Raw genomic sequence first — 144179 nt, 5'->3', positions numbered from 1 at the left:
TAAATAGGTTGAAAATCAATGGCTGGAAAAATTTATTATGCAAACAGTCACAAAAAGAGAGCAGGAGTAGCAATAATAATCTCAGATAAAATAAACCTTAAGTCAAAATCCATTATCAGCAACAAGGAAGGGCAATATGTAATGATTAAAGGGTCAATCCACCAAGAGGGTGTAACCATAATAAATACAGATGCACCCAATGACAGAGCTCCAAAACACGTAAAACCAACTCTAACAAAATTGAGATGACAAATAGTTCTACAATAAGAGTCGGAGGCTTTAGCACACCAGTTTTCATGATGGACAGAACAACTAGAAAGAAACTCAACAAAGATATGAAAGATCTAAATAACACAATCAACCTACTTGACCTCATAGACATATACAGAACATATGACCCAACAACAACACAGTACACATTCTTCTCCAATGCACATGGATCATTATCGAGAATAGACTGTATATTAGGCCACAAAACAAGCCTCAATAAATTAAAAAATGTCAAAATAATACAAAGCAGCTTGTCTGATCATAATGCTATAAACTAGAAATCAGTAACAGAAAGAGCAAGGAAAGAAATAAAATACATGGAAAATGAATAACACCTTACTTAAATATTGGGTAATAGAAAAAATTAAAAATGAAATTAAAATTCTTAGATTCAAATGAGAATGAAAACACAACATACCAAAACCTTTGACACACAACAAAAGCAGCACTCAGAGAAGAATTTGTAGCAATAATTGCACACATCAAAAAAAAAGAAAAGGGGCAGGGCCAAGATGGCTGACTAGGTAGATGCTACCACGGATCCCTCTTGCAACAAAGACTCTGAAAAACAAGTAAATTGATCACATAAATGACAATCTACAAACCCTGACCATCAAACACAGGACTAAAGAGTTGACCTGAGTGACAGGGGAGTGAAAAGCCGTGCGCTGATGCAGCAACCGCTTCTGCAACTGGCGTCCTGTGCCACAGCCTTGAGCTCTCGCGGTTCCCTGGTGCCAGAGTGGTGGGGCTGATTGCAGCTTACTGCAAAGGGGCAAGCAGGGGACACAGCCCTAACCCCTAACCCCCTGGAGTAACCTCCGTAGAGACTCAGCCAGCTCAAGCAGGCTGCACACTGACGCGGCTGACAAGAGAACGAGCAACCACGGGGAAGCAGCGACTGCTTTCAGAGCCTGGAGCCAGCATACCAGTCAGAAAACCTTGGCGCCAGGCTTTGGACTAAGTGCAGAGGAGCTGAGCACAGCTTCCTGAGACGGCACAAGCACTGGACACAGCCCTAGCCCCCTGAAGTAACCTTGGGGGAAACCCAGCGAGCGCACGCGGGCTGCACAACAAGGAGGCTGAAAGGAGGAGAAATCACTGGGAAGCAGCGACTGCTTTTGGAGCCTGGAGTGCAGCATCCCAACCAGAAAACCTTGGTGCTGGGCTTTGGACTAGGAACGGAGGAGCTGATGAGGGCTCCCTGAGACGGCACAAGCACCGGATGCAGGCCTGACCCTCTGGGGCAATCTCCACCCAGCCAGGGCACACAGGCTACACACCCCTCTGGAATCTCAGATAAAACAGTCATCACCAAGCAAGATAAGTAACTTTGTCTATATTGCCATGGGCTACTCTCTCCTAACTATCTGATCCCTCCCCTCCCTGCCCCAGGTGGCTTCATTAACATTGGAATTTCCTGGGCCAGGGAGTGAAGTGCTCTGAGGGTTTTTTTTCCTAACCCATTCTCCTGGTCCGAGAGAAACAGCAACTAACAACCCAGGGGGGAAGAAACCTTCCCAGACTTCCCTAAACTGGAATAAAAATACAGAATCAGCTCCAGCCAAGCATATGAGATCCACAGTCTTTGGCTTTCATCCCTACAGGGAACAAGGTGGCTATTATAATGCAGAGGCAATTCTGATAGAGATCTGACTATAATTGTTTTAGCAGAGCAGTGGAAAGACAAGTTTTCCAGGTCTGATACCTCTCTACCTATTAAACAGAGCCCTCACTGATCCACAGCAGGAGACTGAGGGCCGAAGCTCCACCCAAACCACCTAGTCACCTGCTAAATGGGTCTGAGGATAGTGATGCCTACCAATCTTTAGAGGTACAAGCACTGGGTGCCTAAGGTACGGCTGCAGAGCCCACCCACCAAAGTGCTCTACGAATAGAGACACACCTACCTGACTGGCACGTGGGGGAAGGCTGTCAGAGTCCTGCCCTCCTTGGAGTGTGACCCCCTGCCGCTACTAGAATCTGATGCACACAACTATCACCACTACTCCTCTAATAGGTGACAGTCTACACCACACACTTGGTCACTCAAAATCGGAACACCTAAGCTGATTCTATTCAAGAACAGTGAATGGACTTTTAAGCTTATATATCTGGTAACAGCCCAAACCAGCTGGTAATAGGACATAAGTGATTCAAAGGCTACAACAATCAAGATGGCGCAATCTAGTAGCCCATCTGGGCATACTGAAACAAAACAAAATAGGAAGATAAGACTCAGTGAGCAAATATAAAATAAATCATTAAAATATCTTATAGATGGCTCAGAGATAGCAGTTGATATCAAATCACATAAAGAAGCAGACCATGACTGCTTCTACAAATCCCCAAATTAAAGAATCAAAATCTTTCCCAAATGAAGACAAAATCCTGGAATTGCCAGATGCAGAATATAAAAAACGAATATACAAAATATATATTAGTAGAATGCTTCAAGACATCAAGGATGACCTCAGAAATGAAATAAGGCAATCTACGGAAACAGCAAAGGAACACACTGTTAAAGCAGTTGAAGAAATAAAAAAGATTATTCAAGAACATAGTGGAAAAATTAATAAGCTTCAAGAATCCAAAGAGAGACAGCATTCAGAAAACCGAAAGATTACCAGTAAAAATACAGAATTAGACAACTCAGTAGGAAGTCAGAGGAGCAGAACTGAGGAATTGGAATGCAGATTGGGGGAGTTGGAGGATAAGGCAATTGACACCAATATAAAAAAAAACGAGTATAGTTGAAGAAAAATCAGATAAAAGAATTTGAGAAAATGAAGAAACTCTAAGAATCATGTGGGACTCTATGAAGAAGAATAACTTGCGTGTGATTGGAGTTCCAGAACAGGGAGGGATAACAGAAAATACAGAGAGGATAGTTGAAGATCTGTTGGCAGAAAACTTCCCTGGCATCGTGAAAAATGAAAGGATATCTATCCAAGATGCTCATCAAACCCCATACAAGACTGATCCAAAAAGAAAATCACCAAGGCATATTATCATCAAACTTGCCAAAACCAAAGATAATGAGAAAATTTTAAAAGCAGCCAGGGATAAAAGAAAAGTCACCTACAAAGGAGAATCAATAAGAATAAGTTCAGACTACTCAGCAAAAACCATGCAGTCAAGAAGGCAATGGGATGGGATATATAGAGCACTGAAGGAGAAAAACTGCCAGCCAAGAATCATATATCCAGCAAAATTCTCTCTCAAATATGAAGGTGAAATGAAAACATTTATAGATAAACACAAGCTTAGAGAATTTGCAAAAAACAAAACAAAGCTACAAGAATTATTAAAGGAAACTCTTTGGTCAGAAAATCAATAATATCAGATACCAACACAACACAAGGTCACAGAACAGAACATCCTGATATCACCTCAAATACGGAAATCACAAAAACAAAATAAGTTTAATTTAAAAAAGAAAAAAAATGCTCAAAACAGGGAATCATTGAAGTCAGTATGTAAAAGATTACAATAATCAAAAAAGAGGGACTAAATACAGGAGGTATAGATCTTCCATATGAAGAGGAAAACAAGACAATATACAACGATACAAGTTAGGTTTTTACTTAGAAAAATAGGGGTAAATATTAAGGTAACCACGAAGAAGTCTAACAATTCCATACTTCAAAATAAAAACCAAGAAAAACATAACGACTCAGCAAAAATAAATTCAACTACTATGAAAATTAGGAACACACAATTTACAAAGAAAAACTTCTCAGCACAAAAAAGTAAGTGGAAAAATGAAAATGTCAATGACACACAAAAAAAGGCATCAAAATGACAGCACTAAACACACACTTATCTATAATTATGCTGAATGTAAATGGACTAAACACACCAATAAAGAGACAGAGAGTCTCAGACTGTAAAAAAAAAAGATCCGTCTATACGCTGCCTACAAGAGACACACCTTAGACTTAGAGACACAAACAAAAATTCAAAGGATGGAAAAAAATATATCAAGCAAACAACAATCAAAAAAGAGCAGGAGTCACAATATTAATTTCTGACAAAATAGATTTTAAGTTAAATTGATGACAAAGGATAAAGAAGGACACTACATAATGATTAAAGAGACAATTGACCAGGAAGATATAACCATATTAAATATTTATGCACCCAATGACAGGGCTGCAAGATACATAAAACAAACTTTAACAAAACTGAAAAGTGAGATAGACAGCTCCACAATAATAGTTGGAGACTCCAATACACCACTTTCAGAGAAGGATAGGACTTCCGGTAAGAAGCTAAATAGAGACATGGAGGATCTAATTGCTACAATCAACCGACTTGACCTCATAGACCTATACAGAACACTCCACCCAAAAGATGCAAAGTATACTTTTTTTTCTAGTGCACATGGAACATTCTCTACAATAGATCACATATTAGGTCATAAAACAAACCTTTGCAGAATCCAAAACATTGAAATATTACAAAGCATCTTCTCAGACCACAAGGCCATAAAAGTGGAGTTAAATAACAGAAAAACCAGGGAAAAGAAATCAAATACTTGGAAACTGAACAACACCCTGCTCAAAAAAGACTGGGTTATAGAAGACATTAAGGAGGGAATAAAGAAATTTATAGAATGCAACGAGAATGAAAACACTTCCTATCAAAACCTCTGGGACACAGCAAAAGCAGTGCTCAGAGATCAATTTATATCGATAAATGCACACATCCATAAAGAAGAAAGGGCCAAAATCGGAGAACTGTCCCTACAACTTGAACAAATAGAAAGCGAGCAACAAAAGAATCCATCAGGCACCAGAAGAAAATAAATAATAAAAATTAGAGCTGAACTAAATGAAATAGAGAACAGAAAAACAATTGAAAGAATTAACAAAGCCAAAAGCTGGTTCTTTGAAAAAATTAACAAAATTGATAAACCATTGGCCAGACTGACTAAAGAAATACAGGAAAAGAAACCACCTGAATAAGAAAAGAGATGGGCCATATCACAACAGACCCAACTGAAATTAAAAGAATCATATCAGATTATTATGAAAAATTGTACTCTAACAAATTTGCAAACCTAGAAGAAATGGATGAATTCCTAGAAAAACACTACGTACCTAAAATAACACAACCAGAAGTAGAACAACTAAATAGACCCATAACAAAAACAGAGATTGAAAAGGTAATCAAAAAACTCTCAACAAAAAAAAGCCCTGGCCTGGACGGCTTCACTGCAGAGTTCTAACAAACTTTCAGAGAAGAGTTAACACCACTACTAATAAAGGTATTTCAAAGCACAGAAAAGGATGGAATACTACGTAACTCATTCTATGAAGCCAGCATATCCCTGATACCAAAACCAGGTAAAGACACCACAAAAAGAGAAAATTACAGACCTATATCCCTCATGAACATAAATGCAAAAACCCTCAACAAAATTCTAGCCAAAAGAATTCAACAACGTATCAAAAAAATAATCCACCACGACCAAGTGGGATTTATACCAGGTATGCAAGATTGGTTCAATATTAGAAAAACAATTAATGTAATCCACCATATAAATAAAACAAAAGACAAAAACCACATGATCTTATCAACTGATGCAGAAAAGGTATTTGACAAAGTCCAGCACCCATTCATGATAAAAACTCTCAGCAAAATAGGAATAGAAAGAAAATTCCTCAACATAATAAAGGGCATTTATACAAACCTAACATTTAACATCATCCTAAATGGAGAGGGCCTGAAAGCATTTCCCTTGAGAACGGGAACCAGATAAGGATGCCCTCTATCACTGCTCTTATTCAACATTGTGCTGGAGGTCCTAGCCAGAGCAATTAGGCTAGACAAAGAAATAAAGGGCATCCAGATTGGCAAGGAAGAAGTAAAATTATCTCTATTTGCAGATGACATGATCTTATACAGAGAAAACCCCAAGGAATCCTCAAGAAAACTACTGAAACTAATAGAAGAGTTCGGCAGAGTTTCAGGTTATATGATAAACATATAAAAATCAGTTGGATTCCTCTACATCAACAAAAAGAACATCAAAGAGGAAATCACCAAATGAGTACCATTCACAGTAACCCCCAAGAAAATAAAATACTTAGGAATAAATCTTACCAAAGATGTAAAAGACCTATACAAAGAAAACTACAAAGTACTACTGCAAGAAACTAAAAGAGACCTACAAAGTGGAAAAACATACCTTGCTCATGGATAGGAAGACTTAACGGAGTAAAAATGTCTATTCTACCAAAAGCCATCTATATATACAATGCACTTCCGATCCAAATTCCAACAACATTTTTTAATGTGATGGAGAAACAAATCACCAACTTCATATGGAAGGGAAAGAAGCCCCGGATAAGTAAAACATTACTGAAAAAGAAGAAGAAAGTGGGAGGCCTCACTCTACCTGATTTTAGAACATATTATACAGCCCCAGTAGTCAAAACAGCCTGGTACTGGTACCACAACAGGCACACAGACCAATGGAACAGAATTGAGAACCCAGATATAAACCCATCCACATATGAGCAGCTGATATTTGACAAAGGCCCAGTGTCAGTTAATTGGGGAAAAGATAGTCTTTTTAGCAAATGACGCTGGCATAACTGGATATCCATTTGCAAAAAAATGAAACAGGACGCATACCTCATACCATGCACAAAAACTAACTCCAAATGGATCAAAGACCTAAACATAAAGACTAAAACGATAAAGATTATGGAAGAAAAAATAGGGACAATGTTAGGAGCCCTAATACAAGGCATAAACAGAATACAAAACTGTACTAAAAATGATGAAGATAACTGGGAGCTCCTAAAAATCAAACACCTATGCTAATCTAAAGACTTCACCAAAAGAGTAAAAAGACCACCTACAGACTGGGAACAAATTTTCAGCTATGACATCTCCGACCAGTGCCTGATCTCTAAAATCTACATGATTCTGTTAAAACTCAACCACAAAAAGACAAACAACCCAATTAAAATTTGGGCAAAGGATATGAACACACACTTCACTAAAGAAGATATTCACGTAGCTAACAGATACATGACGAAATGTTCACGATCATTGTCCATTAGAGAAATGCAAATTAAAACTACGATTAGACTCTATATCACTCCAAAAAGGCTGGCATTAATTGAAAAAACACAAAATAATAAATGTTGAAGAGGCTGTGGAGAGATTGGAACACTTATACACTGCTGGTGGGAATGTAAAATGGTACAACCACTTTGGAAATCTATCTGGCGTTTCCTTAAAAAGGTAGAAATAGAACTACCATACGACCTAGAAATCCCACTCCTCAGAATATATCCTAGAGAAATAAGAGCTTTTACACGAACAGATATATGCACACCCATGTTTATTGCAGCACTGTTTACAATAGCAAAAAGCTGGAAGCAACCAAGGTGTCCATCAATGATGAATGGATAAATAAATTATGGTATATTCACACAATGGAATACTATTCATCGATAAAGAACAATGATGAATCTCTGAAATATTTCATAATATGGAGGAACCTGGAAGGCATTATGCTGAGTGAAATTAGTCAGTTGCAAAAGGACAAATATAGTATAAGACCACTATTATAAGAACTTGAGAAATAGTTTAAACTGAGAAGAACACATTCTTTTGTGGTTATGTGAGGGGGAGAGAGGGAGGATGGGAGAGGGTTATTTACTGATTAGATAGTAGATAAGTACTACTTTAGGTGAAGGAAAAGACAACACTCGATACAGTCGAGGTCAGCTCAACTGGACTGTACCAAAAGCAAAGAAGTTTCCTGAATAAACTGAATGCTTCAAAGGTCAGCAGAGCAAGGGCTGGGGTTGGGGACTATGGCTTCAGGCAACATCTAAGTCAATTGGCAAAATATATTCTATTAAGAAAACATTCTGCATCCCACTTTGAAGTGTGGCATCTGGGGTCTTAAATGCTAATAAGCAGCCATCTAAGATGCATCAATGAGTCTCAGCCCACCTGGATCAAAGGAGAATGAAGAACATCAAGGTCACAAGGTAATTATGAGCCCAGAGACAGAAAGGGCCACATGAACTAGAGACTACATCATCCTGAGACCAGAAGAACTAGATGGTGCCCGGCCACAACCGATGACTGCTCTGACAGGGAGCACAACAGAGAACCCCTAAGGGAGCAGGAGAACAGTGGGATGCAGACCCCAAATTCTCATAAAAAGACCAGACTTAATGGTCTGACTAAGACTAGAAGAATCCCAGCAGTCATGGTCCCCAAACCTTCTTTTGGCCCAGAACAGGAACCATTCCTGAAGCCGACTCATCAGACATGAATTGGACTGAACAATGGGTTGTAGAGAGATGCTGATGAGGAGTGAGCTACTTGCACCATGTGGACACTTGAGACTATGTTGGCATCTCCTGTCTGGAGGGGAAATGGGAGGGTAGGGGGGTTAGAACCTGGCAAAACAGTCACGAAAGGAGAGACTGGAAGGAGGGAGTGGGCTGACTCATTAGGGGGAGAATAATTGGGAGTATGTAGTAAGGTGTATATAAGTTTATATGTGAGAGACTGACTTGATTTGTAAACTTTCACTTAAAGCACAATAAAAATTATTAAAAAAGAAGAAAGTGCCAAACATGAACAGGTTATCATTACAACTCAAATATACAAGGACCAGCAAAAGAAGCGCATGGTCACCAGAAAAAGGAAATAATAAAGATCAGAGCAGAAATAAATGCAATAGAAAACAGAAAAAACAATACAAAGAATCAACAATATTAGAAATTGATTCTTTGAAAGGATCAATAAAACTGAGAAACCACTGGTCAAAATGACAAAGGAGAAAAATGAGAAGATTCGAATAAGTAAAATAAGAAATGAGATGGGTGACATTATAACAGAATCTTCTGAGATAAAAAAGGTCGTAAAAGAATATTATGAAAAATTGTATCCCAACAAATTTCAAAACCTAGAAGAAATGGACAAATTTTTTGAAACACACTACCTACCTAAACTAACACAAATTTAGATTGAAAATTTGAATAGGCCCATAACAAGAGAAGAGTTTGAAAAGGCAATAAAAAAAATTCCCTACAACAAAAAAAAGCCCTGACCCAGATGAATTACTAAACATTCAGAGAAGAGCTTGCATCAGTACTACTCAAACTGTTTCAGAACATAGAAAAGGAAAGGATACTCCCTAATTCATTCTATGAAGCTAGCATAACCCTTATACCAAAGCCAGGCAAAGACAGCACTAAAAAAAGAAAATCACAGACCAATATTTCTCAAGAATAGAGATGCAAAAATCTCAACAAAATTCTAGCCATCAGAATTCAACAGCATATTAAAAAATAATACAGTATTGTCTTAGGTTGGGTTCTTTAGAGAAGCAAAACTAGTAAAACATATAAATATATATATAGAGAGATTTATATCAAGGAAATGGCTCATGGGGTTGTAGAAGTTGGAACATCCCAAGTTCATTGATCAGGATAGAGCCTTTCCCAATTCATGGAGCTGCAGAAGCTGGTGAACCCAAGATTGTCAGGTTAGAAAGCAGGGCTCCCGCTCACAGGCTGTGAAGGTCGGGGAATACCAAAGTCAGCAGGCAAGACCACAAGGTTTCTCCTGATTCACGTAGCTGCAGGAGTTGGCAAACCCAAGATCAGCAGCTCAGGGAGCAGGATTCTTGCTCACAGGCTGTGAAGACCCACGAATCCCAAGATGGACAGGTAAGCTGCTAGCTCAAGTCCCAAGAACCGGAGGTCAGACAAGAGGCAGCTGCTGGATCCAGAACAAGCCAAAAACGAGCTGGAAGGCAAGCTGGAAGGAAGGAGGCAGTGGAAGGCAGAGAGATGAGGGGTGAAGGGGTGGTAAGCCGCCACAGGGCCCGCCCCTGCCGGTACCACTCAGCAGATTCTATCAGGAGGACGATCACATAACAAATTTCAACGGGGAAGTGATCATAACATTATACAACTGCCAAAATGCCGAGAATCATGGCCCAGCCAAGCTGACACTCAGTCTTAACCATCACAACTATGATTGGGTGGGATTTATACCAAGGATGCAAGGATGGCTCAACATTAGAAAATCAACCAACATAACTCACTGCATAAATACAACAAAGGAAAGGCATCACACGATCATCTCAATCGATGTAGGAAAGGCATTTGATAAAATCCAACACCCATTCCTGATTAAAAAAAAAAAAACTCTCAGCAAAATAGGAATAGAAGGGAAATTCCTCAGCATAATTAAGGGCATGTATGCAAAACCAAAAGCCAACATTAGTCTCAACAGAGAAAAATTACGAGCCTTCCTCCTTGAGAATGGGAACGAGACAAAGGTGCCCTTTATCACCACCCTTATTCAATATGGTACTGGAAGTTCTAGCTAGAGCAATAAGGCGAGAAGTGGAAATAAAGGGTATCCAAATTGGAAAGGAAGAAGTAAAACTATCCGCATAAGGAGACGACATGATCCTATGCGTAGAAAATCTCAGAGACTCCACAAGAAAGTTACTGGAACTAATGGAAGGATTCGGCAAAGTGACAGGGTACAAGAACAACACACAAAAATCAGTTGGGTTCTTCTACACTGCACCAAGGAGGACTCTGAAAAGGAAATCAAGAAATCAGTACCATTTATGACAGCCCCCAAAAGGATAAAATACCTAGGAATAAATCTAACTAAGGACATAATAGACTTATACAAGGAAAACTATAAAATACTACTGCAAGAAATGAAAAGAAATCTACGTAAATGGAAAAACATTCCATGTTCATGGATTGGAAGACTTAACAGTCTGAAAATGTCAATACTGCCAAAAGTTACCTATAGATATAATGAAATCCTGATCCAAATCCCAACAACACTCTTTAATGAAATGGAAAGACTAATCTTGAACTTTATATGGAAAGGAAGGAGGCCCTGAAGAGCTAAAGCAATATCGAAGAAGAAGAACAAAGTAGGAGGCCTCTCACTTCCTGATCTCAAAACTTACTATACAGTCACTGTGATCAAAGCAGCCTGGTATTGGTTCAATGACAGACACATAGATCGATGGAATAGAATTAAGAACCCAGAAGTAAATTCACTTATCTATGGGCAGCCGATCTCAACAAAGGGTTGAAGACTATTTGATGGGGAGGAAACAATCTCTTTAAAAAATGGTGCTGCCCAGTATCCACATGCAGAAAAATAAATATGGGTTCATGGCTCATACCATGCACAAAAACTAACTCAAAATGGACCAAAAACCTACATGTTAAAGCTAAAACTATGAAGTTCTTGTAAGATAACATAGGGACAAAACTAGGGAAAGTAATTTTCAGGGTAGTCTATCAAACAAAACTAAAAATGCACAGACAACAGAAGATATATTAGATAGTGGGGACCTCCTAAAAATTAAATACTTATGCTCATCGAAAGACTTTACCAAGAGAGTAAAAACAGAACCTATAGACTGGGAAAAAATCTTTGGCAATGACATATCTGATAAGGGTCTAACCTCTAAAAAACAGAAAACTTCAACACCTCATCAACAACAACAAAAACAATCCAGTCAAAACATGGGCAAAGGACATGAAAAGATATATCACCAAAGAGGACATTCAGGCAGCCAATAAATACATGAAAAGATGCCCACGATCACTGATCACTGGTCATTAAAAAAAAAAATGCAAATCAAAACTACAACAAGATTCTACCTTACCCTTGCAAAAATGGCAATGATTAAAAAAAAGGAAAATAACAAATGCTGGCAAGGTTGTGAAGAGATTGGAACTCTTGTACACTACTGGTAGGATTGTAAAACGGTACAACCACTATGGAAAATGGTATGGCACTTCCTCAAAAAGCTAGAAATAGAAAAAGCTTATGATCCAGCAATCCAACTCCCAGGTGTATATACTAGAGATATAACAGCAGTGACACGAATAGACATACACACACCTACGTTCATTGCAGCATTATTTACAATAGCAAAAACATGGAAACAACCTAAGTGCCCATCAGCAGATGAATGGATAAACAAATTGTGATACATACGTACAATGCAGTACTATGCAAATACAAAAAATAATGAGGAGTCCGCGAAACATAACATGGATGAATCTGGAGGACATTATACTGAATGAAATAAGTCAATCACAAAAGGACAAACATTGTATGGTCTCACTTTTATAAAAAGTCAAGAATAGTTATACACGCAGAAAACAATGTTCTTTATTACCAGGAATGGTAGGAAGAGGGAGGGGGAATCACTTTCTAGATAGCAGACACTTGTTATCTTTGGTGATGGGAAAGGCAATACCCAGTATGGGTGAAGTCTGTACAACTTGTCCAAGGTAAATAATGAAGACACAGAGAAGTACACAAGAATAAGGGACAATTTTGGTAACTGATATACAATTTTGTGACTACAATAACAACCAAAAAATGTGTGTGTGGTTACATAGCTAAATGTGTACCCAAAGCGCAAAACTAAACCCTTTGCTGTCAAGTCAATTCCAACTCAGAGCAAACCTATAGGACAGAGTAGAACTGCCCCATAGGGTTTCTAGGGAGCAGCTGGTGGATTTGAACTGCTGACCTTTTGGTTAGCAGCCTGAGCTCTTTAACCACTGCTCCACCAGGGGCTCCATATATGTGCATAGGAAGGCACGTGTGAGTATATGGGTATGTATGGACAGGTGTATTTGTAGGTATACGTATATACATGTTTATGTGGACTGCATTTACATTCATATATATAATAAACCACATAGAGGGCAGAGTTATGGATACTTCCTAGACATAACCAAACACCTCACGGAACTGGATTACTGGGTTTGAAGTCTTGGGACCATAGTCTCATGGGACGACTAGGTCAACTGACATAATTTATAAAGATAATGCTCTACATCCTAATTTGGTGAGTAGCATCTGGGGTCTTAAAAGCTTTTGAGTGGCCATCTAAGATAAACTATTGGTCTCTAGTCATCTGGAACAAAAGAGAATGAAGGAAACCGAAGACTCAAAGAAGAAGCTAGTGCACAGAACTAATAGCCCACATGAACCACGGCCTTATCTAGCCTGAGACCAGGCTACCACTACTGACCCTTATGACCAGGGACACAAAAGAAGGTCCCAGATAGAAAGGGAGAATAATGTAGAACAAAACTCAAAGTCCTAAAAAAGGCCAGGCTTACTGGACTGATAGAGACTAGAGGAAGCCCCTGAGATTATTGCCCTAAAATACCCTTTGAACGTGGAACTGAAACCACTCTTCGTGGTCTCCTTTCATCGAAACAATAGATTGGCTTAGAAAATAAATGATATCACCTATGAATACTATACCTCCTTTAATTATCAACTTTATGAGAACAAACGGTCAACATTGACCCTAAAGCAAAAATGAGAAGTTAAGGAGGGGCAGGGAAGCTAGACTAATGAAAACAGAACAAAAAGAGTGGAAATAATGAGAATGGTGACACATTGTGAAAAATGTAACAAATGTCATGGAACAAGCTGCATAAAAATTGTTAAAAGGGAACCTAATTTGCTATGTAAACTTTCACCTAAAAGACAACAAAATATTTTTTTTAAAGAAATAAATGCTACTATTTTTATTATTAGCCAATCAGTTACTGAGTTTGCTTGATTTTTACCTTTTGACTACTTCTTGAATTTGTCCTTGGAGTGAATGAGTTCCTTTATGTGGTTTTTTGCTTTGGTTCTTTGGAAAAATGGCTTGAGAGATTTTCCTGCTTAACCCTGAGGAGTTACATTTGCCCTATTTTTCTACCGCAGAGGATTTGCTACTTTTGTCCAGTTTGATTGACAATTTCTGGGTAAGCTTTAAAAAACTTGGTTTTATACTTTTTGTCTGGTCCTGGGCTACAGCCTTCCCTGTGATGTGTGTGCACTCTTCAGGGACTGGTCAATACACCCAAGCAAATGAAGTGACCATGGACTATGCAAATGAGGTGATTATAGTATACTATGTAAATGAAGTGTCTGGGGCCTACTGAGAGAGGATAGGTTAGTTTGTGCCTGCCCCCTACTGGGAGGGGCCGTGCCTTGAAATTTTCAAGGAGTTGTGTATAGGGTTGCTATGTGCTAGAATTGACTCCATGGCAATGGGTTTGGTTTTATTTTTTTGTGTATATATCTGCAGCCAGCCCCACAGAGGTTTTTGAGACAGAAAGAAGCAGGAAGAGAAGAAGCAGCAGAAAGAAGCAGAAGGAAGAAAGAAGCAGAGAGACACAGGAGGCAAGAAACCTCCTGAAAGAGCTATAACACAGGTCCAGGGCAGCTACAGATGCAAAAAGGGCCCAGTGGCACAGCCAGCAATGACAGACAGCAAGGCCAAGTGGAGCCTGTCCCAAGGGGGCCAAGAGGGGCCCACCCCCCAGGGGGCTGAGAGGGGGCCTGCACTGCCAAAAGGAGTTGAGAGAGCTGTCCTGCACTGAAGAAGGGAGACTTTGCCTGCATGCTTCCTTGTCCTGCTCCTGAGTTGTACTCTGTTATTTCCTTAACAAACCTTTAACTCTAAGTACAGTTTGTGAGTTCAGTGTGGCCATTGCAATGGATTATTGAACGCAGAAGAGAAGTAGAGAGCGCTGGTGTGAGAACTGGTAATAAGGCTGAAGAGTGGAGGTATGTCTGACCTCCACCCCATAGGGACCAGCCTTGGGCAGATACTGGTCATTATCCCTCTATAGCCAGGCTCTGACGACACAGATGCTACTACTACCAGTAGTCCAATTTCACTGTCCCCCACGGCCATCTTCATGTGTGTGCAATTAGGTGAAAGGTTTTGTTCATGGTGTGTAGCTTGCTTATTGAAAGGAAAAATCAGAGAAGAAAATCTACTCCCCAGTGAAAAGGGACAGACATCGGCTATCTCAGGCTTTCTGAAGGGGTGAGGGGTGAGGCAGCACTGGGGTAGGGGTGTGAATGCATAGCAACAGAGAGGTGGGCTGGAGAAAGAGAAGCTGAGAAGCCAACGTGACTGCAGCGGGTAGACAGATGGCTCATGGTGACCCCATATGTGTAGAGTAGAATTACTCTGTGGAGTTTTCAAGGCTGTGAACTTTCAGAAGCAGATTGCTAAGCGTCTTCTGAGGGCACCTCTGTTTCAGTTCAAACTGCCAACCTTCTGCTGGTAGTCGAGCACTTAACCACTTGAGCCACCCAGAGACTCCTAGTCCATTACTAGGCCAATACTATCCCATTGCTGTCTAATCGATTCTGACTCTAGCAACCGTATAGGACTGAGTAGAACTGTCCCATAGTTTCCAAGGAGCAGCTGGTAGATATGAACTACTGACCCTTTGGTTCGCAGTCAAGCTCTTAACCACTGCACCACCAGGGCTCCGTTAAGCCAATATCCCCTCATAAACACCTTTTAAATACAGCTACTCTATTTCATCCCTACTGTTGCTAGGTAAGCTCTTACTGGTTCTCTTGTGGGCTATAGCAATGGCCTCTTAAATTCCCCACCAAGCCATTCTTCACTCTGCAATCAGTATTATTACTCTAAAACCCCAACCAGGTCACATTCTTTTCCTGCACAAAAAATCCTCAATGGTCCCCAATTGCCTAGAGTGGAGCTATCCAATAAAAATATGAGTTACATAATTTTAAAGTTTGTCTCATTAAAAAAAATGAGTAAAAGGAAACAGGTGAAATTAATTTTAATAATATGTTTTATTTAACCCAATATTTCTAAAATGTTACCATTTCTATATGCAATCAATATATATTTTATACTGCTGCTGCTTTTAAATTTAAATAATTAAAATGTATTTAAATGCAAATAGATAAAAATGAAATAAAATTAAAATTCTCTCAATTGTACTAGCCACAGTTCAGGTATTCAATACTATTTATGGTTGGTGGCTATCCTATTACACAGCCCAGGTCTCTAGTACAAGGTCAACTTCCATCTCATGGTATACAAGTCTGACGTGCTGCCTCCTGCCTGCCTTTCATCCTGCCACCTCCTCCCTCCAGCACAGGCACCTGTTCCTCTGGTTACACCAAACCACTAGCTCTTCCCCCAAACAAACCATACTCTTTCACACGTCACACCTTTCCACATGCCGACCTGTCTGCCTTAAAACTCTCTCCTGTGTCTGCAAAAGTCAGTGTTTTGAATACTAAACCCCAAATTTGCCTCCTCTGTCCAAATCCATCCAGGGGCATCCTGAAAGAAAGAAAGGCGATCTTTCTTAGGTAAAATCAACCGTTGGAAACCCTATGGAGTGCGGTTCTGCTCGGAAACACATGGGGTCACCATGAGTCAGAATTGACTGGATTAACTGATTTTGTGTGTGTGTGTGTGTGTGTGCACGCAAGGCTCAAAATGAGAAGAAACGGTTACAAACATCCATTCATAAATGGCATGTGGAATGTACAAAGTGTGAATCCAGGAAAATTGGAAGTCGTCAAAATGAAATGGAATGCATAAACATTGATATCCTAGGCATTAGTGATCTGAAATGGACTGGTATTGGCCATTCTTAATTGGACAATCATATGCCAGGAATGACAATTTGAAGAGGAATGGCCTTGCATTCATCCTCAAAAAGAACATTTCAAAATCTATCGTGAAGTACAAGGCTGTCAGTGATAGGATAATATCCATATACCTACAAGGAAGACCAGTTAATACAACTATTACTCAAATTTATGCACCAACCACTAAGGCCAAAGATGAAGAAATTGAAGATTTTTACCAACATCTCCAGTCTGAAATTGATCGGACATGCAATCAGGATGCATTGATAATTACCGGAGATTGAAATACAAAAGCTGGAAACAAAGAAGGATCAGTAGTTAGAAAATATGGCCTCGGTGATAGAAATGATGCCAGAGATTGCATGATAGAATTTTGCAAGGCCAGAGACTTCTTCATTGCAAATACCTTTTTTCACCAACACAAACAGTGACTATACACATGGACCTCGCCAGATGTAATACACAGGAATCAAATTGACTACACCTGTAGAAAGAGATGATGGAAAAACTCAATATCATCAGTCAGAACAAGGCCAGAGGCTGACTGCAGAACAGACCATCAATTGCTCATATGCAAGTTCAGGCTGAAACTGAAGAAAATTAGAACAAGTCTATGAGAGCCAAAGTACAAACTTGAGTATATCCCACCTGAATTTAGAGATCACCTCAAGAATAGATTTGACGCACTGAACACTAATGACCAAAGACCAGATGAGTTGTGGAATGACATCAAGGACATCATACATGAAGAAAGCAAGACATCAGTAAAAAGACAGGAAAGAAATAAAAGACCAAAATGGATGTCAGAAGCGACTCTGAAACTTACTCTTGAATGTCAAGTAGCTAAAGTGAAAGGAATAAATGATGAAGTAAAAGAGTTGAATAGAAGATTTCAAAAGGTGGCTTGAGGAGACAAAGTAAAGAATTATAATGACATGTGCAAAGACCTGGAGATGGAAAACCAAAAGGGAAGAACACGCTCTGCATTTTTCAAGCTGAAAGAAGTAAAGAAAAAATTTAAGCCTCAAGTTGCAGTATTGAAGGATTCTATGGGAAAAATATTAAACGAATCAGGAAGCATCAAAAGAAGATGGAAGGAATACACAGAATCACCACACCAAAACGAATTGGTTGGCGTTCAACCATTTCAGGAGGTACCATGTGAGCAAGAACCAATGGTACTGAAGGAAGAAATCCAAGCTGCACTGAAGGCATTGGTGAAAAACAAGGCTCCAAGAACTGACAGAATACCAAATGAGATGTTTCAACAAACAGATGCAGCACTGGAAGTAGTCACTTGTCTATGCCAAGAAATTTGGAAGACAGTTACCTGGCCAACTGACTGGAAGAGATCTATATTTCTACTCCCAAGAAAGGTGATCCAACCAAATGTAGAAATTATCAAACAATATCATTAATACCACCCACAAGTAAAATTTTGGTGACGATCATTCAAAAGCAGCTGCAGCGGTATATGGATAGAGAACTGCCAGAAATTCAAGCTAGATTCGGAAGAGGACGCAGAAGCAGGGATATCACTGCCGATGTCAGATGGATCCTGGCTGAAAGCAGAGAATACCAGAAAGATGTTTACCTGTGTTTTAGTGACTATGCAAAGGCATTTGACTGTGTTGGATAACATTGCAAAGAATGGGAATTCCAGAACACTTAATTGCGCTCATGAGGAACCTGTACATAGATTAAGAGGCAGTCGTTTGGACAGAACAAGGGGATGCTGCGTGGCTTAAAGTCAGGAAAGGTGTGCGTCAGGGTTGTATCCTTTCACCATACCTATTCAACCTGTATGTTGAGCAAATAATCCCAGAAGCTGGACTATATGAAGAAGAATAGGGCATCAGGATTAGAAGAAGACTCATTAACAACTGGTGATATGCAGATGACACAACCTTGCTTGCTGAAAGTGAAGAGGACTTGAAGCACATACTGGTGAAGACGAAAGGCTGCAGCCTTCATTATGGATGACACCTCAACATAAAGAAAGCAAAAATCCTCACAACTGTACCAATAAGCAACATCATGATAAATGGGGAAAAGACTGAAGTTGTCGAGGTTTCATTTTACTTGCATCCACAATCAAGACCCATAGAAGCAGCAGTCAAGAAATCAAAAGATGCATTGCATTGGGCAAATCTGCTGCAAAAGAGCTCTTTAAAGGGTTGAAAAGCAAAGATGTCACCTTGAAGACTGAGGTGCGCCTGACCATGGTGTTTTCAGTGGCCTCCTATGTAGGTGAAAGCTAGATGATGCATAAGGAAGATCGAAGAAGATGCCTTTGAATTGTGGTCTTGGTGAAGAATATTGAATATACCATGGACTGCCAAAAGAACGAACAAATCTGTCTTGGAAAGAGTACGATCAGAATGCTCCTTAGAAGCAAGGACAGCAAGACTGCGTCTCACATCCTTTGGACATGTTGTCAGGAGGGACCAGTCCCTGGAGAAGGACATTATGGTTGGTAAAATAGAGGGTCAGCGAAAAGGAGAAAGACACTCCGTGAGATGGATTGACACAGTGGCTGCAACAATGGGCTTAAGCATAACAATAATTGTGAGGATGGCAAAGAACCGGGCAGTGTTTTGTTGTTTTGTACATGGGGTTGCTATGAGTCGGAACCAACTCATTGGCACCTAATAACAACAACAATTGATTGTGTGTGTGTGTGTGTGTGTGTGTAAGACTCCTCAGACCCTCTAGGCTGAGTCAGTCGTTCTCACCTCTGTGCCTCTGTGGTGCATTAATGCTTCTATTATAGTTAAATCGTATTTTCTGCATCAAAGATTGCGACACATGATTTGACACATCAGCTGACAACTAGGCAGACTATTTGAAAATCAGGAATAAATGGTTTTTGTGATTATAGTACTTACTGTTTTATATTGAAATTGTGTTTGTACATGTGTGGGTGGTGAGTGCCTCAAGGACACTGACGGTTCCTCTTCACCTTGGAATCCCCAGTTCTAGTTCTTCCCCACTTTCAGATTATGCAGGACAAATCTCTCCCCACCGGATACAGCAAATACTTGTGGGAGGAACTATATAAACAAGTTAAATAAGCTATCTCTTCTTTCCCTTAACCTTCACTTCATTTTGCTTTATCAAAACCACCCTTAGAACTTTTGTTCCTATTCCAGGTATACGTGATTGTTGACAGTGAAAGCTATTAACAATTGTATAGGGATTTGCATTTTCAAAGGGTTCAAAGACTTAAACCAAGATGAAATACAAAGGGCAGAGAGAAAGGCATCTTCCAGTTACAGGGAGAAGCAGGGGGGTAGTCTGAAATCTCTGAAGGCATACTTCATATAGGTATGGCTGGGTACAGGATTAAATCATTTCAAAAGCACACAGTAGAATGAGAACTCTGTCCACAAGCTTCTGTGGTGCTTACAGGAAAACAGCCCATGCAAGGTTCAGAAACTTCCCAGAATCCGAGGCTGGGTGAGGTAGGTACTCACTGCACTTCCCCCACCCCCACTACCCTCACCACCCCCACCACGTGCATTTACTCTGTTCATAAACTCTGCCGGACTGTGAGTCACCTGAGCGCAGAGACTACAATTCAATGCTGCATACTCATTGCCTAGCACAATCCTTGGCACCTGCTAGGTACTGAGAAACCGTTTTAATTCTCCTGGAATATGGCTTTTTGGGCTCTGTGGAGTTGGGGTGACCCACTCAAGCCATTTGTCATTTTGAACTTTGAGCCTTTAAGGAAGTGGTTTTCCTAAAGTCACCTTCAGGTCAAACAATAGCCTAGTAAGCAGCTTACTGGAGACCGTTTTGCCTTAGGCAGTAGGCTCTTTTGGAGAATCATCTACGTGCAGTCAGTTTTGAGAAATAGGACTCCAGGGTCTGGCTGAAAGTTGTGTTTTAGGATATATGGCACATCCTTAACGAGCCTGTTTTTAAAACTGACTGACCCTGAGGTCCTGCACGTGCTCTGATTTTCTCCTGAGAAACCAACATGAAAGTAATTTACAGTGACCTTCCCGAGACACCCTGCCTGGACTCTGCTGTATAACCTGTTTTCATTATACTCTCTTTGGAGCACCTTTCTGATACTTTCAGTTTGATGCTGCCAATTCAAATCTTATCTACTCACAATGAATGTATTCTGTTACACTAATTTCTCATGTTTCTATGTGAATTTAGATTTTAACAGTACTTAATACACATGTGTTCAATCAATGGACAAGAGAGTGTGAGCAACTAGTGAGCTACCCTAAAGCATGCTTGACTCCAGCCATATCTGGTCCGCCACACAGTACAGTCCTCCAGGGAAGCACCCTCAGGATCAGTGGTTCTTGGTGCTTCAAGTGACACTTTCTTCCAAGAAAATGGGGCAGCTTCTTCCTGTGGTATTGTGTTGAGTTTTGCTTAAGACGTTTACAGAAAGGAGAGCTTCCATTTCTGAAAATAAGCGTAAAAGCAGAGAAAGTTAAAACACTAGGTTAGTTTGTAAATGAAAGAAATCTCTCTAGATGCTCTAAATGAGAAAACTATTACAACAACCAATGGAAAACAAACTAAGATTTGGGTGGCTCGTCTTATTGCAGGCCCAACTCACTTATTGATTATGTGAAGATGGACAAGTCACCAATATTTTCCAGTCATTTCTTTGTCAACAGAATGAGAAAACACTTGGACTGGATGATCTCTGTGCTCCCTTTTGCCTTTGTGATTTAATAAAGCCCCACAACAAGGGAATTACTCTTAGCCTTCAAGGTCCAGGTCTTCTCTGAAGCAATACACCAGTTATTCCCGTTACGTTTTCATCTGTCACCTTATTTAAAATAATTAGTGTTTATAGTAATTCTTATTTCATTTATGGTGCTAGTTATTCTCAGTTTGTTCCTATCCCCACAGCATCCAAGATTCATTTTATGCCCTTCTCTGTGGCTCCCTTTGCCATTTGAATTTCACCAATAAAAAACACTGGCAAGACGTTAGAGGGCAGGAGGGGAGAAAGACCAGGGTATTCCTTCCCTACTGTGTTGGTCTCCTGGGGCTGTAGTAACAAATACCACAAACGAGGTGGTTTATAACAACAGGAATTTATTCTCTCCCAGTTCTGGAGAAGCTCAAGATCATGGTGTTGTCAGGGCTGATTCTTTTGGAGACTCTGATGGAGCTCCACGGCTCTCTCCTAACTTCTGGTGGCTGCTGGAAGGAAAGCTTGGCATTCCTTGGATTGTAGACACATCCCTCCGAGCTTTGCCTCTGTTTCTGCTCTCACAAAGCCTTCTCTCCTACTTGTCGCTGCGTCTCAAATACCCCTCCTCTTTCTCTTATAAGAACACCAATCATTGGATTTAGGTCCTACCCTAAATTCAGGATGATCCCATCTCAAGATTCTTGCTATGGATTGAATTGTGTCTCCCCAAAATACATGTTGTAAAACTTAACCTCTATACCTGTGGTTATAATTCTATTTGGGAATGAGTTTTCTTTGTTACATTAATGAGACAGGATTAGTGCAGGGTGTATCTTGAGTCAATCTCTTTTGAGTTATAAAAGAGATTAAACAAGCAGGCAAGAGAAGCAGAAATGCAGAGAGAGAGGTGCTGAGCCACACAAAGATTGCCCACAAGCAGAAGCTCAAATAGGCAGGGACTTTCCCCCTGAGCCGATGGAGACAGAAAACCTTCCCCTAGAGCTGGCACCCTGAATTCAGACTTCTAGCCCCATCAACATCAAGAAAACAAAAATCCTCACAACTGGACCAATAAGCAACATCATAATAAATAGAGAAAAGATTGAAGTTGTCAAGGATTTCATTTCACTTGGATTAACAATCAACACCCATGGAAACAGCAGTCAAGAAATCAAGCAATGTATTGCATTGGGCAACTCTGCTGCAAAAGACATCTTTTAAGTGTTTGAAAGCAAAGATGTCACTTTGAGGACTAATATGTGCCTGACCCAAGCCAGGGTATTTTCTTTCACTTCTTATGCATGTGAAAACTGGACAATGAATAAGGAAGACTGAAGAATTGATGCCTTTGAATTATGGTGTTGGCAAAGAATATCGAATATACCATGGGCTGCCAGAAGGATGAACAAATCTGTATTGGAAGATTTGTGATCTTCCTCAGAAGTGAGGATGGTGAGACTTCATCTCACATACCTTGGACATGTTACCAGGAGGAACCAGTCGCTGGAGAAGGACATCATGCTTTATAAAGTGGAGGATCATCAAAAAAGAGGAAGACCCTAAATGAGATGGATTGACACAGTGCCTGCAAGAATGGACTCAAACATAGCAATGATTGTGAGGATGGTGCAGGACTGGGCAGCGTTGTTTTCTATTGTACATAGGGTCACTATGAGGCAGAACTGACTCAGTGGCACCTGACAACAACAACAAACTGGTGAAAACAAATGTCTGTTTGTTGTTGTTATTAGGTGCTGTTGAGTCAGTTCTAGCTCATAGCGACCCTGTGTACAACAGACTGAATCACTGCCCCGTCCTGCACCAACCTCATGATCCTCATGATCACCCATTTTTGGTATTTCTGTTATAGCAGCACTAGTTAACTAAGAATTTAACTTAATTTCATTAGCAAAGACCCTACTGCCAAATTTAGTCACATTTACAGGTACCAGGGGTTAGGGTTTAAACATGTATTTTGGGGTCACAGTTCATCCTAATTGCACCTGCCCTGATGTTATGTCTCTGTAGAAGCAGCTTCTCCCCCACGGTTCCAATTCTTACTGTTGACACTCTTTTCTCTCCCTTGTCCATTTTGCCCTAGAGGTGGTAATGGCTTCCCACTATTGCTAGCCTCTGAGTACCTCAGAGCCCCGATTACAAGTGATTGAGTTATTGAATATCCTTCAAGCCCAAAAAACAGTACAGGAATAAAATCTGCACTGATGGAAAATAACTAGTAAGAGGTGAAAGTGAGCCTAGACATAGAGTTTATAAGGATGGAAGCCAGGCAGGAAGCTAAAGAGTGAACTTTATGTTTTTTGCTAAAAAAAAAAAAACAAAAAAACTCATATCTGGTTCATTTTTTCTAAGTCTTTTCTCAGAGCTCACTTTTTGTAGGTTTATGTGAAAATAGGAAGTTATAATCAGTTTAAGTTAAAGACTCCCCTGAATTTAATGCCACCTCTGAATGGACTTCAATGCCAAGTATAATAATTAGAATAAACTTGGATTTTTTTTTCTAAGGTATTGTTTTTGTGCCCTGGAGTCCTTGGATGACTCACAGTTAGCACTCAACTACTAGCTGAAAGATTGTTGGTTTTGAATCCACCTAGAGGTACTTTAAAAACAGGCCTGGAGATCTGCTTCCAAAAGGTCACAGCTTTGAAAACCCTGTAGAATGTTCTACTCTGCACACATGGAGTCACCATGTATGAGTCAGAATCAACTTGATGGCAATTGATCTTTTTTTTTTTTTTGCCCCACCTTTATCTAAGGAGCCCTGATGGCTCAGTGCTTAAGTGCTTGGCTACTAACCGAAAGGTCGGTGGTTTGAACTCACCAGCCACTCCGAGGGAGAAAGATGTGGCATTCTGCTTCCACAAAGATTTCTGCGTTGGAAACCTTATGGGGCAGTTCTACTGTGTCCTATGATGTCGTTATGAGTTAGAATCGACTCCATAGCAACGGGTTACCTTACATCTACTAGAGATGGGTTCTAGGTACCTTTATGTCCAACTCTCAACACAAAAGAGATTAATTCATGAACTTTTGGAAGAGGGCAGTCTTGACTTGTGATACACTGAGAAAAGAATTTGAGGACAAGCAGTTTATTGGAGGGGGGCAATGCTAGGAAGCACTGGTAGGGGAGAGTGAAGGGAGATGGGAAAAGGGGGGGAACCAACCAGGAACGCATTGTCAAGGCAGTTACGTTCCTGGCACCGACAGCTCAAGCCTGACGGGATTCTGGAGACTATGTAGGAATATCTCCATTTTCCTAATTGAGAAGCTAAGAATCTGGAGTATTTCTCCTTCCACTCCCCACTCATCTTTGGTTGAGGGCTATTTCTGAGGACACTAACTCTCTCGCACTTACTGCTTGTTCTTTGCTGGGCTGAGCGTGCTGCTGAAATCCCTCAGGCTGAGCTATGGATGTTCACAGTAAGCAGCTCTGGCTTGCCAAGGTCAATGTTAAGGGATCCAGGTGGGACATCAGCAGCATCTGCTGAAGAAAATCACACACCGTTAAAGAAAAAGACAAAAAACAAAAACACAAATGTACCTTCCAGTAATATGGCAGACTAAGCTAGATTGTGCTAAACCAAACAAAAACCAAACCCATTGCGGTCAAGTCAGTTTCGGCTCATAGTGGTCCTTTAGGGAGGAGTTGAACTGCCCCATGGGATTTCCGAGGAGCAGCTGGTGGATTTGAACAGCTGACCTTTTGGTTAGCAGCCTCGTGCTTAACCACTGCACCACCAGGGTCCCTAGACTGTATCATATATGCAAATTCTTCCCTCCTCTATCTTTGCCATGGTGGATGGTGAGCAGAGTGTCATTTCCTACTGTGTTGTCTCCGGGCTTGGCCATGTGACTTGCTTTGTCCAAAGAAAGATTAGAAGATGTGATAAGAGTGTTGTTCAGTGTCATAGAGTCGGTTTTCAACTCACAGTGACCTCATGTGACATAGTAGAACAGCCACATAGTTTTGCAGGCTGTGGTCTTTACAAGAGCATATTGCCAGACTCGAACTGCCAACCTTTGGTTAGTGGTCAAGCTCTTAACCATTGCATCACCAAGCCTCCTTGTGATAACAGAAAAAAAAAATTTGTGTCATCAAGTCAATTCCAACTGCCCCGTAGGGTTTCCAAGGCTGTAATCTTTATGGAAGCAGAGTGCTGACCTTTCATTTAGCACCCGAGCACTTAACCATTGTGCCACCAGGCTCCTATGTGATAAGAGTAAACCCGTTGCTGTCCAGTTGATTCCAACTCATAGTGGAATGGAACTGTCCCATAGGATTTCCAAGGAGCAGCTGCTGCGTTCAGACTTTTGGTTAGCAGCCGCGTTCTTAACCACTGCGCCACCGGGGCTCCTGTGATAAGAGTGGAGGCTTTAAATTACCTGCGTGGTTTGACTTGGCCTTCTGAGCTTCTGTCATCTACCTTTTGACGCAGAATTCTACATTGGGGAATCATTCCTACAGAAATACACAGGCACAAATTACATTATGCAAAAGGACGTTCACTGCAGAATTCATTGTAAAGGCAAAAACACTAAGAGGAACCTAATAGAAGAATGAGTAAAGAAGTTATGGCATACTCTTACTATGGAAATTTATGTAGCGTGTCTTTACGTGGGAAGATGTGTATGATGTCTAAAATGGGAAAAGTAGATTCCAGAACAACATAAAATCCCATTTTCGTAACAACAAAAACCTATAGTTGTGCATATTCAAACATCATTTTGTATCTCTCTTCCATATAAATAAAGATTTAAAAAAACCTGAATCATAAATAACATCTTTGAGCACTGCAGTTGGGGGAAACAGAGAAAAGGGAGATTTCCAAACATGTGTTAAATTATTGGGATGTTTTAAAAAAAAACAAACACAAAGCTGTATGAAGAAGAAAACAAAAACAAAATGGTCCCTAATTTTCCTGCTAAGAAGCGTCTCCTGACATTTTTTTAATATCATACATGACACATATATAACGTGATACATTTAAAAAGGAAGAGATACAAAATAAAAGTGAAAGCCTCTGTCCTTTTCCTAACCCCAGCTCTTATCCCACCGATAACTGTTACCTGTCATTCATTCCAAAAAAATGTTTTAACATGTATATCCACATCACATATGCACTTACTCTGTTCTTGTGAAAACATGACACCTTGCACTGCAACCTACTTTTTTGGTTTTTAAGGATACAGCACTACCTCATTCTTTTTCGCAGGGGTATCTTTATTCCACTATGGGGATTTAAAGTGATTCGATTAACTTGTCCCCTGCTTATGAGCACTAGATGTTTCCAGTCATTTGCTGTTGCAAAACGATGTAGCAATAAACATTTGGGCACATACATTTTGTTAAACATTTGCATCTATATCTATTGGGTAAATTCCTAACAGAGGGCTGGCTAGGTGAAAAGGAATATGCGTCTTTAATTCTGACAGGTATCGTCAAATTACCTTCCAGAAAAGATGCACCAATGTGTATTTCCGCCAGCCATGCACGAGAGTGCTCACTTTCCCCTCAGGCTTGTAGCACCACGTGTCATTGAACCAACATCTATACTTGCAGATCGGACAAGTCAAATCTCTCCTCTTTCTTTAATCATTGTGATTTTGATTATTTGCATTCATTTAATCATGAGTGAGGCTGTGTATCTTGTCACATGTTTTTTGGCCAGCTGGATTCCTTTTTCTGTAAACATTAATATCCTTTAGCCATTTTCCTCCTGGGTCAGTCATCTTTTTAGTATTGATTTGTATACACGTTTTGTAAATTGAAGAAGTTGTATGCTTTTTGCCATTTGTTGTGCACATACATGTTCCCAGTTTGTCATTAGTCTTTTGATGCTTTTTCTGGCATTTTTTTTTTCCTCATGAAGGTTTCTGAAATGTCTGTATGGTCAAATATATTAATTTTGTTTCTTTATGGCTTCTGGATCTTGTTCTTCCTTAGAAAGGTCTTTCTCACGTCCAATGATAAATTCTTCTAGAACTTTTAGAGGTTTGTACATTTAAATCATTGATCTAGCTAGAATTTATTTTGGTGGGAAGTGTATATTTAACTTTGTAGGCATCTATATTAAGTTTTCTAAAACGAGCAGGTATTTACTTCCATAATTTTAAAATTCCAGCAGAAGAGAAAAAGAGAAGACATAATAAGCTACAAGACAAAGCCTAGAAGCTGAAGGACCAGGTAAGAGCTATTTTAGTATTCGTGGTCAGACATGTTCACTCAGTACATTGACCACTTATTATTTGTCAGGCCCAGTGCTAGGTCCTGGTGACTGAACAAGGGCCTGGGCTGGAGAAGTGACAGTGGAAACTGGAAGAAAGGGAAGGATTGATGGAAGGCTTTTAGCACATAGAATAATCACCATGGCAACAGCAGCCCGAATCATCACTATGGAAACACAGTGCTTGGATTTATGGTTAGAGGGACGATGTGACTCTGCTAGTGAGGATTTTGAAAAAGGTAAACAGCTATGTTACAGATGTTTTAAAACGACACTGTTGCTTGCTAAGTTGAGGTTATCGCTTCACTTTTTTTCCAGGGTTCCATTTCAGGAAGGCTAAAGACAACATAGTTCAAAAACAACACAGATTAAGGCAAGTGCAAGGCTTATTCAGTCCTTGCTACTGCTTGGCTGCTAACTGAAAGGCTGGAGGTATGAGTTCACCCAGAGGTGCCTTGGAAGAAAGGCCTGGCAATCTACTTATGAAAAATCAGCCACTGAAAACTGAGCACAGTTACACTCTGACACACATGGGGTTGCCATGCATTGGAGTCAACTCAATGACAACTAGTTTTATTCATGAATGCACTGGTCAAGGAATTGCTTTTTATTTTAAAAGTTACACACATTGCATATCAAGTTTCCTGGTGTCCCGGACCTTGGATTCCCAGCTGGCTGTTGCTGGAAAGACTGTGCATTTTCTTTCCCGTGGCAATCAGAAAGACTTCTCCCCAACCAACATTTAATGCCCAAGAGAAACTTGGAATTTGGGCTTCCATCAAGAAGACCTTCCCTTTATCTCTTTGAGACCCAGGACTATAAACAAATGAGAACATGTGTTTGGGAGTGGGGATTGATTTTAGTGGGAAATTCTATCAGGGCTTGAGCTATACACTGGAGCTATTTGATTGTAACCACTGCGTGGCATGCTTCCTCTCATAAGTGCAGGCGAGGTCAAGTTTATCACCATGTGCAGTTATAAATACTGGCTCTTTACTCCTACTTGCTCTGCTCTGAGACTTGAGCTTCAATTTCAAGGACACTGGGCCCGTGTACAGACTTGGGGACAGAAGGGGGCCACATAGAGTCTAAGGCAACCTGTGACACCACTCTATTTCTTCCCATACCTGGCTCTGGACACTGCTCATGCCACTGTCACCCCCTCCTGCAGCACCCAACCACGTTTGTCTAAACCAGATGAAAAACCAAACCAGTTGCTGTCGAGTTGCTTGCAACTCATGGTGACCCCACGTGTATCAGGGTAGAACTGTGCTCCATGGGGTTTTCAATGGCTGATTTTTCAGAAGTAGATTGCCGGTCCTTTGTTTTTGAGGTGCCTGTGGGTGGACTAGGACCTCCAACTGAAGTAGCTAGCCTGTAAACCATTTGCACCACCCGGGACTGCTAACCAAGATTGTTGCTGTTCTTGTTAGTTGCAGCAGAATCCATTCTAAATGAGATTTTTGTTGCTGTTGTGTACCAGGGAGTCAATTTTGACTCGCAATGACCAGATAGGACAGAGTAGAACTGCCTCATTGGATTTCCTAGGCTGTCATCTTTACGGGAGCAGATTGCCAAGTCTTTTCTCCATCGGAGCCACTGGAGGGTCCGAACTGCCCATCTTTTGGTCAGTAGCCAAGCGCTTAACCATTGCACCACCAGGGCTCCTTAAAGGAGATCACTGCTTCTCTTTTACGAGCCCACTTTAACCCTTCCCTTTTCCCTGAATTTCCCATAGCACAGCTCAAACCAGTTTGCTGCTTTGGGTGTGAATTTCCTTAAAGCTCAGGAAAACTTAAAGCTGGCTATCAGAGACTGCTTTTGCAGTCAACCTCTTCCCTGTGACAGAGGCCAGTTCACCACCATCCTGGGAATGCCCTCAACAAGGCTGCAGGCTTCTCCATAAACTGGTTCAAACTCTGATTTGTAATTTGATCTGTACAAACATCTTGAAGCTTCCTTCCTTTAGCTCATTCTAGTCAACGTTCAGGCCCTCCAGGAGCGTTTTGGGCTCCCAGCCCACAGGTGTCCTTCTGCCCCGGTTGATACTGTACGTGCCCCACCTATTGGGGTTTAGAAGGAAAGTGATGAGGAACGCCAGAAAGTAGCCACTTTCAAAGCATATCTGATAAATTACTTTAACCAGTAATTCTCATCCTGACTGCACAATAGATCACCTGACAGAGGGAGGGTGGAGTGAGGCTTTGAAAAATACTGATGCCTGGGTTCCATTCCTCAGACATTCTGATTTAATCGGTCTGGGGAGTGCCCTGGGCATCAGGAATTTTAAAAATCTACACAGGTCATTCCAATGCCAAGATCGAGGACCACTGTTCTTATTAAAGCTATAATCTGTCAAATCCAACAAAAGAATTATCTGTCAGAGCAAGTGAAAGAACGGTAATCTCCTGTGGTCATATCAGGTTCCAGAAACGGATGGATTCAAGGAGGGTAGACACCTCATGTGTCTCCGTAGGCCCCCTTGGACTCCCCAGATCGACTCCACTGTCCTGGCCAAGTCAGTTCCCAGATGTTCCCTGTATGACATGGAAATGGTTGGAGCAGACTAGACAGTAATTCCTGAGGCCATATTAAGTACTTGGGAAATGTTTATCATTATCACTATCCGATCAGAAGCTGGCTTTGCTGGGCATTACAGCACACACAGAGGGAGCTCCCTTTCCCTTGGCACATAGCAGAAAAGGTTGGGACGCCATTACTGGCATTCCACAAAAATCTGCTGTCTAGGCCTACCAGAAATACAATAAGTACTGTGGGGTGTGAGGCTACCCAGCAGTCCATATCATATCTAGTAAAGAAGTGACTGCCAGTTCCTGCCCATTTTATATTGGGCTGGCATCCCTCAGGTTAGAATCATTGCACGCAAGCAGCTTGGTTTACACAAAAGATAATCCTCTCCATAGACAAAATTAAATTCATAGGTTTCCAACAGATCCTAACGATGGAGAAGTAGCCAAGGGCACACTTCTAGCATATTTTTTGTTTGATTTTGGAAGTCCCAAGGCCCAAGAGCCCTACTAGAAAACTCGACTGGGTCATGCTCTACTGCACAGAGACAATCGCACTAAGTCCATTTCAAACAACGCGCTGAAATACAGGACTCTCGCTTCTATGTGGGAGGCGCTTGGGTAGGACCTGCCTCATCTTTCTGAGCTTGGGTCAACCATTCAGATACTATTTTCCAGGTTTGGACTTTACAACAAACTTAGTCATTAGAGAAAGCAGTGAATTCAAGCATCAGCTTAAAAAAGAAAAAAAAAAATCATTCTGTCTAAATCTAACCTAGCCGATGTGCACCTGATACGGCCAGTGAGTCCATAGAGAAATCTCCCAGAGAGTGGACAGAAGGTGGCATGGACTCCATCCCCACACTGGGCAGGAGTCAGGAGGCTGTGGTAGTGAAATGTGGGTGACTGAAAGGATAGTGTTACCCACACTAGTTGGAGGGCATCGGGAGTTTTAGCACCTTCTTGGTTTGTCTCAGGTGAAATCCTTGGGAAGAAGTGGGCAGTGACACATAACAGGGCAGGTAACAGAGCTCAGTAGCTAATGTCTGAGCTCTAGAGAGGGACTGCTTAGGTTCAAATCCACCTTTACCAGTTACTAGCTGTGACTTAGCTTAGTTTCACTCCCCCACCCCCATAAAATAGAAATGATATAATAACACCCACCTTGGCTACAAACCAAAAGACTGGGTGTTTGAATCCACACAGAGGCACCTTGGAAGAAAGGCCTGGCTGTCTACTTCTGAAAAATTAGCCACTGAAAACCCGGTGCAGCACAGTTCTATTGAAACACACATGGGGTCACCACGGGTTGGAATCGACTCAAAGGCAACTGTTTTTTTTTTTTTTTTTTAATGGTCATAATAAGGTACAATAGCATAAATATAAGGTTCTGTGTACCTAGTGAGTAGCTACCTCAGAGGACAGTGGTGAGGATTTAATAAGGTCTTATAAAACATATTCAGCAAAGTGCTTGGCAGATATCAAGTCCTCAATGAAATTAACTTTTATTGTTATTGTTTTTATGACAAACATGTCTCTGGATGGTGCAAAGAGTTCACACGCTTGGCTGCTAAACAAAAGGTTGGAGGTTCAAGTCCACCCAGAGGTGCTTCAGAAGAAAGGCCTGGTGATCTACTTCTGAAAAAATCAGCCATTGAAAAATGCCGTGGAGCACAGTCCTACTCTGTCACACCCGGGGTCACCACGAGTTGGAGCACAGTCCCACTCTGTCACACACGAGGTGACCACGAGTTGGAGCACAGTCCCACTCTGTCACACACGAGGTGACCACGAGTTGGAGCACAGTCCCACCCTGACACACACGGGGTCACCACGAGTTGGAGCACAGTCCCACCCTGTCACACACGGGGTGACCACGAGTTGGAGCACAGTCCCACCCTGTCACACACGGGGTGACCACGAGTTGGAGCACAGTCCCACCCTGTCACACACGGGGTGACCACGAGTTGGAGCACAGTCCCACCCTGTCACACACGGGGTGACCACGAGTTGGAGCACAGTCCCACCCTGTCACACACGGGGTGACCACGAGTTGGAGCACAGTCCCACCCTGTCACACACGGGGTGACCACAAGTTGGAGCACAGTCCCACCCTGTCACACACGGGGTGACCACGAGTTGGAGCACAGTCCCACCCTGTCACACACGGGGTGACCACGAGTTGGAGCACAGTCCCACCCTGTCACACACGGGGTGACCACGAGTTGGAGCACAGTCCCACCCTGACACACACGGGGTCACCACGAGTTGGAGCACAGTCCCACCCTGTCACACACGGGGTGACCACGAGTTGGAGCACAGTCCCACCCTGTCACACACGGGGTCACCACGAGTTGGAGCACAGTCCCACCCTGTCACACACGGGGTGACCACGAGTTGGAGCACAGTCCCACCCTGTCACACACGGGGTGACCACGAGTTGGAGCACAGTCCCACCCTGTCACACACGGGGTGATCACGAGTTGGAGCACAGTCCCACCCTGTCACACACGGGGTCACCACGAGTTGGAGCACAGTCCCACCCTGTCACACACGGGGTCACCACGAGTTGGAGCACAGTCCTACTCTGTCACACACGAGGTCACCACAAGTTGGAAGCCACTGGTTGTAACGGCAAAACGGATGAGCACATGGGACTCTGGTGCCAGTCAGACCTGGGGTCAAGCCTCAGCTTTGTGTGACCGAGGGCAACTTAACTCTCCCTCAACAACAACATGGGAATAACAGCAGTTCATGCCTCCTTAGGTTATGGTTGAGGAGGTGACGTAGCAGCACAGTGCCCCAGGGGTAGGCAGTCACTGTGAGCTGTCATTATTGGCTGTAAGGGGAAAAGTTCTCACAGTGGGCCTTCCATTCCCTGTCTCCTTCAGGACCCAAGCCTTGGGGTTGTGTAAGCTCCACAGACTCCTGTACTGTCCGGCCGTCACCATCCCACTGCTCTTATGGTTGTTCCCACTTGTGACAATTCGTCAATTTCTTTCTGTAGGTGACAAGCCTGACTGGAATCTGACAATGATTTTGAGTCCAGTGTCACAGTCGCTGTCAACCAGCTAAGCCTGAACACCCCAGGGGTATTGTCCTCCAAATATTCTCAGGTCTGAGAACTCCCACCACTGGATGGCCAACGTGTGTGAGCCTGCACATTTCCAAAGGCGAGGACTTCCCAGCCCCCTCCTTATTCCTAGAAGGGCGCGCAGGTCAGGTGGCCATTCTGAGACCCGCTGAAGACCAGTGACAACGTCCCAGGCCGAGGCTCCGGCTGGGATCCTAAAACCCACGTCTGCCCCAGTAGCCCGCATCTTAGAGGAAGGCTGGGGCGCAGCACCCCCTGGTGGCTGCCGCTGCAGCGCTCCCGGGGCCGTCTCGGCTTCCTCCAGGGAACAGTGACAGTGCGCTGTAGGACATCCTGGCCTCTCTTCTCAGGGACAGCCTCGGGAGCTGGGCTCGGCATCGCGCTACACTTAGTGCGGCTGAACGTGGACTTCCCAGGCCAGCAATTGCTTGAGCCGCCTGGAGGAAACCAGACATGAAATTGAATTTGCAAGTCCGAGAACGTAAACTCACTGTTTAAAAGTAAGTGGTGGAAGCCCTGTTGATGTGTGCCGTCCAGTCTAACGCGACTGATAGCGACCCTGTAGGACAGAGTAGAACTGCTGTCCTGAACAGGCTGTAAATCTTTATGGAAGCAGTCACCAGGTCTTTTCTCCAACAGAGCGGCTAGTGGTTTCTAATCTCCAACCTTTCGCTTAGGAGTGCTTTAACCATTGCACCACCAGGGCCCAGAATTAAAGAACCCCACATCTGGCCTTTCCCGCACCACATGACCCCCCTCTAGTGGCATCACTAGGGGGGTGGGAGGGTACGTTGACACTGCCAGAGGGGTGACACCAAAATGACTGTCTATAAAAATACCCCTGCAGTTAGTTATAGCAGCAAAAACAATTTTGGTAAGCCCAGCTTACATGTATCAATATGTCCGCAAGGGTAAAGCTCTAGGCTAATTTACTTTCTGAACTTTCTAATGCCCTCCAGTCAGAGCTGACATTATTACCCCATTACAACGACCTGACATCAGGCGGTTTGTCTACAGCACAAGAAGTAGGCCTGCTGATTTGTTTTTTATGCAGTTATAGTTTTTATAGTTGCTGATTTTGCCCTCATGGTGCAGCGGATAAAGAGCGTGGCTGCTGACCTAAAGGCTGGCAGTCTGAACCCACCAGCCCCTCTGTAGGAGAAAGGTGTGGTAGTCTGCTTCTGTAAAGATTATAGCCTTGGAGACCCTACAGGGCAGAGTTACTCTGTCCTACAGGATTGCTATGAGTCCTAATCTACTGGATGGCAGTGGGTTTGGTTTGGTTTGGTTTGATTTTGTCAAATTTTCTGGTGTTTCAGCTACAATATTGTGGTAATTAGTATGTGTGAACCTACATCAATAACTTCTTTGAGAATGCAGTAGTAATTAAAGGAAAAGGAGTGACATAGGGGAATTACAATTTATGAGGACCATTAGTACAAAAATTATTACTAAGGATTCTGTATGGTCTGGTACAAGAGGAGGCCCATGAGGGGTGACACCAACCCTAGTGACGCCACTGGACCCTAATCGCAGCACATTAGGCCAGAGGAGGGAGCCATCTTTTGAGGTGTCAGGAAAAGAGTAATGTGTCCAACATTCAAAGGGTGGAGGGTGTTAGCAAAATAATAATGGATATCACATACTGACTTTTTCTATATGTCTGGCACTGTGCCAAGGGCTTTCACATATTAACTCTCTCCATTTTTACAAAAACACTGAGGTAAGTACTATTATTTCCTCTTTGCAGATGTAGTGACTGGGGCCACGTGATTAAGCACCTTGCCCAGGACCACACAACTGAATAGGAAGTGCTGGGATTCCACTTTGGGCAGACCAGCTCTAGAGCTTGCACTTCAGCACTATGTTATGCTGCCTCCTTTGCATTCCAGCACACCCACAAAACGAGTTAGATAACAGAGAGAAAAAAGTAACAGAAAAGTTATCTTTACAAGAGCAACAACATTTCCAAAGGAAATGAAAAACAAAGCTAAGGGAAGTTAGATATACAAAACTGAGCTCTTAGCTTTGGGGAAGTGCTGGCTCCTAGCAGGCTTGTTTCTGATGAGGCTGAGAGTGGATGGAGGGTACCAGTAGGTAGGATGCTCTGTTTGATATAACAGCAGCTGTAACTCCAGGCAGCGAGTTACCTCTTGGATTTCAGCCAATGAGCCGAGGTCAAATCTTCCAAAATTCACTTATCAAGTTCCTTCCCTAGGGTCAGGCATTTGAGGGCAACACCACATAACAATGTCTTTCTGGATTAGCATTTGTGGCTTTCCCTCCTTCCAACAGGGTGAGGCTGCAGCCTAGCCTCCGTTCAGCTTAGTCTCCCTTTGTCACTACTAGCTCCAGTGCAGTATGTCTGTTTGGAATCTCCACCCACTCAGAGTGCCAAAGAGCTTCTTCCCAATGCTTGGCCTCCATCACTACACGTCATGGATTAAATTGTGCCCCCCCCCGCCCCAATATGTGTTGGAATCCTAGCCCTACACCAGTGGGTGTAATCCTGCTTAGAAGCAGGTTTTTCTTTGCTATAGATCAGACCCAAATAGGGTGGGTTCTAAACCTAATCACTTCTGCATTATAAAAATAGCAGAGGCACAGATACATGGTGGTGGGGGGTGGCGGGAGACTGTCTACAAGCCAAGGAAACAAGAAGTGCTTGGGACTGCCTGTAAGGAAGGAATCCACACAGCTGAGACCCTGATTCGGACTTTTAGCCTCCAGAACCATGAGAAAATAAATTTTTGTTCTTTAAAGCCGCCATTTGTATTTCTATTACAGCAGCACTAGGAAACTTAGAACTGTACATAAACATATTTCAGCACCTTGGAGAGGCTCTTACCTGCATTCTGAGTAGTAGCCAAACGCTTCAGCCAGGCTTCCCAAATTTCAGTTTCACTAACTGCTCATAGAGGTTTGAAGTGGTTCTTGGTCCAACTTGTGCAGTTCGATAACTCGTGTTTTGACAGGTCTGAAGAATGGTCTCAGCCCTCCATAAATACCCCTGATAGTATGCCCAGGGCTAACTTCACCCTTAGCAGGAGTTCTTTAAGCTATTGGCTCAGTCTCAGTACAAGGATGGTCTGTAGTGTTCTCACTACCATCACAGGATCAAAGGGGTCTTCACTGTCAGGCACCCAAAGAAGAGGCAGTGGAATGAAGAGCGTCTTCTGACATTCCCTTCAGGGGGTAAAACTAGACTGGGGAGAGCTACGGGGCTGTGTCCATGGTTAGCCACCTCTTCATGTCCTCGTAAGCTAATTAGTGGTCCAGTTCTGCCCCATATTCACCCCCTCCCCCAGCTGAACAGTAAGCTCTACCGCATCTCAACTCTCAGTTGATTTTCCCAATCTTAAATCTTTCAATTAAAGCAACTCTGGAACTCCTCTAACTGGGGAAGGAAAGATAACTGCTACAGGATTTTAAAAAAGATGAAAAAAGGGACTAAACTAACATTTGTAGAGTTCTTTACATTTGATGGAGCCCTGGTGGTGCACTGGTGAAGAGCTAGACTGCTAACCAAAAAGCTCAGCAGTTCTAATCCACCAGGCGCTCCTTGGAAACCCTATGGGGCAGTTCTACTCTGTCCTATAGGGTCACCATGAGTTGGAATTGACTTGGCAGCAACGGGTTTTATGGTCTGGCTTTATGTTTGATAATGTGTAAGTATTGTACAGTTGACAGACTTCTAATTATCTTCTATGTGTCTTCCTTCTATCCCTTAAATATTTAACCCTCTGGTTTCAGACTCACTAACTCCAGGAAAAATGTTTTGATCAAGTCCATTACAACCACAATGGTATAAAAGCACATTGTAAAAATAGCATCTGCTTTTCAGTATTCTTGGCTTTGCGTAGGTATTTTTCTTTCACTAGAATCCCTAGATGCCCTCTGTTTCTCAGAGTTCTGGAACTCTAATCCCCTAGAGCTTCTGAGAAAGGGAAGGAGAAACTATAGCTAGGTCCCTGTAGTACCTATAAAGCATTAGAGGGTCTTAACCTAGGCTAATGGATAGAACTGTGTTTCAATGAAATTCAATAATGCATTTAAAAATTCTATATTTAGAGAAGGGGTCCAAAGACTTCACCAGATTGCCAAGACACACACACACAAACCTTTACTTTCTCTGGCAGACATAAAATGAATATATGTGACATCAGGGCAAGATGCCCTTCAACGTGTTATCAATTGTAAATTTTACTGTTGTTGTTAGGTGCCGTTGAGTTGGTTCTGACTCGCAGCGACCCTATGTATAACAGAACGAAACACTGCCTTGTCCTGCGCCGCCCTCACAATCATTGCTATGCTTGAGCCCATCATTGCAGCCACTGTGTCACTGAGGGTCTTCCTTTCTTTTGTTGACCCTGTACTTTACCAAGCATGATGTCCTTCTCCAGGGACTGGTCCCTCCTGATAACATGTCCAAAGTATGTGAGCCAAAGTCTTACCATCCTTGCTTCTAAGGAGCATTCTGGCTCTACTTCTTCCAAGACAGATTTGTTCATTCTTCTGGCAGTCCATGGTATAGTCAATATCCTTTGCCAACACCACAATTCAAAGGCATCAACTCTTCTTTGGTCTTCCTTATGCATAATGTAACTTTTGCATGCATATGAGGTGATTGAAAATATCATGGCTTGGGTCAGGCGTATCTTAGTCCTCAAAGTAACATCTTTGCTTTTTAACACTTGAAAGAGGTCTTTTGCAGCAGATTTGCTCAATGCAATATGTCATTTGATTTCCTGACTGTGCTTCCATGGGTGTTGATTGTGGATCCAAGTAAAATGAAATCCTTGACAGCTTCAATCTTATCATTTATCATGATGTTGCTTATTGGTACAGCTGTGAGGATTTTTGTTTTCCTTACGTTGAGGTGCCATCCGTACCGAAGACTGCAGTCTTTCATCTTCATCAGTAAGTGCTTCAAGTCCTCTTCACTTTCAGCAAGCAATGTTGTGTCATTTGCATATCACAGTTGTTAATGAGTCTTCCTCCAATCCTGATGCCCTGTTTTTCTTCATATTGTCCAGCTTCTCCGATTATCTGCTCAGCATACAGACTGAATAAGTATGGTGAAAGGATACAATCCTGATACACAGCCTTCCAGATTTTAAACCATGCAGTATCCTCTTGTTCTGCTCGAACAACTGCGTCTTGATATATATACAGGTTCCTCATGAGCACAATTAAGTGTTCTGGAATTTCCATTCTTTGCAATGTTATCTATAATTTGCTATGATCCATACAGTAGAATGCCTTTGTATAGTCAATAAAACACGGGTAAACACCTTTCTGATATTCTCTGCTTTCAGCAAAGATCCATCTGACTTTAGCAATGATATCCCTCATTCCATGTCCTCTTCTGAATCCAGCTTGAATTGCTGGCAGTTCCCTGTCGATGTACTGCTGCAACCACTTTTGAATGATCTTCAGCAAAATTCTACCTGCATGTGGTATTAATGATATTGTTTGGTAATTTCCGTATTCTGTTCAATCACCTTTCTTTGGAATGGGCACAAACAGGGATCTCTTCCAGTTGGCTGGCCAGGTAGCTGTCTTCCAAATTTCTTGGCATAGCTGAGCACCTCCAACATTGCATCCATTTGTTGACAGTTGATAGTTGGTATTCTGTCAATTCCTGGAGCCTTGTTTTTTGTGAATGCCTTCAGTGTAGCTTGGACTTCTTCCTTCAATAATCATTGGTTCTTGGGTGGACTTGAGAAGGACTGAAGATGGCAGAGCGAGGGGTACCCGGGGGAGCCAGCCTTGGGGCCCGAGGGTGGGCCGGCCCCGGGCAGTCGAGAGCCTCTGATGGACTGCAGGGGTTCCTAGTCACAAGAACATTTTGCCTGACCTTTACGTGCTTTATATTTTCCTCATCTCAGAAAGAGAACAAAACTCTGAACTCAGGACTTGGCAAGCATTTCTATGTTGTCTCCTGGAGCAGGTAGCCCTGCTTCTTTTATCCTGTCACTTTCTCTGTTCTTGAAACATGGATATCTCTTCTCTACAGTTTACCTCCAGGATTTGGAATGGAAAAGGCTGCTTTTCTTTTTGTTTCACCTCTCAAATTCAACACAGAGAAGCCTCTAGGATGTAGACATCCTGCCAACTTCTGCAAAGAAAGAAATCAACTGACATGGGTCTTCTGTTGCTGCTAAATTGTAAAGAAATTATTTTGAAAACTGAAGTCTGATGTTTACTTTGAAACATATGATGGTGGTATTTATGAATTCTTTACCCTTTGTTTTATACAAGAAGACTAAATGCATAGCAAGCATGGATGACTTTGGGTTTTTTTTTTTAAAATGTCTTCCATTTTCAGTCAGTATCATGAAAAGCACAATTCAGACTGCAGCAGTAAATCCCAAATATATGTTCCAATTTGAAATGAAAGCAAAGATAAACAATTACATACAAATCCTGGCTCATCTCATGACATATATTTCCTGAATAAACAAAGGTCCAATTTTGCAATTAAACCCTTGATGTGATAAAGAAGCATAAAGATATCTTGGGGTTAATTTTCATATGTGAATAAACCATTACAGTCTTTGTACAAATACACATTTTTGCATGTGTAAATCCACGTTCTTGGATGAGAAGAGCTATTTTTTTCCTAGAGAAGGAAGTGTTCAGTTTTTTTTTTCTCAGAAGTCTCTGGACACTAGTATTTAAAAAATTTTTTTCATTCATGTAAGGAAGGACCATATTGTGCAGAAGCTCGCCCTCTGAATGCACGCTTGAGTTTAATGAAAGAGTGGTAAAAGAAAACAAAAGTCTTGCACCCAGTGATGGAAACCTTTTTAACTCCCTAGGAAGTGAGTCTGGTGTGTTATAAGTTACTTCGTCCTTTGTGGAGTTTTATAAATTTTATAATAGCACTTGAGACTTGGTTTCTCATGCTGCCGTGGCTGGTAGAAGACTGGCATGAGTGGTTTTTCAGTTCAGAAGATGTTATAGACCCTATAGTATGACCTGCCTTCAACTGTGGACGTAAAGAGGTGGGGGGCAGGGAGGGAATGAGAAAAGCTTTCATATAATTCCTTTCCCCTAAGAAAAAGAAGCAAAGACGCCTTATGCAGCTCCATCTGGCTACAGTGTTTTACATTCTTTAGCTCTATTTTTTATAAAACCATAAGTAACTTTGTCCCTTCCATCCAAGATGAGTACCTGAGTATTTATTTTCCTAGGTGATTGCTGTAATATTAGGCTAAAAAGGCTAGAGCTCAGGTAACTCTTTCTCTAGTTGGAACCTAAGCTTCTCCTTAGAGAATGGGCCTTAAAGCAATGTTGCCAAATTTGTGTTTGTGTTGGTGTAGATTTAGGAAAAATTCAGGGTCTGAAAAAAAACTTCAAGAAAGAGAATTTCAACAAGAAATATGAATTTTCCTTTCCTTCACTTAAAAATTATACCACATGAACAGACTAAAAGAAAGCTATCCTTACTTCCGAACTAACAGGACCATTGTGTGAATTGTTAGGTTCTTACATACGGAGAAGGGAAATTTATTTATGATCCTTCGTGATTAGAGAAAATTTAAAATTTCTTTAGTTGAAATTAAGAACAGATAGCCTTAAATCATTTGTGTTATAGGGAATGTTTGCCCTGAGCCATGCATGCTGCGATACTAGGAATTTAGAACAGATTTACCAGAATTTGATATTGATGTTGTTGTTGTTAGGTGCCGTCGAGTCGGTTCCGACTCATAGTGACCCTACACACAACAGAACGAAACATTGCCCGGTCCTGCACCGACCTTACAATCGTTGTTAAACTTGAGCCCATTGTTGCATCCACTGTGTCAGTCCACCTCGTTGAGGGTCTTCCTCTTTTCCGCTGACCCTGTACTCTGCCAGGCATGATGTCCTTCTCCAGGGACTGATCCCTCCTGACAACATGCCCAAAGTATGTAAGACACAGTCTCGCCATCCTTGCTTCTAAGGACCATCCTGGTTGTACTTCTTCCAAGACAGATTTATTCGTTCTTCTGGCAGTCCATGGTATATTCAATATTCTTCGCCAACACCACAATTCAAAGGCATCAATCCTTCTTCGGTCTTCCTTATTCATTGTCCAGCTTTCACATGCATATGATGAGATTGAAAACACCACAGCTTGGGTCAAGCGCACCTTTGTCTTCAAGGTGACATCTTTGCTCTTCAACACTTTAAAGAGGTCCTTTGCAGCACAAGATTTACCTAATGCAATGGGTCTTTTGATTTCTTGACTGCTGCTGCCATGGGCGTTGATTGTGGATCCAAGTAAAATGAAATCCTTGACAACTTCAATCTTTTCTCTGTTTATCATGATGTTGCTCATTGGTCCAGTTGTGAGGATTTTTCTTTTCTTTATGTTGAGGTGTAATCCATACTGAAGGCTGCGGACTTTGATCTTCATTGATACTGATAGAAATGGCCAAAAATGGGAAATGTTGAACACTCTATTAGTCAAAAAGAAAGCTTTTTAGTAAAATGATTATTATAATGTAGATAAAATATACTTTGCTTTAATTGAGGGCAATTACTGAGTGGCAAAGCAAAATAGAAATAACTTTGGTTAAAGGTAACTTAAATTTTCCACCAAGCGATCTTCTAGCCACTTCCTGATGTCTTCCTTTGGTATTTTGAAAGTGTTAAAAACAGAATGGAACCTACATACATGGATCCCATTAGTAGTAGAATTTGCGTCTTCCAATAAATTTCTTATTACCCCCCCAAAAAAACCCAAAAAACAAATAAACAAAAATAATCATTGATTCTTAATCATATTCTACCTCCTGAAATGGCTGGACGTCTACCAATCTTTTTGGTACAGTGACTCTGTGTATTCCTTTCATCTTCTTTTGATGCTTCCTGCGTCATTCAATATTTTGCCCATAAATTTTACTAGGGTCTAATATATCCCAGCCTTTAGCTATGTTAAAATCTATAGAATGATATAGATATATATAGTGAAAAATATCACATAAGATTTTCTCAAACACTGCATTCTAGTAAACATTTATGTTGCGTGTGAGCCACTATGTACCGTAGTATAACCATGTGTGAAAGGAGCCATATGTATATACACATAGTACACCATATGTATACGCACCATGTTTGTAGGTACCACATGTATGTACCAGATGTACGATAGTCTATCATATAACAAGTTTACAAATTTCAGCAAAATATTTTAACAGTAGGTTGAAAAGGGCAATTAAAAAGATTATTAGTAATATTTTTAAGTGGAACTCTTTCAGTAAAACAGCTGCTGACTGAAACAACTCACATGTGTGCTGACAGTGCTTAGAGAAGAGGCTAATGAGTCAATGATAATAGGTCAGTGGAGTAGAAAGTCAACCAACAAACTTTTTTCTGGTCTAGGCAATAACCAATGTGAAGAAGGAATCTGTGGTTTATAAACAGGTCTAAAGAACCTAAATAAGGTATCGAGGAAAAGGACAGAGTAATAATTACAGAATCCCCAGATACATACCTTATCTATATCTATAACCTTCATCCACCCACTCTAAAAGGTACTGATAAACACTAAGGTAATAGGTAAGGTGGAGTCCTATCTATTCCCAATATCCTGTTGAGTTGATTCCACTAGTTAGCTCCAAACCATCCTCTACATGGGAAAGAAAAAATAGATATAAGGTAATAAAAAAATAGATTCAAAAACTAAACTAAACTAACACTTGTACAGCTCTTTACGTTTTGTAAAGCGCTTTCACACACAGTCTCTAAAGTTATGTAATAGTTCCCTATATATGGTTTGGAAACCCTGGTGGCGTAGTGGTTAAGAGCTACGGGCTGCTAACCAAAAGGTCAGCAGTTTGAATCCATCAGGGGCTCCTTGGAAACTCTACAGGGCAGTTCTACTCTGTCCTATAGGGTTACTATGAGTCAGAATGATCTTGATGGCAAAGGGTTTGGTTTTTTGGTTTACACATGGTTTGCGCTATACAAGTATTGCTATAACTAAAAGAAAATTTAGAATTAGTTTCTTAAAAGTAAGCTGCCGAATTGCAAATGGTTTTCAGTCATTTCTGTTAAGTACATTGGTCAGATGCCTACATGTATATATTACACTTGTCTAACACTTTACAGCTCAAATGGACATTTAACAAAATAACTACACTGAAATTTGTGCTAGTAGATGTACAAAGTGCTGAGATGAGAAAGGAATATTTAATTGTGCTAGATGTATAGATCCTTGGTGGTACAGTGGTTTAGAGCTCGGCTGCTAACCAAAAGGTCAGCAGTTCAAATCCACCAGCCACTCCTTGGAAACACTACGGGGCAGTTCCACTGCGTCCTATAGGGTCGCTATGAGTTGGAATTGACTTGATAGCAATGGTTTTTTTGTTTTGTTTTTAGATGTATAGAGGTATGCGTGTTGTCAAGCATGTTCAAAAGAACATCTTTGAGGAATATCTTTCTTAGCGAATAGGTACATAGAGAGAAAGGAGCCCTGGTTGCACAATGGTTAAGCGCTTGGCTGCTAACAGAAAGGTTGGCAATTGGAACCCCCCAGCTTCTCCACAGTAGAAAGACCTGGTGATCTGCTCCTGTAAAGATTACAGATTAAAGATTATTTCTGGGCCTCTATCCTAAAGTAAGAAGGAGCTCTGGTGGCACAATGGTTGATTGCTTGGCTGTTAACCAGAAGATAAGCAGTTTGAACCCACCACCTGCTTGCTGGGAGAAAATCCTATGTGGAAGTTCCATTCTGTCACATGGGGTCCATACGTGTCGAAATTGACTCAACAGCATACTACCATCACCACACAACATATAGAGATGGGGATGCAGACTGTTGGTGGGAGATAAACCCAAACAGCTGTGTCCTTTGCTAGTCCTGTTGAATTGTCTCCTTAATAGGTTCATCTATATGTTTGAACTTGGTTGAAAAAAATGGATGCAGCCACCCGTAAGCCTCAAAACAATCAGAGGAGAGAACGTTTGTACAGGTACTGAGTCATGTGGTTTGTTATAGGAAGTCAGCTGACTACAGTGCTGTGTGTAAGTGTGGGGAGGGCAGGGGTAGGCTGAGTCCTGGTCATGAGAAAATTCAAAAACCAGGGGAGAGACAAGTTTATTGAGTAGTCAATAGGCAGCCATGGAAAGCTTAAGTGGATGGCTACTTAAAAAAAAAAAAAAAAACAACAAATGGAAATTTCTCTGGCGTTTTATGACACAGAGACGAAGACTTTACCTGTCTTGTTCACCTTTGTAGCCCCAGCACCGAAAACAGTACCAGGTACATAACAGGTGCTCACTGCATATTTGTTGAATGAATGAATAAACTTGAGGGGGCTTCTGGGGAAAAACTGCACAAGATTTAAAAGCCATTTAGGATTATTTCAAGTCTTTGAGGCAATTTGAAAATATGTATCAAGAATCATAAAGATTCCTAACATTTGGCCCAGTAATTCTATTTGTGAAACTCTATCATAAAGTAAGGAGCCCTGGTGGTGAAATGGTTAAGTGGTTGGCGCTAATTGAAAGGTCTGCAGTTTGAACCTACCAGCCACTTCATGAGAGAAAGATGTGGCAGTCTGCTTCTGTAAAGATTACAGCCTTGGAAACCCTATGGGGCAGTTCTACTCTGTCCTATTGGATTGTTATGAATTGGAATCAACTCAACAGCAATGGGTAATCCTAAAGTAATAGTCCTATTATGTGTGTATTAGTTTCCAGCAGCTATCATAACAAATGACCACAAACCTGGTGGGTTAAAACAACAACAGAAATGTATTCTCTCACAGTTCTGGAGGCCCGAAGTCGGAAATCAAGGTATCAGCAGGGCCACACTCCCTCTGAAGGCTCTTGGGGAGAATCCTTCCTGCCCTCTTCCAGCATCTGGTGGTCAGATGCTCCTTGGTTTGTGGCAGCATGACTCTGGTCTCCGTCTCTGTCTTCACATGGCCGTCTCCCCCATGTGTCCTCTTCCGTCTGTCTAATTGCACTCTGCCTCACACCTGCCGTTGGATTTAGGACCCACCAGTTAATCCAGGGAGATCTCATTTTGAAATCCTTAACTTAAGGACACCTACAAAGATCCTTCTTCTAAGTAAGGCCACATTCATAGGTTCCAGGAGCTAGGATTTGGGCATATCTTTTGGGGGCCACTATTCAACCCACTAGGAGTCACTGGGGCATATAAACAGTTCAGAAACGGACTACTAAGCTAAAGGTTGGTGGGTAGACAAACCTGCAACAAGAGTATCACCAAACATGAATTTACAAATGTATACATAGGTAGACAGGTATGCTGAGAGGTATGGGAAGGTGTAAGGGAACATACCCACCTATAGATATAGGCTTCGTGGTGGATATTTCTACATACATGACTGTAGGTACTGCTTATACGTTCATATAAACAATAGAACACACAAGAAGCACAGTCAGGGCAACTTCTTAGACATAACCAAACAGCTCCAGGGATGAAATCCCTAGGCTTGGAGGCAAAGGACCATAGACTCAGGGGACATCTACATCAATTGGCACAACAGAGTTCATAAAGACAAAGTTCTGCATCCTACTTTGGTGAGTAGTATCTGGGGTCTTAAAAGCTTGAGAGCATCCACGGAAGATACAACCGTTGGTCTCTTACCATCAGGAGCAATGGAGACTGAAGAAAACCAGACTCAAGGGAGCAATTAGTCCAAAGGGCTAATGGACCACATGAACCACAAGCTACATGACCTGGAGACCAGAAGAACTAGATGGTGCCCAGCTGCCACTACTGACCACTCTGACTGGGATCACAACAGAGGGTCCCAGACAGAATGGGAGAAAAATTGTAGAGCAAAAAAATCAAATTCACACATACAAAAAGACCAGAGTTACTACTGTGACAGAGACTGGAGGAACCCCTGAGACTATGGCCCTAAGACACCCTTCTGAACTGGAACTGAAGCCATTCCTGGAGACCACCTTTCAGCCAAACCATAGACCCAAACCAAAAACCAAACCCACTGCCGTCAGGTCAATTTCAACTCACGGAGACCCTGTAGGACAAAGGGTAACTGCCCCATACAGTTTCCAAGGAACGCCTGGCAGATTTGAACTGTCAACCTCTTGGTTAACAGCTGTAGCACTTAACAACTACACCACCAGGGTTTCCAGACCATAGACAGGCCCATAAAATGAATGATAACAAATGAGAGGAATGTGTTTCTTAGAGCAATCAAGTATATGAGTTCAAAACGGCAACATTTGCCCCCAAACCAAGATGAGAATGCAGGAAGAGGTAGAAAATCTGGACAAAAGGAAACAGGGAACCTAGGGTGGAAATGGGGAGAGTGCGGACACATTGTGGGGAACGAAACCAATGTTATGGAGCACTTTGTGCACAAACTATCAAACGGGAAACTAATTTGCTCTGTAAACTTTCACCGAATGCACAATGAAAAATTAAAAAAAAAAAAAAGGTTGGCGGTTTGAACCCACCTACGGGTGCCTTGGATGAAAGGCCTGGCAAGGCAACCTGTTTCCAAAACCTGACAGCTCTGAAAATCCTATGGAGCACAGTTTTACTCTGCAACACATGAAGCCATCATGAATTGGAATATGCTTTGTGGCAGCTTTTTTTTTTTTTAATTTAACCCACTAATATGTGAGAATGCTTTATGCATAAAGAAGTTTATTATACTATTGCTTTTAATAGAGAGAAAAATGGAAACAATATTCAGTCTAACAATTAGAAAACAAGTTATTGTATATATTCTCTCTGTGGGGTATTTAATACGTTGTTATTAAGATTATGGTTATAAAGATAATGTAATAAAACCAGAATCCAAACCCACTGCTGTCTATTCTAACTCATGGTGACCCTGTGTGTCACAGAGTAGTTCTACTGCTCCACAGGGTTTTCTTGGCTGGGATCTTTAGGAAAGCAGATCACCAGGCCTATCTTCCATGCTACACCACTGGGTGGGTTCTAACTGCCAAGCTTCAGGTTAGTGGCAAATTGCAAATTGTTTCCACCACCTAGGGACCAAGATAATGTGATACTACAGGGAAATGCTTGTATTAATATATTAAGTAAAAAAAAAATAAATAAAAAATTGAACATAAAATATGATTATAATTTATTGGTGGGTGGGGGGGTGTCTCCCACTTAAGTGTTTGTCGGGGCTGATAAGACATTTTTTCTTTCCTTTGTCTTTACCCTTCTGTGTATTTTCCAAATTTTTCATAAATAATTTACACAACAAATATTGAGTACCCACTGTGTGCCAGGCACTGCTCTAGGAACTCAGGTGAACAAAACACAAATCCTTGTTCTCAGGGAACTTATATTTTAAGTGACGAAGTGAGAAAATTAATAAGAAAAAGCAATTCATATTTAATTGCAACAGCAAAAAATAAGACTGCCTTGGCCGGGTCTTGGGAATCTAATCCCAAGGAAAGGAAATAATATTGATACTGTATCTACTTTTATGAAGGAAAAAACTAGTTGTTTTTGATCCTTTTCTAACCTAAAGGCTGGTGGTTAGAACTCACCCAGAGGCTCTCCGCAGAAGAAAGGCCTGGCAACCTGCTTCTGAAAAATTCCAGCCAAGAAAACTCTATGGAGCAGTTCTACTCTGTAACACATGGTGTTGCCACGAGTTATAATCTACTTGAAGGCAAGGGGTTATCTACTTTATGAGCCGAAGGAGGAAGGTATTCTTTTAGGTAGAAGGACGACAGGTAGAATTCGGAACTGGTCAACTCATAAGAGACTAGAAACCGCTGGAAGCCGCCAGCCCGGGCGACACTGCAGGCTGCGCTGGGCGGGTGCGTTTAGGTTGGGCGCCGGGAGCCAGGTGAGGCGAATCACGTGACTCAAGGGGCGGAAGGAGGCAGAGGAGAGGGAAAAAGCGGCGTTTGGCTCGGCACCATCTTTCCAGAAAGGCGGGCGGAGCCGGAAACCAAACAAACATCTTCGGAGAGACTCGGGGCGGGACAGACGGTAGCGAACTGGCTCCCAGGGCCCAGGCCTTCTGCTGAGTTGGTTTTTTGGTTGTTGGTCTCAGCGGCCAGGCCCTCCGCGGTCGGGCTGAGACGTGCGGAGCAATGGCGACTTTTGTGAGCGAGCTGGAAGCGGCCAAGAAGAACTTGAGCGAGGCCCTGGGGGACAACGTCAAACAGTAAGAGCTGCCCGAGCGCGGCCTCCGGGTCTCCTCCCGGGTCCTCTCCTGGCTTCGGGCGGCCGAGACGCCCCCCGGCGCCCCGAGGCCTGTGCAGCTTGGCGTCCCGGCCGGTGGGGCCTCCGGGCTTCTGGAGCCGGGGCCGGGCAGGCGACCCAGACTCACCCCGCCGAAGGGGCCAGGCCTTCCTGGTGCCCTCTGGGACCCCGGCGGCGCCTTGGCCCGGGGCTCGCTGCCCTGGGCGGGGCGGGAGAAGCGTGCTTCACGCCGAAAGGCTTGCTGAGCCGCTAAGCGTCCGGCGCCGGGCTGCCGGACCCACGAGGCCGGCGGGGCCCAGTGACCGGGAGCCCAAGGCGCCCAGGCCGGCGCGGGCAGCGCGCAGGGCGGCCAGCCCCAGGGGGACGTCCTGGAGGCGAAGGGGTGAGGCAGGCTTTGAAGGGCGGGACAGGAGTTCCCACCGGCCGGGGAAGGTGCGAGGTGCACAGCGAATACATTAATTGAGCTCGGGTAGTATACTAGGCACTGTGTGCAAGGAGCAGTGACAGCACTCTCGGAAGGCAGAAAGACTCTGGAGTAAAATAAGTCATGAACGTTGCCGAAATAATAGTGGGATAGCTCACGTTTATTAAACACCTTTTAAACATTATAAATGTATTACCTAATTTTCAGAACAGAGATGTGAAGTTGGTACAATTATTCCCATTTGACACAGCCAGGATTGGAACCCACGCTTTCTCATTTCTGATGCTCTCACAGGGGTTCCACAGGGCTCCAGAGGCGCCCAGTCAATCCATCACCCAAGGCATAGCGGAGGACCCAGTACGAAATCGGGTCAGATGCTGAATGGCCCAGTGTGAAAGCAATGTTTAGCCAAGGCCGAGACTCACAAGGATGAGTTTGAAATTTTTCGAAACACTGTTATCGCAATTTTAGTTTTCAAAATTTTAGGAAGTAAGTTTTAAGTGCTTAAAATCATAACATCTGTGTTTTTGCTGCTGGATGCCTTTTGCAGGGTTCTCGGCATTTGGAATACTAAATAGATGCTCATTTTCACATGAGGCTGGTGGGGAAGCAAGGTGTTTGGGGAATACTTTTTCTCCAAAGATTTCTTTTTTTCATATTCTTTCTTTGCTTTGTATTTTTTATTATGACTAGATTGAAGTTGCTTAGTTTGGATGTCATGCGTGAGTGAGTTTTGGAGTTTTTTCTTGGGAGATTTCAGGGTGGTGTGACATTCTGCTCTTCATCCTAACGAGATATGCAGAATTCCACCTAGGATAGTCATGGCCTAGGTGGAATAAATAAACACTAAATACAATTCTTAAAGGTTGTGTTAATATTACACACGCTAACAAATCAAGCTTCTACAAAGACTAGTATTAAAGTCTAATCTGTTATTCTCTCATAATTTTTTAGTTTTTTGTAAACATTTATTAACTCCCAAAGGATATAATGTTCTGCCCGAAGAGTCCTGGTGGCGCAGTGGTTAAGAGCTCGGCCGCTAACCAAAAGGTCTGCAGTTCGAGTCCACCAGCAGCTCCTTGGAAACCTTATGGAGTAGTTCTGCTCTGTCCTATGGGGTCGCTACGAGTCGGAATTGACTCGACGGCAATGGGATAAAGTTATCTTTTAATATTCTTGTTTCCAGTCTGTTTCCTTTCTTGTTTAATTAATTAAAAATTGTTATTTCAATATGTAAAATTGACAACTTTTACCTTTCTTAATTATTATAGCTTTGTATTTTTGTCATACTGACAGAATATCCTGTTTTAAGCACGAATAGGTGTTTTTCACTCTGTTACATCTAGAATACTTACCAAATATTTGGAAGGTGAGTACTTACTACTACAGTAAATCTGAAGGATGTAGCTTGTGTGTGTGATTGACTTTAACCCTGATTAGATTCAGTGGTGACCTCTGTGATCCCCCGCTCATCAGTCACATGCAGGTTTAGAGATGCCGCTGATGTTGCAGTTGGCCGCTCTGCAGTCATTAAGAGCAAAGCTGACTAGCAGGTGTTGGTCAGGTACCAGAGGTGACGCTGAATTTGGTGCATCTGTAACGTGAATCCCTCTGGACAGTGCTATCAAACTAGGCCTTTGTGTCAGGAGCAGTTAATGGTACAGTAGTGTTCTGGGTTCCATTCTCTCGTCGATTTTTTTTCTCCTTTCTATTAAAAGTGCCTCTTGTTTGAACAACTGCTATACAGTTTCTCACATTTTCCTTCAAGAGTAACATTGGTTTATATAGCCTGACCATCTAAATGTGGTCCTTAGGGCTAGGTGCAATACATAAGGCCTGTCAGGAGCCAGGATGTGAGTTGTGTGTTATTTATCCAGTGGTCCCAATGTCCTTTATGCCTGACTGTGACACTTCGGATGCCTGTGTCAGCTTCCGGAAAGACAGGCTTTGCTAGCTAACTTACTTTGTACATAGCACCCAGCAAAGGTACTAAATAATTTTCTCATGACTTGATCATATCTTCAATGCTTCCTGGATGTAGTATGACCCACTTACACTCCTCTGCCGTTAGCCTCATCTTCACAGGTAGACCAGCTCCATCTGGTATTGTTGAGGAAAATAGCCATTTGTTTGTGGGTATACAGCACTTTAACACAGGGACCAGGATTGGGGAGCAAGTCTTCCAACTCCTGTTAGGCAGTGTTGGCCGTTGGGCTGTTTCCTCCAGAAGGTTTGCTGTTGGAGAAAATAGTAGCATTATGTTGGCAGGACTTCCTGATAGAAACTTGTCAGAATTCTAGACGCTCACACATTCCAAATATGGCTATATATCTTTCTTATAAAATGGTGATACAGACCAAAAAAAACAAACCAAACCCGTTGCCCTCGAGTTGATTCCAACTCATGGTAACCCTACAGGACAGAGTAGAACTGCCCCATAGGGATTCCAAGGAGCAGCTGGTGGATTTGAACTCCAATCTTTTGGTTAGCAGCCAAGCTCTTAACCACTGTGCAACCAGGGCTCCAACAACAACACAGGGCTTTTAAATAATGAATTTTTCTCTCCTGTTCCTATTCCCTTTTGTCATACAGAATGAAGTGGGAAAACACCTTTGCTTTTTGTGACACTATTTTATTTTATTCCAGAATTGTTCTTGTTCTTAAAAACACAGAAGTGTCCACTGTAGTGGAAGTTATCATGGCCTGATGAGTGTGTGAATATCAGGTGGGAAGCTAAACACACTTCGCTGTTGAGTGAAATCAGCCTGAAAGATGGCAGTGCCGTGGGCCTTGAATCACTTTGAAACTCCATAAAGCTGTGGAGTTTCTTCCTAAAAAAAATGCATATGAAACCACAGTTCTGTATACGGTTAGCATACATGCATACATAGCCAGTTTTGTCCATCCATACGTGCACACACAGCCGGTTACATCCACGTGTGCATGCAAAGGTGACTTGAAGCTAATCCGTGTATGTAGAGGAGAAGCCTTGCCCTGGGTACTAAAAAGCAACAAAAACCCGTTGCCTTCAGACATGGTGACTCCATGTGTGTCAGAGTAGAACTGTGCCCTGTAGGGTTTTCAATGGCTAGTTTTTTTCGGAAGTAGATTGCCAGGCCTTTCTTCCAGGATGCCTCTGGGTGGACTTAAGCCTCCAGCCTTGCAGTCAGCAGCTGGGCGCATTACCCATTTGCACCACCCAGGGATGCTGTGGGTATAAGACGGTGATAAGTAGATAATAAATATACATAGAAAATAAATAACAAATAGAAGATCTCAGTTGGAAATCTGCATTTTTTTTCCCCGTCAGGAACTCACTTGAGCATTAAAAGGTGACCTTGAATTGAAAGTGATTTAAGAGATCTACTGAGTTAATTCTGTTCCATAAGGGAGCAGCTTAAACACCAAAAGAAAAGGGCCGTGGATGTGAAAAATCATGTATGTTACTCCTTTTTCTAATGTCGAAGTATAAAAGGTTGGGTCTTTTTTTTTTTTTCCTACCAGATAACTAGTAATTTTTATTATTAGTGGTTGGTTTTCCTTTAAAAACTACTAAGTTTCTCATATCCAGGAGTATATTCTTTGTGGTGAGGTATTTAGAAACCCATTACTTCAACCATTTAGATTAAAATTTGAGTTCATTGTAAGGGAAAGACATCACCCAGAATCAGTATTAATTACCACACCCACCCCACGAAACATATTCACATTTTAAAATATAAATCTTAAATGCTGGATTCTAGAGAGTAGGCCTTTAGAATGTCGACAGTGAGGACTGCAAGGTACAGCTGTGGGTTTTGGCTGATTGAACCATGAGTCTGACTGTGTGGCTGACTAAGGCCTCTTTGAGGGAGGACTTTCCTTCCTGTTTTTTCTCTTGGTATTCTAATGTCCTTGTGGCGCAGCGGTTAAGAACTCTGCTGCTAACCAAAAGGTCAGCAGTTTGAACCCACCAGCTGCTCCTTGGAAACCCTATGAGGCAGTTTTACTCATGATGGCAATGGTTTGGTTTCGGTTTAGAGTAGGAGACCCTCAAACCAAAAAAACCAAACCCAGAGTCCCTGGGTGGTGCTAAATGGTTAACACCCTTGGCTGTTTACCGAAAGGTTGGAGGTTTGAGTCCACCCAGAGGCACCTTGGAAGAAAGGATTGGAGATGTGCTTCAGAAAAATCAGCCACTGAGAGCCCTCTGGAGTACAGTTTTGCTTTGACACATGGGGACATTATGAGTTGAAATTGACTCGATAGGAAAAAGGTAAAAGATATGGTATAACAAAAACCAAAAAACCCCATGCCTTCGAGTTGATCCCGACTCAGCGACCCTGCAGGACAGAGTAGATTTGCCCCACAGGGTTTCCAAGGATTGCCTGGTGGATTCAAACTGCCTACCTTTTGGTTAGCAGCCATAGCTCTTAACTGCTACTAAAAGCCCAAAACCCTTTGCCGTCAAGCCAGTTCCGACTCATAGTGACCCTGTAGGACAGAGTAGAACTGCCCCACAGGGTTTCCAAGGAGCGCCTAGGGGATTCGAACTGCCGAGCTTTTGGTTAGCCGTGGAACTCTTAACCACTACGCCACCAGGGTTTCCTGTGGTGCGGGGAATGCCAAATTCCTTCCTTGGGAGTTTGAGCAGGTGAGGGGCGCTTGGGAAAGACGTAGAACGTGTGGCGGTTAATGTTTCTGTCCCTGCAGGTACTGGGCCAACTTAAAGTTATGGTTCAAGCAGAAGATCAGCAAAGAAGAGTTCGACCTGGAGGCTCACAGGCTTCTCACACAGGATAATGGTAAATAATTACCTGGGACTGACTTTACTGTTCGGAAGTTTCCCAAGTTTGCAAGAAGTTAGTCTTTTCACTTTAAAAAAAATTAAAGTTTTGACTTTAGTGCTGTAGTAAGGTCACCTTAAGAGTGAGAATATCTTCAGGGTAAAGAATGTCGGAGTAGAGAACATCCAAACCCTTACAAGCTAGAGTAAAGTGATGGTTTCTTTACGTTGTGAATATTTTGTATTTGACATGTGATGCTCTTCCCTTTTGCAGTCCATTCCCACAATGATTTCCTCCTGGCCATTCTGACGCGTTGTCAGATTTTGGTTTCTACACCAGGTAAGGCAGTGGACGTACTTCCTATGTGTGTCAGGCGGCAAAGCCACGGGGTACGGGGCCTTAGCCTCCTTTAACAGACACGTCTGCCAATGAAACGTTCCCTGAACTGCTTAGAGGAAAAATCTTATTTAAAAAAAAAAAAAAATTTTTTTTTTTTTTTTACGTAGGTACAACATCTTTTACAGAGTCTTTTAGAGCAGGTGATTTCCCTGTACTTACATGGACTTTTGGTCTTTACTCCCCGGACACCTGGATTTTAGTTTACTGAAATAAATAGGGAGGGAGAAAAATGGGAGGTCAGGACGAAGAAGCTGAAGGGGAATGAAGAGAGGGAAGGTTGTGTTGGGAGAAAGTACTCGATGGATTTAGGGGAGATGGGATACGTGGGAGAGGAAGCCACATCTGTGCTAGAAACCTGGACTTCTCACTTGTATTCTTAAGTAAGCTGTTAGCATGTGAAAGGTTCGCGTTTCATACTGCTGATGGCCAAGTGTGCAGCACGCCATGTGTGTTTGGCAGGTATCGGTGGAGAAGAAGAGGTAGGAGATAGCAACACTTAGCTGTCACTTGAACTTAGAAAGGTACAAATAGGAACACTGGCCCTTGACCCCTAAGTTCTTGGAGTCTAAGTGGCAGATTAAATTACCAGTCACCTCTTTAGTCTGTTAGTCGACAAATAACTTATTAAAAACTTGCCTCATATAAGATTCATTGTGGGCTCTTGTTAAAGGCTTGGATTCATAGGTCCTTCCTGCTGTGGATTAAATTGGAAATTTTTTTTTTTAAAGGCGAAGGGTGATCCTATGATCATTTATCAAAAGCCCATGTTTTGCCTGGAAATGACTGGTATTTTGTATCATCCTTCTCTGCTAACCTCTGCTCCGTAATGAAGAACACTCCTAAAGCCTAATCCCTCCACCCTGAGAGCAGTGGTCCTCAGTGTCAACAGTGAGCACTTGCTTCTGGACACAGGTGTTAGAGGATCGAGGCTGCTTCCCTTAACCACTGTTCATTCTCTCACTATGCTGTGTTTTTGATGTTCTGTTTATTAAAATGTCTTTTAGTTATACCTTTTTTATGCCTAAAGTTAGATCACAGGGAGGATCCACTTTGTAGTATAAAATTTAATTTGATCAGAAAGCCAACATTTTGAGGATTAAGTCTTTTTAGGTGGCTATATTCTAAAGTGCCACAAACCCAAAAGGTTACTGAAGTGATAAAAAGAAAAACCCAGGTTGAGAAAACGAGGTTGAAAGTCCAGGTTTTATCACCAGCTTAGATAACGCAGTTAACTGCTTGGTGGGAGGGAGGCAAGGGTCTTAGCTTTCAGATTTATGACATAGGGACAGTTATACCTATCCTAGAGGATTGTGAAAGAGCAAATGAAAGAACATGGAAAAAGTGCTTTTAAGACTAGAAAAATGCCAAACAAATACGAAGTGGTATTAGTGAGTCTAAGTGACTGATGCTAGTTAAATAGGCACCTCTGATAGTCTCGAATGTTTGTTTCTGGTTATTTAATGTGGAGGAACTGCCCATTGGGAATTTGAGAGGTTATTTCTCCATCAACACCCAAAATATATCTCCTCAAGATGAAATAAATGTTTTTTAGCAACGAAGAGATGCTTTCTATACATTAATCGTGGATGGATTATTTTATGTTTTTCTAAGTTAGGCAGGAAAGGTGATGTTAGTAACATTATTGAGTGACTGCAGTGTGCTAGATACCTGACACGCATTGTCTGTAATCCTCACAGCGACCTTGCAGAGCACTTTTACAGGTAAGGACGCAAAGCAACAGCTTTTTTGGTCCTGTCCAGCTAGTAAGTGGAAGTGTTGAGTTCCAAACGGCAACTCACGGGCCATAAAACCCTCCTTTTCGGGGTCAGTCCTTCCCAGGCTTGGCTTCCTTACCCCACAACAGCAGCTCCTCGGCCCTGATTTTGAAGGCCCGTATCTGCCTCCTTCTCTGCACGTTCAGCCTACTTTCTCTTTTCGTCACCAAACTTTGAGCTCCACGTATCAGAATAGGTTTCTTTGGTAAATCATCTAAGATTGACTGAGGATATTATCAAGTGAGGTCTGGTGTGCCAGAGACATGTAAGTGATGGAGACTTCCCAAACAGTTCTTTTAATTGAGGAACTTAGAACATTTTTTCCCAAAGCTTTAAAAACTTGTCCTTCCTAAAACATCAATATTACAATAGCGTTTTGCTAGGATTTGGATTTTTTTTTTCTTTCTTAAAAAGTACTTTTTGCATGTATTTTTTAAATACATTCCAATGAGCTTGTATAACTTTGGGTTTTTTTCTTTTTTTTTCCAACATTAAACCATTATTTAAAAAAAAAAAGTACAGATCATCTTATAATTACAGCCACAGCTTCTTCCCACACCTTTACTTGTCTCCAGAAGAACCTGCTTTTGTTTTTTCTGTTTCTGGTGGTACGTCCATAGCTCCTGATGGTATGCTTTGTTCTGTTTCTGGATTTACTGACTTTAGACATTATCTGTCTTTTGTCTCACTGCTCTGTGTTCTATGTGATTTCCCCAACTCACATCTTTCAGCCTTTCTGTTTAATGCATTCTTTAATTCAGCAATTTTTATAGTATCTTCTTGTTTCACGGATACACATCTCAGATCTCCTTAAGGATACCAGAGGACTTTCAAAGTCCTCTTTGGATCCCTGAATTTTTTAATTTTCCTAAGACTTCTATTTACCGTTTGTTTATGTTGGTCTTTTCTTATCCTCATGTCTGGTGATTCATTGCTGTCCTTTTCATATTAAGGATGCATCATAAAAAAGTTGCCTGGAGGCTTTGCTTTAGGCTAAGCTGACAGAAAGCTAGCAGTTAAACTGAGGAGCCCCCAAATGCCAGCATGCAGAGAGCTTGGCTCTGGGGTGCCAACATCCGTACCAACTACCTTAGTTCATCCTAGAAATTTTGTGCAGTTGAATTACAGAAGAGTAGTCCATTCCCTCCCTTCCTCACCTGTGTAGATACTGGGCTTCGTGCATGGGGGTGAGCAGGGCTGGCTTCATGGGCGTGCAACCAGGAGGGCCCAATGCTTGGTTTAGTGCTCTGCTGTTGTCTCACATTTCGATTTTGTACTGAGCCAGGCAAACTATGTAGCCAGTGCTCAAGGTGAGGGAAGGGGTTATGTGGATGACTTTTGAATATAAACCTTCCATGAATCTTCTAGTTTTTCACCTTACTGATCTCTCCTGGTTTCCACTATGCTCACATGCTCCACATCTAGATTCCTTGTGGGTTTCTAAAAGTCAGGTTGACTTGCTCACGCCTCATTTGCCAACCTCGTTTGTGTAGCCTAAGTTACAGCTTCTGTGTGTCTGCTTTGTAAGTCACCACCCTTTTAGCCCCTCCAAGACATTTGTTCAGGTGTCTTCCTGTCTTCTGCTGGTTTTCTTCTTTATGTCTGTGTTGTGGACATGTGCCTTTTATCTTCAGCTCCTCATTTTTAGTAGGATCTTGGAAGGAAGAGGAGATAAATCTGTGTGCTTAGTTCACCATCTTGAACTACAAAACACTGTCCTGCTCTTACAATAGCAATGAGGAGCAAACCAATCACCCAATAGACATTAATTACAAATAAAAAAAGCCAAAAAACAAATTTGTCTTCCTAAAAAATAAATAATTTTGGTTACAGCTAGAAAAATGTGATTTTAGAGCCTTTATAACTTTTTAAAGAGTAGAAAGAGGGTTTGAATTTACGCATGTTACTAACTTAAGATTGTTGTTTTTCTGTCTCGTAGAGGGTGCTGGATCTTTACCCTGGACAGGGGGCTCTGCAGCCAAGCCTGGAAAACCCAAGGGAAAGAAGAAGCTTTCTTCAGTTCGTCAGAAATTTGATGTAGGTTACTCTCCAATAGATATTTGTAATGACTGAGTTAAGTGTGCTGTAACTAGCTTTAGTTTTTTGTTTTTTTTTTTTTTAGCTTTAAGGAACAAAAGTTTATTTTCTCAGAGTTCTGGAGGCTGAGAGTCCAAACCAGGGTATCAGCCATGTCAATTCCTTCTAAAGGTGCTGAGGGAGGAGCTGTTCCATACCTCTTTCCTAGCTTCTCGAGGCTGCCAGCAATCCTTGGCGTTCCATTCAAAGGGATTAGGACCTTCATTAAATGATAACATCTACGAAGAAAATCTCTATTTCCCCAGACAAGGTTACATTTGCAGGGGCTAGGACATCAACATATCTTTTTGTGGGACACAATTTAATCTGTAACAGGCTCCTAAAAATGATAAAAGCCTCAGTATGAATACTCTGGTGGGATCACAGCCTAGACAACTTGTCAAGAGACGCAACTGGTTTGTCCCTTGTGGCGGAGGAAGTGGCTTGCGGGTGACCACAGAGGGGCAGTCACTTTAGTCTTAGTGCTGTGTGGGTTTTAATTCTATAACTTCAGAGGAATAGGGTGGACCTTTGGTTGCCTGCCTGGGGATGTTATTTATTTATTTATTTATTTATTTATGTATAATTTTTATTGTGCTTTAAGTTAAAGATTACAAATCAAGTCAGTCTCTCACACAAAAACTTATATACACCTTGCTACATACTCCCAGTTGCTCTCCCCCTAACGAGACAGCCTGCTCCCGTCCCTCCACTCTCTCTTTTCGTGTCCATTTTGCCACCTTCTAACCCCCTTTACCCTCTCATCTCCCCTCCAAATAGGAGATGCCAACATAGTCTCAAGTGTCTACCTGATCCAAGAAGCTTACTCCTAACCAGCATCCTTCTCCATCCCATTGTCAAGTCCAATCCCTGTCTGAAGAGTTGGCTTTGGGAATGGTTCCTGTCCTGGGCCAACAGAAGATCTGGGGGCCATAACCACCGGAGCCCTTCTAGTCTGAGTTAGACCATTAAGTCTAGTCTTTTTATGAGAATTTGGGGTCTGCATCCCACTGCTCTCCTGCTCCCTCAGGGGTTCTCTCATGTTCCCTGTCAGGGAAATCATAGGTTGTAGCTGGGCACCATCTAGTTCTTCTGGTCTCAGGCTGATGTAGTCTCTGGTCTAGGTGGCCCTTTCAGTCTCTTGGGCTCGTAATTACCTTGTGTCCTTGGTGTTCTTCATTCTCATTTGCTCCAGGTGGGTTGAGACCAATTGATGCATCTTAGATGGCCACTTGTTAGCGTTTAAGACCCCAGACGCCACTCTCCAAAGTGGGAAGCAGAATGTTTTTTTAATAGATTTCATTATGCCAGTTGACTTAGATGTCCCCTGAAGCCATGGTTCCCAAGCCCCCGCCCCTGCTACGCTGGCCTTTGAAGCATTCAGTTTATTCAAGAAACTGCTTTCATTTAGTACAGTAGTGCTGACCTTGCCTGTATTGTGTGTTGTCTTTCCCGTCACCTAAAGTGGTTCTTATCTACTATCTAATTAATGAATACTCCTCTTCCACCCTTCCTCCCTCTCCACTCTTGTAACCATCAAAGAATATTTTCTTCTCTGTTTAAACTACTTCTCGAATTCTTGTAGTAGTGGTCTTATACAATACTTGTCCTTTTGCAACTGACTAATTTCACTCAGCATAATACCTTCCAGATTCCTCCATGTTATGAGATGGCTCATGGATTCATCACTGTTCTTTATTGATGCGTAGTATTCCATTGTGTGAATGTACCATAATTTATTTCTCTACTCATCTGTTGATCGGCACCTTGGTTGCTTGCATCTTTGCAATTGTAAACAGTGCTGTGAACGTGGGTGTGCGTATATCTGTTCGTGTAAAGGCTCTTATTTCTCTAGGATATATTCCAAGGAATGGGATTGCTGGACAGTATGGTAGTTCTATTTCTAGCTTTTTAAGGAAGCGCCAAATCAATTTCCAAAGTGGTTGTACCATTTTACATTCCCACCAGCAGTGTATAAGTGTTCCAATCTCTGCACAGCCTCTCCAACATTTATTATTTTGTGTTTTTTGGATTAATGCCAGCCTCATTGGAGCGAGATAGAATCTCATTGTAGTTTTGATTTGCATTTCTGTAATGGCTAATGATCGTGAGCATTTCCTCATGTATCTGTTCGCTACCTGAATGTCTTCTTTAATGAAGTGTCTGTTTATATCTTTTACCCTTTTTTTAATTGGGTTGTCTTTTTGTAGTTGAGTTTTTGCAGTATCATGTAGATTTTAGAGATCAGGTGCTGATTGGAAATGGCATAGCTAAAAGCTTTTTCCCAGTCCATTGGTAATCTTTTTACTCTTTTGAAGTCTTTGAATGAGCATAGGTGTTTGATTTTTAGGAGCTCCCAGTTACCTAGTTTTTCTTCTGCATTGTTAGTAATGTTTTGTATATTGTTTATGCCATGTATTAGGGCTCCTAATGTCCCTATTTTTTCTTCCATGATCTTTATCGTTTTAGATTTTATATTTCGGTCTTTGATCCATTTTGAGCCTGTTTTTGTGCATGGAGTGAGGTATGGGTCCTGTTTCATTTTTTTGCAGATGGATATCCAGTTATGCCAGGACCATTTGTTAAAAAGACTGTCTTTTACCCATTTAACTGTTTTGGGGCCTTTGTCAAATATCAACTGCTCATCTGTGGATGGATTTATGTCTGGATTCTGAATTCTGTTCCATTGGTCTATGTATCTGTTGTTGTACCAGTACCAGACTGTTTTGACTACTGTGGTGGTATAATAGGCTCTAAAATCAGGTAGAGTAAGACCTCCCACTTTGTTCTTCTTTTTCAGTAACGCTTTACTTATCTGGGGCCTCTTCCCCTTCCATATGAAGCTGGTGATTTGTTTATCCATCTCATTAAAAAATGTCATTGGAATTTGGATCGCAATTGCATTAAATCTATAGATCGCTTTTGGTAGAATAGACATTTTTATAATGTTACATCTTCCTATCCATGAGCAAGGTACGTTTTTCTGTTTATGTAGGTCTCTTTTGGTTTCTTGTAGAAGTGTTTTGTAGTTTTCTTTGTGTAAGCCTTTTACATCTCTGGTAAGATTTGTACCTAAGTATTTTATCTTCTTGGGGGCTACTGTAAATGGTATCGATTTGGTGGTTTCCTCTTCAATGTTCTTTTTGTTGGTATAGAGGTAGCTTTAGTTTTTAGAGGAATATTAAAATACTAGTAATAGTGTTGAAATAAAAAGGGGTATGATTTTGGGAGAAAAGGTGTTGCTGTAATGGAGACTGGTAAAGGCTTCAAAGATAGTGAGTCCTAGCTGTCTGCATTTTTATAGTTCTAGGTTGTTACTCCTTAAGTGCTAACATGCTATCATTAATATCCAGTGATTTTTCAGTGATTCAAAAGCCATACCACTGTTCTTTCTCCTCTTAAATCTTGAAAGAATAATGTTTCTCAGATTGAATGACTCTGTTCCAAGGGTCCAGGAGGCCTGGAGGCTTCTGTCAGGACCTCAGCAGTCCCTAGGTGGGCTGCTGAGCCTTCAGGGAAGAGCAGAGATACCATGAGGACATTTGACTATAAAATTTGTAACCATTTTAGTTGCTTGGTTTTTTGGTTTATACCTAGGGAAGAAAGTTTCTCAGAAGCATCCTTTTTATGGGTTTGACTGAATTATCGGTAGCTTTATTGGATAACATCAACAGATACTTGTTTACTTCAACGTGGTAATAATAACCTGGATGGCGTCGTCATCTCCAGAGAGACATGCTTGGTTTAAAAGGCATGTTTGATATAAAATACAGTTTTATACTTGGATAATGAAAAAACAATATATTTTGTTTTTATAATACAAACTGCAACAGAACAAGCAGTTTTCACTATATAATCTTGTGTTTTGGCTTTAAGCAAAAGCTCACTTGGGCGTATCTCCCACTGATAATGAAGAATACAAATGGGATATCAGAATCTCCCAAAGGAAGACTGAGGTTATGGGTGAAAAAAAGTTGAGAAACAAACTTAAATGATTAATGTTAGATAAGTTCTGTGTTGAGAATTTTAAGTAGAAAATAACAGAAGCAGAACAGTTACACTACCCAAGATGATCATAGTATTCGTTATTAGATCTGTTATATTGGCTGGTTAGGTGTTTAAGTGCTTCATTGAAGCATTGTGTATTTATAATTTCAGAGTTTCATTAGTTATATCTCCTCCTCCATAATGATTGTTTTTAGCATATATTCTGTGATCACCAAGGTAGTAATTGAATAGACTAAACTACTGTGCACACTGTCACTATTTCCCCTTGATTTGTACCATCATCATTACCACGTAATGAATGTCAATTTATGATTCTTTGTTCAGAAGTTACTTTTCTTCTGCCATGGGGCTTAGTTTTGGGGGTCTCAAATCCAGCACATGGATTACTGTTGTTTGTGTTTTATTACTGGGCACTGTAATGAATAATTTTTGAATTTTTTTTCTTTACCTCTAGCATAGGTTTCAACCTCAAAATCCCCTCTCGGGAGCCCAGGAGTTTGTGCCAAAGAATCCCCCGGATGATGACGACTTGAAACTTTGTTCCCACACGATGATGCTCCCCACCCGCGGTCAGCTGGAAGGGAGGATGATAGTAACCGCTTACGAGCATGGGCTGGACAACGTCACCGAGGAGGCAGTCTCTGCTGTTGTCTACGCAGTGGAAGTTAGTTTGCTGTTGACAGAAGTATTTTCACAGATTGAATGTGATGAGCTTGTGTTGGTTATTTAAAGTTGATATTGCAAGAAAGGAACCAGAATGTCGCTCTGATCTCATGGGATTGTCATCGTTAGAGTTGTTATCTTCTGAGGGGGAAACATATCACAGATCCAGAGGATTACCTTGAGTGAACAGACTAAACTTTTCAGATAGGTTACTTCTGGCCTAACATTCTGCTTGATTTAATGTTTTATTTGTCAATATGGGAACAGTCTTTAAGGAAAAAAATAAGATTGAGAATCCTATGCAGTCCCTGGTTTTTGCTGGGATGCGTGATATTGAAGAGCATTAGACTCAGTGTTTGAATTTGGGACTCTTGTCTTTACACACATGCATGCGTCCCTTCGTTTCAGTCATGTAGCTGCCAGAATGTGCGTTGGGGTGTATAATGTGCAGGTACAATCAGGTGGACTTGGGTAAGTCCTCTGGATTCCCTCGGCCTCAGTTTCTTCATCTGTACCTCAAAGATAGTAATAGCTATATTGTGGAGTTTTAAACATTAAATGACTTCTGTATGTGAAAACCCATTATAAATTGAACAGTGTTGCCCTGTGTAAGGTGGTTTTATTGGTATAATTGAAACTCCTGCTTGGCCCTGGCTCCCCTGGTACTAACGGTCATCTAGGACTGGTCCTCCTCTCCATTTCCATAGACTTCTCCATCCCTCTCTTAACGTAATTGCCTCTCATAAAAGTGAAGAAACATTAAGTACCTTTTTTTTGTGCTTATTTCCTACATACCTGTTGTTTATGTAGCTTTTGAAAGTGTCAGGGTGATTCTAGGGAATATCTGCACACTGTTCCCAGGCAAGGATTTTAGTATCTTGGGCATTCTAACCAATAAATACCAGACCCGGAAACTTTTTGTTCTGTTTTTAAACTAAGTTCCAAGGTAGTTTGCCTCTTTTAAAATTTTATTTATTTATTCATTTGTTTTACTTTTACCCTATTTAAAACTATCCGAAAATCATTTCTGAGACAGCAGAGCAAATTTAGAACATGAAAACTTCTTTTAAATTTCAGATAGAGCAAGCTCATCTTAAACAGAACTAAATAAAAATGAGCATGTCTCCCTCCTTCCTGCACCCTCCTGCTCTTCTGCTGTGGTCCTGTTGCTTATTAATGAGCATTCGTCTGGTTCTAGCATGTGCTAGCCTGCCCCATACCTCTAACCACCAGATGCCAATTAATGTTTCTATGATTTGCTTTACTTTTATTTTTAATTTTGTTGTTGAGAATATACACAGCAAAACATACACCATTTCAACAGTTTCTACACGTATAATTCAGTGACGCTGATTACATTCTTCGAGTTGCGCAACCATTCTCACCTTCCTTTTCTGAATTATTCCTTCTTCATCAACATAAATTCATTGTCCCCTAAGGTTCGTATCTAATCTTTCAAGTTGATGTTGTCACTTTGATCCCATATAGATAGTTGTTAAAAGAGCATAATATTCAGGGCAGACATTTTTTACTAGTTAAGCTAAACTATTTTTTGGGTTTTAAGAAGGCTTCAGGGGATATTTTTGGTTTAAAGATTAATCTCAGGGTGGTAGTTTCAGGGACGATTTGCTTGTGCTAATTTTCTTTCTTGTTTTACAGAATCACCTTAAAGATATTCTGACATCAGTTGTGTCAAGAAGGAAAGCTTACCGGTTACGAGATGGTCACTTTAAATATGCCTTTGGTAGTAATGTGACTCCACAGCCATACCTCAAGAATAGTGTAATAGCTTACAACAGTTTAATAGAAAGGTAATTGAAGTTTGTGATTTTGCTCCCATCGCTTGCTAGCTGGCTAAAACACTTATGTAATAGACTGCTGTTAAATAATTGCTTATTGTGTTTCTGTAAGTGCCTTTGACAGCAATACAGTTCTATTTTTTTAAGTTCTATCCTTGCATGATATCTAGTGAATTATTCAGATGTTCTTTATATGATGAGTGAGGTTTCAGAGTTTGGCTGCTGCATGTGGGTTAACATCGGTCCATGCCCCACACATGGAGGTGGATGGTGGGTCCCTTGGGCAGTGCCTCCTCCCAGCTTCTTGGGCAAGACGTGCCTGGCAGTGAAAGCGGTTTTTGGTCAGAAGCCTGGCATGTGATTCCTAGGTTCAGGCTTTTTTTTTTTTTTAATTTTTATTGTGCTTTAAGTGAAAGTTTATAAATTGAGTCAGTCTCTCATACAAAAATTTATATACACTTTGCCATATAATCTTAATTGCTCTCTCCTTAATGAGACAGCCCGCTCCTTGCCACCACTCTCTTTTCGTGTCCATTCTGGCAGCTTCTGACCCCCTCTACTCTGCCATCTCCCCTCCAGATAGGAGATGACAACATAGTCTGAAGTGTCTACATGATCCAAGAAGCTCATTTTTCACCAGCAGCTTTTTCTGTCCCATTGTCCGGTCCAATCCCTGTCTGAAGAGTTGGCTTTGGGAATGGTTCCTGTCTTGGGCTAACAAAAGGTCTGCAGGCCATGACCACTGGGGTCCTTCTAGTCTCAGTCAGACCATTAAGTCTGCTCTTTTTACAAGAATTTGGAGTCTGCATCCCACTGCTCTCCTGCACCCTCAGGGGTTCTCTGTAGTGTTCCCTTTCAGGGCAGCCATCCTTTGTAGCCAGGTACCATTTAGTTCTTCTGGTCTCAGGCTAATATAGTCTCTGGTTTATGTGGCCCTTTCTGTCTCTTGGGCTTGTAATTACCTTGTGTCCTTGGTATTCTTCATTCTCCTTTGGTCCATGTGGGTTGAGTCCAATTGATGGATCTTGGATGGCCATTTGCTAGCATTTAAGACTCTAGACACCACTCTCCAAAGTGGGATGCAGAATGTTTTCTTAATAGATTTTATTATGCCAATTGACTTAGATGTCCCCTGAAGCCGTGGTCCCCAAACCCCTGCCCGTACTATGCTGGTGTTTGAAGCATTGAGTTTATTCAGGAAACTTTTTTGCTTTTGGTTTAGTCCAGTTGTGCTGACCTCGCCTGTATTGTGTGTTGTCTTTCCCTTCACTTAAAGTAGTTCTTAACTACTATCTAATTAGTAAATATGCCTCTCCCTCCCTTCCTCCCTCTGCTCCTCGTAACCATAGAAGAATATTTTCTTCTCTGTTTAACTCTTTCTAAAGTTCTTACAATAGTGGTCTTATACAATATTTGTCCTTTTGCAACTGACTAATTTCACTTACTATAATGCCTTCCAGATTCCTCCATGTTATGAAGTGTTTCACAGATTCATCACTGCTCTTTATTGATGCATAGTGTTCCATTGTGTGAATATACCATAATTTATTTATCCATTCATCCATTCATGGGCACTTTGGTTGCTTCCATCTTTTTGCTGTTGTAAACAGTGCTGCAGTGAACATGGGTGTGCATGTATCTGTTCGTGTAAAGGCTCTTATTTCTCTAGAGTATATTGCAAGGAATGGGATTGCTGGATCATATGGTAGTTCTATTTCTAGCTTTTTAAGGAAGCGCCAAATCAATTTCCAAAGTGGCTATACCATTTTACATTCCCACCAGCAGTGTATAAGTGCTCCAGTTTCTCCACAGCCTCTCCAACATTTATTATTTTGTGTTTTTTGGATTAATGGCAGCCTTGTTGGAGTGAGATGGAGTCTCATTGTAGTTTTGATTTGCATTTCTGTAATGGCTAATGATCGTGAGCATTTCCTCATGTATCTGTTCGCTACTTGAATGTCTTCTTTAGTGAAGTGTCTGTTCATATCTTTTGCCCATTTTTTAATTGGGTTATTTATCTTTTTGTAGTTGAGTTTTTGCAGTATCATGTAGATTTTAGAGATCAGGCGCTGATCGGAAATGGCATAGCTAAAAACTTTTTCCCACTGTGTAGGTAATCTTTTTACTCTTTGGTGAAGTCTTTGGATGAGCATAGGTGTTTGATTTTTAGGAGCTCCCAGTTACCTAGTTTTTTTTCTGCATTCTTTATAATGTTTTGTACACTGTTTATGCCATGTATTAGGGCTCCTAATGTTGTCCCTATTTTTTCTTCCATGATCTTTATCGTTTTAGATTTTATATTTAGGTCTTTGATTCATTTTGAGCTCGTTTTTGTGCATGGTGTGAGGTATGGGTCCTGTTTCATTTTTTTGCAGATGGATATCCAGTTATGCCAGGACCATTTGTTAAAAAGACTGTCTTTTCCCCATTTAACTGACTTGGGGCCTTTGTCAAATGTCAACTGCTCATATGTGGATGGATTTATGTCTGGATTCTCAGTTGTGTTCCACTGGTCTATGTATCTGTTGTTGTACGAGTACTGGCTGTTTTGACTACTGTGGTGGTATAATAGGTTCTAAAATCAGGTAGAGTGAGGCCTCCACTTTGTTCTTTTTTTTCAGTAATGCTTTACTTATCCGAGGCCTCTTTCCCTTCCATATGAAGCTGGTGATTTGTTTCTCCATCTGATTAAGGAATGTTGCTGTAATTTGGATCAGAATTACATTGTATTTGTAGATCGCTTTTGGTAGAATAGAATGTTAAGTCTTCCTGTCCATGAGCAAGGTATGTTTTTCCACTTACGTAGGTCTCTTGTTTTCTTGCAGAAGTGTTTTGTAGTTTTCTTTGTGTAAGTCTTTTACACCTCTGGTAAGATTTATTCCTAAGTATTTTGTCTTCTTGGTGGCTACTGTAAATGGTATTGATTTGGTGATCAGTATTCTTTTTGTTGTTGTAGAGGAATCCAACTGATTTTTGTATGTTTATCTTGTATCCTGATACTCTGCTGAACTCTTGTATTAGTTTCAGTAGTTTTCTGGAGGATTCCTTAGGGTTCTCTGTGTATAAGATCATGTCATCTGCAAATAGAGGTACCTTTACTTCTTACTTGCTAATATGGACACCCTTTATTTCTTTATCTAGCCTAATTGCTCCAGCACAATGTTGAATGAGTGCTGATAAAGGGCATCCTTGTCTGGTTCCTGAACTCAAGGGGAATGCTTTCAGACTCTCTATTTAGGATGATGTTGGCTATTGGCTTTGAATAAATGCCGTTCATGATGCTGAGGAATTTTCCTTCTATTCCTGTTTTGCTGAGAGTTTTTATCACGAATAGGTGTTGAACTTTGTCAAATACCTTTTCTGCATCAGTTGACAAAATCATGTGATTCTTGTCTTTTGTTTTATTTGTATGATGGATTACATTGTTTTTCTAATGTTGAACCATCCCTGCATCCAAAAAGCAACCAAACCCAGTGCCGTTGAGTCGATTCCGACTCATAGCGACCCTATAGGACAGAGTAGAACTGGAGCGCCTGGCAGATTCAAACTGGCGACCCTTTGGTTAGTGATTTCCCTATCTGGGTTGACATCTGATTGCTCTGTCTGGTGTTTGAGTCTTGGGTTGATATCTGATATTACTGATTTTCTAACGAACTCCTTTTAGTATTTCTTGTAGTTTTGGTTTGGTTTTTACGAATTCCCTAAATTTGTGTTTATCTGGAAATGTCCTAATTTCACCTTCATATTTGAGAGAAAGTTTTGAGGGATATATGATTCTTGGCTGGTAATTTTTTTCCATCAATGCTTTATATAAGTCATCCCATTGCCTTCTTGCCTGCATGGTTTCTGCCAAGTATTCCGAGCTTATTCTTATTGACTCTCCTTTGTAGGTGACTTTTCATTTATCCCTAGCTGCTCTTAAAGTTCTCTCTTTATCTTTGGTTTTGGCAAGTTTGATTATGTCTTGTGACTTTCTTTTAAAATCTACCTTATGTGGAGTTTGATGAGCATCTTGGATAGATATCTTCTCATCTTTCATGATATCAGGGAAGTTTTCTGCCAACAAATCTTCAACAATTCCTTCTGTATTTTCTGTTATCTGTCCCTATCCTAGTACTCTAATCACTCATAGGTTATTTCTCCTGATAGAGTTCTACGTGATTCTTAAGGTTTCTGTATTTTTTAAAATTCTTTTATCAGATTTTTCTTCAAATATATTGGTGCCAAGTGCTTTATCTCCAGGTTCACAGATTCTGCCTCCCTCTTGCTCAATTCTGCTCCTGTGTGTTCCTTGGCTTGTTCTGTGTATTGCTTGATTTCCTTTCTGATATCTCTATGGGTTTTGTATATTAATCTTTTTGTATTCTGCATCCGGTAGTTCCAGGAAGGCACTTTCATGTAGAAGATCCTGTGATTCTTTGTTTTCAGAGCTTGTTGAGGCTATCATGGTCTGTTTCTTTATGTGACTTGATATTGACTGTGTTGTCTCTGAGCCATCTATAAGTTATTGTATTATTTTATGTTTGCTTACTGTATCCTAGCTTCTTGCTTTGTGTTGTTTTGATATGCCCAAATGGGTTGCTTGAGTGAGCTGGATTATTTTCACCTTTGGAGCTCTGACGTCCTGTTCCCAGGTTGCTAGAGATGTTATCAGGTATATCAGTCTAGGTGTCCATTTACTTTTCTTGCATGAATTCAGCTCAGATGTCCAGGTAGCTGATCATCAAGTGTGTGGTACAGGCTCTGTCCTACAGTATTAGAGGGGCAGGGGTGATTGGGGTAGGTACCGGTATCTGGTTGCAGCAGGGGGTCATGCTCTGAAGAGGATGGGGGACTGAGAATGGTCCCCCAAGTGTCTTAGAGGAAAGCAAGTCCCTCTTCCCTAGAGCGTACAGGTGGGTGGGTTCTGTAGACGGCCCATGGGCACCCAATATTTTTGGTTGTAAGGACTGGGACGTACCAGTTATTCTTGGACCCCTGTCGAGGGTGGCTCTGTGATCTGAGTGGCACTATCATTCCTTAGGCCCCTCAGTGGGTAGGTGAGGACCTTGTTTAATAGGCAAAGTGGTGTCAGACATCAAACACCCACTCCTCTGTACAGGGATACACAGAGTCACGGTACCATTTCAGGAGGAAGCATATGATCAAGAAATAATGGTACTGAAGGAAGAAGTTCAAGCTGTACTGAAGGCATTGGCAAAAAACAAGGCTCTAGGCATTGATGGAGTACCAGTTAAGATGTTTTAACAAATAGATGGAAGGACTCACTTGTCTGTGTCAAGAAATTTGGAAGACAGCTACCTGGCCAACCGACTGGAAGAGATCCATATTTGTGCTCATTCCAAAGAAAAGTGATCAACCTGAATATGGAAATTATCGAATAATATCAATATCACACGAGAAAAATCTTGCTGAAGATCATTCAAATTCAGTTGCAGCAGTACATCGACAGGGAACTACCAGAAGTTCAAACCAGATTAGGAAGAGTTCATGGAACGAGGGATAAATCATCGACAGTATCAGATGGATCTTGGCTGAAAGCAGAGAATACCAGAAAGATGTTTATCTGTGTTTTATTGACTGTACAAAGGCATTTGACTGTGTGGAACATAACAAATTATGGATAACCTTGCAAAAAATGGGAATTCCAGAATACTTTAATTGTGCTCATGAGGAACCTGTACGTAATCTAAGGGACAGTCGTTTGAAAAGAACAAAGGGAGACTTCACTGTTTAACGTCAGGAAAGATGTGCGTTTTATTCAATCTTTATGCTGAGCAAATAACCCGTTACGCTAGACTACACGAAGAAGAATAAGGCATCAGGATTGGAGGAGGATTCATTAACAACCGGTGATACGCAAATGACACAACCTCATTTGCTGGAGGGAAAGAGGACTTGAAGCACTTACTGATGAATGTAAACGACTACAGCCTTCAGTATGGATTACATCTCAATGTAAAACAAAATTCTTCACAACTGGGCCAGTAAGCAACATCATGATAAATGGAGAAAATATTGAAGTTGTCAAGGATTTCATTTTACTTGTATCCGCAATCAGCGTCCATGGAAGTAACAGTCAAGAAATCAAACAGTGCATCGTCAGGAGCAAGGAAGAAGGAAGAAAACCAAAGACACGAGGGAAAGTGTAGTCCAAAGGACTAATGGACGACAACTACCCCAGCCTTCACCAGAATGAGTCCAGCACAATTAGATGAGCAGCTCAAGGAAAACGAAAAGTTGCATACAGAGGAGAAACTATAAGGCTAAGCTCTGATTATGTGGCAGAAACCCTCCAAGCAGGATGACATGTATAAAACCTTGAAAGAAAAAAATTGCCAACCAACAATAATATATCCTGCAAAACTCTAGTTCAAATATGAAGATGAAATTAGGACATTTCCAGATAAACAGAAATTAAGGGAATATGTAAAAACCAAACCAAACTTACAAGAATTATTAAAGGGAGTCCTTTTGTCTGAGAACAAACAACATCAGACCACAGGCTGAACCTAGTATGCGAGATTGTACCAGCCAGATACCAACCTAAGAAATGAACTCTCAAGGACTATTCAAAACCAAAATAATTACAACAGGGAAACCAGAAAGATTAATCCGTAAATGACGTCAAAACAATAAAAGAAGGAATAAACAGTGTAGGTATAGAACTTCCCAATGGAGAGGAAGGCAAGGTGAGACGAAGTAATAATAGACTGGTTCAAACCTAGGATGATACAGGTAAATTTCAAGGTAACCACAAAGAAAGTTAGCAAAGCTACTAAAAAAAATAAAGAAGAAAAACATAAAGTCTCAATAAAAACAAAATTACAAAAACAAAAGAAATCCACAAACAAAAGGAATTCAGCAAATCAGTAAGAGGAACAAAGGAAACGTCAGCACCACAAGAAGAAAAAAGCACCACAAAATGACAGCAATAAACACACACATATCAATAATAACACTGAATGTAAATGGCCTAAACATAGCCATACAAAGACAGTGACCGAATGGATTAAAAAAAAAAAAAAGATCCATCAATATACTGTCTACAAGAGACACACCTTAGAAACAGACATAAATTTAGTAAAAATCAAAGGATGGAAAATAATATATCAAGCAAACAGCTACCAAAAAAGAGCAGGAGTGGTAATACTAATCTCAGATAAAATACTTAAAATCCACCATAAAAGACAAAGAGGGGTAGTATATAATGATTAAAGGGACGATCGATCATGAAGACAAACAGTAATAAACATCTGTGCACCCTATGACAGGGCTCCAAAATACATAAAACAAACTGTAAGCACTGAAAAGAGAAATGGACAGTTCCACAATAACAGTAGGAGACTTCAACACACCTCTCTAGCTAAAGGACCAAACATCTAGAAAGAAACTCAGCAAAAATACATTAGAGCTAACAGGCACAATCTGCCAAAATGACCTCATAGACATATATAGAACACTCCACCCAACAGCTGCAAAGTACACATTCTTTTCCAACGCAATGGAATGTTCTCTAGAATGGAGTATATCTTAGGCCACAAAGAAACCGTCAAAAAAATCCTAAACATTGAGATAATAAAAAGTATCTTCTCTGGCCACAACACCGTTTAGGTAGAAATTAACAACAGGAAGAGCAAGGGAAAAAAAAGTCAATTACATGGAATCTGAATAACACCCTGCTTGAAAACCACTGAGTAATAGAAGAAATCAGAGATGGAATAAAAAAATTCCTAGAATCAAACAAGAATGAAAACACATCATACCGAAACCCTCGGGACACAGCACAGACAGTCCTCAGAGGTCAATTTATAGCAATAGATACACACATTGAAAAAGAAGAGACAAAATCAAAACATTGGTTATGCAACTCAGACAAATACGGAACAGCAAAAAAAGCCCACAGCCGCCAGAAGAAAGGAAATAAAGATAAGAGCAGAAATAAATGAAATAGAGAATAGAAGAACAATGGAAAGATCAACAAACCACTGACCAAACTGACAGAAGAAAAACAGGAGAGGACACAAATAACCCAAATAAGAAATGAAACTGGGAACATTACAACAGACCGTACTTTAAAAAAAAAAAAAAAAAAAAGGATCATAATAGAGTATTATGAAAATCTATACTCCAACAAACTTGAAAACCTAGAGAAAACAGACAAATTTCTAGGAACACTCTACCTACACACTACCTAACAGAAAATGATGTTGAAAATCTGAACACACCCATAGCAAGAGAAGAGTGTGAAAAGGTAATAAAAAAAACTCCCCCGCCCCCCCGCCCCAAAGCCTTGGCCCAGATGGCTTCAGTAGAGAATTCTAGCAAACAGTCAGAGAAGAGCTTATACCGGTACTACTCAAACTAATTCAAAACATAGAAAAGGAAGGGATACTTCTGAATTCGTTCTATGAGGACTGCATAATCCTGATACCAAAACCAGGGAAAGACACCACAGAAAAAGAAAATTAGAGACTAATATCTCTCATGAATATAGATGCAAAAATTCTCAACAAAATCCTAGCCATTAGAATTCAGCATTGTATCAAAAATAACACAGCACGACCAAGTAGGATTCATAGCAGTTATGCAAGGATGGTTCAACATGGGAAAATCAATCGACGTAATCCACCACATAAAAGGAAAGAAAAGAATCACACGATCATCTCAATCAGTGCAGAAAAAGCATTCAACAAAGTCCAACACCCACTCCTGATAAAAACTCTCAGTAAAATAGGTATAGAAGGGAAATCCCTCAATGTAATAAAGGGCCCTAAAAAAAAAAAAATTTTTTTTTTTTTTTTCTATGGGCCATTTCTACTCTGTCCTGTAGGGTCGCTATGAGTCAGAACTGACTCCACGGCACTGGGTTTGTTTGTTTGTTTTTTATGGAAAACCAATGGCCAACATGATTCTTAATGGAGAGAGGCTGAAAACATTCCCCTTGAGAACAGGAACAAGACAAGGATGCCCGTTATCACCACTCCTCTTTAACATTTGTGCTGGAAGTCCTAGCTAGAGCAATAAGGGATGAAAAAGAAATAAAGGGCATCCAAATTGGTAATGAAGAAGTAAAACTGTCCTTATTTGAGGGTGATATGATGCTGTACATAGAAAATCCGAAAGACTCCACGAGACAACTACTGGAACTGTTAGAAAGATTCAGCAGAGTATCAGGATACAAGATAAACATAAAAAATCAGTTGGATTCTTATACACCAATAAAGAGAACAACGAAAAGGGAAATCAGGAAAACAATACCATTTATATTAGGCCCCTCCCCCCCCCAAAAAAAACTTAGGAATAAACCTAATCAGGGAGTAAAAGACCTATACAAAGAAAACTACAAAACACTACTGCAAGAAACCAAAAGAGAACTACATAAATGGAAAAATATACCAAGCTCACGGATAGGTAGACTCAACTTTGTGAAGATAACAATTCTACCCAAAGCGATTTACAAATACAATGCAATCCTGATCCAAATACCAACAGCAGTCTTTAAAGAGGTAGAAAAACTAATGATTAACTTTATATGGAAAGGGAGGAAGGCTCAGATAAGTAAAGCACTATTGAAGAAGAATAAAGTAGGAGGACTCACACTACCTGACCTCAGAACCTACTATATAGCTGTGGTAGTCAAAACAGTCTGTTACTGGTACAACGGCAGATACATTGACCAATGGGACAGAATTGAGAACCCTGATGTAAATCCATCTACCTGTGGTCACCTGATCTTTGACAAGGGCCCAAAGTCCATCAACTGGGGAAAAGACAGTCTTTTTAACAAATGGTGCTGGTAAAACTGGATGTCCATCTGCAAAAAAATGAAACAAGACTCATATCTCACACCATATACAAAAAGTAATTCAAAATGGATCAAAGACTTAAATATAAAGCCAAAAACTATGAAGTACACAGAAGAAAAAATAGGATCAATGCTAGAGGCCCTAATACAAACCACAACCAAGAACACACAAACTTCAGAAGACAAGCTAGATAACTGGGATCTTCTAAAAATGAAGCACTTAGGCTCATCAAAAGACTTCACCAAAAGAATAAAAAGAGAACCTACAGACTGGGAAGCAATTTTTGGCTATTACAAATCAGACAAAGGTCTAATCTCTAAAATCTACAAGAAAATCCAACACTTCTACAACAAAAAGACATAATTGGATTAAAAAATGGGCCAAGGAAATGAACAGACACTTCACCAAAAAAGGACATTCAGGTGGCCAACAGACACATGAGGAAATGCTTGCAATCACTACCCTTTAGAGAAATGCAGATCAAAGCCACAATGAGATACCATCTCACACTGGCATTACTGGCACGAATAAAAAGAAACAGAAAATAACAAATGTTAGAGAGGCTGTGCTGAGATCAAAACTCTTATACACTACTGGTGGGAATGCAAAATGATACAACCATTTTGGAAAACGATACGGCCCTTCTGTAGAAAGCTAGAAATAGACATAGCGTATGATCCAGCAATCCCACTCCTACGAGTATATCCCGGAGAAATAGGGGTCGTCACATAAATAGACAAACATTCATTGCAGCATTGTTCAAAAAAGATGGAAACAACCTAGATGCTCATCAACAGATGAATGGATAAACTGTGGTACATACACACAGTAGAGTATTACATGACCATAAAGAACAACGATGAATCTGTGAAGCATCTCCTAACATGGATGAATCTGGGGGCGGGGGGGGGGGCATCATGCTGAGTGAAACAGGTCAATCACAAAAGGACAATATTGTATGAGACCACTACTGTAAAAACTCATGAAAAGGTTTACACACGAAAAGAAATAATCTTTGATGGTTACTATGGAGGGGAGGGTTGGGAATGGAAAAACACTGCAATAGATTAGGTGGTAACTTTGGTGAAGGGTAATACAGTGCACAATACCACAATACTAGGGAAGCCAGCACAGCATGTACAAGGCAGGGTCATGGTAGCTCCACAGATAAATCCAAACTCCCTGAGGGACTGAATTGCTGGCCTGACGGCTGTGGTGACCATGGTCTTGGGGAACATCTAACTCAATTGGCATAACATAAAGAAAATGTTCTACATTCTACTATGGTGAGTAGTGTCTGGGGTCTTAAAAGCCTGTGAGCAGCCATCTAGGATACTCCACTGGTCTCACGCCTTCAGGAGCGAGGAAGAATGAAGAAAACTAAAGACACAAGGGAAAGATTAGTCCAAAGGACTAATGGACCACATGTACCACGGCCTCCTCCAGACTGAGTCCAGTACAACTAGGTGGTGCCCGGATACCACCACTGAGTGCTCTGACAGGGATCACAATAGAGTGTCCCAGATAGAGCTGCAGAAAAATGTAGAACAAAATACTAAATCACAAAAAAAGACCAGACTTATTGGCCTGACAGACTGGAGAACCCCTTAGAGTATGGCCCCCACGCACCCTTTTAGCTCAGTAACGAAGTCACTCCTGAGGTTCACCCTTCAGGCAAAGATTAGACAGGCCCATCCAACAAAACGGAACTAAAGGGGCACACCAGCCCAGGGGCAAGGATGAGAAGGCAGGAGGGGACAGGAAAGCTGGTAATAGGGAGCGCAGGGTCGAGAAAGGAGAGTGCTGACATGTTGTGGGGTTGTTAACTAATGTCACAAAACAGTATGTGTACCATCCAATGAGAAGCTAGTTCTGTAAATCTGTACAATTAAAGAAAAAAAAAAAGTACATTGGCATAGAGTTTTAGCGTTGTAGGTATATTGATACTTGTGAACTGGGCTTACATAAGATGCGTTTGTTGTAACTACAGGGATATTTTTATAAAAATAATTTTCTGCTGAAACACTGCACAGGAATTTTATAGCCAGTCATTTTGCTGTCACCCCCTCTGACAGCGTCCCCTGGTGCAATCTGTACCCCCAAGCCCTTCTGATGAAACCACTGGCTTCTCTAACATGGCTGCTTTTGTCTGCTGCCTCTAACCCACGCTAGTGTTCTGCTCTTGCTTTCCTTTAAGTTACTTCGTCACTTGCTCTTGTTTTACCTGCTTGTATGTTCCTCAGATTGTATAGGTTGTCCCGTTTTTGATGATGGAAAGCTCATGGTGACGTCCCAGCTTGTGTTGTAGCTGGGTTCTAATTTGAGAAAGTGGGCAAGATCTGGATTAACTCTCCATCGTCTGTTTTTGCCCGATGCTTCTTTTTGTGACTGTATTTTTTTCCCTTGCTCTTTATTTCTGATCGCCTTGTCTCCAATACTGTTTACCTTCCTCTGCAGTCAGTTGGTTTCAATTTCATGTTCCTAATTAAGCCCCTTAAGGGCAGGAACCGATTTTGATTTCATATCCTGAGCTTAGTAAATATTTTAACATTGTGGAGGCAGGAGGGTAAGTGTAGTTGCACTGTATTTTTGGCTGCCTTTAAAAATTAAAGCAACTAGTTAAAACATAGATTTCGAATTCATTTTACGGTTTTTAATAAGATGTATTCTAGCAGCCCACTCCTACTCCATTTGTTCAGTTGTCTCCGTCTTAGTTGCTAAGGATGTTCCTGAAATGTTTTTTTCAGCCCTCCAGCCTTTTCTGCTCCTTGTGCTGGTCAGAATCCAGCCTCTCACCCGCCACCCGATGACGCCGAGCAGCAGGCTGCCCTCCTGCTGGCGTGCTCTGGGGACACACTGCCCGCGTCTTTGCCTCCGGTCAACATGTACGACCTTTTTGAAGCTTTGCAGGTAACTCTGGGCTCCTTAAAGCTTACCTAGACTTACACGTAGGTTAAAATACTCTTCAAGTCCGCCAAGATGTACACTGGCTTTTTTCACTTCTTGGCTTTTCAGTTTTTGTTGTTATTAAAGCCATTAATACTAGCCACATTTTTCATATCCTGGGCCCATGAGTTCTTCATAATTCACTCTCCCCAACCTGTGCACCTTCCCCTCTTCCCTACATGATAAAACAAAGAAAAAAAAAAAATCCTCTTGTTCCCTTTTGAGAACCTTGTTATGTCCTTTTTCCCAAGTTACCTGATTTGGGGTTTATGAGGTTCTGACTTCAAGGCGGCTCTGTCTGTTGCGTGGATGCTGTTTTATTTTGTATATTGAAAAAGCACACTAAAGTGTAATTGGAGACCTGCTGCTTTTAAACCGCAGGTCCACAGGGAAGTGATCCCCACACACACTGTGTATGCCCTCAACATTGAGCGGGTCATCATGAAGCTCTGGCACCCAAACCATGAGGAGCTGCAGCAAGACAGAGTTCACCGCCAGCGCCTGGCAGCCAAGGAGGGGCTCTTGCTCTGCTGAGTTAGAATCTGGGGGTATGAAGCCCTCAGCAAATTAGTATTGAGAGTTGAATGTTTTTGGGGTTCACATTTCAAGGCTGAAGTGTATAGTGTATATATAACCTTTCCTATGGAAATGTGTGACATAGACTACATTTTGTGTTGCTACTGTGAAGCCATCAACATAAACCTGACTGTGATGATGACCCAAGTATCTGTGTGTGCGTCACTTCAGTTATGGGAGTGAGAATTGAGTGAGTTCTGGAGATGTTCAGGCATCTGGGACTTAGTGTCCTGTGGTCTGCAGGTGAGGGGGATGACATCCTAGAAAAAAGAAGCCGTTATCACTTAGTCCCCATGATCAGCAGGACAACCACATCATATATTCTGTATCTGGCAAGTCTAAAATTTCTGTCTTTCTCACGTGTTTTGACTGAAATAACCTACACAGTGTTAAGTCACATACCTCCTTGAGTGACCAGTTCAATTTTTAATAACTGTAAGTAGGCCCCCCAAGATTCATCGTTACAACTCCACAGAGAATATGACTTGGCAATGCTGTGTTAATAGACAAAGTCCTTTCTTAGCATTAAAAAACAAAATAAAAATCTTAGAATGCAATTAACCTTGTAAACTGTCTCCCTTCACTCGTTTCTTTCAGTTTCACAGAGTTAAGACTTTGATTAGTGGGTTCATCTAATTAATTATTCCTGTAGAATATGTTTTAAGAAGTACTTAGAACCAGATTGGATTTGTGCTTGGTAATTCCCATCTGTTTCTACCCTTTCAAGTCATAAAGTGAAGGTAATTTACATTTCACAGTGTTACTGGTATCTTTTTTGAAGAGGTATGTTGTTCTTTACTGAAGATACAGTGTTGGTGAATGAAGTAGAATGTACAGATGGATTTGTGGAGGTCTTTTTTTTTAAATAATGTATATAATGATTAAATGTCTGGATCTGTGGATTTGATTTCATACTTTAAATGTGACAAATAAACCTTTTGGGAGAAAACAATGGTGTTTTTGTTTTTTAAAGTAAATACGTAAGGAATAGTGCCTTCTACAGAAATATGAAAAGCCCTGTTTTATGACAGACTTTTCAAAAGAGTGTAATAGCTGTGAAAGATTACAGCAGGCTCCAATTAAGATGCGCCATTTCTTCCTTTTGTGATGTGTAGATTAAGACTAAAAAGAAAAAAACAGTTTAGTTTCAGTTCCTGGCACAAGTCTGAAAAGCTTTTAGAGTTTTAGGGGAGGTAATACTCAGTTTTTAAGGTCTGGAAGAATTCAAACCAATACCCAGTGGTTATTTTGGACTACAAACACATGTGCCCTGATGCTGTCCAGGAAGTGTGTGATGTGTTAACATTTCATGGTCTTTGTAGATAGCCAGGAGGCTCAGTCATGGCCTGCTTTTCTAGGGTTGTGTATAACACAGGTAAGTCCAAAGAAATTCCTTACTATTCCCTAGGTCCTGCCCAAATCCCTAGAGTTACCTCCCTGGCCCGGCAGGCTTGGTAAGATGGCAGGATACAGAAGACTCTTGCCTCATGTACTTCAGGTTTACGCTCTATTGAAGACACTGAAGACGTCTGCTCTCTCTCTGCCAGTTTTCCTCAGGAACTCATTTTCTAAAGTGGGGAGATGGGGTTGAGGGCAGGGCAAGAAGGTGCAAAGAGTTAATATTGAGGATTTTCAAGAAAGCCCCTGAAAGAGACCCGAACTCATGTTCTGTTCATCAAAGGCTGGCTCCAGCTCCCCAGTGCTTCCTAAGAAACCCTGAGTGTTTTTATCAAAAATTACTTAGAAAATAATTGTTTCAATGAGGAAAAAAGTGGTAGAAACCAGGTAATTTCAAACGCAGAATAAAGCTTGATTTTTCCTGTATGAATTCCAGTTAATACCTGCCTTTTAAACCTATTGCCGTTGAGTTGATTGCGACTGAACTGCCCCATGGGGTTTCCAAGCAGCGGCTGGTGGGTTCTTAGGCTTGCAGCCTGGCTCATAACCACTGTGGTACAGGGATATCAGCAAAACTTGGTTTAATGAGGCTTATTTTACCTGGCACCACGAGGGCCATCTCAGCACTGTTACCCCCTACTGTTGTGATCCACAAAGCACAAATCTCACTTTTCCTCCCCATTGCCGGATTTCACAGAGTTGTCTTCTGATGACTTTGCCTGTGTCCCGTCATGTCCTCAACTCATACCACAGTGCCTCCAGAGTATCAAGTAAGGGCCAGGAAGCTCAGCTTTAGGGGTAAGACTTAAGAGGGTGTGGCTAACTAGTTAGTTCAGCATTTAATTCTGGTGGCTTAAAAAGCAAAAAGAAACGTTTATCCTTGGAGAGCAGACTGCTGTATATTTGAGTCTGGACACAGTGGAGTCCTTGGGTGGTGTAAACGGTAACCTTTGAAAGGCTGGAGGTTTAAGTTCACCTAGAGGCAATCTACTTCCAAAAAAGCCAGCCATTGAAATCCCTACTGACACACATGGGTTATGTCTCGTAGTCAACTCCACAGGCAACTGGTAACTGGTTGCTGTTGTGTGCCCTCGATTCTGACTTATAATGACCCTATGGGACAGGACAGAGTAGAATTGCCCCATAGAGCTTTCTAGGCTGTAATCTTTACAGGAGCAAATTGCTAGGTCCTTTCTCCCAGAGAGCCACTAGTGAGTCAGAATGGCTACCTCTCAGCAGCTGAGCCCTTGACCATTAATTACAGCACTAGGGCTCCTTGGTAACTGTTACAAGCCAAAAAACCAAACTCGTTGCCGTCAAGTTGATTCCAATTCATAGCAACCCTATGGGACACAAGCAGGACTGTCTCATAGCGTTTTTGTGAAGCAGCTGGTGGATTCAAACTGTTGACCTTTTGGTTAGCAGCCAAGCTGTTAACCACTGTGCCAGCAGGGCTCCGGTAACTGGTATGGGCATGATAAATTATCAGGACAACTTTTATTGAAAGAGCACACAATAAAAGACATACTAATTCATCACACTTTCATTTTTAAAGATATTTATGAGAACAGGATATCCTCTTCTGCCCATCAACTGATTAGCATATTTTCACTCATTTTAAATTAATGCCAGTTTTGGGGTTTCCTTTGTATGATTTTGTAATGGACCATCCTGGAAAGCACCTGAAACATGATTCTTGAGGAAAAGAACGGTTTCCCTTTTGAAGCTAGTTTAAAACCACGCACATCACTTTTCTTCCCTTTGTCTTCAAAAACAGCAGCATTACTCACACTGCCATCCCATGGGCAGACTTGTGGTTCAAGGGTGTAACAGACTGGTAGGTATCACACTGGATGGAGAACAGGATGGAGACAACAGCTTGGAAAGCAACAATGCCAGCAAGTAAATAAGAAAACCACCATAGCCTGTTGTCTTTATTATCAAAGTTTATTGTTGGGGTGAGTTCCTATCTACTGAGGAGTACAACTATGTCTCAATATGTGCTGTAATAACTCCAGGGTAATAGCCATTCTGCAAAATAGTTGTACTGGGGCTCTGTTAGGCATACAGATCATAATTAAGTCAGTGGGGAAAGAGCCCAGAGAAGCCCTGACAGTAGAGCCATTACTCTAGAAAGGTCCAGTGCTATGCAACCTGTAAGGCATCCTCCATCTGCTGATGATGAGACTCGAGTTGGTGGTGGAATGAAACAGGAGTTGAGACCATTTTCTACTCTTCTCGCCAAGACACCTACGGCTCCAATTAGGTATTGAACTGTAAAACCCTTTAAGCTCCCAAAACAAATGAAATAAGATGTAAAAAGAGGAAAGGGCCAGGAACTAGGGCAGTGGAGGATTAAGGAGAACTGGAGGGAATGGAAGGTTCTGGAATGGAAAGTAGCTGGGTTTAGAGGCCATCTGAGATGACAACATAATACAGGTAAAAACAAACGGGGAAACAAATACCAAAAGTTTACTCAGACACCAGAACTGACGTGAACTTTCTCCCTTTGGGGGGTAATTGGTTGTAAAAATACCAGAAAGGTGAATCACTAACAAGGGAATGAGTACCTGAGTAGAAACTGGTGCTTCAAGATGCCAAGAACACCTTATGATATACAGGTGAGCTGAGTCTACAGGAAGAAGTGGTTACAGTAATCTGTTATCCAGATTTGACACTGGAATGACATTTCTGGCAATGGCTTTGTCTACGAGGTTCTGGCATATTTTTGTAGCAGTTTTAAAGGAATGTTTTTTTAACACTCGACTTATGTGGGAATGCAAATTACTGTAGTGTAAAAATTCAATGCTCCCTCCCCCGACCTATATCCAGCAGGGTAGATTAAAAGTCCTGAAATAGCTGTGGCTAAAGGTCCAACCTCTCCCACCGCCTTGTGATAAAATTAAAGAAATCAACCAAACAAGTATCAGATGAGTCAGTGGGCCTCATACATAGAAGACAGCAGATAATTTATGGTGACTTCTTCGCAGGCAGCCTGAGAAACAGAAAAGCCTGTGTGCTAAATGCTGCCCTCTCATTAAATATAATAACGGGGGAAAAAAGGGCCATTAAACAAGACCCTAAGTAAGTCTAGCTGCCGAACAGATTGGGAAGATAAATAAAATGGCATAGTTGCTTTTAACTTCCATCTTCCACGCTAACCTAGTTTGTCTATTGAAACGCCACCTGCTGGCATCAGGCCAGTGTGTCCTCATTTTGCTGTTATCATTAATATCTCGTTTTTCCAAAAGAGGAAATGTGTAAGTCACAGGTGTACGTAAGTGACTCAACATTTCTACAAGGCCTTCTCTGTAGTCTTAACCTGTGTGAACACAGGCTCTACTCTTGGAAGCATTTTCAAAGGCAGGATAAAACACCGGCTTGAGGTTTTCTGCACAGACGACACCAGTAGAGCCGTGATGTGGATGAGTCCCTTGTTGGTGCTAAACAGACGGTCTCTTCTCCAGGAAATGCCTGTGTTCACTCCTATTTACAGGTTCCTTTTGATGGGCACACAGAGTAACCTCCAAACCAAGAAATGGGGCAGCAGTAGTTTCTTCTCCAATCGTATCTCTGATGAGTGAGTGTCCTAGACGCAGGTGATGCCTCACGTGGGTGTGGCTGGGCTGTGTCGCCCAGGTAGTTAGCACAGGCTGCCACCCAGACTCAGCCTGTTGGGAGCACTGTGGCCTTTTCCTGCTTCTCCCTCTGCACTCAGACTGCCAGCAATCTTCTAGAGGACGTTCCTCCCCAGTCATTGCAATCACAGTTTCTTTTGCTGGAAAACAGAGAAACCTAAGTATGAAATGATCCTTGGATTTTGGATATCTTGTAACTTAACAAACGCAATAATCCTATTGCCATATCATCAGTCCGATTTCCAAACAGATGAGAAGGGCAATTCTGTCCACATCCCTCCTATACCCTTTGCACAGGGCAAAGAAGGGCAACAGTAAAGAGAACGAGGTCAGTCAAGAAGAGCAAAGGCTGCCGGGGAGCCGCAGCTCAGCTCTAAGTCCACATGCTTCCTTTTCTCTCCTGACAGTTTCTGACTGACACCCCTGGGGAGAAAGAGCTTAGACTATTATAAATACATAAAAACGTCCCCTAGCAAGGCGAGGAAATGCAAAAGGTAAGCTGATGAGAGGAAAAGAGTGCACTGCACCTCAAGGGTGGATATGCAATACCAAAACAAACCAAACCGGCTGACATCCAGTCAATTCCGACTCATGGCGACCCTGCAGGACACAGCAGAACTACCCCATAGGTTTCCAAGGAGCGTCTGGTGGACTGGAGCTGCTGACCTTTTGGTTAGCAGCCATAGCTCCTAACCACTGTGTCACCAGGGTTTCCTGATAGCAATGGAGGCCGTAAAAAACAGCAAGCAGCAAGGCGCCTGACTTCAAGGGGTGGGCAAGTGATGGACATGAGACAAGAAGGCAATTCTGGTGAAGCTGGATGTAGTGCAAGGTTCTCTCTCGTTCTGTCGTAATTCTCATCACCCCAGAATTACAACGGGGTTTCAATGATATGGGTACAATTTGAATGGGGACAGGGAGGAGACACAAGCCACTCATTAACACATGGATGTACAGGATCAGGTGGGGTGAAAGAAACCAAAGAGGTCAAGACGGCTTCCAGTCGGTCCTCTGAAAAAGAAGGAATGGCCTCCTGCTTCGTAGCAAATACTGTGCGGAGGGACAAATTAGCCGACAATTAGAAGAATGAAAAGGAGGGTAAGATGAGTCATTTGTTTCCCTCCCGTATGCGGACATTCTCCTTGGTAGTGGGAGGGGTGACCTCATTTCACTTGTGTTGTCTGTTAGCCCCCCAACCCCATTTCCTTTTAAAACTGCTCCTCTTCTATATTCACCTCTGAGGATCCCAGGGCTATGGTCCTTGGCCCTAAGCTTTACTCACTTGTGCTATACAGGCACACTGTTTTATTTTCCTTTTTGTGCAAAGATTCAATTTAAAAATATGTCCCTTCGGACATCTGTTGAGTACAAGAAATGACGGTGGCTGCCCACTCCACACGTAGAAATTATTTTGAGAATAGGATGATGTTTTAACTCACTTAAATTCCATGGGACAATGCAAGCAGAAGCATGTAGTTTCTGCTTCCCCAGTGGGCACACTGCAGACTGCCCCAGGGCTGAGATCCTGGGGCCCAGAGGACCCCTCGCAAAAGGCACCCTCAGTGTTCTCCCTGTCCCAGCCCCACCAGGCCATATGCTCATTGGTCTTGTAACTTTTTGTTAACTGAGCAATGTTAAGACTATGCTCCTTCAGGCCCAAATATTTTATTTCAGCACTACAGCTCTCAGATGGCAGCTCACTCCGCTTGTTTTATTTATTATACAAGTGCTTCTGGGTCCGTAGGCTACAGAACAAACCACACACAGTAAAGTCCAGGCAATAAAAGTTTTGCATAAAAGAGAAAGTGTTGACGGCTTAGTATCTACACGATTACACCGTGGGCTATAACTTCAAGATACAGAAAAATAACTGAAACAGAAAAACTATACGTAGAATTCAAACACGTGCCAATGAAAAAACAAACCCGTTGCTGTCGAATCGATTCTGACTCATGGTGACCCTGTGTGACCCAGCAGAACTGACTGCTCCATGAGGTTTCCTGGACTATCATCTTTATGGAAGCAGACAGACAGGGCTTCTGCGGCACCACTGAGTGGGTTCAAACCGCCAACCTTTCGGTTAGTAGAGGAGCACACACCATTTGTGCCACCCAGGGACCTCTATCAGGGAACACAGGGTATTTATTCGTGGTCGCTCACCTTAACATTTCCTTCACTTGCTCTCCGCCATGCTTTCAGCATCACATTCTTTTGGTGGTTCCCCTCCTCCTGACAGTTCACTCTCAATTTCCCACAGGACATCATCTTCATCTTCCAAGTTGCTGGAGATGTGGCACTTCTTGAACCCTTGCACGATGGACTCACTTGAGATGCTATTCCATGCCACCATGACCCATTCCAGAAAGAGGCCCAGGGGTGGCTTCTTGGCATTCCCAGTGGGGCTCAGGGCCAGGTTCCCAGCCAGCAGCCAGTTGGAGTACTGGGCCCGCACACTGTCATTCAGGGGTTTGTAGACCACCACGTCCAGCACCTGAAGCTGCGAGGTCAGGCCTCCTGGGATGATAACCATGTCGGTGTTCATGTTTTCCATGGAGCTCTTCACCGAGTCAGTGGCATGGCCCCGAAAGCCGTTCAGGATCAGCATCCCTCGCTGCTTGGGTGCCGCACCAGTCCTCCGTCTCCACACCACTTCCAACCAGTCCTGCATCAAGTCCTCAGTCATCCATCCGTACCGGTGACAGCGGATTTCCATTCCACTGGGGAACTTCCCTGGCGGGATGTATGTCCCCCTCAAAATGATGTATGGAGGTAACTTCCTCCCATCAGCCAAGACACCGAGCATCGCTGTGATTTTCAGTTTTTCCCTGCCTGGAGTCTTGACCAATACGGGCTTCTCCCCTTGGTTGTCCACAGTCACCCGTGACGGCACCTCTAAACAAATTGGAGTCTCATCTGCATTCCCCATCTGCGCCACCTCATACTCATGCGTCCTCCGCAGGGCCAGGACACTCCGCTGGTAAGTGACCAGCTTCTCTGTCAGGTCTTCAGGCAGGTGCTGTGGCACAGGCACTTTATGCCTCAAAGACAGGTCATACCTTCTCATCATTCTCCGACACCAACCCAAGCTTGCTTTGAACCCTTTCTCTGGAATGTTCATTTCCTGGGCAATTTCGAGAGCTTTCAGCTGCATTGCCTCTCTGGTGATAGGGTCCCCTTTGGCCTGCATGTATCTGACATATTCGGCCACACGTTGGTCCACCAAAGCAAACCTCCCATTCTTGGGGCCCCGGAATGCCCGCCGCATGGCGTGGGCGTTTTGGAGTTGTGGCTTTACTTTGCGCCAGTCTCTGACATTTTTTTCCAACACTCCGAACTGCTTGGCGGCCTGGCAGTTGTTGGTGCTCTCGGCGTATTCCACCACCATTAACTTGAACCCTGCGTCGTAACTGCGGCGCATGCCTCGGCTGAACTGAAACTTGCCGGCGATATCGTCAGCCGAGAGGTCATACCCGGGGAAGCCCATGGCCATGTAGAAAGGGTACCCCTCGCTCCACTCGGGCAGCTCTGTGAGGTCCCGAGGCAAACGGAGGCCAAAGCTGTCAAAGTGGGAAGGCGGAGGAAATTGGGAGGCAGCACTCACTGGGCCTGCCCAATCTGGAGGCTTCACGTCAGAGTCTTCGTTTTCTGGGAGACAAGTAGGGAGGGGCAAAGACAATGCCAATAAGTAAAGCAATTTCTGGTTTATTACCCAAATTTCTGGTCAAAATGCAAGAATACCTTAATGTGAGAGTCACAAAAAGTAGTTAATTTTAATAACAGATGTTTTCATTGTTAAGGGCCGTCAAGCTGGTTTTCAACTCACAGTGACCCTATGTGACAGACTAGAACTGCCCCAAAGGGTTTTTTTTTTTTTTGAGCATATAATACTTTTACATTTTATTTTTTCATTGTACTTTAGATGAAGGTTTACAGAGCACATTAGTTTCTCATTAAACAATACACATATTGTTTTGTGACACTGGTTGCCAACCCCATGGCATTTCAACAGTCTCCCCTTCTTGACCCTGGATTCCCCATCACCAGCTTTCCTGTCCCCTCCTGCTTTCTCATCGTTGCCCCTGGGACGGTGTGCCCATTTAGTCTCGTTTTGTTTCACGGGCCTGTCTAATCTTTGGCTAAAGGGTGAACCTCAGAAGTGAGTTCGTTACTGAGCTAAAAGGGTGTCCGGCGGCCATACTCTCAGGGTTTCTCCAGTCTCTGTCAGACCAGTAAGTCTGGACTTTTTTTCTTTGTGTGTTAGAATTTTGTTCTACATCTTTCTCCAGCTTTGTCTGGGGCCCTCTATTGTGATCCCTGTCAGGGCAGTTGGTGGTGGTAGCTGGGCACCACCTAGCTGTGCTGAACTCAAGTCTCAGGGAGGCTGTGGTACTTGTGGTCCATTAGTCCTCTGAAGGGTTTTCAAAGCTGTATTCTTTACGGAAGCAGATTGCCAGATCTTTCTCCTGCACACCAACTGGGTAGGTTCGAACCACCAGTCCTTCCATTAGCAGCTGAGTGCTTAACTGCTGTGCCACCAGGGCTCCTTTTAATAACAGGTACCATTTCCTAAGACCTTATCCATGTGCCAATTTACATCTATTACCATACATAATTTTCACAGTAACTATATCCTTTACAGACGAGGAAAGTAAGGCTACAAAGGATAAGTAATGTATCAAGTGGCTGCGCTACACACTGGTAGATCTGAGAATTGAACATAAGCACCAAGCTTGGACCAAATAATAATTTGGGGGCTGTGTTTAGTTCAAAATAATTTTTATATGGACGAGAAGTCGAATATAACCCACAATACCACATAATATTAGAGAGATTTAGATGTACCACGGGCTGAATCATATTCCAGGAACCAAGAGTATCTTCTATAGCATAAAACTACATTTAGCAAAGTTAAGCTTGCAAGGCAGAAAACTGGTGACTAAGTTACCTAGTGCTGCTATAGCAGAAATACCACAAGCGGATGGCTTTAACAAATTTCTTTTCTCACTGTTTAGGAGGCTAGAAGTCCAAATTCAGAGTAGCAGCTTCAGGGGCAGGCTTTCTCTATTGGCTCTGGGGAAAGGTTTTTGTCTCCTGAGCGTGCTTCCTGGTTCTTTGGAGATCTCCATGTGGCTTGGCATCAGTCTTCCCCCATCTCTGCTCCTTTACCTTGCTTGTCATTTGTATCTCAGAAGAGACTGACTTAAGACACACCCTACACTAATCCTGCCCATCAACGTAACAAAGTCAACCCATTCAAAATGGAATTATAATACAAGCATAGAGGTTGGAATTTCCAACACGTATTTCTGGGGGACACAATTCATAACATTCTACCCTTTGGCCCTCAAAACTCATGTCCTTGCCACATACGAAACATATTCATGCCATCACATCATACCAAAATTCTTTAATCAACTCCAAGTCCCAAATCTCATGTTCTGAATCATCTAAATCAAATATGGGTGAGATGTTAGGCATATTCCATCCTGAAACAAAATTACTCTTCATCTGAGAGCCTTTGAAATCTAGAATACAGGCTATCTGCTTCTAAAACACAAAGGTGGAACAGCCACAAGGTGTGAATTTCCATAATAAATGGGAGAAATTGAAGGGAAAGAAAGATTAAGGGGCACCAAGCAAGTCCAAAACAGAGCAGAACAATTTACATTAGCTCTCAAGGTTAGAAAATAACCCTCTTCTCTTGAGGCCATCTGGGCAATGGCCCTTTGCCCAGACTCTGGGTATTGGCCATGCCTCAGGATTTCGGGTGGAAGCCTCTTGTCCCTGAGCTTCAGCTCTGCCTTCCAGGCGCCCTGAGACAGTAACTCTGCTCCCTGTGCTTTGGGTGCCCCATTCTCCCAGTTCACGTGAGTGGCGGTTCCAACCCTGCGGCCCTGGCAGGTCCTATTCTTCTGCCTTTTGGGCATGGCAGGCCCACTCCCCAGCTTTAGGTAGTGGCCCCATTCCCCTGGCACACCTTAACAGCAGCCCCACACTCCGGAACTAAGGTGGTGAAGATGCAACTCTTTAAAACCTAGGAGGCTGTGGCCCTACCCTTTGAAACCAAGAAGGCCCTGCTTCCTGTGCTCCTTCCAACAGTTCTGCTGATCTCTGAGCTGCTCCGGGGATGGTCCTTTTCTTTTCCTGGAGGACAACAGATGTAGCTTCTTTGGCCTGTTTCCTGCCTGCAGAATTCAAGAGGCAGACAGCGTTATTTCCCTGTCGCCTTCAATCTAAGCTGATGGGCTTTCTGCTGTGGTAGTTGGTTAGACCCATCAGTCACAGGCTTAATCTCTTCAACAAAAGATTGTGTAGCCACGTCCTTGGTGAACATTCTAGGACATGTGTTCTTACTCTGTACAACACAGTTTTCCAGATCTTAAAGCTGTTTTCATTTTGCACAGTTCATTTTTAAGTCCACCTCTTTCTTCTCACATTTTACTGCAAGCTTCAAGGAGAGACAATGCAGCATCCGTAAGACCTTGCTTAGAAATCTCATCAGCCAGATATCCAGGCTCATCACTTACGAGTTCTACCTTCCACCAAAAATTTAAACATAATTCAGACGAGTTCCTTGCCACTGCATACAAAGCATTGCTTTTCCTCCACTGTCCAAGCACATGCTCAACATTCTTCTTTTAAAGCCTCACCAGAAGTATATTTAACGTCCACATTTGTATCAACACTGTTGCTACTGCAGTACGTATTCTCGAAGACAGAGGCTTTCTCTGAAGTTCTCTTCACTTCCTTCTGAGCCCTCACCAGAATTGCCTTTGATGTCCATAATTCTACCAACAGTCTCCCCAAGGCAATCTAGGCTTTTACTACTGTCGTCAGGTGCCATCCAGTTGGTTCCGACTAAAAGAGGCCTTACGTACAACAGAACGAAACACTGCCCAGTCCTGTGCCATCCTCATAATCGTTGTTATGTTTGAGCCCACTGTTGCAGGCACTGTGTTAATCCATCTTGTCGAGGGTCTTCTATTTTTCACTGACCCTCTCCTTTACCAAGTATGTTTTTCTCCAGGGACTGGTCCCTCCTGATAACGTGTCCAAAGCTGGTGAGACTAAGTCTCACCATCCTCACTTCCAAGCAGCACTCTGGCGGTATTACTTCTAAGACAGACTTGTTCGTTCTTCTGGCAGTCCAAGATATATTCAATATTCTTCACCAACACTATAATTCATGGGCATCAATTCTTCTTCGGTCTTCCTCATTCATCATCCAGGTCTTTGCATGCATATGAGGCAATTCAAAATATCATGGCTTGGGTCAGGTGCATCTTAGTCCTCAAAGTGACATTTTTGCTTCTGAACACTTTCAAGAGGTCATTTACAGCAGATCTGCCCAACGCAATACGTGGTTTGATTTCTTGACTGCTGCTTCCATGGGTGTTGATTATGGATCCAACTAAAATGAAATCCTTGACAATATCAATCTTTTCTCCATTTATCATAATGCTGATTATTGGTCCAGTTGTGAGGATTTTTGTTTTATGTTGAGGTGTAATCCCTACTGAAGACTGTAGTTTTTGATCTTCATCAGTGTTTCATTATCAGTAAGCAAAAACGTTCCCTTTCAGCAAGCAAGGTTGTGTCATCTGCATATCAAATGTTGTTAACGCATCTTCTACCAGTCCTGAGGCCACATTCTTCATATAGTCCACCTTCCCTGATTATCTGCTCAGTGTACACGTTGAGTAAGTATAGTGAAAGGATACAACCCTGACACATACCTTTCTGGATCTGAAACTATGCAGCATCCCCTTGCTCTGTTCAAACGACTGCCTCTTGGTCTATGTGCAAGTTCCACATGAGCACAATTAAGTGTTCTGGGATTCTCATTTTTTTCTTTTACTATTACTATTAAAAAAAAACTATTAGGCACCTTAAAACTCTTCCACCTCTTACCCATTACCTAATTCCAAAACCACTTTCACATTGTAGTTGTGCGCGCAGCAGAGCCCACTCTTCCGTTATCAAATTGTCTTCTTTAGTGTTGCTGTAACAGAAATACCACCAGTGGATGGCTTGAACAGACAGAAGTTTATTCTCTCAGAGTTTCGGAGGCTGTAAAGTTTGAATTCAGGGTGCCAGCTCCAGGGGAAGGCTTTCTCTGTTGATTCTAGGGGAAGGTCCTTGTCTCTTCAGCTTGTTTCCTGGTTCCTTGGCGATCTCCATGTGGCTTGGCATTAGTCTTCCCCCATCTCTGCTCCTTCAGCTTGTTTATCTTTTTTATATCTCAGAAGAGAATGACTTAGGACACACCCTACACTAACCCTGTCTCCACAACATAACAAAGACAACACATTTCCAAATGTGATTACAACCACAGGCAAAGAGGTTAGGATTTACAACACATACCTTTGGGGGACATGATTCAATCTTTAACAATTGGTTTGGTTTTGCAAACCAATGTCAGAATTGGGTTTCATCAGAAGGTGGTTACAGAAATTGAGTGTGATTTGGGGAAATTACCATATTTTATTAAAACTAACATGCCACCCATTATTAGATGCTCTATTATATGTCATGAAGAAAAAAAAAATGCCACTAATTAAACTAACACATGTCATCAATTTTAAGAGGCAAACAATTCCAGAGATGTTAAAATGGTGGGGAGAAATACATCTTAGAATCAATGAAATAGGGCATTTTAAACTCTTTCCTAAGAAGAGAAGGCAAACGAAACCATTCTGCCTGTCTGGAAGCTATGCTCTGTTTATCCAACTGCTACTCTCCTGCTCATATTCCTTGATAAAGGACTACGTGTTGTTTAGACAGGTTTGTTTGAATATGCACCCAGTATGAAATGAACAGGCAGCTGGGGTGATACCTCTGGAAGTGGGCTGCATCACACTGCCCCTAGCTTTGTAGGGGCCCTGGTTCACTGCTGACGTGGTCACGTTAACAAAGATATGCTAGGCCAAATGTGTCTTAAGCTGCATTTCACTGCACCTCCTACAGCCTACAGATGAAGAACTGGAGACTCAGGTGAAAGAAGCCACCTAAGGTCATACAGAATTAGAGGAAAGAAGACTTTTTAAAATTCTAAAGCCAGTACTCTTCCTGCCTTGCAGCCTGACTCCCTCTGAGAGCCCCAACAAGAGGTACACGGAAAGGTAGACTCCAGCTTCCTAACGCTCCCATGTGTACGGATGCCAAACTGATGAAGTGTACTACCTGGGAAAGGTCCTCCTTGGAGCTGCCATTCGTTAGACTTCTGAGACTCTTCCTCCCCTTCCAGCCGAGTGATCATGTCCGGCTTAGGAAATGGGAATTCTGTTTACAGGAAATGAAACAGCTGTGTGTTACAGTCCTGGAGGGCTGCCAAAGTAGAATACTGAAGGATCTCCCCGACCGCCCGCTACCACCTCAGTTCTCTTAATATGGAGATTTGAGAAAGGAAGGGGGAAACGGGTCAGGGAAACATAAGGAAAAAAACATGGCGGAATAGAGGCCTGCCCAAGGGAACTTATGGATCTCTTCTAAAGAGGGCGGCACTCACAACCACTACATTTAGCAGGAAGTGGGTCAGCCACTGATCTGATGAACTTTTGGGAAATGAGCAATCTGGGGAATCTCTCCAAATGGATACATTCCAATAATACGGATGGTAGCCATGTGGGGAGGGGAGCAAAGATTCTTTGGGGGCACGTCCCCAAGCTTCTGAGGCTAATGATAGCAAGGAAGCCTGCCTTCCCTCCTTTGGAACACAAGAACCATAGGCCTGGATCCATGGTGACATTTCTTAGGTTATATATATTTATTGCTAACGAGAATGCCTGAGTTGCACTGGTCGCAGTTCTGAGAAGTGGCACACGTCGCTGAGATAGATGGATGCCACATTGATATCCTGCCCAAATGAAAAATAGGAAATTCAGTGGGAACGGCACTGAGGGGACACAGTCCAAGTTCAAGAGAAAAGGATGTCTGGCTAGACCAGAGAACAAAGACAGAGATACAATTCTCTGGGCTCAGAGCATCTAGGAGACAAAGGAAAACAAAGCTTTACCCAGGGACAGGACAGTTTCATAATTCATCCTCATGACTTCCCGGTAGAGGGCCTTTTGTTGCTCCGTCAAAACTTCCCACTCCTCATCGGAAAAATATATGGCCACCTCATCAAATAGGGCCGGTACCTGGAACAGTGAACAGGCCTTTCTCAACAACTAATAGACACATGCAGACAGATGCACAGCAAAGGCAGGACCTGAGAGACCACCTGGCCCAGTCCTGCAGTGTACAGGTAAGGGGCCGTGACCCAGAGGGCTAAATAGTCTGCCCGTGTTTTTGTGGCAATCAGAAGTAAAACAGGACAAGAGGTCTTACGCCTCACTCCACCATGGCAGGCTGTACCCCTCAGTTCGTGGTAAAGAAAAGCCGCACCCTGAGAAGAAAACTCTCCCTACCACACGCTGGCAGGACAGGGACACTGGGCACCTTCCTCTCATGCACTAGGAGTCCGGTTAGAGCTGCTTACGGCATCACCCCTGACTTCAGAAACGGGAACCAACCACACTCAAGGAAACACCTCAAGAAACCTCCCCTACCAACCCGCTCACCCCAACCATGTGCTTCCCCTTATCCCCCAAAGACCCTCAGTCTGGGTGGGTGTCTAGGGGAGCTAGGGCCTGGGCTGGATTTGGTTTGTAAATTCAAGTAGGATTACTGCTGTCATTGGGTCTTTGGAAAGGGACGCTATTACTTTCTATCAATACAGCTTCCTAGTCCTATTAACATGGCCTCTCGGCTGTTTGATGATACAGGTGGGAGGTTTTCAGTTCACCTGGGGGATGCATCAGTTACGATGCAGGGTTTAAGTTAAAGGAACTGTACTCTCCACTTCCAGTTCTACCCTAGTGGCTGACTGGGAACCCAGAGGCGCCCAGGGAGGAACCCATGAGGGCAAGGGCCCTACCTGGCCTTACTAGCCTACAAGAGCACAAGCAGGAAGAGAGAAGGACTAATTAGAGCTTAAATTTATTTAATGAGATACTAGAGCAAACTTGTTTCCTTCTGCTTAGGCATGGCTGGCAGAAAGCCCTGAAGACAATTCCTTTCCTGCAGGGAAGATGGCTCTACCCTCCCCTTTCCGGCCAGCTGGGGGAGGCTCTTTAGCAGCTAAAGGCAAGCAGCCACGCAAACCAACCTCTTCTCGTTTAGCAAATATTTGTTTTTCTTCACACAATATTTTTTTTCTTTTGGTCATTGAAACTCCTCCGCAGCTCATCGCATTAGTGGTAAGAAATCACTGGGCAGCTTGTTTCAGGTTGGTTCTTTTGTATTTCCACTTTCAAAGCTATTCCCCAAAGCTGGATGCAGGGTCTGGGTGATGACAAGAACATTTACTCTCAGCTCAGAAAGCTGGTCCAGGCCTACACCGCCTGCATGCAGCCTCTTCAGGTGTGAAGTCATCCATCACTTAAACTGGCCTTTCCTCCTTTATGGAAGCCCACTTATTTCCTCCTTCCCCCCTGTATCTCACTGCCACACCATCTTACATTTAAACTCAAACCAGCTGTAACCGAGTTGACTCTGACTCATAGCGGCCCCATGCGTGTCAGGGTACAACGGTGTTCCAGAGAGTTTTCAATGGCTGGTTTTTTTGGAGGTAAACCTCCAGGCCTTTCTTCTGAGGCATGTCTGGGTAGTCTCAATCTCCAATCTTTCAGTTAAGGAGCACTTCCTAGTGCTGGCCCTGTACCTGCTTCACTTATTCCCCCCACTTCTGTGGAGAAGTAGGCATAACCCCATTTAATCAAGGAAGAAGCCGGCCCAGAAAGGCTACAATGCTAATCCAAAGTCACACAGCTAACGAACAGTAGGGCTGACATCTGGACCTAGCATTGCCTGTCTCCAAAGCTCCTGCTCTTACGCAGAGAACAGCGCAGCCCATTGGGTGACTGAGACTCAGTGTCCCCCACCCTCCTGCCTGGCTTTTTTATTTGCTTGTAGTTCCCTGAACAAACCATTCTCTGACGCCTCCAGGTCTCCGCACACACTTCTCCCTCTGTCTCGGAGCCCCTCCTCATTCTCTGCCTGCCTAACGCCCACCCATGTCCTAAGACTCATCCTGGGTGTCCTGCTCCCTGTGCCAGGTGCCCTCCTACACGCGCCTGCAATGCCCTGAACTTGACGCTGCGGCAGCACTTACCAGTCCGCATCACTCTTTTTGATTCCGCATCTGCTTCCTCTACTAGTACACAAGCTTGTGGAGGGCAAAGCCTGTGCTTACTCAGTTTTGCTTCCCTAAGTCTAGGGCACTTCTTGGAGATAGCATCCATACCAAACCCACTGCCATCGAGTCCACTCTGACTCATAGCGACCCTACAGGACAGAACAGAACTGCCCCATAGGGTTTCCAAGGAATGGCTTGTGGATTTGAACTGATGACCTTTTGGTTAGCAGCCAAGTGTAGACAGTTGTCATTAAAAATATGTCTTTGAATAAACGATCTAAGCAAATAATCTCTGGATTTCTCTTTTCTTGTTCCACTTGGAACAGCTTCAAATAAGCATTAAATTTTATCTGTCACAAAACCAAGGCTACTCTTTGGAGTAACAATGGACAAAAATCCTTAAGTGTGAAATACTAGGAGGTAAAAATGGATTGTCTCTAGGTTTTCCTCAGACTTATTCACCAACTGGAAAGCCAGTCAGCCCAGGAATTTTCCACCCACCCTTTCCCACTCCACAGGCTTTGATGCAACTCTCCCTTTGGCTTCTTCTCTCCCTAGAAGTTCCAGATTCAGGCCATTCCTATTTATAGCCCCTCTTCCTTTGTCAGTAAAACTAGATGCAGGCCTGGCTATGCCCATTGCTTCAGAGTAACACATCCTCTAAACCAAACTCAACCCACCGCTGTCAAGTTGATTAAGACTTGTAACCACCCTATCGGACAGAGTACAACTGCCCCATAGGGTTCCCCAGGCTGGAATCTTTACAGACACAGGCTGCCACATCTTTCTCCCACAGAGGAGTTGGTGGGTTTGAACCATCGACCTTTGGGTTGGCAGCTGAGCCCTTAACCATTGCACCACCAGAGCTCCTAACACATCCTAGGCCTGAAAAAAATATCAGGAGCCCTGAAGCCAAGAGGAGATCAGAGGCGGGTACGGGATTCATCGCCTCACACTGCGACTGAGCCACGCAGGATCTTCACACAAGACCACATTATGCTCCAGAAGCACATAGTACAGTGGCTGAGAAATTCTCCTCACAGCAACCCTCTGTGTGAAGCCAGCGAGCCTTCAGCCAGGCCCTGCTGTGCAGGCTCCCCCACTCCACAGAGGCCTTTTATCTGGCTGAGCCCAGCAGAAGGTAAACAGGACCAGCCCTGGGCAACATGAAGAAGTCAGCCAGCCTGTGGCCAACCCCCAGCCACCCTTTCTTGGCCCTGCAGGTAGATGCCCCCAATCCTGCCCTCCTCCCCTTCCCTCAGAAGATCAGAGACACGTGTGACAGGTGTTCTTCCGTTAGTTTGCATGCACTGCCTTGCTCTGCCCAGGAAGTTGGCATTCCAACCTTGTCATAAAGTGCTTATACATTCCAGGGCCTCACTGAAGCCTTACAACCACCTGGCAAGGAGGGCGGGGATCTCGCAGGGGGAGGCTGCACTAGTGCAGCACGCTGTGTGCCAGGCACTGTGTCAGGACCTACCTCGTACACGTTTAATTACAGCATCTCATAGAACCCTTTAAATAATCTAGGGATACGGGAATTAGGGAGCCCTGGAGGCACAGTGGTTAAGCGCTTGGCTGCTAACCAAATGCCTGGCAGTTCAAATCCACCAACCGCTCCTTGGAAACCCTGTGGGGCAGTTCTAGTCTGCCCTATAGGGTCGCTGAGTCAGAATCGACTTGATGGCAACAGGTTTTTTTTGGGAGGGCGGTTTATGGGAATTACTACCCCACTTTTATGGATTAAAAAAAAAAAAAAGTGGTTAAGTAACTCGCCCAAAGTCACAGAGCTTTCTCACCAGGCAACTTACACCTTAGCATGGTGGCTCTCAGAACCTTAAAAAAGTTGCCTTCTAGTCCACCATGACTGCTCCATGGGGTTTTCAGTGGCTGATTTTTCACAGTAGATCACCAGGTCTTTCCTCCAAAGCACCTTCGGGTGGACTGAACACGTTAACCATTTGTACCACACAGGGACCGTGGTGAGAGCCTTAGGCTTCCCTCAGAAGCATGAACTGAAGACTGATCCCTCAGAGCTCGTAAGGAGAGTCCAACTCCCTGGCACAGCACTCCACACCCAAGCGGCTGCTCGTGGCCCACGGCCTGGCCTACCTCTCCTGTCTTACCTGTTTCCACTCCTCACCATGCACTGTGGGTTCCAGCCATGTGAACGGCTCCTAATTCCACACACAGGTTTCTCTCCCCAGTGCCTTTGCTTGTGCTGTCCTCTCCTCCCAGAACGCTGCCCCATCCCTGGGTTGATTCCACTCAGGACCATGATACAGTTCAAACTGCACTTTTCCTTTTTCTACTTGAAATTGTGTTTCTACTCCAATTCTCCTATGGAATTTTATCCTAACATATAGTATGGTTCTTATGTCAGAAAGGCTTTTGATTGCCTAACATCATTCAAAATGCCTATCTAAAATACAGACTCAGTTCTTTTCTTCCCCTAGTTTAACGCTCTAGAGCAGGGTTTCTCCACCTCAACACTCCTGACATTTCGGGCTGGATAACTCTTTGTTGTGGGGGATGTTCTGTGCACTGTAGGATATTGAGTTGCATCCCTTAATGTCAGTGGAATCCCACCCCTCCCCCCCAGCCATGATAAAAATGTCTCCAGGTATTACCCAATGTTCCCTGAGAGGCAAAACTGCTCCCAGCTGATACCACTGCTCTAGACTAGGTCAAAGGAGCCCTGGTGGTGCAACAATCAGGTGCTTGGCTGCTAACGGCAAGGTCTACAGCAGTTTGAACCCAGACAGTGGTTCCACAGGAGAAAAGACCTGGTGGTCTGCTCCTGTACAGAGTACAGCCAAGAAAACCCTATGCAGCAGTTCTATTCTGTAACACATGGAGTCGCTATGAGTTGAAAATTGACTCAATGGCACCCGACAGCAGACCAGGCCAGTGATGAGCGGCCTCCCTCCTCTTGGCTGCCACTGCATCCTGAGGTGACCTCCACCACTGTGCTTTGCCCACTACTGTTAACCATCTGTTTACTTCCCTGTCTTCCTCATGGGACTAGCAACACCACAAGGGTAGGGATCTGGTCTTCACAGCACCTAGCACTGTGCTTGGCAACTGCCGGATGGATGGCAGAGCCCCTAGAGGCCACCAACGCCAAATCCCCAGTACCACCAGGCTGCTGGTCCCCCTCTTCCAGCTTCTCTGGTTACTTCCTTCTTTCCCAACTCAAGTATGGTCTTCGCCTTGCTCTTTTCTCACGGCCTCAACACACTCAGATGTCCACTGTTCCTGCACTTGCTTTCCAAGGCTCTCTACTCCATCTAGACACCCTGGGTTGGCCAACTTGACTTCTAAACCCAGGGCCTCTGCTGCCTTCAGGTCTCATTCCAGGCCAGATGGGACTGACTCCTTCCTTCCAAGGCCTCCTCAGCTGGGGGAGTCAGAACTGGGTAGGATGACAGGGTGGGCAAACCCGAGCCTGTGTTGATGTTTTTGAGATATAATGTGCACACAGCAAGATGCACTACTTTAAGGGTATGGATCAAGAGACTTGTTTTTAAGGACAAGTGTCAGTGTACACGAGTATTCTTGGCACGAAACATCTCCCTGTGGCCCAGTTCCCTCATATGGGAAGGGATCTGGACTGATGAGTTGGAAGTAGCATGGTTCTATGAATACAGGTCTTTCCTTAGAAAGAAAGACTATTACAAATACTGAGATTGTTTATATAAGATGGGAAGCTAAACACGGAAAAGGAATGTCAATCTGTTGCTTATTTAAAAAGTTTATTATTCATGCCCAATTATCACGAAGTCTAGTAACTGTAACTATAAATGTAAATACCTGTTGCATTTACACCTTTATAAGTTTACTCTATCACACTATTCTGTGGTAAATCTCCATATCCCGTTGCCCACCGCCCCAAACCCTCGTCCTGGCACAGCTGGACATGCAGCTGTCCTGTGTGAATTATTAATAAGAGGTACTCACACAGAACCAAGTGGCCTGGGCTCACAAAGCTCTCCTCACACCAGCTCAACACTCCAAATCTTATTTGAAATGGTTCCCTTTGCCCAGAAGTCAGGCAGCAAACATTTATTTGGCGCCTACAATTTACCTGGGATCAAGCAGGATTCAGGGGTGAAGAGAAACAAGGCCTTTTGGATTTCTAGCCCAGTGATGATAAGGACACCGGAAGGCTGTTCCCATAACCCGCATTCTTCAGGCAGCCTTTTAAAGCCACAGGACTGTTTTCTCAGGAATGCAAACATACCGGGCTGGGCTATTTTTAGTTCCCCTGTCTGCCTGAGAAGGAGACTTCACACAAGCCTGGCTCCCAGGCTTGCTCCTCACCCCACACCTCACTTACCCATCCGCCCTCTGAGCAGATTCGCACTTTCTGCATGTCCGAGTGGCCATCCTCCAGGTCCCGGCTCTGAATCTCTTCTTCCTCTTCCTCTTCCTTCAGGGTCATATTGAGAGGGTAGGCTGTGGACTCCATGTCTGCAAGAGAGATTCAGTTCAGAAAAATCAGGTGTCAGCGTGAGCTCTTGTGATAGGAGAGGTTCAGCGTACCTTTCAGCTTCAGACACTATGCAGGCTGGAAGGCAGAAAGGGAACAGAGCCAGGCCTGAGGAGGAAGGGCTCCAGGGAAAGCACTAGGAAGCTGGAAGGCGACATATTTGATTATGATAAGGGGCTGTGGGCAGGGAGTAGATCTGGATGCCTTTAAATATTTAAAAAGCTATCTGTGGAAGAGAGACCAGACTGGTTCTGTAGGGACCCAGAGAGCAGAACTGAGGCTGTGGGTAAATATTCCCAGAGGAGGTTGAGGCACTGCATTAAAAGGCAGAACTTTCTCACAGCAGTGCCATCGGAACATGGAGTCAGTGGCAGGAGAAGGGTGCTGATTGCCTATCAGCGAAGGGGTGTGAACACAGATAGGACATTTACTCAACTGGTCTGTTACTAGAGGCGAGTTAAGCATGATGAGGGTGGCTGGCCCAGAATACCCACCACCTGGCTTTTCAAGGGCAATTCCAAATTCAAACGTTCTGTCCATGAGTCTGTTTGGAATATGGAGTCACTCTTTTTTTTTCTGCCTTAGGAGCCTCTGTGAGCCAGGGAGTCAGTGACACATAGAAGGGGTAATGCCTGGATACTCAAGAGGGTGCAGAAATCTCTGCTGGCCGCCCAGACTTTGGGGCCCACCCTGACCACGAAATGACTCCGTCGCATCTGGGCCACAAAAGCTCTTGCCTAGCTCGGAGGCCAGTACAAAGGGCCGCGCTCCTGCCCTCTAGGGGCGCGGGTAAATGCTAGGTGTGCAGTCAATGTGCATCCTGCAGACTGCGTCCTCCGGCGGTGCCAAAGAAAAGATGCCTCCAGAGTTCAAAGTCAGCTTCTTCAGTATTTCCAAGAGACGAGCGAACGCGGCAGGGATGGGTCAGGGGCGGGCGAGGCAGGCTTCACACTCGCCCAAACTTGGCCACCGCCTCCCGCCGGCACCCAGGCAGGAGGTGGGAGGGGACGACGCACCGCGGCGAAGGTGCCCGCAGCGACAGCCGCCGCCCGCCCGCCCGCCCTCTCCCCGGCGCCCCGCCCGCCGCTGCCGCCGCGCCCCCAGGCGCGCTGGTGTTTCTCCTGCCATCTTGTCCCATTTCCCTTTCTCCGTGGCCCCGCGCCCCGCCGGCCGGCCCGCCTCCCCCGCCCGGGCCCTCCCGGCCCGCAGCGCACCTGCGGAGCGGCGAGCGCCGGCGCTGCCTCCCTCCCCGGCGGGCCCGCAACAAAGGCGGCGGCGGCGGCAGCTGCAGCCTCGGCGCCCCCGCCCGGCCGGGCCGAGCCGCCCAGGACCCGGGGAGGGGCCGCGCCGCCCCCGCTCCGCTGGCCGGGCTGCCCGCGCGCACTCACCGCCGGGCCGAGCGGCCGGGGCGCGGGCCGGGGCCGCGGGCTGGGGACGCCGAGGGCTCCGGCCGGCTGTCAGAGCGCCATCCTTTCCGCCCCTCCGGCTTCCCGTGCGCGCGGCCCCTCGGGAGGGAGCGAGGGAGGACACGTGGTGGGAGGAGGGAGGGTCCGGCCGGGAGCTGAGGGTGTTGGGAGGCGAGGGGAGGAGCGCGGCTGATGTCAGCAGGCCTCGGCGGCGGGGGGACGGCGCCCGCGCGAGCTCCCGGACCCTCCTCCCGGCGCGGCTTCCGGCCGGTCCGCGCGGCGTGCTCCTCCCGGCCCGGCCCGGTCCGCCGCCTCGCTGGCCTGCGGGGGTAGCGAGCGGGCAGCGGCGGCGGTGCCCCCTGCCTTCTCCTCGTCTTCTGGTGCAGTCGGCTTCTCTTGCACTGTGTTTGACCCCTGCGCCGAGGAGGCGGAAGAGCCCGGATTTCGCTTTTAGCTGAGTCGGCCGTGGGTTCACACATCCATGTGCTTTTTTGCATTCGTTAGTGCTTGCACTTGCTTGGATGGCCGCTCTCGGCACTCTCGCCAAGCTCGGGTAATGTGTTAGGAAGGCAAGACCGGCAAAAGAATGCGGTCCGGGATCGTTTCGGCAGAATATTCTTATTCCGGCAGTTACATGTTCAGAACTGTGTTCCTGATACATACGGATAAGGAACTTCATGATTTTTGTGGTTGTTGCCTGTCAAATCCCAAGCACGTAATCCCGTGGACGAAGTAAGTGTATAGAAGAACCTTTTCTCGAGATGTTTAGGGGAATTGTTTATTTGCAGCTCTGTGGACAATACAACAAAAGAGATGGAAAAGCCCTTCTCGTTCTAGATTTGTGGGTTTGGGTTTTTGTTGGGAACTTTTCAGACTGTCCCTGAAATCTGAGTACCTGCTAGGGAAGATCGCTTCAGGTGTTTGTGATCAGTAATCAGGAGTCGTTCCTTTTTATTTAGATGTGAATTTTACTTCTTTCTGCCCTGGAGAGACCAATGTGGAGCTGCGCATCTAGTGTAGAATACAGTATGATACACACGTCTTTGAATTGTAATGAGGGCTGACAGCCCAAGGCCAGAGAAGGTCCAATAGATGGGTGGAGAAGAATATTCAAATATTGACAGAGAGGGGGTGTTAAAATTAATTTCTGTTTGTTTTAAGTAAACCGTCCTTTTTGTGTGTAAAGTTAGCACATTTAGAGCCAAAGTGACACCTTAGCTGAAATTGATTGACTTTCCCGTCTTTACTTTTCTGAGAAAGTGGCAGGTTCAAACGGAGAAGTGAGAAGGGTGTCAGGAAGGGGGGTAGGTACTGGAAGCATTGCTGGTTCCTCGATTTCTTAAGAAAATTAATACTAGTTAAGGGATAAATGGAAACGCTGGTGGCATAGTGCTTAACAGCTACCGCTGCTAACCAAAAGGTTGGCAGTTGAATCCACCAGGTGCTCCTTGGAAACCCTGTGGGGTGGTTCCTTTAGGGTCACTATGAGTTAGAATCAAATTGAGGGTGAGAGGTTTGGGTTTTTTTTTTTTTAAGGGATAGGCAAAAAAGGAATATTATGTTAGGGTTTTAGTCTCTTGAGAGCCTTAATGTTTTCATGCAACCCTGTCTGGGAAAGGAGACCTGCCCAACTGTGACTCACCTGAATTCTTGACGTTGAACCCACAGCCCTCATTATTTTTCTTAAGACTTCATCGTAGTCTGCAGTAAGTCATTGAGACAGTGCATGACTCTGGTAATTCAGTAGCACAGATTTCTTTTAGTGGGTGGTTAACAAATATCAGTGCTGAAGAGCCCTGGTGGCATAATGGTTAAGAGATACGGCTGCTAACCAAAAGGTCAGCGGTTCGAATCCACCAGGTGCTCCTTGGAAACTCTATAGGACAGTTCTCCTCTTCCTGTAGGGTCACTATGAGTTGGAATCGACTTGATGGCAACAGGTTTGGTATTTTGTTTATGCATTCAACATAATAGTTCTTTACTGATGCCACTGGTCTAACCTCATCTCCTATTTAATTAATGCAGTGAACAAGTCTTAGGGATTCTAAAGAGCCACAAATCCCACGAAATACTGATTATGAACTGTAGTATCTCCTCCTGAATACACGTTTCTGAGCTCCTTCGGCAGATGCTTCACAACCCTGAGGTCAGCAGAGCTACTGGCCCACGTTCCTTCATTCCTCAGGGATGTGGCAGATTGAATTAATAGTCTCGAGTCATCGTGTCCCTCTGGTAGTGTAACACATCCACACACTTGCTGAAGTCTCATGCGTGCAAAGTGTACTTCATACCCCTTCAGTTGGCCTGGCCAAGTGATGTTCTTTGGCCAATGGAGTGTGAGTGGAAGTGACTGTATATGAATTCTGAACATAGGACCTAAGAGGCTTCATATGTTTCCATTTGCATTTCTGGGAGCCTTTGACCTCTGCTATGACAAAAACATGCTCAGGTAACCACTGCCCCACCAGCCTGGGCTCCAGAATGAAACATGTGCTACAGATCTGTCCTGGCCAGACCAGTGAACGTGAATGAGATCATTGTTATTTTAAAATACTGAGTTTTGGGGTGACTTGTTATACAGCATTTTTGTGACTGTAGCTGGTTGGGACAAGCACAAAAGGCAACCCTGGGCTTGGGGCCCCTAGCATTGGCCCTCAGGGGTACGTTCTGAGGCAGGGGAAAGGAGAATTACTTATTTCATGAGGGAAACGCCCAGATATGTGGAGAAGGAAATTCTAGAGTGGGAGGGGTGGGAGGGAGAGCCATATGAGGAAAGGGAATGTCACTGCTGACTGTGCTTCTTCCTTGGGATTCTGGCACTTCAGAGAAAGAGCAAGACGTGACACGACCTTGGAGATTTCCCAGTAAAGCCTCAAGATCTTGCTGGGACATCTTGGTAAAATGCTAAGGTGAATCTTGCTCAGGACAGTTCTTGGAAGGGCTTGGGAGGTTCCTGGAGAGGGGAATGTGTGTGGTTAGAGCACCTAGGAGGGTTAAGGAACACTCTTAGAGGCTTCTCAAGAAGAGCAAAGGAATTTATAATACTTAGTATAATACTAGAGACCTGGTGGTGCAGTGGTTAAGAGTCGGCTGCTAACCAAAATGTCGGCAGTTTCAATCCAAGAGCTGCTCCTTGGAAACCCTGTGGGGCAGTTCTACTCTATCATTTATGGTTGCTATGAGTCAGAATCAACTTAACAGCAGTAGGTCAACAATATAATACTAGCTACATAACAAGCAGACCCCCAAATGTATAAAGGCTCAAACACGCATAGGAATTTACTTTTCATTTATGTAACAGTCCATTGTGGGTGTTCCTGGTCCACAGGTGACTCTCCTCCACACTGTGTTTTAGAGACCTGGGTTCCTTCCATCTTGTGGCTCTGCCACACCCGAGGGCCTTATGGTTTTCTTTTTCCACCCAACACAATGGGTAAGAGAAGATGGAGAAGACACACCCTTTTTAAAAAAGACCTGGCCCTAAGGTAATGCATATGTCTTTTTCTCACATCTAATTGTTTTTTTTTTTTTTTTTTTAATTGGTTAGGATTAGTTACATGGCCACACCTATATGAGGAGGGATGAGAAATGTACATATCTGGGCACTCACTTCCTGGTACCAGCTCCATACATTGAGAACGGAAGCCTGGATTTTTGTCTCTGCCGTTGGGGGTGCTTTTTATTTCAGCACTTTAAATGTTTCATTCTACTCTCTTCTTGCTTGCATGGTTTCTGAAGAGAAGTTCAATGAAATTCTTATCTTTGTTCTTCTATATGTAGGGTTCTTTTTTCCCCTCTGGCTTCTTTCAAGATTTTCTGCAGTTCAAGTATGACATGCTTAGGTGTAGTTTTGTTTTTGTTTTTTTGTATGTATCTTGCTTAGTGTTCTTGAAGCTTCCTGGGTCTGTGGTTTGGTATCTATCATTTGTTTTGTAATATTCCCAGCCATTAATACTTCAAGTATTTCTTCTGTTACTTTCTTTCTTCTCCTTCTGGTACTCCTGTTATGTATATGTTATACCTTTTGTAACTGTCCCACAGTTTTTGTATATTGTGTTCTTTTTTTTTTTTTCTCCACTAATTTTTCTCTTTACTTTTCAGTTTGGAAAGTTTCTATTGCCATGTTTTCAAGCTCAGTGATTCTTCCCTTGGCTGTGTCTAGTCTACTGATAAGCCCGTCAAAGGCATTCTTTGTTTTTTGATTTCTAGCATTTTCTTTTGATTCTTAGGGTTTCCATCTCTCTGCTTAGACTACTCATCTGTTTTTTGAATGTTGTTCACTTTTTGCATTACTGCCCTTAGCATATAATATTAAACATAGTTATTTTAAATTCCCAGTCTGATAGTTCTAAAATATCTGCTATATCTGAGTTTAGTTCTGATGTTTGGTTTGTCTCTTTAGACTGTGTAGTTTGCTTTTTTGCATGCCTTGTAATTTTTTGTTGAAAGCCAGACATGATGTATTGGGTAAAGAGACTGAGATAAATAGATCTTTAGTGTGAGGTTTTATGCTTATCTGTCAAGGAGTTATGTTTACTGTTTTCCATAGCTGTAAGTTTCAGAGGCTAAATTTTTCTTTAGTGTCCTTGTTTTGATTTCCCCAATTGTCTTTGGGTTTCCCTAGAATCTCCTTAAATAGGGTCTGAGGCTTTCAGTTCTTTCTGCTATGATCCCCTATTATATAGAAGACTTACTGATGTGATGATAAAGTGTGTTCGTCTGTGTGGCGGGGGGAGCGGAAATGTTCTATGCTCCTATGATTAGGTCTCAGTCTTTTAGTGAACTTATGCCCCTGGGCTGTGACCTTCACAAGTGCTTCTTAGCAAGTGCTTCTTAGCTTCCTCCCCCGCCCCCCTCCCCCGCTTTAGATTAGTCAGGAAGGCTAGTGGGGACTGGAGTTGGGTATTTTCCTTTCCCTTGGGTGGTGCAAACGGTTAAGCACTTGGCTACTTAACCTCAAGGTTAGCAATTTGAACCCACCGAGAGGCACTTTGGAAGGAAGGCCTCATGATCTGCTTCTGAAAGGTCGCAGCCTTGAAAACCCTATGGAGCACAGTTCTATTCTGACACATACGGGGTCACCATGAGTCAGAATTGACAGCAACTTCACAAGGAAAAAAGCAGAGGGGGTTGGACTTAGGTATTTCCCTTCCCCCAGGTGGGTTGGGCTCTGGTAAAATAGTTTCTCTTGAGGACAGGCCTTTGTTAAGAAGAATAGAGAGCTCAGGGTATATTTCAAATGGTTACTTTTCCCCTCTCCCTGCTGAATATACAAGGGGATTTTTTCTTCCATTTCACCCTGAGAACCTGGTGGGTTTTTTGAGGTAAAACTCATGAAAGTGTAGGACCCCTTTAAGGTTGGGCCCCCAGGAGTCTTTGATTTCTCAAGCTAGTATACTCTCAGTCTCCAGTAATTTGTCTCTTACCCTTTAAGTATTCCTACCCAGTGCTGGCACCAGCTGCAGTTTCCCTCTGCTAAGCTGAGGTTCTCTGTATCTGCTTGACTCTCCAGTTTTTCAGGCAGTGGTTTGCCCTGTGACCTTAAGTATCTGATGGGTCTAAGAAGAGCTGTTGATTTTCAATTTGTTCAGCATTTTTTTTTTTTTTTTATCATGAAGATGGGAACCGCACCCTCCAAGTTCTTTACATTTCAGATCAGCCAGGAAAGTTTTCGACAGGGAAGTTACTTAAACAGAATTGGAGATGAGGCAACGAGAAATCTCCAGCTTCACCTTTGTTCTCAGGGCTAGCCCAGTTCAAGAGCTTGTGTTATTTTACACTGTGGGGTTGAGCTAAGGAGAGCCCATTTATACCGTCTCTTCTAATCTTTCAGTTTATATATCTGCAACTCTCTCCTTTTCTTATACATTATTGTCTGGGTGTCTACGTCTGGAGATCCTTACATACCAGGGCTAGGATGTGTGCGAAGGTGGTTAGTCTAAGGAAGACGGAATGGCACATGTCATGGATTGAATTGTGTCCCCCCAAAGTATCTGTCAACTTGGCTAGATCACGATTCTCTTGTATGATTGTATGATTGTCTGCCATTTTATCTTCTGATGTAATTTCTCTATATGTTGTAAATCCTATCACTATGATGTAGTAAGACGGATTAGCAGCAATTATACTGATGAGGTCTACAAGATTAGGTAGTATCTTAAGCCAGTCTCTTTTGAGATATGAAAGAGAAGTGAGCAGAGAGACATGGGAACCTCATACCACCAAGAAAGCAGTGCCGGGAGCAGAGCGTGTCCTTTGGACCTGAGATTTCTGCGCTGAGATGCTCCTAGGCCAAGGGAAGACTGATGACAAGGACCTTCTTCCAGAGCTGACAGAGCCTTCTCCTGGAGTCAGCACCCTGAATTTGGACTTTTAGCCTACTGGACTATGAGAGAATAAACTTCTCTTTGTTAAAGCCATCTACTTGTGGTGTTTCTGTAATAGTAGCACTAGATGACTGAGACAGTATGTTCAGATGCCTTTTGGAATAAAACCTACAGAAAGCCTGGAACTCGGTCTTTGCATTTTATTCTGAAGGACATAGTGCACTTTGCTCCTTATGCTTTTCTGCCCTTCTCTCCATCTCCTGGCCCTTCACTCCTCTCTTCTGTCCCTTCCCTCTAGCTCAGGCCCATCTCTCCCCTCCCTAGTATCCTCTGTGCAGCTCAGCTCTGCCAGAGAAGAGCAGATGAGCAGACTTCAGGACGTGGTGCTGTGGTTCCGTTCACCCAGAATGAGACCCAAGGACAGATAGATGAAGCACTTGGGAAGAGACATATATATTTGAAACAAAACAATGTTTTTTTTTTTTTATTATCATAATCCTTGGTATTGTTATTTATAGTGAAAATTATATCGTGTATTTATTGAATTACTAAGGTTGAAGGCAGGCCACAGCACCTGAAGGTACTCAGCGGTGTTTGTACTAGGTAAGTCTTGTTGTATGCATATATGGGTGTGTGTATGGTATGTTTGTGCAGATGTCTGTATACCTTGGGGGATAGGAAGAAATATGGATTATTATAATCAAGTCTACAATAATTCCACTACTTCTGTATTTGAAATATGATTCTACATCCAAGAAATTAGAAAAATTTCCAGTTTCAGAATCTTGGAGTTGGACAAGATCTTAGATTGTTTTCTTTGAAAATGAGTTTTAGTCTCAACACCTCCGAAAATAAAGTACCCACTACCCTTGAGGCAGTCTGTTTCATCTCTGGAAAAGCTATTAGGGAGTTTTCCTTGTTTTGAGTTAAAATGTGCTTCTCTGTAATTTTAGTTATAAATCCTACTCTTGTGGAGCCCTGGTGGTTCAATGGCTTAAGAGTGGCTGGTAACCAAAAGGTCAGCAGTTTGAATCCACCAGCCACTCCTGAGATGACACAAAACAAACCTAATCTTGGTTTCTCTAATCTTCTTAATATAACAGCCTTGTCAATGTTTTAAAACATCAGTTCTGTTCCTTCAAGTCTTCTCTAAATGTCTCTGTTTTCTTCAATAGTTTTTTTTATAGTGTATGGTTTCAAGTTTCTTATCCATTGAGGTTACTTGTGTTCTATTGTATTTGAAGGTTTTCCTGAGACCTTAGTAATACCATAATTCTCAAAATAACTTTCCCATGTAAATTTTTATATGCATTTATTCCTTTCTTCATTCTACAGATACAGGCGTCTTATAAAGTAAGACACACAAAGTCAGGAACAAGAAAAAAGAATAGATCTATATCTCCATATTTCTGTCTGTCTGTCTTATCTATCTATCTATCTATATCATTACCTACCTACCTGTATCAACAGAATTTGAATTTAAGCTTCCTTGTAGTTAGGGGGAAAAGGGAAATACGATTAAATCTGTAGTTCTGGAATATAAAAAGCAAAGTGACTCTTCAGCAGAAAACAAATTCTTCCCTAGCAGTGTATTCTAGAAGAAGTTCTCATGTGGCATTTTATATAAGGAACGCTGAGTGATATAATAATGCCCTCAACAACATGCCTTAAGTAAATGTAGTCTCAAAATTCAAGGAGTGTAGTGGTCAGCTCTTGCCGCGTTAACAATGGGATGTTAGTGGACCTAATGTGAGCAGAGGATTGGCGTGTGCTTGCAAAGTGAGGCTTGCCTCTTACCTGTAACGCAATGAAGAGTTTCCCTTGGGTAGCTGCTCCTTCAGCCTGGTCTCCAGAACACACCATGTGTTGACATCTGTTAGGGATTACATTGTGTCCCCTCCAAATACCTGTGGGCATCCTAAGCCCTTTACCTGTGGATTTGATCATGTTTGGAAATAGGGTTCTCTTCATTATGATTAGATCATACCTGAGTAGGGTGGTGTTATGGATTAGATTGTGTCCCCCAAAAGTGTGTATCAACTTGCCTAAGCCATGATTCCCAATATTGTGTGGTTGTTAACCATTTTTGATCTGATGTGGGTATCTATGTGTTTTAAATCCTAACCTCTATGATGTTACTGAGGCTAGATTAGAGGAAGTTATTTTAGGCAGGACTCAATCTGCAGGATTAGGTTGTATCTCGAGTCAATCTCTTTTGAGATATAAAAGAGAGAAGCGAGAGGAGAGGGACCTCATTACCACCAAGCAAGAAGAGCTAGGAGCAGAGTGCATATTTGGACTCGGGGTCCCAGTGTTGAGAAGCTCTTAGATGAGGGGAAGGTTGATAACAAGGACCTTCCCCCAGAATCGACAGAGAGAGAAAGCCTTTTCCTGGAGCTGGCATCCTGAATTCTGACTTCTAGCCTCTAAAACTGTGAGAGAATAAACTGTTTGTCAAAGCTATCCACTTGTAGTATTTCTGTTATAGCAGCACTAGATGACTAAGGTAGGTGGGTTCTAAATCTAAGTTATAAAAAGTGTAGACACAGAGATTGTTTCTTCTCAGCTTTCTTTGTTGTCCTCAGCTCACATGCTTCTGAACATATGAGTACCTCAGAGCTCGTATATTTCGCTTTCTACACTTACATCTTTCTTTCATCTAGTCCCCTGGTTTTGAGTGCACTGATGATACTCACATTTATGTTTCCAGCGTAGATCTCTCCCCTAAACTGCAGACTTATGTATTCAACTGACTACGTGCAATTTCTATTTGGTTGTCTAATGGACATCTCAAACTACATATGTACAAAAATGAAATCCTGATCTTACTCCCAGATTATTCTTCTCCCACAGTCTTCCTACCTCATTGAGTAAATGTTCCATCCTTTCAGTTGCTCTGGCTGAGTTACTCTTGATGCCTGTCTTTTTCTCACATTTCACTTTTAATCCTTCAGGAAATCCTGTAGGCCCTATCTTCAAAATATATCCAGAGTCTAAGTTTCTCCATCATGTTAGATGCAAGCCTCGTTAATATTGTAAAGAAAAAGAAAGTTGAGTTGATCCTGACTCATGGTGACCCTATGTGTGTTAGAGTAAAACTGTGCTCCGTAGAGTTTTCAGTGGCTAATTTTTTGGAAGTAGATCAGCAGACCTTCTGAGGCATTTCTGGGTGGATTTGAACCACCAGCCTTTTGGTTAGTAGCTGAGTGCTTAAGCATTTGTGCTACCCAGGGTCTCCGGTTAATATTATACCAGCCATTAAAGCTATAAATGTTAGGGTGATCTTTTCTATAGCACAGTCATTTGCATCTCTGCCTGACAAAAATGGACAAGTTATCATCTAACCTCATCGAGTCTGAAACCTAATAAATAATGAATAGCAAGTCAAACAAAGGTACATCTGCTAGAGGAAGAAATAATTTTTAGGTGAGCTTGTTAGACAATGTGCAGTATGACATTGAAAGGGCGTCTACTCTTTCTTTTGTCCAATTTCCAAGTTTTGGATAATTTTTCTTAACAGTGACATTGACCCAATTAATGTTAATGCAGTTTCTACATTTACAACAATGACAGAAAAAAAAACAAAAGTAGCTGCTGAGACTGTTTATGCACAACCAAAAATGTCATGGGATTTGGTTCCTTGTTTTGGAGGTTTAGGGTCATGGTTTCATGAGACATCCCAGTTAATTGGCCTGATAACTTGTTTAGTATTTCTGTTCTACCTCCTAGTTCATTGCATAGTGCCTGGGGTCTTAAAAGCTTGCAAGCAGGCATCCAAAGCACAACAGTTGGTCTATGTGATGGTTAAGATTGTGTGTCAACTTGGGTGATTCTCAGTGTTTATATGTGATCACTCTCATGATGGAATCTGCTCTGAGTAGCCAATCAGTTGAAGGGAGTTTCCTCAGGGGTGTGGCCTGGATCCGAATATAAGCAGATGTTCTTATTTTTTGCTTGCTGTGGATCCTGCAGCTGTTTCCTGTGCGTCTGACCTCCAGTTCTTAGAACTTGAGCTATCAGCTTATCCCACAAATCTTGAGATTCATCAATCTGCACTGCATATGAGCAATAGCCCTGCCTTCCAACCTGCCGATCTTCAGTTTGCCAGCCACTGCAGCTACGTGAATCAGGAGAAGCCTTTTGGTCTTGCCTGCCAATCTTAGGATTTGTGGATCTTCATGGCCTGTGAGCAAAAGCCCTGCTAATCTTGGGTTCAACAGCCCCTGTGACTACATGAATTGAGAAAAGCCTACATCCTGATCCATGGACTTGGGATGTTCCAGCCTCTACAATCATGTGAGCTGTTTCCTTGATATAAATCTCTCTCTATATGTATTTATACACTTTACTGGTTTTGTTTCTCTAGAGAACCGCACTTAAGACAGTCTCTATCACCTGGAGCAACAGAGGAAGAAGGAGAGTCAGGAATAACCCATTGCTGTCGAATCGACTCCATCTTACAGCGACACTATAGGGCAGAAGAGAACTGCCCCATTGGATTTCCAAGACTGTAATCTTTATCGAAGCAGACTGTCATATTTTTCTCCCATGAAGTGGCTGGTAGGTTTGAACCACAGACCTTTTGGTTAGCAGCTGAGTGCTTAACTACTGCACTACCATGGTTCCTTTCAAGTCAGGAATAGGAGGAGGAAATGGATGTGTGGCCTATTGCCTCCAAGAACAACTGACTCCTTTGCCATGAGACCAGAAGAACTGGATGGTGGCTAGCTACCATTACTGAACATTTTGATCAAAGGTTCTATGGATGAGGCAGAGCCAAGATGGCAGAATAGACACACGCTTCCAGCAAGCCCTCTTTACAACAAAGACCAGAAAAAACAAGTGAAACGAGTATATTTGTGACAAGCTGGTAGCCCTGAACTTCAAAGGCAAGCTTATAAAACGAACTGAGGGGCAAGGGGAGGAGGAGACCGTTGAGAAGCAGAGAGGAGTTACCTGACCTGAATCACGGGGAGCCTTCAGGCACCATTCCCAGAGTGGCGGCGGTGGTGGGCTGGTACCAGCGTTCGGCCGCAGTTTCCTTAGGGAGAAGCAGTCAGCCACATAGCCTACTCAGACCTCCAGAACCTGAGAAAAATGGCGCTCTTGGCAAAGCTAAGTACTTGTGTGTATTTTACTGTACTCCCCCACCCCCAAGCCGGCTTCAACAGTTGAATTCCCTGTGCCTGCGGTAGGCACTGTTGAGTGCCTAGAGCCATCCTCCTGGTCTTGGAGAAGGAAAAAATTGGCAATTGATGGAAAAGATAATTTGCTAGCTCCACTAACCGGGGGAGCTCAGGGCAGAAGCGGCTCCTGTCCAGGCATAAACAGTCCATGGACTTTGAACACCTTTCCCTTCTGCATGGACCTGTGTGGGCCTATTTCGGGAGAATAGGCCCTTGTTAGCAGACTCCAACAGTTTCAGCTGTGCGGTGGAGAGGTGGGTGTTTGATGTTTGACATTGCTTCGCCTATTAAACAAGGACCTCACCTACCCACATCAGGGACCTAAGGACTGGTAGCTCCGCTCAGGTCACCCAAACACCCACGACAGGGGTCCAAGGATAACTGGTACCTCCCAGTCCTTACAACCAAAAGCTTTGGGTGCCCATGGTCCGTCTGCAGAGCTCACCCACATGCATGCTCTAGGGAACAGGGGTGCGCTTTCCTCAGAGACACTCAGAGGTTGGTTCTCAGCCCCCTGCCTTGTTCAGAGCATGACCCCTCTGCAATCAGATGCTGGTATATATGCCAATTACCTCTGCCCCTCTAAGACTGTAGGACAGAGCCTGTACCACACACTTGATAATCATCTACCTGGAAACCTGAGCTGAATTCATACAAGAAAAGTGAATGGACTCCTAGACTGATATACTTGAAAACAGCTCTAGCCATCTGGGGACAGGGCATCAGAGCTCCAAAGGTGAAAATAAGCAAGCAAGCACACTCAAGGAACCCATTTGGGTATATCAAAACAAAACAAAGCAAGAAGCTACGCCACAGCAAGCAAGCATAAACTAATACAATAACTTACAGATGGCTCAGAGACAACAGTCAATATCAAGTCACATAAAGAAACAGACCATGATCACCTCAACAAGCTTTCAAAACAGAACCCAGGGATCTTTTAGATGAAAGTGCATCCCTGGAATTACCAGAGGCAGAATGCAAAAGTTTAATATTCAGAACCCTTCAAGACATCAGGAAGGAAATGAGGCAATATGCAGAACAAGCCAAGGAACACACAGATAAAGCAATTGAAGAAATTAGAAAGATTATTTGGGAACATAATTAAAAGTTTAATAAGCTGGAAAAATCCGTAGACAGACAGCAATCAGAAATTCAGAAGATTAACAATAAAATTACAGAAGTAGACAACTCAATAGAAAGTCAGAGGAGCAGAATTGAGCAAGTAGAAGTCAGAATTTCTGAACTCGAAAATAAATCACTTGGCACTAATATATTTGAAGAAAAATCAGGGAAAAGAATTTTAGAAAATGAAGAAACCTTAAGAATCATACGGGACTCTACCAAGAGAAATAACCTACAAGTGATTGGAGTACCAGAATAGGGAGGGATAACAGAAAATACAGAGAGAATTGTTGAAGGTTTGATGGCAGAAAACTTCCCTCATATCGTGAAAGATGAGAAGATATCTATCCAAGATGCTCATTGAACTCCACATACGGTAGATCTCAAAAGAAAGTCACCAAGACATATTATAATCAAACTTGCCAAAACCAAAGATAAAGAGAGAATTATAAGAACAGCTAGGGATAAATGAAAAGTCACCTACAAGGGAGAGCCAATAAGAATAAGCTCGGACTATTTGGCAGAAACCATGTAGGCAAGAAGGCAATGGGATGATATATTTAAAAAATTGAAGGAAAAAAAATTGTGAGCCAAGAATCATATGTCCAGCAAAACTGTCTCTTAAATATGAAGGTGAAATTAAGACATTTCCAGATAAACACAAGTTTAGGGAATTCATAAAAACCAAACCAAAACTGCAAGAAATACTAAAGGGAGTTCTTTGGTTAGAAAATCAATAATATTAGCTATTAACCCAAGACTATAACACTGGGCGGAGCAACCAGAAGTCAACCCAGACAGGGAAATCCAAAAAAACAAAGCAAGATTATTAAAAGAAAAAAAAAAAAACCCAAAATAGGGTAACAGCAATGTTATTATATAAAAGAAGACAACATTAAAATAATAAAGAGGGACTAAGAAATGTAATCATACACCTTCCATGTGGAAAGGAAGATAGAGGCGATACAAACAGATAAAAGTAAGGTTTAAATTTAGAAAAATAGGGTAAACAATAAGGTAACCACAAAAGAAACAAACTATCCTACTCATCAAAATAAAATACAAAAAAAAAAAAAAAAATAGAGACAGCAGAAACAAAATCAACAGCAACAAATATGAGGAAAGGACGTATATAAAGATAATCTCAGTACATAAAATTAAGTGGGAAAAAGAAACTGTCAACAACACACAAAAAAAGACATCGAAATGATAGCACTAAATACCTATCCATAATTACCCTGAATCGAAATGGACTCAATGCACCAATAAAGAGACAGAGAGTGGCAGAATGGATTAAAAAACATGATCTGTCTATATGCCGCCTACAAGAGACACACTTTAGACTTAGAGACACAAACAAACTAAAACTCCAAGGATGGAAAAAAATATATCAAGCAAACAACAATCAAAAAGAGCAGGAGTGGCAATGTTAATTTCTGACAAAATAGACTTTAAAGTTAAATCCATCAGAAAGGATAAGGAAGGACACTATATAATGATTAAAGGGACAATACACCAAGAAGATATAACCATATTAAATATTTACGCACCCAGTGACAGGGCTGCAAGATACATAAAACAAACTCAGCATTGAAAAGTGAGATAGACAGCTCCGCAATTATAGTAGGAGACTTCAACACACCACTTTCCATGAAGGACAGGACATCCAGAAAGAAGCTCAATAAAGACATGGAAGATCTAAATGCCACAATCAACCAACTCGACCTCGTAGATATATGCAGAACACTCCACCCAACAGCAACTAAGTATACATTCTTTTCTAGTGCACATGGAACATTCTCTAAAATAGACCACATATTAGGTCATAAAGCAAGCCTTAGCAGAATCCAAAACACTGAAATATTACAAAGCATCTTCTCTGACCATAAGGCCATAAAAGTGGAAATCAATAACAGGAAAAGCAGGGAAAAGAAATCAAACACTTTGAAACTGAACAATACCCTGCTCAAAAACGACTGGGTCATAGAAGACATTAAGGATGGAATAAAGAAATTCATAGAATCCAATGAGAATGAAAGCACTTCCTATCAAAACCTTTGGGACACAGCAAAAGCGGTGCTCAGAGGTCAATTTATATCAATAAATGCACACATCCAAAAAGAAGACAGGGCCAAAATCAAAGAATTATCCCTACAACTTGGACAAATAGAGAGCAACAAAAGAAAACCACAGGCACCAGAAGAAAACAAATAATAAAAATTAGAGCAGAACTAAATGGAATAAAAAAAACAGAAAAACAATTGAAAGAATTAACAAGACCAAAAGCTGGTTCTTTGAAAAAAATCAACAAAATTGATAAACCACTGGCCAAACTGACAAAAGAAAAACAGAAGAGGAAGCAAATAAACTGAATAAATAAGATGGGTGATATTACAGCAGACCCAACTGAAATTAAAAGAATCATATCAGATTACTATGAAAAATTGTACTCTGACAAATTTGAAAACCTAGAAGAAATGGATGAATTCCTAGAAATGCACTACCTACCTAAACTACCACAAACAGGTGGAGCAACTAAATAGACCCATAACAAAAGAAGAGATTGAAAAGGTAATCAAAAAATTCCCAACAACAAAAAAAAAAGCCCTGGCCCACGTGGCTTCACTGCAGAGTTCTACCAAACTTTCAGAGAAGAGTTAACACCACTACTACTAAAGGTATTTCAGAGCATAGAAAAGGATGGAATACTCCCAAACTCATTCTATGAAGCCACCATATCTGTGATACCAAAACCCAGCAAAATAAGAATAGAAGGAAAATTCCTCAACATAATAAAGGGCATTTATACAAAGCCAACAGCCAACATCATCCTAAATGGAGAGAGTCTGAAAGCATTCCCCTGAGATCGGGAACCAGACAAGGGTGCCCTTTATCACCGCTCTTATTCAACATTGTGTTGGAGGTCCTGGCCAGAGCAATTAGGCTAGATAAAGAAATAAAGGACATCCAGATTGACAAGTAAAATTATCTCTATTTGCAGATGACATGATCTTATATGCAGAAAAGCCTAAGGAATCCTCAAGAAAAATACTGAAGCTAATAGAAGAGTTCAGCAGAGTATCGGGATACAAGATTAACATACAAAAATCAGTTGGATACCTCTACAGCAACAGAAAGAACATCGAAAAGGAAATCACCAAATCAATGCCATTACAGTAGCCCCCAAGAAGATACAGTAGCCCCCAAGAAGATAAAATACTTAGGAATAAATCTTACCAGAGATGTAAAAGACTTATACAAAGAAAACTAGAATAAAGTTCTGCAACAAACCAAAAGAGACTTACATAAGTGGAAGAACATACCTTGCTCATGGATAGGAAGACTTAACATTATAAAACGTCTATTCTACCGAAAGGCATCTATACATTTAGTGCAATTCCGATCCAAATCCCTATGACATTCTTTAATGAGGTGGAGAAACTAATCACCAACTTCATATGGAAGGGAAAGAGGCCCTGGGTAAGTAAGGCATTACTGAAAAAGAAAACAAAGTGGGAGGCCTTACTTTAACTGATCTTAGAACCGGTTATACTGTCACAGTAGTCAATGGAACAGAATTGAGAATCCAGACATAAATCCATCCACATATGAGCAGTTGATATTTGACAAAGGCTGCAAAGCAGTTAAATGGGGGAAAAGACAGTCTTTTTAACAAACAGTGCTGGCATAACTGGATATCCATCTGCAAAAAAAAAAAAAACAAGAACCATACCTCACACCATGCACAAAAACGAGCTCAAAATGGATCAAAGACCTACATATAAAATCTAAAACGGTAAAGATCATGGAAGAAAAAATAGGGACAACGTTAGGAGCCCTAATACATGGCAGAAACAGTGTACAAAACATTATTAAGTATGCAGAAGGAAAACTAGATAACTGGGAGCTCCTAAAAATCAAACACCTATGCTCATCCAAAGCCTTCACCAAAAGAGTAAAAAGACTACCTACAGACTGCAAAAAAGTTTTTAGCTATGACATTTCTGATCGGTGCCTGATCTCTAAAATCTACGTGATACTGCAAAAACTCAGCTACAGAAAGAAAATTACCCAATTGAAAAATGGGCAAAAGATATGAATAGACACTTCACAAAAGATGACATTTAGGTAGCTAACAGATACATGTGGAAATGCTTGCGATCATTAGCTATTAGAGAAATGCAAATCAAAACTACAGTGAGATTCCATCTCACTCCAACAAGGCTGGCATTCATCCAAAAAACACAAAATAATAAATGTTGGAGAGGCTGTGGAGAGATTGGAACACTTACACACTGCTGGTGGGAATGTAAAATGGTACAACCACTTTGGAAATCAATTTGGCACTTCCTTAAAAAGCTAGAAATGGGACTACCATACAACCCAGCAATCCCACTCTTCGGAATATATCCTAGAGAAATAATAGTCTTTACACGAACAGGTATGTGCATACCCATGTTTATCGCAGTACTGTTTATGATAGCAAAAAGATGGAAGCAACCAAGGTGCCCATCAATGGATGAATGGATAAGTAAATTATGGTATATTCACACAATGGAATATTATGCATCGATAAAGAACAGTGATGAATCTGTGAAACATTTCATAACATGGAGGAACCTGGAAGGCATTATGCTGAGTGAAAGTAGTCAGTTGCAAAGGGGCAAATATTGTATAAGACCACTATTATAAGAACTTGAGAAATAGTTTAAACTGAGAAGAAAGCACACCTTTGTGGTTATGAGAGGGGGTAGGGAGAGAGGGTGGGAGAGTGGTATTCACTAATTAGATAGTAGATAAGAACTACTTTAGGTGAAGGAAAAGACAACACACAATACAGGGGAGGTCAGCACAATGGAACTAAACCAAAAGCAAAGAAGTTTCCTGAATAAACTGAATGCCTCGAAGGCCAGTGTAGCAGGGGCAGGGGTTTGGGGACCATGGTTTCAGGGGACATCTAAGTCAATTGGTATAATAAAATCTATTTAGAAAACATTCTGCATCCCACTTTGAAGAGTGGTGTCTGTGGTCTTAAGTGCTATCAAACGGCCATCTAAGATGCATCTATGAGTCTCATCCCATCTGGATCAAAGGAGAATGAAGAACACCAAGGACACAAGGTGATTACAAGCCCAAGAGACAGAAAGGGCCACATGAACCAGAGGCTACATCATCCCGAGACCAGAACTAAATGGTGCCCGGCTACAACAGATGACTGCCCTGACCGGGAACACAGCAGAGAACCCCTGAGGGAGAAGGAGAGCAGTGGGATGCAGATCCCAAGTTATCATAAAAAGACCAGACTTAATGGTCTGACTGAGACTAGAAGGACCCTAATGGTCATGGCCCCCACACCTTCTGTTGGCCCAGGACAGGAACCATTCCCGAAGCTAACTCTTCAGACATGCATTTTACTGGACAATGGGTTGGAGAGGGATGCTGGTGAGGAGTGAGCTTCTTTGATCAGGTGGACACTTGAGACTATTTTGGTATCTCCTGCCTGGAGGGGAGATGAGAGGGTAGAGGGGGTTAGAAGCTGGCCAAAGGAATACGAAAAGAGAGAGTGGAGGGAGAGAGCAGGCGGGAGGGTAATTGGGAGTATGTAGCAAGGTGTACATAAGTTTTTGTGTGAGAGACTGACTTGATTTGTAAACTTTCACTTAAAGCACAAAAAAAAAAAAAAAAAAAAGATTCTAATGAAGAATCCTGAAAAGTAGGATGGGGGTGGAGGGAATGCTGAACAGAATTTCAGATTTCATGGAATGGAGCCAGCATTTCTGGATCCATGGCAGCTGATTGAACCCCTGAAACTCTTGTGATGAGATAATCTTTAAACCTTAAACCAAAAATACCCCCAGAATTTAAATAATAAAAATAATATCACTTTGTTTTTCAAACCAAACATCTACCCAACTCGACAAGTTAGGAGATGGGGATGGATAAATAGTGGAGCCGACTATTTGAAATAAAAACTTCCAGACAATTGTGAATGATGTTCGGTGTTAGAGTTCAGACTCTTTTAATTTAATCATTTTAATAAGCCTTTTCTTGATTAAGAAGTTTCTGTGGCTTGTGTTTTGAGTGGGGTGCATTGTGCTCTTGTGCTGGGGAATTCATGTAAGCAGGGAAATGAAGAAGCTGCCGAACTAGCTGTAATTGTTAGGACACACCACAGTGGCTGGCCATGGTCACCATAGATGAGGTCATACAGCCTGAGGCCCTATCTCAGAGCTTTAGAGCTGTGTTCTCAGCTCTACCAACTTGTGTGTAAAAAGCACCAGAACAAAAAGACTATCTCATATTACCTCTACCTCATTTTGGGTATTGTTATTCTCGAATAATAATTTTACTGAAAGGAAAAATGAGATTTAGGGATATTAAGGAACTGATCCATGTAGTTAGTGGCAGAACGAAGTTTATTCATTTCTAAGGACAATTTTTCGTTTTTTTTTTTTTTCTTAAAATGGGTGCATTACTGCTTTCAAATTGAGTGACTCAGCAAAGCAAATAGTCAATAAGTTGTTCTGTCTTTGGCCCCTGTGTCTTCATCTTAGCTGAGCTCATATATATCAAGCTCTCTAAACATTGCCCGATATGCATTCAGCATATGTTGGATATACTTCATTACCCATCCACCCCGTTGTTATCAGTGGCCCAGATGTACACAGACTTTAACTCTTCAGAGTACTTGCATTCTGTAAAAATGGTGTGGGAGCGCATCTGACCTTCTCTAACTTCACAAGGGGGAAGGCGAATCAAGATCAACAGCCCAAGGCTGATTGCTATGAGGTAGAGGTCCGACGTACCTCCTTTCTCTGCCATCTTTACCAATTCTGAAACCAACTGTCCCTCCCATGGCACTCTCTACTTCTCTGCTGGGTTTGATAATTTATTGCAGAGGCCACAGAGAACTCACAGACAATACTCAATGATTATAGGGTTTATTAGGGAGATAACGGGTTACAACTCAGGTTAAGGAATGATTAGGTTACAGTTCTTCCATCAAGACAGCCTCTTTTCATTTGTGCTCACAGGCAGGCCTCTCTCAGGCCCTTGGCCTCTGCCCTGCTCGGGCAAGTGTTACAAAGCTCTTTTAGCTCTGCCTGTAAGTACCCAAAGTCACCTCATTCCGCCAGTAAGCCTCAGCCAAAAGGCACTCAGCTTTCTTGTTGCATTGGTGGGGGACCCACTTAGCTGTCTCCTCCTGGTCTCTCCTACTGCTCTTTCTCTGCACCGCTCCTCGCTGTCTTCAGTGTTACAGCTCTCTCTCTGTCTCTCTCAGTCTCCGTGTTCCAGGAGCTTCTCAGTGCAGGGATCCCGGGTCCAAAGGACGTGCTGGCTCTTTTCCCTTGGTGGTGGTGAAATTTCTCCTTGCCCGCCTCTGGGGTGGCTCATTTCAAACTCAGTGGGATGGCAAAACTAACGAGTCCCCCCCTTGGTGGGCCACAATTACCCTATCACACAGTCCCACCCAATCACTTGGGTGACAGTTACAAAACCATAGTGGAAGAGGCCACACAAAAGCTGTCTATCGCACTGCACACTCCCAGTACCTATTTGATTCTTGAAATTTGCAGCTGCTGTCGAGTTGATTCCAACGCATGGCAACCCCATGTGTGCAGAGTAGAACTGTGGAATCTGACTACTAGCTGAAAGATTGATAGTTCAGACCCACCCAGGGGTGCCTCAGAAGACCTGCCTGATGACTTGCGTCTGAAAGGTCACATCCATGAAAACCCTGTGGAGCAGCTCTACTCTGCACACGTGGAGTCACCATGAGTCGGAATTGACTCGATGGCAGCTAACAACATTGCTGTACTGAGAAAAACTGATGTTCAGGTAGTGTCTTAGTTATCTAGTGCTGCTAGTAACAGAAATGCTACAAGCAGATGGCTTTAACAAGGAGACATTTATTTGCTCGCAGTCTGGTAGACTACAAGTCCAAATTCAGGGTCTCAGCTCCAGGGGAAGGCTTTCTTTCTATGTCAGCTCTAGGGGAAGGTTCTTGTCATCAGTCTTCGCTTGGTCTGGGAGCTGCTGAGCGCAGGAACCTCCCGACTCGCTTTCTTGATGGTATGAGGTTCCCCCTCTCTGCTCTCTTCCCTTTCCCTCTCCCTTTGTTTCTTGTAAGATAAAAGGTGGTGCAGGCCACACCCCAGGGAAACTCCCCGTACATTGGATCAGGAATGCGACCTGAGCAGGGGTGTTACATCCTACTGTAATCCTCCTTAACATAAGCTAACCTTATCTCATTAACCACAGGCAAAGATTAGGATTTACAACACATAGGAAAATCACATCAGATGGCAAAATGGTGGACAATCACACAATACTGGGAATCGTGGCCTAGTCAAATTGATACATATTTTGGGGGGACACAATTCAATCCATGACAGGTAGATTGAGTGCCTTTCCCATGACAAGTTAGTAAGAGGTAGATGTGGACTGCTGTATAGGCATCCTGACTGGAGCCTAGCCCAGCCATGCAATACCACTGTCCCTTTGGGACACACTAATTTTTCGCTTCAATGCTGATTCCCTACTCCCCACACTGAGCCTATTATGGTGCTTTCCTCTCTGGGGTGTTCAGTCAATCTCTTCCCCTCCTCTGTCTCTCTCCCTGTCCTTGTTAGGTGCTGTTGTGTTGGCTCAGACTCATGGCAACCCCATGTACAGTGGAAAAAAACGTGGCCTCGTCCTGCATCAACTTCGTGATCATTGGTATGCTCATTTGGTATGCTCAGGTCATTGTTGTGGCTGCTGTGTATTTTAAGTACCTTCCAAAGTAGGGGGCTTGTCTTACAGCACTGTATTGGACAATGGGCTTTTGTGATCCATAAGGTTTCTTCATTGGCTAGTTTTCAAAAGTACATTGCCAGTCCTTTCTTTCTAGTCTGTTTTAGTCTAGAAGCTCCACTGAAACCCATGGGTGACCCTCCTGGTATTTGAATACCAATGGCATAGCTTCCAGCATTATAGCAACATGAAAGCCACAACAGTATGACAAACTGACAGATGGGTGATGATCCCTTTCCTTAGGTATTTTGTATTTGAGAAAGATGCTTTGGAAACAGAAGGGAGGGCTGGCACTACAACTTGCACCCTTGTAGTAAGGGAGGACTGAAGGCCTAGCACTCCCTCTGCTGTCCATTCTGGGTAGGGCAGAGGGCAGGAGCTCTGAACAAAGGCTGGTGCTGGAGTGAAAGACCACAGTCCTGAAATTACCCCAAGAAATGGATGCTGTGGTAAAATTCACAATAATAAGGCAGGAAGCCAACTCTGAGGGAGTTCATTCGACCTACTTGTTATTTGTAGCACCACTAGAAAAAATAAAACATTGTGAGGATTTAAAAAATTTGGTAGAATTATTAGAATACGATTTTTTTTTAAGAATTTTATTTGTAAAAATGCACGTTATTCACATAAAAGGACCTGAGATTTTGAATCAGACACATCCAAGCTCTGTAATTCGTCAGCTTCTTTGACCTTGGGGAAATGACCCCTCACCTCTCTAGCCTCACTTTCTCCTTCTGTGTAAAATAAGTTAGCCAAGTGCCCCTTGTAGTATCTGGAATACAATGAGAGCTACACGGAAAAAGAAAAGAAAGAGAGAAAGAGACAGAGGGATAGTGGACATTAAAAATTTTATAATTTAGGGAGGCAGGGCCAAGATGGCAGAATAGCCAGATGCTTCCTGCGATCCCTCTTACAACAAAGACCCCAAAAAACAAGTGAAATGATTATTTTTAGGACAAGCTAGGAGCCCTGAACATCAAAGGCAAAGTTAGAAAATGGACTGACCGGCAGGCGGAGGGAGAGACGATTCAGAAGTGGAGAGGAATTACTGGACCTGAATTGCCAAGATCCCTCAGGCACCATTCCCAGGAGTGGCTGTGGCGGGCTGGTAGTAGCGTTCAGGCACAGTTTCCTCAGGGAGAAGCAGCTAGCTGCACAGCCTACTAACACCTCTGGAAAGAGAGAAGAAGAGCACTCTTGGCAAAAGCTAAGTACTTGCATATATTTTACTGGGCCCCCAGCCCCCAAGCAAGCTTTGGTTGCTGTTGATTTACCTGAGCCTGAGATAGGCCACATTGAGCACTTGGAGCCATCCTCCTGGCCTTGGAGTAGGAATAAATTCACAATTGGGGAAAAAGATAATTGGCCAGGTCCACTAACCAGGGGAGCTCAGGACAGAAGTGGCTCCTGTCCAGGCATAAATGGTCCATGGGCTTTGGATAACTTTCCTCCCTGCATGGATCTGTGTGCCCCTATGTCAGGAGAATAGGCCCTTGTTGGCAGAATGCAACCATTTCAGCTGTGTGCTGAAGAGGTGGGTGTTTGATATTTCACACCACTTTGCCTATTAAATAGGGTCCTCACCTACCCACATCAGGGGCATAAGGACTGGTGGCTCCACACAGGTCACCCAGCCACCCATGACAGGGGTCCAAGGATAACGGATACCTCCCAGCCCTTAAACCAAAAACATCGGGTGCCCGTGATCCATCTGCGGAACCCACCCACCTGTACCGTCTAGAGAACAGGGATGTGCCTTCCTCACAGATATTTGGGGGTTGGTTTTCAGTCCCCTGCCTTATTCAGAGCGTGACTCGTGCTGTAACCAGGTACCAGTACCTACACCAATCACCCCTGCCCCTCTAAGACTGTAGGACAGTGTCTGTTCCACACACATGATGATCAGCTACCTGGACACCTGAGCTGAATTCATACAAGAAAAGTGAATGGACTGCTAGACTGATATACCTGATAACAGCTCTAGCCATCTGGGGACAGGATGTCAGAGCTTCAAAGCAAAAATAATCAAGCCAGCTCACTCAAGCAACCCATTTGGGCATATCAAAACAAAACAGAGCAAGAAGCTAGGATACATTAAGCAAACATAAAATAAGCTCATACAATAACTTATACATGGCTCAAGTACAACAGTCAATATCAAGTCACAAAAAGAAACAGACCATGATTGCCTCAACAAACTCTCAAAACAAAGAATCAACGGATCTTCTGGATGAAGGTGCCTTCCTGGAATTACCAAATGCAGAACTCAAAAGATTAATATACAGAACTCTTCAAGACATTGGGAACAAAATTAGGAAGGAGATCAGGGAATACGTAGAGCAAGCCAAGGAACATGCAGATAAAGTAGTTGAAGAAATTAAAAAGGTTATTCAAGAACATAATGAAAAATTTTAAAAGCTGCAAGAATCCATAGAAAGACAGCAATCAGAAATTCAGAAGATTAACAGTAAAACTACAGAATTAGACAACTCAATAGAAATCAGAGGAGCAGAATTGAGCAAGTGGAAGGCAGAATTAGTGAGCTTGAAGATGAAGCACTTGGTACCAATATTTTGAAGAAAAATCAGATAAAAGTATTTTAAAAAATGAAGAAACCTTAAGAATCATGTGGGACTCTATCAAGAGAAATAATGTACGAGTGATTGGAGTACCAGAACGGGGAGTGATAACAGAAAATACAGAGAGAATTGTTGAAGATTTGTTGGCAGAAAACTTCCCTCATATCGTGAAAGATGAGAAGATATCTATCCAAGATGCTCACCGAACTCCACATAAGGTGGATTTTAAAAGAAAGTCACCAGGACATATTATAATCAAACTTGCCAAAAAGAAAGATAAAGAGAGAATTTTAAGAGCAGCTAGGGATAAATGAAAAGTCACCTACAAAGGAGAGTCAATAAGAATAAGCTTGGACTACTTGACAGAAACCTTGCAGGCAAGAAGGCAATGGGATGACTTATATAAAGCATTGAAGGAAAAAAAATTGCCAGCCAAAAATCACATATCCAGCAAAACCGTCTCTCAGATATGAAGGTGAAATTAGGACATTTCCAGATAAACAGAAGTTTAGTTTAGGGAATTTGTAAAAACCAAGCCAAAACTACAAGAAATACTAAAGGGAGTTCTTCGGTTAGAAGATCAATAATATCAGGTTTCAACCCAAGACTGGAACACTGGACAGAGCAATCAGATGTCAACCCAGATAGAGAAATCACAAAAATAAATTAAGACAAAAAAAGCTCAAAGCAGGGAAACAGCGATGTCATTATGTAAAAGGAGACAGCATTAAAACAATAAACAGGGACTAAAAAATGTAGCCATAGATCTTTCATATGGAGAGGAAGACAAGTTGATATAAAGAGATAAAAGTTAGGTTTACACTTAGAAAAATAGGGGTAAATATTAAGGTAACCACAAAGGAGACTAACTATCCTACTCATCAAAATAAAATACAGAAAAAAATACAGACACAGCAGAAACAAAATCAACAACAATGAATAAGAAAAGACAATATTTTAAACCAGTCAGCACAAAAAATTAAGTGGGAAACTGTCAACAACACACAAAAAAAGACATCAAAATGACAGCACTAAACTCATAAAAAAAAAAAACACCTATAATTATGCTGAAGGTAAATGGAATAAATGCACCAATAAAGAGACGGTGGCAGATTGGATTAAAAAAAAAAAAAAAAACCATCTGTCTACATGCTGCCTACAAGAGACACACTTTAGACTTAGCGACAAAAACTAAAACTCAAAGGATGGAAAAAAATATATCAAGCAAATAACAATCAACAAAGAACAGGAGTGGCAATATTAATTTCTGACAAAATACACTTTAAAGTTAAATCCACCACAAAGGACAAGGAAGGGCACTATATAATGATTAAAGGGACAATATACCAGGAGGATATAAGCATATTAAATATGCACCCAATGACAGGGCTGCAAGAGACATAAAACAAACTCTAACAGCATTGAAAAGTGAGATGGTCAGCTTCACAATTATAGTAGGAGACTTTGACACACCACTTTTGGTGAAGGACAGGACATCCAGAAAGAAGCTCAATAAAGACAAGGAAGAGCTAAATGCCACAATCAACCAACTTGACCTCATAGACATATACAGAACACTCCACCCAACAACAGCCAAGTATATATTCTTTTCTAGTGCACATGGAACATTCTCTAGAATAGACCACATATTAGGTCATAAAGCAAGCCTTAGCAGAATCCAAAACACTGAAATATTACAAAGCATCTTCTCTGACCATAAGGCCATAAAAGTGGAAATCAATAACAGGAAAAGCAGGGAAAAGAAATCAAACACTTTGAAACCGAACAATACCCTGCTCAAAAACGACTGGGTCATAGAAGACATTAAGGATGGAATAAAGAAATTCATAGAATCCAATGAGAATGAAAACACTTCCTATCAGAACCTTTGGGGAACAGCTAAAGCAGTGCTCAGAGGTCAATTTATATCAATAAATGCACACATACAGAAAGAAGAAAGGGCCAAAATCAAAGAATAATCCATACAACTTGAACAAATAGAGAGCAAAAAAAAAAAAAAAAAAAAAAAAACCCTCAGGCAAACAATAAAAATTATAGCAGAATTAAATGAAATAGAAAACAGAAAAACAATTGAAAGAGTTAACAAGACCAGAAGCTGGTTCTTTGAAAAAATTAACAAAATTGATAAACCATTGGCCAAACTGATAAAAGAAAAACAGGTAAGGAAGCAAATAGCCTGAATAAGAAATGAGATGAATGATATTACAACCGACGCAACTGAAATTACTAGGAGAAATTGTACTCTAACAAATTTGAAAACCTAGAAGAAATGGATGATTTCCTAGAAACACACTACCTACCTTAACTAACACAAACAGAGGTAGAACAGCTAAATAGACCCATAACAAAAGAAGAGATTGAAAAGATAATAAAAAAACTCCCAACAAAAAAATACCTGGTCCGGATGGCTTCACTGCAGAGTTCTACCAAACTTTCACAGAAGAGTTAACACCACTGCTACTAAAGGTATTTCAGAGCATAGAAAAGGACAGAATACTCCCAAACTCATTCTATGAAGCCAGCATATCCCTGATACCAAAACCAGGTAGATGCAAAAATCCTCAACAAAATTCTAACCAATGGGATTTAACAACATATGAAAAAAATAATTCACCATGACCAGGTGGGATTCATACCAGCTATGCAGGGATGGTTCGACATTAGAAAAACAATTAATGAAATCCATCATATAAATAAAATAGAAGACAAGGACCACATGATTTTATCAATTGATGCAGAAAAGGCATTTGAGAAAGTTCAACAACCATTCATGATAAAACCTTTAAGCAAAATAGGAATAGAAGGAAAATTCCTCGACATAATACATAATACATAGCCAACAGCCAACATCATCCTAAATGGAGAGAGTCTGAAAGCATTCCCTTTGAGATCGGGAACCAGACAAGGATGCCCTTAATCACTGCTCTTATTCAACATTGTGCTGGACGCAGGCCCTATTCAGAGCAATTAGGTTAGATAAAGAAATAAAGGGCATCCAGATTGGTAAGAAAGAAGTAAAAGTATCTCTATTTGCAGATGACATGATCTTATACACAGAAAACTCTAAAGAATCCTCAGGAAAACTACTGAAACTAATAGAAGCGTTCAGCACAGTATCAGGATACAAGATAAATATACAAAAATCAGTTGGATTCCTCTACACCAACAAAAAGAACATCGGAGAGGAAATCACCAAATCAATACCATTTACAGTAGCCCCCAAGAAGATAAAACACTTAGGAGTAAATCTTACCAGAGATGTAAAAGGCCTATACATAGAAAACTACAAGACACTACTGCAAGAAACCAAAAGAGACCTACGTAAGTGGAAAAACATACCTTGCTCATGGATAGGAAGACATAACATTATACCAAAAGCTATGTATAGATACAATGCAGTTCCAATCCAAATTCCAATGACATTTTTTGATGAGATGGAGAAACAAATCACCAACTTCATATGGAAGGGAAAGAGGTCCTGGATAAGTAAAGCATTAGTGAAAAAGAAGAATAAAGTGGGAGGCCTCACTCTACCTGATTTCAGAACCTATTATACCGCCACAGTAGTCAAACAGGCTGGTACTGGTACAACAACAGATACACAGACCAATGAAACAGAATTGAGAATCCAGACATAAATCTATCCACGTATGAGCAGCTGATATTTGACAAAGACCCAAATTCAGTTAAATGGGGAGAAGATAGTCTGTTTAACAAATGGAGCTGGCATAACTGTATATCCATCTGCAAAAAAATGAAACAAGACCCATACCTCACACCATGAACAGAAACTAACTCAAAATGGATCAGAGACCTAAATATAAAATCTCTAACAATAAAGATCGTGGAACAAAAAATAGGGACAATGCTAGGACCCTAATACATGGGATAAAGAGTATACAAAACACTACTAACAATGCCGAAGAAAAACTAGATAACTGGGAGCTCCTAAAAATCAAACACCTATGCTCATCCAAAGACTTCACCAAAAAAGTGAAAAGGTTACCTACATATTGGGAAAAAGTTTTTAGTGATGACATTTCCAATCAGTGCCTGATCTCTAAAATCTACATGTTACTGCAAAAACTCAACTACAAAAAGACAAATAACCCAATTAAAAAATGGGCAAAAAATACGAACAGACATTCAGGTAGCTAACAAATATATGAGGAAATGCTCACGATCATTAGCCATTAGAGAAATGCAAATCAAAACTACAATGAAATTCCATCTCACTTCAACAAGGCTGCCATTAATGCAAAAAACACAAAATAATAAATGTTGGAGAGCTTGTGGAGGGACCGGAACACTTCTACACTGCTGGTGGGAGTGTAAAATGGTACGACCGCTTTGGAAATCGATTTGGCGCTTCCTTAAAAAACTAGAAACAGAATTACCATATGATCCAGCAATCCCACTCCTTGGAGTATATCCTAGAGAAATAAGAGCCTTCACACGAACAGATATATGCACACCCATGTTCATTGCAGCACTGTTTACAATAGCAAAAAGATGGATGCAACCAAGGTGCCCATCAATGGATGAATGAATAAATAAATTGTGGTATATTCACACAGTTGAATACTACGCATGGATAAAGAACAGTGATGAATCTGTGAAACATTTCATAACATGGAGGAATCTGGAAGGCATTATGCTGAGTGAAATTAGTCAGTTGCAAAAGGACAAACATTTTATGAGACCAATATTGTAAGAACTGGAGAAATAATTTAAACAGAGAAGAAAATATTCTTTGATGGTTACAAGGAGGGGGAGGAAGGGAGGGAGGAGGAGCAGTTTTCACTTGTTACATAGTAGATAAGAATTATTTTAGGTAAAGGGAAAAGCAACACAATTCAGGTGAGGTCAGCACAACTGGACTAAACTAAAAGCAAAGAAGTTTCCTGAATAAACAGAATGCTTCGAAGGCCACTGTAGCAGGGGCGGGGGTTTGGGGACCATGGTTTCAGGGAACATCTAAGTCACTTGGCATAATAAAATCTATTAAGAAAACATTCTGCATCCCACTTTGGAGAATGGCATCTGGGGTCTTAAACGCTAGCAAGCGGCCATCTAAGATGCATCAATGGGTCTCAACCCACCTGGATCAAAGGAGAATGAAGAACACCAGAGACACAAGGTAATTATGAGCCCAGGAGACAGAAAGGACCACAGGAACCAGAGACTACATCAGCCTGAGAGCAGAAGATCTACATGGTGCCTGGCTGCAACCCGTGACTGCCCTGACAGGCGACACAAGGAAGAACCCCCGAGGGAGCGGGAGAGCAGTGGGATGCAGACCCCAAATTCTCATAAAAAGACCAGGCTCCTCTGGCGTGCCTAGTAAATATTGTTCTCACGAAAACGGGCAGGAATGCAAGATGTCAAAAGAACAGGTATGTACGTTTAGAATTTCTGGTCGGGCATGGTGTATACACATCCGCTCACATTCCATTGTCTGAATCATGTCACCTTGCCAGGCTTGACCATGGGACCTGGAAACATACTCCACCCACAAGGAGGCAGAGCAAAAGAGGGGCTACATAATGCACTTAAGAGGGAGTGAGCAGAAATCTGGGAGCAAAATTACAATCTTCCACATCCCTGAAGCCTTCTTTGACCATCCCTTTCCATCATCTGTTTTTTCATCTTCTTATAGCACCTAGGAAACCCTGGTGGCGTAGTGGTTAAGTGCTACAGCTGCTACCCAAGAGGTTGGCAGTTCAAATCCACCAGGCGCTCCTCAGAAACTCTATGGGGCAGTTCTCTGTCCTAAAGGGTCGCTATGAGTGAGAATCGACTCGATGGCAGTGGGTTTGGTCTTTTTTTTTTTTTTAATAGCACCTAACCAAAAAAAAAAAAAAAAAATTTATTGTTCATACCGCTCACAATGTTCTCCTAATTATAAGTTGTTTTTAGGTGCCTTGAGTCAATTTTGAGTCACAGCGACCCTGTAGGACAGAGTAGAGCCCTATATGGTTTTCTAGGCTCTAATCTTTTTTTTTTTTTTTAATCTTTACAGGAGCAGATTGCCAGGTCTTTCTCCCATGGAGCTGCTGGGTGGGTTTGACTTAGTTGCCGAGCACTTAACTGTTATACCACCAGGACTCCTACTTAATTATATAGGGTTTTATATTAGTCAGAGTCCTGGTGGCAAAGTGGTTAAGGGCTTGGCTGCTAATCAAAAGGTTGGCAGTTCAAATCCACCAGCAGCTCCTTGGAAACCCTTTGCCCTATAGGGTCACTATGAGTCAGAATGGACGGGACGGCAACGGGTTTTATATTAGCCTTCGGTTTTGTTGTTGTTAGTTGCCGTCAAGTCGATTCTGACCCATGTCTCCATAGGGTTTTCAATGGCTGATTTTTCAGAAGTAGATTGCCAGGCCTTTCTTCAAAGGTCACTTGAGTGGACTAAAACTGCCAACCTTTAAGTTAGCTTCCAAAAGCAAACCACTTATGCCAACCAGGGACCTAAGCTTGAGAAGGCCAAAAGAGAATCAAGCCTGCTGCTGTGGAATCACTTCCTACTCATAGTGGCCCTGGAGGACAGACTGCCACATCTTTCTACTGTGGATCCACTGGTGAAAAACACTGCAGCACCAGCGCTCGTTAGCTTAAGAGTAGGAACCATGAATTATATTTCTCTTAAATCTTTTAGCAAGGTGCTGAGAACGCCTTAGTTCCTCAGTGTAATTAACTAAGGGGTTGTTAGAGTCTATGTGATAAAATCACTAGCCACGTCAATTTTCTTACGGAAGCTGTATGGTTTTTGAGGGTGAGTTTAGGAGATATCTGCCTATTTTACATATGTGGGAAGCTATACCTTTTAAATGTTACCAGGAGGGTAAGCAAAAAAGAGGAAGACCCTCAAAGAGATGAATTGGCACGGTGGCTGCAACAACAATTATGAGGGTGGCACAGGACCGGGCACTGTTTTGTTCTGTTGTACATGGGGTCACTATGAGTTGGAACTGACTCAATGGCACCTAACAATGACAACAACTAGGTGGTAGCATAATTTAGTTAGACATAATATACTAAGATCCTGAATTTTTGTTATTAGCTAAACATTTTGCTTATTAATGATGCCTCATTTTTTTTTAAATTTTATTGTGCTTTAGATGAAAATTTAAAGCGCAAATTAGTTTCTCATTCAAAAATTTATACACAAATTATTTTGTGACATTGGTTGCGATCCCCAGAATGTGTCAGCACTCTCCCACTTTCCACCCCGGGTTCCCCAGGTCCATTCGTCCAGTTTTCCTGGCTCTTCCTGACTTTTTGTCTTTACTTTTGGGTGTGTTGCCCATTTGGTCTCATATATTTGATTGAAAACCAAAAAGCTTGTTCCTCAGATGTGTTTTTGTTTTATAGGCCTGATGTTTGGCTTAAAGGTGAACTTCCGGAGTGGCTTCAGTACTTGAGTTAGCAGGGTATTCAGGGGCCATTGTCTTGGGCGTTCTTCTTGTCTAGTAATTCTGTTCTTTTCTTGTGAATTTGAATTTTTTTATACATTTTTCTCCTCTCTGTCTGGGACCCTCTATTATGATCCCTGTCAGAGTTGTAGGTGGTGGTAGCCAAGCACCATCTAGTTCTACTGGGCTCAGGCTGGTGGAGGCTCTTGTAGAGTAATATTTTCCTTGTGTCTTTGTTTTTTTTTTTCATTTTCCTTTGCTCTGGACGGGGTGGGACCAATAGATGTATTTTAGATGGCCGCTTGCAAGCTTTTAAGACCCCAGACGCTACTCACCAAAGGTGAATGTAGAACATTTTCTTATAAACTATGTTATGCTAATTGATCTAGGTGTCCCCCAAGTAAATTCTGAATTTGCCAGAAGATTCTAGTCAGTTATTACTAGCAGCTCTTAGGCAAAGGAGACATCTAGTCCATGAAGAAATTGAGCCAAATGTGTTCCATTATCAGATGGTATGCATTTTTTTTTCCTTCTGTAAAGTGAATTAATCAAAGAATCGAGTTTGATCACATAGTTGTTAGAAGTCAGCTCTTTATTGTACCATCTTGTAAAGCATTCTGTGACTAAATGCCAATCCCCGAGTAGCTTCTGTTTTAGCCAGGATGCCCAAGGTTAGGTGCACTTAAACTGCCCTGGGCATCCCTCCGACCACAACGAATGTGCTTGCTTCCACAGGAGATGACAGGCCTCTCAGCAAGTCAAAGAGGGTGCTGGGGCTCTCTGCTCTGGTTAGCTCGCCCACTGTCCTGGATTTGTGACAGAGCTAAAACTAAAATTAGTAAGGCACACTCTATCCTTACGTACTACAGGTAGTTTTACAGGTAGAAGGACCTGGGTCTGAATCACCCTCCCATTACTTATTCACTGTGTGCCTTTGGGCAAGTTAGTTCCCTATCTGCAAAAAAAGGTGGGCATTGCCAGATTTTACTACCAAAGACTAGTTAAAAAATCTAAGAAAGAACCTGTATGTTGTTGTTACTGTGTGCCGTTGAGCTGATTCCAATTCATAGCGACCCTGTGTGACTGAGTAAAGCTGCCATCTAGGATTTCCCAGGGTACCATCTTTACAGAAACAAATCACCAGGTCTTTTCTCCCATGGAGCAGCTGGTGGGTTTGAACCGCTAACCTTTTGGTTATCACCTGAGCACTTAACTGTTGTGCCACTCCAGTTCCTTTGTGTATCTATAACTATGTCTGTATCCGTATCTACTAATCACAGGGCCTTGCCATAATAGTCACCCAGCAATTATTAATACTCTCCCAATCCCTCTATTCTGGACAAACCAATCTTCTCACTGACTCCAAATAGAGTGTTCTCCTTCCCGCCTACAAATGGTGATGAAATGGGAACAACTGGAAAAATGAATGCCCTTTTCTCAATCTTTGTTTCTCAAAATTCTGTCCTTCCTTCGCGAGTCACTAAAACACAGCTCTCTTTTTAGCACAATTGTTACATGCCCTAACATTTATGGTCTCATATCTTTCTCTATTTCAGGTATCAGTACTCTGACTTTCTAAGGAGAGGATACATTTTGTAGAACCAAAGTCTATGTCATGGACTTCTGTTGTATCTCTTAATGAATCTAGCATGGCGCTAGGTACTACGTGGAACACTTCTAACACTGAAGAATTTGAACTAAAAGAAGGGCCACTGATTCTTTAAGAGTCACGCATGGAAGGACCAGTTACTAGTGATTTGAGATTTAGAAGATGACGGTAAGAGTTCAGTTTAGTCATTCCGAATCAGAATTATTCTTTACTCCAGGCTTTGGTGGAATTTTTCACTGCAAAGTTCAAGGCCCTGACTGCATTCTTTGAAACATAGAATATTGAGAAACATTCTGTAAAGGATTAAGTGTCAATTAAAAACAAAAAACACACAAAATAACTTAGTCTTCAGTTGGGAAAAATTTTCTTTCTTCTGTAAAATGAAGATATCTGTTGGGATAGATATCCGTAGGTGATACAGATGAGTTCTCTTATTTGCCAAAGTCAAACATTTTTAATGAGGTAGAGCTGTTATAGAAAACTCTAAGATTAATGAGTGTAAATGGATTTTGTATTACTGTGGAGTCTCTGGGTGGTGTAAATTGTTAATGTGCTTGGTTACTGACCAAAAGGTTGGAAGTTTGTGCCCATCCGGAGACATCTTGGTAGAAAGACCTGGCAATCTATTTCTGAAAAATCAGCCATTGAAAACTTTATGGGGCACAGTTCCACTAGGACAGACATGGGATTGCCAGAAGTCGGAGTTGACGCGACCTGTGTTTATATCATGTCACTGACTCTAATGTCCTTCCTCTCTCACCTCAGTTTTTCAGTTAAAGGCATATTTCTTCAGAATCCTGGAGCCAGGAATATTTGTTTGTTTTTAAAGTATTCCTACTTTTATTTATTTATTGTATTTTAGATGAAGGATTACAGAGCAAACTAGCCTCTCATTAAACAATTAATACATGTATTGTTTTGTGACATTGGTTGCCAACTCCACGATATGTCAACACTCTCCCTTTTTTGACCTTGGGTTCCCCATTACCAGCTTTCCTGTCCCCTCCTATCTTTTTGTCCTTGCCCCGAGGCTGGTGTGCCCATTTAGTCTCATTTTGTTTTATGGGCCGGCCTAACGTTTGGCTGAAACGTGAACCTCAGGAGTGACTTCATTACTGAGCTATAAGGGTGTCCAGGGATAGTACTCTCGAGGTTTCTCCAGTCTCTGTCAGACCAGTTAAGTCTGGTCTTTTTTTTTTTTTTTTGTGAGTTAGAATTTTGTTCTACATTTTTCTCCAGCTCTGTCTGGGACCGTCTATTGTGATCCCTGTCAGAGTAGTTGGTGGTGGTAGCCGGGTACTGTCTAGTTGTGCTGGACTCAGTCTCGTGGAAGTTGTGGTAGTTGTGGTCCATCAATCCTTTGGACTAATCTTTCCCTTCTATCTTTGGTTTTCTTCATTCTCCCTTGCTCCAGACACGGTGAGACAAGTGGAGTATCATAGATGGCCACTCTCAAGCTTTTAAGACCCCAGACGCTACTTACCAAAGTAGAATGTAGAACATTTTCTTTATAAAATATGTTATGCCAGTTGAGGTAGCTATTCCCTGAGACCATGGTCCCTACAGCCCTCAGCCCAGTAATTTGGTCCCTCAGGGAGTTTGGATGTGTCTGTGGAGCCTCCGTGACCTTTTCTTGTAGATTTTAGAGATTAGAACTTTGTTGGATTTGTAATAGCCAATTTTTTTTTCTCAGTCTGTAAGTTCTCTTTTTACTTCTTTGGTGAAGGCTTTTGACGAGGATAAGTGCTCATATTTTAGAAGATCCCAGTTATCTAGCTTATCTTCTGGCGTTTGTGTATTGTTTGTGGTTTGTATGCTGTTTATGCTGTGCATTAGGGCTTGTAGAGTTGACTTTATTTTTTCTTCTATGATCTTTATAGTTTTTTGTTTTATATTTAATCCATTTTGGTCTTTGATCCATTTTGAATTAATTTTTGTGTATGGTATGAGGTATGGGTCCTGTTTCATTTTTTTTCAGATGGACATCCAGTTTTCCCAGCACCATTTGTTAAAAAGATCGTCTTATCCCCATTTGATGGACTTTGGGCCTTTGTCGAAGATCAGGTGACTGTAAGTGGATGGGTTTACACCTGGGTTCTCAATTCTGTTCCATTGATTAATGTGTCTGTCCTTGCTTAGTTATCTAGTGCTGCTATAACAGAAATACCACAGGTGGATGGCTTTATAAACAGAAGTTTATTCTCTCACAGTCTTGGAGGCTACAAGTCTAAATTCAGGGTATCAGCTCCAGGGGAAGGCTTTCTCTCTCTGTGGGCTGTGGAGGAAGGACTGTGTCATCAATCTTCCTCTGGTCTTGAAGCTTCTCAGCACAGGAACCTTGGGTGCAAAGGAAGTGCTCATCCTGGTGCTGCTTTGTGGTGTGAGGTTCCCCTGTTTCTCTGCTCACTTCTCTCTTTTATATCTCAAAAGAGATTGGCCCTAGACACAATCTAATCTTTTCTGTTGAGTCCTGCCTCATTAACATAACTGCCCCTAATCCCAACTCATTAACATCATAGAGACAGGATTTACAACACATAGGAAAATCACATCAGATGAGAAAATGATGGACACTTACAATACTGGGAATCATGACCTAGCCAAGTTGACAGATATTTTTTGGGGACACAATTCAACCTAGGACAGTCATTGTACCTGTATCAGGCTGTTTTGACTACCATAGTTGTAGAGTATGTTCTAAGGTCAGGTAGTGGGAGTCCTTCTACTTTATTCTTCTTCTTAAATAGTACTTTGCTTATCTGGGGTTTCTTCCCTTTCCATATAAAGTTAATGATTAGTTTTTCCATCTCTTTGAAAAATCTTATTGGTATGTGGATGGGGGTTACATTGTATTTGTTGATTGCTTTGGCTGGAATTGACTTTTTCACAATGTTGAGTCTACCTATTCATGAGCATGGTATGTTTTTTCATTTATGTGGGTCTCTTTTGGTTTTGTGCAGTAGTGTTTTGTAGTTTCTTTGTATAGATCTTTTACATTCCTGGTTAGATTTATTCCTAAGTATTTTATTTTTTTAGGAGCTATTAAAAACGGTATTGTTTTCCTGATTTCCTTTTTGTAGTTCTCTTTATTGGTGTAGGAATGCAACTGACTTTTGTATGGCTACCTTGTATCTTGATACTCTGCTGAATCTTTCTATAGTTCCAGTAGTTTTCTTGTGGAGTCTTTTAGGTTTTCTATGTGTAGTATCATATCATCCACAAATAGGGACAATTTTACTTCTTTCTTACCAATTTGGGTGCCCTTTATTTCTTTTTCTTGCCTTATTGCTCTAGCTAGGACTTCCAGCACAATGTTAAATAGGAGAGGTGATAAAGGGCATCCTTGTCTTGTTTCTGTTCTCAAGGGAAATGTTTTCAGCCCCTCTCCATTAAGAATGATGTTGGCTGTTGGTTTTGTATAAAACCCAAAACCAAACCCACTGCCGCTGAGTCAATTCCAACTCATAGCGACCCTATAGTAGATGCCCTTTATTATGTTGGGGAATTTCCCTTTTATACCTATTTTTATTGAGAGTTTTTTTCAGGAATGGGTGTTGGACTTTGGAAGTATTCCTTCCATTTCTATGTTCTGAAATAGTTTGAGTAGTACTGGTGTAAGCTCTTCCCTGAATGTTTGGTAGAATTGTCCAGTGAAGCCACCTGGGCCAGGGCTTTTTTGTTGGAAGTTTTTAAAATTGCCTTTTCAATCTCTTCTCTTGTTACGGGTCTGTTCAGTTTTTCAGTGTCAGTTTGTGTTAGTTTAGGTAGGTAGTGTGTTTCTAGAAATTTGTCCATTTCCTCTAGGTTTTCAAATTTGTTGAGTGTAGTTTTTCATAGTGATCTCTTATGATCCTTTTAATTTCATTTGGGTCTGTTGTAATGTCACCCATTTCATTTCTTATTTGGGCTATTTGCTTCCTGTCCTGTTTTTCTTTTGTCAGTTTGGCCAGTGGCTTGTCGATTTTGTTGATCCTTTCAAAGAAGCAACTTTTGGTTTTGTGGATTCTTTCTATTGATTTTCTATTCTGCATTTCATTTATTTCTGTTCTGATCTTTATTTCCTTTTGTCTGGTGGCTCTGGAGCCAGGGATATTTGAATATTCCTATGTCTAACAATCAACTGACTACTACAAGTATTCGTACCTTCTACTGATAATGTTAAGGAAGTACTTTCTTCTTGCTGACTTTCAGAGAAAAGAAAACATTTGTGCAAGCTATATATTGTTTTGTACTATGCAACATCTAATAAAACTGAAAATATAATGAACAGATCGAGCTACACACAATTCACTGCAAATTTATAAACTTAAAAAATAGTAGCAAACTAATAGTAATATGTATCCATTTTTCTCTGAAGTTCTATAACATTGCTCTACCAAAGTTTTTTCCCCAACATTTCTAAGCCCACAGAAATTTAATGTCTGGATACCTACTAACTGATTTTAAATTGAACTGTTTTTATTGTTTTCTGTCACTAGATTTCAAAACCTCTTGAAACTAATTAAAAAAATTAAAACACCTCCATTCAAGTAAAAACAATGCAGTTTATACCTATGTAATTGTTTCAAAATAAAGATTTTTAAATGTCAGGCCCTGGTCAGATAGATAGGTAGAGATCAAGAGATATATAAATATATACCCACATATACATACATGTGTATACAAACATATATATATATTTGACTTTAATTTTTTAACATATTTACAGTTTATAGTTATGTTTACAACTAGTTTATTGTTATCATGTTTGCAAGTAGTTTATATATTTAAAACTATATATATATGTACACACATATATAACAGTCTTTAGTTTTTTATTATATTTCACAGTGATGAAAAACAATAGAAAGAGTTCTTTTTAAAATCCATTAATAGGTATCACTGAATAATATTCCATGTACGTTTATCCATTCACCTTTGGAAAGACAGCTGGGTTGCTTCCAGTTTTGGGCAATTATTACTAAAGCTGCTATAAATATTCATGTGCAGGTTTTTGTGTGGACATGAGTTTTCAACTCTTTGGGGTAAATATCTAGGAGCATGATTGCTAGATCATATGATAAAGCAATGTTTAACTTTGTAAGAAATTGCCAAATTGTCTTCTAAAGTGTCTGTACCATTTTGTATTCATACAATCAGTGAACAAGAGTTCCTGTTGCTCCACATCCTTTTCAGCGTTTGATATTGTCATTGTTTTGGATTTTAGCCATTCTTTAATAGGTGTGTTGTAGTATCTCATTATTGTTTTAATTTGCAATTTCCTAATGACATATGATATTGGGCATCTTTTTATATGATTGTTACCTCTATGTCTTCTGTGATGAGGTATCTATTTAGATCTTTTTTAATTGGGTTGTTTGTTTTCTTACTGTTCAATTTTAAGTGTTCTTTGTATATTTTGTATATAAGTTCTTTGTCAGATAATGTGTTTTGCAAATATTTTCTCCCATTCTGTGGCTTGTCTTTTCATTCTCTTAACAGTGTCTTTCATAGAGGAGAAGTTTTTAATTTTAATGAAGTCCAACTTATGATTTCTTTTTCTTTCATGGATTGTGCTTTTGGAGTTGCATCTGAAAACTCATTGATAAACTGAAGTTTATCTAAATTTTCTCCTACGTTTCTTCTAGAAAGTTTTATAGTTTTGCATTTTAAATTTAGGCCTATGACCAATTTTGAGTTACTTTTTATGAACAGTGTAAGATCAGTGTCTAGATTAACTTTTTGCATGTTGGATGTACCATTGTTCCAATACCATTAAATGAAATAGATTAGCTGTGTTAAAGCCTTTATCTCCTAAGTCCGACATCTGGGTTGTCCTTAGGTTTTCTGTCTATTTTTACTCCTGATTTTCAGTTACGTTTTCCTGACTTTTTGCACATTGCGTAAATTTGTATTGATGCTAGGGATTATGTATAAAAGAATGGTAGAGCTTGAAGTAGATATTGTTTACTCTGAGGAGTTTATCTTTTCTTCTGTTAGGCAGATCGGGTGATGGGCTGATCTCAACCAATCAGGAATTGAGTAAAATCAGGGCTGTGTGATAGAATTAGCTAGACTCAGTCTACTTCTGCTTTCTACGGCCCTATGGCAGGTCTCTGTTTCCTAAGCAATGTGAGACTGTGTGAGATCTTATTCTGCCTTTCAGGCAGCCCCCACTCTAACTCTGGTGTCACCCCAGTACTATGTATATGCCTGACGGGGAAAGCTCTTTTAGATTTCAATCTGTCATACCAGCACGTCTCCAGGGAAGAAAAAGACTGACAATTTACTCACCTAAGAAGGGCTCTTCCATTTTAGCAATCTGAGTTCATTTAGTTCCCTTTGCTTTCAGGCCCTTCAATATATTTAAAAATAAGATTTTTGTAATGCTTCTTCTATTTTTCCCTAGTTGTTGAAGTGGGGGTGATGAATTGCTGCTACTAGTATATCCTATTGGGAAAGAAAAAGCCCTTATTGATCTTTAAAGATGGTTAATAAGTATTTACCCCGCACATGACTCTACATGGTCCCTGCACATAAAAAAAAAGAAAAATTTTACTATATGTTTTTGCACTGTTCAGGAAGAGGTAATGTTTAATTTGATGCTCTAGACCTGTGTTTTTCAAATATATAATGATATGTATACATACGTATATAATGATATATATGTATATATATACATTTGTTTCACAGTTTTGGAGGCTAGAAGTCCAAATCAGGGCATTCGCTCTGTTGTTTCCTTCTGAGGCTCTGAGAGGGGAACTGCCCCATGCCTCTCCCAGCTTCTGGTGGCTCCTTCGAGTCCTTGGCATTCCTTGACTTGCAGATGTATCTTCACATGGTGTCTTCCCCCTGTGCCTATTTCTCTGTTTGTTCTCCTGTTTTATAAGGACGGGAGTCATGTTAATCTTCAAAAACTCTATTTCCAAACAGTCACATTCACAGGTATTTCAACATATCTTTCTGGGGACACAATTTAATCCTTAACACAGATGTAGTCATTAAAGCTTTATATTTGCAAACTCTGCCATTCCTAGTTTCAGTATGAAAACTCATCAAGGAATGAGTTTTATTATAGCCTCAGATGCCAGCCAGCATGGTCTGGCATTAATATTGCTACTGTAGACCTAGGACCCCATATGCTTTGCTCTGTGCCAAGTGCATTTGTTTACCCTCTTCTCTCTTCCCTTGAACCAACACCTCTCCCAGTTGGCTCCATCCATAATGGCTGAGCATCTGCCTCAGTTTACTGACCAGCATGTTATTAATCCGCTGCTAGGATTGAACTCTGTGTTTGCCTACAACCTATCCAGCTGGAGACTTAATGTCCTGCTTACCTCTTGCCAATGGCATCTCTGGAGGATAATATCTTATGCTTATAACCCAGCCAGTGGCTGTGACTCCGTTTTAAATAAACTGATTCCTACTTCAGATAACACCAGTCAGACTTTGAGTGTCATCTGACAATGGGACTCACTTTGTTGGAGGGTGATCCTCTAACTGGGTCAGGCTTCTTTGCCCTTGACTTAGGCTGGGTTCTCTAGAGAAGCAAAACCAGTGAAGTATATATATATATATATATAATATATAATATATATATATATATATACATATAATATATATATATACACACACACACATACTGGTGGGGGAGATTTATCTCAAGGGAATGGCTCATGCTGTTGTGGAGGCTGGCAAGTCCCAAAGTCCGTCACTCCATGGTCAGGCATTGGCTGGAGGCTTCTCCTGACTCACATGGCTGCAGGAGCTGATGAACCCAGAATCAGCAGGTCAAATGACAGCCTGCTGGCTTGCAGGGCTGTGGAGCTGGTGAATCCCAGAGTCAGCAGATCAGATGACAGGCTGCTGGCTTGCAGGGCTGTGGAGCTGGCGAATTCCAAAGTTGGCAGGTCAGATGACAAGGTCAAGTCCCAAGAACTGGAGGTCAGATGATGATAAGCCACAAACAGGATCCAGAGCAAGCAAGAAAGCTTTACCAGAAAGTCTATATATATGTATATGTATGTATATAAACCCCAATATATATATATACATGTACATATACACATTGGTTGTAGTCCACATCCCCAGGGAAATTCCCCTTACAACTGATTGGCTGATCACATCAGATCACATCACAGAGGTAATTACATTATATCACAAAATGGAGGATAATTACATAATACTGAGAATCATGGCCTAACAAGTTGACACCTAACATTAATTATCAACCTGTACAGTTCTGACTTCTTTCTCTGTGTTCACTAGGCCATGTTGCTGAAATTTTAGCATGTTTCAAACTTGAGCCTCAGCTATGGCTAAACTAAACATTATGTAGAGTATCAGCTCTCAAAGTGTAGTTCATAGATCCCTGAGGGTCCCTGAGACCCTTCCAGAGAGCCTCTTGGTGTTTGGGTGGGGGCAACTATTTTTATAAGAATATTAAAACTTTATTTGCCTTTTTCACTGTGTTGACATTTATACTGATGGCACAAAAGCAATGATGGGTAAAAGTGCCAGAGCCTCAGAACAAATCTGAGTGTTACCAAACCATACTAGTAGTCATTGTCTTCATCTTCTTCATCACCATGCATTTGCAGTTAAAAAATTTTTTAAAAGCCAATTTCATGTAACAATGTGCTTGATGAAGCAGCAAAATTATTAATTTTGTTAAATCTTCACCCTCGAATCTTTGTAATACTCTATTTAACAAAATGGGAATTGTGCATACAGCACTTTTGCTGTGTTCTGAAGTATGATGGTTGTCTCTGGGAAAAAGCCTTTTGGAACTGTTTAAGTTGCAAGCTGAACTAGTGGGTTTTTTCTTGCAACACCATTTTTACTTGAAGCAATGACTGACAGAAAAACTATGGCTATTCTGACTTTGGCTTTTAGACTACATTTTCTAAAAAATGGACAAAGTCAGCCTGCCACTTTAAGGAAAACAACTGACATTTGCATTCAATGATAAAATTAAAGCTTTTAAGCAAAAATTAGAATATTGCAGAACTTGTATCTGCCACTATAAGCTTCTGTTATGGATTGAATTGTGTCTCCCAAACAGATATGTTGAAGTCTTAACCCTGGTACCTGTGAACATGACTATCTTAGTTATGTAGTGCTGTTATAGCAGAAATACCATGAGGGGGTGGTTTTAACAAACAGAAATTTATTCTCTCACAGTTTGGGAGGCTAAAAGTCTGAATTCAGGGTGCTAGCTCTAGGGGAAGACTCTATCTCTGTCAACTCTGGGGGATGATTCTTGTCTCCTTTCAACAGGAGGGGTCGGCATCTCTTGGAGATCTCCATGTGGTTTGATGTCAATCTTCCCCTGGGTCTAGGAGGTTCTCAGCACAGAGACCCTGGGTTCAAAGGAGGTGCTACACTTCCAGCATTTCTTACTCGCTGGTGGTAGGTCCCACCCTCTCTGCTGGATTTTCTCTCTTTGTATCTCTTCTAAGATAAAAGCGAATGCAGGCCACACCCCGGGGAAACTCCTCTTACAGGGGATCAGGGCTATGACCTGAGTAAGGGTGTTGTATCCCACCCTAATCCAGCTTCATTAACATAACAAACATAACCTAATCCTGCCTCAGGAGCCCTGGTTGCTGAAATGGTTAAGAGCTCAGGTGCTAACCAAAAGGTCAGCGGTTTGAATCTACCAGCTGCTCCTCGGAAACCCTATTGGGCAGTTCTACTCTTTCCTATAGAAATCGTCTCTATGGCAACGGGTCTGGTTTTTTAATCCTGCCTCATTAACCGTAGGCAGAGCTTACGATTTATAATACATCACAAAATGGAGAATAATCACACAATACTGGGAATCATGGCCTCACCAAGTTGACATATATTTTGGGGGGACACAATGAACTTGTTCGGAAGTAGTTTTTGAAGATGTTATCTCTTAATTTAACATGAGGTCATATCTCAGTAGTGTGGGTCCTAACCCAGTCTCCGTGGTGTCCTTCTAAAAGAGGAGAAGAGGCACAGGAAATATGGCCCCGTGAAAATGCATCTGTAAGCCAGGGAATGTCTGGGGCTACCAGAAGCTGGCAGAGACAAGAAAGGATCTTCCCCTAGAGACTTTGGAGGGAGCACAGCCCAGCCAATGCATTGATTTGGATGGCTAACCTCCAGAAGTATGAGACAATACGTTTCTATTGCTTGAAGCCACCAGTCGCCCTAGGGAACTAATACAGCTTCCCAATGCTGAAAGATATTTCTGATGAGATTGGTGGTAATGCTAAAAAATGTGATTCTTTGGTATGGTATGATGAAAGATGTCAGTATTTGGAATATCTGCATGATG

At 42.1% G+C, this 144179-nt stretch overlaps 2 protein-coding genes and 1 long non-coding RNA gene across 6 annotated transcripts; 2 read left to right on the top strand and 1 right to left on the bottom strand.

Annotated features, from left to right (window-relative positions):
• Positions 1-48192: 48192 nt before the first annotated feature.
• Positions 48193-78671, top strand: TADA1 (transcriptional adaptor 1). Its single transcript, XM_003415215.4, has 8 exons — positions 48193-48440; positions 53595-53686; positions 53942-54007; positions 57782-57879; positions 62381-62590; positions 64249-64400; positions 76945-77107; positions 77525-78671. Exons 1-8 carry the CDS (start codon positions 48367-48369, stop codon positions 77675-77677), a joined length of 1008 nt encoding a protein of 335 aa, XP_003415263.1. The 5' UTR covers positions 48193-48366; the 3' UTR covers positions 77678-78671.
• POGK (pogo transposable element derived with KRAB domain) lies at positions 78550-100919 on the bottom strand. Of its 4 annotated transcripts, none has more exons than XM_064282895.1 (6): positions 100817-100919; positions 99276-99409; positions 92771-92897; positions 91939-92037; positions 84916-86400; positions 81046-82895 (listed from the first exon to the last, which is right to left on the bottom strand). In XM_064282895.1, the coding sequence occupies exons 2-5, from the start codon at positions 99405-99407 to the stop codon at positions 84929-84931; spliced, it is 1830 nt and encodes a 609-aa protein (XP_064138965.1). In that variant the 5' UTR covers positions 99408-99409; positions 100817-100919; the 3' UTR covers positions 81046-82895; positions 84916-84928. The 4 variants fall into 4 exon arrangements, with proteins under 4 accessions (XP_023409995.1, XP_064138965.1, XP_064138964.1 ...); XM_064282894.1 differs by lacking the exon at positions 100817-100919 and adding an exon at positions 100643-100720; XM_064282897.1 differs by lacking the exon at positions 100817-100919 and adding an exon at positions 93908-94083 and having other exon boundaries at positions 99276-99386.
• Positions 100920-101143: 224 nt separating this feature from the next.
• LOC135230826 (uncharacterized) lies at positions 101144-117212 on the top strand. The gene is made up of 2 exons (XR_010321591.1): positions 101144-101566; positions 111527-117212. It is a non-coding gene; the product is annotated as an uncharacterized LOC135230826 (long non-coding RNA).
• The last annotated feature ends 26967 nt before the right edge of the window (positions 117213-144179 follow it).

Source organism: Loxodonta africana, chromosome 3, assembly GCF_030014295.1.
Source record: "Loxodonta africana isolate mLoxAfr1 chromosome 3, mLoxAfr1.hap2, whole genome shotgun sequence".
In the NCBI taxonomy this organism is placed as follows: domain Eukaryota; kingdom Metazoa; phylum Chordata; class Mammalia; order Proboscidea; family Elephantidae; genus Loxodonta; species Loxodonta africana.
Note: the sequence above shows the minus strand (reverse complement) of the source record. Positions and strands in the feature narration are given on the sequence as shown.

Bases quoted from the DNA above. Each gene is read 5' to 3' on its own strand.
- TADA1 (XM_003415215.4), top strand. From the start codon at position 48,367: ATGGCGACTTTTGTGAGCGAGCTGGAAGCGGCCAAGAAGAACTTGAGC. The intron at 48,441-53,594 runs GTAAGAGCTGCC...CTGTCCCTGCAG, and splicing joins CTGGGGGACAACGTCAAACA to GTACTGGGCCAACTTAAAGT. The intron at 57,880-62,380 runs GTAGGTTACTCT...CTTTACCTCTAG, and splicing joins CAGTTCGTCAGAAATTTGAT to CATAGGTTTCAACCTCAAAA.
- POGK (XM_064282895.1), bottom strand. From the start codon at position 99,407: ATGGAGTCCACAGCCTACCCTCTCAATATGACCCTGAAGGAAGAGGAA. The intron at 92,898-99,275 runs GTAAGTGAGGTG...TCACTGTTCCAG, and splicing joins TCTGCTCAGAGGGCGGATGG to GTACCGGCCCTATTTGATGA. The intron at 92,038-92,770 runs GTAAAGCTTTGT...TCCTGTAAACAG, and splicing joins TGAAACTGTCCTGTCCCTGG to AATTCCCATTTCCTAAGCCG.